The sequence below is a fragment of the Mesoplodon bidens genome (genome assembly GCF_964165515.1).
Source record: "Mesoplodon bidens genome assembly, chromosome: 2".
In the NCBI taxonomy this organism is placed as follows: domain Eukaryota; kingdom Metazoa; phylum Chordata; class Mammalia; order Artiodactyla; family Ziphiidae; genus Mesoplodon; species Mesoplodon bidens.
This window is the reverse complement of record NC_138177.1, coordinates 78539220-78683398: the sequence shown is the minus strand read 5'-3', so window position 1 is coordinate 78683398 and position 144179 is coordinate 78539220. Positions and strand designations below refer to the sequence as shown.

At 41.2% G+C, this 144179-nt stretch overlaps 3 protein-coding genes across 8 annotated transcripts; 2 read left to right on the top strand and 1 right to left on the bottom strand.

Annotated features, from left to right (window-relative positions):
- Positions 1-48890: 48890 nt before the first annotated feature.
- On the top strand, positions 48891-50258 carry GJA8 (gap junction protein alpha 8; the record flags this gene model as incomplete). Its single annotated transcript, XM_081226131.1, has 1 exon — positions 48891-50258. The coding sequence occupies one exon, from the start codon at positions 48891-48893 to the stop codon at positions 50256-50258; it is 1368 nt and encodes a 455-aa protein (XP_081082257.1).
- A 15548-nt stretch (positions 50259-65806) lies between these two features.
- Positions 65807-112839, top strand: GPR89A (G protein-coupled receptor 89A). 4 transcript variants are annotated; one of them, XM_081216842.1, is made up of 16 exons: positions 65807-66012; positions 73663-73722; positions 75141-75244; positions 81285-81391; positions 82555-82656; positions 89413-89533; positions 90180-90260; positions 97594-97703; positions 99618-99706; positions 100858-100950; positions 107502-107597; positions 109230-109319; positions 110246-110311; positions 110451-110582; positions 112163-112228; positions 112689-112831. In XM_081216842.1, the coding sequence occupies exons 1-15, from the start codon at positions 65971-65973 to the stop codon at positions 112223-112225; spliced, it is 1356 nt and encodes a 451-aa protein (XP_081072968.1). In that variant the 5' UTR covers positions 65807-65970; the 3' UTR covers positions 112226-112228; positions 112689-112831. The 4 variants fall into 4 exon arrangements, with proteins under 4 accessions (XP_081072968.1, XP_081072967.1, XP_081072966.1 ...); XM_081216841.1 differs by having other exon boundaries at positions 112163-112839; XM_081216840.1 differs by lacking the exons at positions 112163-112228; positions 112689-112831 and having other exon boundaries at positions 65809-66012; positions 110451-111110.
- Positions 111204-143931, bottom strand: PDZK1 (PDZ domain containing 1). 3 transcript variants are annotated; one of them, XM_081216812.1, is made up of 9 exons: positions 143853-143931; positions 126879-127090; positions 125851-126097; positions 123956-124092; positions 122319-122514; positions 119562-119758; positions 114554-114778; positions 113597-113887; positions 111204-112196 (listed from the first exon to the last, which is right to left on the bottom strand). In XM_081216812.1, exons 2-9 carry the CDS (start codon positions 127086-127088, stop codon positions 112143-112145), a joined length of 1557 nt encoding a protein of 518 aa, XP_081072938.1. In that variant the 5' UTR covers positions 127089-127090; positions 143853-143931; the 3' UTR covers positions 111204-112142. The 3 variants fall into 3 exon arrangements, with proteins under 3 accessions (XP_081072938.1, XP_081072940.1, XP_081072939.1); XM_081216814.1 differs by lacking the exon at positions 143853-143931 and adding an exon at positions 133000-133064; XM_081216813.1 differs by lacking the exon at positions 143853-143931 and adding an exon at positions 129535-129567.
- Between the last annotated feature and the right edge of the window lie 248 nt (positions 143932-144179).

Sequence of the window (144179 nt, the reverse complement as noted above, 5' to 3'; positions counted from 1 at the left end):
AGCAACCAAAGTTAACATCATCAGTAACCAGAAAAACTTAAATTTTGTATCACTTGGTATGATGCACTAAGAAGAACATAGAATCACTTCTGTGTTATTCCTTCCAAAGATGCATAACCTGAATCTAATCTGAGGAAACAGCCTAAATGAAGAGACACTCTATAAAATAACTGACCTATAATCCTTCAAAAGTATCAAGGATATGACAGTCAAGGAAGATCACAGAATCTTTCCAAATTGAAGTTAACTAAAGAGATTTGACACATGTAACACATGATTTTGAACTGGATACTTTTTTGTTGCGGCCTACCTCCCATTGCGGAGCACAGGCTCCGGACGCACAGGCTCAGCGGCCATGGCTCACGGGCCTAGCCACTCCACGGCATGTGGGATCTTCCTGGACCAGGGCACGAACCCATGTCCCCTGCATCGGCAGTCGGACTCTCAACCACTGCGCCACCAGGGAAGCCCTGAACTGGATACTTTTGCTGTAAAGAATATTGCTGCAACACTTGACAAATTTTAAATGGGGTATGATGACAGTTATGCATTGAGGTTAATTTTCTGGTTTTGTTCATTGTATCGTTGGTATATAGAAGAATGTCTTTATTTGTAGGAAATACACACCAAAGTTTTCAGAGTAATAGGGAATTAGGTTGGTAACCTATTCTCAAACGGTTAAGGAAAAATAGTTTCTTCTACCGTACTTTTAGCTTTTCTGGAACTTCATAATTCTTTCCAAAAAATTTAATTAAAAAATATATAATGCTACTGAGGGATGGGGGGAGGAAGGATTGGGAGTTTGGGATTAGCAGATGCAAACTAATATATGTAGGATGGATAAACAGCAAGGTCCTGCTGTATAGCACAGGGAACTATATTCAATATCCTGTGATAAACCATAATGGAAAAGAATGTGTGTATAACTGAGTCACTTTGCTGTACATCAGAAATTAACACAACACTGCAAATCACTATACTTCAATAAAAAAATTTTTTTAAACCCTTTTAGGGGGGCTTCCCTGGTGGCGCGGTGGTTGAGAATCTGCCTGCTAATGCAGGAGACACGGATTTGAGCCCTGGTCTGGGAAGATCCCACATGCCGCGGAGCAACTAAGCCCGTGAGCCACAACTACTGAGCCTGCGCGTCTGGAGCCTGTGCTCCGCAACAAGAGAGGCCACGATAGTGAGAGGCCCGCGCGCCGCGATGAAGAGTGGCCCCCGCTTGCCACAACTAGAGAAAGCCCTCGCACAGAAACGAAGACCCAACACAGCCCAAAATAAATAAATTAATTAAAAAACAAAACAAAACCCTTTTAGGAATTATAAACCAAGATCAAAACAAAACATATAGGGGGCTTCCCTGGTGGCGCAGTGGTTGAGAGTCCGCCTGGCGATGCAGGGGACACGGGTTCGTGCCCCGGTCCGGGAAGATCCCACATGCCGCGGAGCGGCTGGGCCCGTGGGCCATGGCCGCGGCCGCTGAGCCTGCGCGTCCGGAGCCTGTGCTCCGCAACGGGAGAGGCCACAACAGTGAGAGGCCCGCGTACCGCAAAAAAAAAAAACATATTAGGGAGACAGCGGAGCCTGCGGAAGGCGGCGGCGGCGGCACCTGCGAGCGGAGGCCTAGGCGGGGCATGGCGCCGCGGCCGGCCCTGTGAGAGCGAAGCTGCCGCGGGGCCCGCCATGCGCCGGCGGCCCTGACATGGGCGCCAGCGGCTCCAAAGCTCGGGGCCTATGGCCCTTTGCCTCGGCGGCGGGGGGCGGTGGCCCGGAGGCGGCTGTCGCTGAGGAAGCTTTGGTGCCACCGCGAGGCCGAGTCGTGCCCCACTTCGTATTCACTCGCCGCGGTTCCATGTTCTATGACGAGGATGGGGATCTGGCTCACGAGTTCTATGAGGAGACAATCGTCACCAAGAACGGGCAAAGAAACCCCCAGGCTCAAGGTGTGGCTTCCACTGAGGAACCTAGGCTGGGGCCACAACCGTGAATAAACTCCACTGGCCCGGAACCTTCAACTGTGAGCAGGTCAGTCCTACAATGCTGGTTGGGTGTTGGTTTGTATGTGGACAAGAGGTGGCTGGTGGCTGCCAAGGGCTGATGGTGGAGTTACCAGTCCACCTTTCCCAGCAATCCCTACAAGGAGCAAGGCAGGGCATATGCTGGTCAGGAATCCTGGTTCCTGTGCCCTTGCCTGGCCTGCATTCTTCCAAGCTCGCCTAGGGCCCAGCCCTGCTGGAGGCTACAGCACTTCACAAGTAAGGTCTGCCTTTTTCCAGCCCCAGGGCTGTGGGAGCTGTACACAAATGGGAACTTCCTTTCCCTCACTTCCTTTACCCTCTCGTTGGAGCATTTCAGCCGTTTGCTACCTCGATTCCTCCTGTGTTGGACAGAAGCTGGGGGCAGAACAAGCCTGATTCTTCCTGCCTCCCTGCCCATCTGTTCCCACCCCCAGATGGATGGACAGTTTGCTGGCTGTTAATAGGTGTGGGAGGTTTCTCCCTCTACCCCGGGCTGGGCTGATCCCACCCCAATGCAACTAGTAGTTGACCCCCACCCCAATTGAGAGGGCATAGGATGGGGATCAGGAAGGGCTCTGGATGCCTGTGCCTATGGGGTGTTGCCACATCCCACCTACTGTGTCTAATCTCCCTTGTCCTTACACATCCACCACCCTGTGATAAGGGACAGCACCCTAGGACTGGTGCCAGTAGCTCTGAGGAGCCCACCACCCCTTCCCCTACAGTATACCCATCCCTTCAGGATCAGTAAGAGGAAAGTACTGGAGCCCTGGGTAGGGACAGAAAGGAGAGAACAATCATAAAGGAATACTTAAAATGTGAAAGCTTGTAAATAGTCTAGTCCAGGATGTTGGGGCAGAGTCTGATTTCTACATAAAAATGACTTTTTAAAAAAAATTCCTTACTGTGCAAGCTCTGTTCTTTAAGCGTGTGAGAAATGGCTTGGGGAGGGTAGCCCTCAATCTAGGAAGGTTGTTGTGTTATTTGTTCAATAAAATTATTTGTAGACCCTGAAAAAAAACATATACATATATATATAATTGAAAAATAGGCTGTGGTCTGACTCCCGCTGGGCAACTGTCCTCCATCTCTGCCTTGCAGGCCATCACCGACCTGTGGGAATGGAGAAAAATAGTTTGCTGCCCATCTCAGTTTGGGGAAAGGAGCTGCTATTGTCAGCACAGCAGCCGCTGCCTGAGTGGGGCTCAAGGTTTTCCATCTGTCCACATTTCTGCTGTAATTTCACTGACAAATCATTCTCACCATTCTCAAAATATTTGGCCCATCTATACCAGAGTCACCAAATCAAAGACCCAGTTCTGGCTCTAAAATCTCTCCCATTCTTTAGATTACAGATCTCTGTCTGCCCTTGAATCTTCCTAAACCAGCCAGGCACCTGGGTCTCCTCAGAAATAGATTTACTTGCTATTATATGATGAGGAATGTTGCTGACTTTTGCATGAGATTTCCTGCTTTCTCTCAGCAAGTGACTAAACTGGTTACAGCTAATTCTGCTGGGAGGTAACCAGCTGTTTTTGCACAATCCTGCAGCCATTTCTGTGAATTAACTTGGGAGAATTGTAGAATTGAAAAGCTGCATAAGGCTCTGGTGCCTGATAGCTTTAGTAGGCTTTAGCAGCCTCAGCAATGGACTGAAGATAAAGAAACATAAAATCTATTAACAGCTCCTCTGAAAATGTCTGTGCAGTCTTCGGTGAGATAAAGAATCTCTCTATTCTTGTAGGTGATATGATGATAACACCTCTAACCCATACCTATTGTCAAGGTGCATGTGAGGATAAACAGAGTGTATTTAGAAAGTGTCTTGAGTTCTTTATTAAGAGAACAGGGTATAGCCATATTGCTGTATTTATTCAGTGCTTAGTGGAAGGGAGCAATTTTAAACCCTAGCCTTTCTAAATAAAATAAAGATTGGTATTATTAACAATTACATTATAGATAATAGTTTGTGTTTAATCATTTATTTGTTAACACATATTCATTGAGCACATACACTGTGCTGACCACCATCTAGGCACAAAGGAAGCAGCTGTAAACAGGACAGCATGGTCCCTGCCCTCATGCGGTGTAGAGTCTAGTGGGGAGACACAACTAGCCAGTCCTTACATGTGGGGTCAGCGACAATAAGAGAGAAAAAAAGTTTTAACTTTCACTGAAAATGGCTATTATTATTAGGCAAGTAAAAGAAAAATCACAGGTTTGGGAGTCAGAAGAGGATTTGAGACCCAGCTCTCCTGCTTAATGTTACTTGAGCCTCAGGAAGTCACTTCTGACAGCCTTAATTTCATCAAAATTCTCTGAAACTCAGTTTAGCAACATTTTTACACCCTCTTTCATGAGGTTTTTGTGAAGCCCAAACAAGATAATCAATGTGAAACCAATTAGAAAATGCAGACATGTGAGTTTTTATTATTGCAGAGTCTTATACAGCACTTGAAAGTGGTTGTTTTCATTTGCCCTGACCACTCTGGGTGGAGGGGGCCAAGTGTGTCACTGTGCCTACCAGAGGTGTCCCTGCCAGGCCCTACCAGCTGCTGTAGGAGAGGGCTGTACCCAGACATTATAGACCCACTGCTGTCTGCCTCAGCCCACTGGCCTCAGCCCTGTCCCACTCAATATTTTTAACAATAAATTAGATGGAAACACAGGGATATGTTTATCAATGTATAGCACAAATGAAGCTGAGAATAGGAAACACAAAGGTTGACAAGAGTCAGGATCCAAAATGACCTCCCCAATATAACAAGATGAAATATAATCAAGATAAATGTAAAGTCCTGTATTTAGGTTCACAAGATTAACTGCACAGCAGCACAAATGAAAAGACAGGAATATTGGTTGACTGTTCTTCCAGTATTTCACAAATGAACAGCATTCTGCTGCTCACAGAGCCCTTGCATTTCATTTAATGGCTTAGGAAGTTAGCTTTACTGAATTCAATATGTTAGACAAAAATTTGCTCTGATTTATCCTTTTGATTACAAATTCAGTATTTCCTGATTTAGGTTTAACCAAGTCTGAATTCATGTATATTACCAAGTAAAGCTGTATTCCAATTCTTGTCATACCTAAGCACAGGAATAGATATCAATAGTGTGTACTTTGCTCAGGATTAAATAGGGAGGCATGGGCGGGGCTAGGAAGAAACATGAGATTTCCTTCTTAAACTCAGAATCCTACCTTTTCTTTACTGTCCATCTCCTCTAAGAAACTTTCCCCAGTCTTCCCAGTTGCAATCAATCATTGTTAAAGCTATTTTCTTATATACAGACAAATGGGGGGGGCATGTACGCTCGCATCTGTGTCTCTGTATGGGATTGTTCACTGTCTTGAATTAAATTCAATTACCCTGCACCAACAAACTCACCCCAAACTCAACTCTAGCTTACAGCCTTTTGAAAGATATGATCCATGTCTTACACCTTTTGAAATCTTCAGTACTCTACCACAGAGATTTGCACATACTATTTGCTCAATAGATATTGGCAGAATTGGGTGGCCATAATGGAACACAGGCTTTGTGGTCACACTTGAATTTGAATCACTGTCTAGCTGTTTACTAAGTTCCATCAAGTTATTTCTCTCTGAATTTTCATTTTTTAGTCTTTAAAATGGGCATATAGTAACCACTCAGTACTAAATGCTAGCAAAATTCAGAGGTTAAATAAATATTATTCCCTTTTGCCTTTGATTTCTAGTTCATTGGCTCTGCTGAGGTCATGAGGAGAGTTTCTTTAAATGGAGTAAGACAACCTGACTCTATTCTTCACGAGTGCCTATATAGGATCAGATATCAGTGACTTCTAGTCCCCAGCAGATCCATCTGCAGGGACCATGGGCTGTGGGGGACTAGAACAGTCCCTGACTAATCCCTGGAGTCACAGCAGGACATGCTTTTCTCAGAAGCATGGGGTTTCTTTCTCCTGCCACTGCCCTTAACAGCATAGAACCTGGATTCTCAGGCCTCACAATTGTATGCAATTCAACAAATGTTTGACTATTTACTGTGTTTCAGGAGCTGTGCTAAGGCCAAAAGAGATTTAAAAGTTGACTAAGACATAATTCTACCCTCAAAGAACTCAGTTTACTGAGGGTTGGAGAGTACACTTAAACAAACCAGTCTCCCACAGAGCAGAATGTGATAATAGCCAATAAAGAGATGTGTCCCTGGGTGCTCCTAAAGTGGACTCCAAAGTGGAAGATCTACTCTAGATCTGGTCAGAAAAGGCTCTGCAGGAGTAGTGGCATTTGAATTGTGCTCGTAAGGATTAATAGATAGCTATGGAGGTAGAGAGGGCATTTAGGTGGAAGGAATGGCCTAAGTAAAGGCACAGAGGTGTGAAAGAGTGGGAGGTATTCAAGTCTCAGCCAGCACAAGATTTGGGCCAGAACCCAGGGCATAAACAGTGGAGGAGCAGTCAAGAAGGCTGGTAGAGTAGGCAGCTTCTGAAATGGCTCTGAGTGATGGCCTCCTGATATCCACTCCCTCCCTGTGTAATCCCTCCCCGCCCCTGCCACGCAATAGACTATAAAAAACTGGGCTGACTTCCATCTTGTTCATCATCTCTCTCGCTCTCTCCTCTCTCTCTCATTCAATTTGCTGAAACCAGCTTCCATGTTATGAGCTGCCATATGGAACAGCCCAATTTACAAGGAACTGAGGGCAGCCTCTGGCCTACAGCCAGTGAGGAACTGAGGCTCCCAGTTCAAAAGCCCACAAGGAACTGAGTCCTGCCAACCACCACCAGGTGAGCTTGGAAGCAGATCCTCCCCAGTCAAACCTGGAGATAAATGTCACCCCAGCTGATGCCTTGATTACAGTCTCTGAGATACCCTGAGCTGGAGAACCCATTTAGGCCATACCCAGATTCCAGACCCATAAAAACTGTTAGATAGTAAATATGCACTATTCTAAGCCACTGAGTTTGGGATAATTTGTTATGCAGCCACAGCTAGTTAATATACATAGAAAGGATTAGAGACAAAATTCGGAGGACATTCAACAGCAGACTGATATGTCTGACCTATGATTGATATATCTTGCCAATATCTGATAGGCAATTGTGAAATATTAAAGATTGTAAGTAATGCTGTGAACAGAAACAGGTTTTCAAACACTGATCTGGCAGTGATACACAAGAGGAGCTGGAAAATGAAGACTCCCAAGTTAAGAAATTATACAAAACTCTTGATGAACACATTATTCCCTGGTGAGAAGCAAAGAAGACTTGAATAGTGCCATTGAGAGGAGAGGGAAGACAGGGAAGATGTGAAGTAGACTTACCTGGTCTTGGCTGTTGATGGCATGTAGGGATGAAGGAGAGGGAGGGAATTAAAAGAAGATTCCAAAGAATAAGGAATAGGAAGCTGGAAATATGGAAATATCATTTGTAGAGATTAAGAGCACAGACAGAAAAGCACAGAAAATTTTGAGGGAAAGATAATGGGTTCAGCTTTGGACCTGTTAAGTTTAAAGTGCCAGTGAAAATATTTAAAGAGTTTGATATGCAAGACTGACTTCCCTGGTGGTCCAGTGGTTAAGAATCCGCCTCCCAATGCAAGGGATGCGGGTTCCATCCCTGGTCGGGGAACTAAGATCCCACATGCCGTGGGGCAACTAAGCCGCACATCACAACTACTGAGCCCACGCACTCTAGAGCCTTCATGCTGCAACTAGAGAGAAGCCTGCACACAGCAATGAAGATCCCATGAGCTGCAACTAAGACCTGACACAGCCAAATAAATTAATTAATTAAAAAAAAAAAGACTGAAGTTGAAGCCAGAAGTTTGGATTCACCTACATAAAGGTCAGAATCTGCTCCTAATGGGGACAAGGGTTGCAGATCAGAGCTCAAGCGGCCCAACAACGACCTTAACACACAACATGAGAAGGTGAGCTGCAGCTCAGGGATCATGTCCCCACCCTTTTCATCTTGAAATCCTGGAGATCACAATGTGGGGGATCACTGGCTTATTCCTGATGACTCCAGGGAGCCTGGCATTTTGCTGGGAGAACCCAGGGCTCAGCCCATGATTCAGCTGGGCAAGGTGTAGAGTTTTCTTGCATGAATATACCAAAGACCAGGGCTTCCCTGGTGGCACAGTGGTTGAGAATCTGCCTGCCAATGCAGGGGACACGGGTTCGAGCCCTGGTCTGGGCAGATCCCACATGCCGCGGAGCAACTGGACCCATGAGCCACAACTACTGAGCCTGCGCGTCTGGAGCCTGTGCTCTGCAGCAAGAGGCTGCGATAATGAGAGGCCCGCACACCGTGATGAAGAGTGGCCCCTGCTTGCCACAACTAGAGAAAACCCTCGCACAGAAACGAAGACCCAACACAGCCAAAAATTAATTAATTAATTAATTTAAAATATATATATATATATATATATATATATATATATACCAAAGACCAGCCCAGGGAATGATGTAATGTCTTCAGGTCTCATTCCAGAGGCCCATTCGAGATGAATACTCATATTCATGTTTTTTCAAAAAAGAGGCTATCTCATAAATACAGAAAGCATAACAGTGGTTTCAGGGGCTGGGGGCAGGGGAAAATGAAGAATTGTTTAATGGCTATAGCGTTTCAGTTTCGCAGGATGAAAAAGTTCTCAAGATTGGTTGCACAACAATGTGAATATACATAACAATACTGAACAATACACTTAAAAATTGTTAAGATGGTAAATTTTATGTTGTGTGTGTTTTACGTGATAGCATTCTGGTACTATCAGAGAAAATAATTAAAATAGCTACTATTTACTAACTACCTCCTCCATGCCATTTGGTTATAAAGTAATCCTTATGAAAATCCATTGATATGGACTATTATCCTGAGAGAGGCTAAGAAATGTAAACAAGATACATAGCTGATGAGTAGCAGAGCCAGCATTTGGGCTGAGATCCCTCTGCTTCCAATAATGTGCTAGTTCCTATGCTACGCTGGTTGAAATGGAGAGGAAAAACAAGCTTCAGATGTGGAAGACAACTTTAGGTGGGGAGAATGAAATTGGGAGGATATCATGAGTTTTAGATAAGGAACCACATCTTACTGTTTTTTATTACTCCCAGAAAGCCCAGCACAATGCAATGCACTCTGAGGCCTTCAAGAAATGTTTTTGAATAATTGAATGATGAATAATCATTATTAAAAAAAAAAAGCAAAACGATTCCTCCCCTTTGCCTCTAAAAACTTCGGTAACTGTTTTTCTCTGGTTTTCAGACCAGCCAGTCAAAAGTAAGCTTATTTCAAATGGGAAAGACCTCTGGGACTTCCAGTTTCTCGTCCGATGTGTAAAGAGTTTGGAAGTCATCACTCCCCTCCTCACAACAAGAAAAAAACGTGAACAAACTGAAAATCAATCACTCTTCTCAGATCCATCAGAGAATGAGGTCATAGAGCAAACTACTGCCCTGAAAACTGGAGAAGCTACTAGGCAGATACAGAGAATCACCACTTACTAGGAGCAGAAGTCCACAGATGGACTGAGGGTTGGAGAGTACACTTAAACAAACCAGTCTCCCACAGAGCAATAATTTAAGCAATACTTAAATTATAATTGACGAACTGCTGGAGGTGTAGTGAGGAAAAGCTCAAGGCTTAAAACCTGAAGGGATGGCAGTCTTAAGGGGTCCCCCACACTTTCCTGAGTTTCACTGGATTCTCACTGGGAAAATTAGAGAAAAATCTCGTCATTCTTCCAGCAAGGGGGTGGAGGGTGGAGAAAGTAACCATTTTCAGATATGCCCAGAGCTCTCTGTTCTCCTTAATAAGGCCTTGCCTCAAGGAAAGCTATTTTACCAGAGCCTAACTGACCTGGGGAAGGAGAATGCTCAACTCCTGCCACCTCAAAACTTCTATTACCTTATTTGGGAAGAATCTCTAAGGAAACCCAAAGACAATAGGGAAGACAAAAATAAGGACACTAGAGAACATTTTATCCTCTGACACTGAAGCTACAGCAAATAGTCAACACAGCCTAACTCCTCACCAGATAAACATAAAGCCTCACACCAAAGACCAATCTACCTTAGTTCCTTTTCCTCAGATTTATCACGTCCGGCTTTCAACAAAAACTTACCAGGTATCAGATGATGTGACTGCAACCTGACAAGGCACCTCAAGCCAGAACCACGTAGCCATGCTTTTGAAATCCTGAGCCACAAAAACTATGAGGATAGATATTTACGGTTGTTCTACACCGTTAAGCTTTTGGTGTAATTCGTCTTGCAACAGTAGAAACGATTATAATATATTCATTAGTCACCAGCCCTTCTACCCTGACATAAGCATTTAAATGCTATAAATTTCCCTCTACATATTGTTTTAACTAAATCCCACAAATTTGGATAGGCAGTATTTTTCACTAAGATTTAAATATTTTCTAATTTCCATTATTTCTTCTTCTTTGACTTATCAGTTACTTAGAATTATGTTTCATAATTTCCAAATATATATTGTAATTTGTTACTGATTTCTAGTTTAACTGCATTTTGAACAGAAAATATAGTCTATATGATATAATCCTTTTTAAAAAATTACAAGGCATACTTAGAGGTAGAAAAACATCGTCTGAAGAGATTAAATTAAAAAAAAAGTATCAGAACAAGACTCAATATGGCAGAGATTTTGGAAAAGACCTCGGAAGGGTCCTGGTGAACTCCATTTCTTTGGTAGGAGGAGCTATTTTTACCTCCTGACTCTGTGACCCTAGACAAGCTTCTCTAAAGCTGGTCCTGCTGATTGTTCTACCACAAGTTCTGTTACATCCACACTTTCCTTTTTATTCTGTTGTCCCCTGAATCTAGGCCCTCATTCCACTTGGATTATTGTGTCATCTCCTAACTTCTCCCCACCTTCCCCTCTAGGTACCCTAGATGCTGCTCCAGGTTGATTATTCCAAATACCACTTAGCACATGCCAGCTCCACCTTTAAGACTCCACTGGTTTGGAACCAAGTCCTGAAGGAGCCCTCCAAGCTAGTCCATCCCCTCTTCTGCCATGTCCCAGAGGCTTGCCGTGATCATGTCCAGCACCTCACTGCTGCTTATGCCCTTTGCACTACCTCGTTCTCCCTCTCCATTTATCCACTTGGGGGTGAACTTCCAGGCACAGCTCAGTGCCCCTCTATCTCTATGTGAGCCTCAGCCCTCTGTAACCACACCTTTCTCCATATTTCTATAACGTTTAATGTTTTTTCTCTACTGTTCATTTCACCTTTATTATTCACTGTTGATGACACCAAAGAATTATGTAAGCTATTTACTGATCATTGCATGCCAGGTACTTTCCATACTTACATACTCATTGATTCTTACCAAATTCCCATAGTACTATTATTATTACTATGCAATAGTATATTATATTAGCAATAGTATTATCATCCTCATTTTTTGAATGAGGAAATTGAGACCCAGAGAGGTTATGCAACTTCTTCAAGGTCACAGCAGGGGTAGAGTTGAACATCAAAATCAGGTCTGTGGAACTCCAGAGCCTATGTTCTTTTTATATTATGTGATTTCTCACCCACTTTGTCATTACTAATTCAGCAGACAATCATAGCGTACCTAATATGTGCAATGCATGTATGTATTGTAAGAGGGTTAAAGATCAATTAGACAAAAACCTGGCCTTCAAAGAACTTTGAGATATACTCCTTTATGTTGTCATTTCTCTTTTTCTGTATTTTCTGTCTTTCCATGCCTGGGATAACTATACCTTCACACAGTGGAGGATCTTTTCCATTGGACTATAAGTGCATGAGGTCAAGAATGGGGGTCTCTCTTAAGCAATGCTTTTTTTTCAATATTTAGCACACTATCTCACACATAATAGATACTCAAGAAATATTAGTTGAACAAGTGAATAAATGAGTGAATGAAAGAATATTTAAAGAGGATGAGGATGTGGAAAGAGAGGAGGGGGAGGGGTCAGAGGATAAAGTCCTCCGTTTCCATGTCCCAAGATTCCCAAGGGGAAAAGCATAAATATATCAGTTTGAGAGCAAGAAGGAATGTAGTACTATTGTCACCGTTTAGCTGATGGATGGGAGTCAAATCGTTCCCATGTTGGATATCTGGCCCACAGGGCTGATTGAGAGACTCCGTACAATGTCCCCGCTCCCACACCAGGAAGAGAGGACTTCAGGTCCAGGGTTCCCAAGTTCAATAGCCTTTTCTTTTTTGCCTTAAAAAAATTGCTGAGGCATGAGATACTTCCGTTCTCCACTGGCATCTTTTCACTGTGCCCAGAGAAACAATCGTATCACATTCAGGAAGGCAAGGGCTGCAAAGGCAGGGAAACAGGAACTGTCCCCACGGATGTCCTCCCTTGGGGAGGCAGCCAGGGGCTGGGAACAAATGCTTTGTGAAAGGAAAGCTGGACTACACCAGAGGCTCCAGGTTGAGGGGCTGGCCCTTCCCAGCATCCAGCAGGACCCTCAGCCACAAAGTACAGGAACAGCATGTTATTCTTAAAAACGCACACTTTTCCTTCCCTACCCCCAGCCTCACACGTTAAATCCTGTGTGAAATCTGAACAGGGAGCTCTGTACTGCAAAGCACATTCCAACTCCTTAGACCTGATGACAGACCCTCACCAGAAAAGCATCCATCTCTCTCACTTAAATACATCTCCATAAGCCCAGCTCCAACCCAGTGGCTCTGCTCAGTCCCCAAACATGTGTCAAGCCCAGTCTTGCTCCAGTCCAACCTTCTCTTCTCCTTCTACCTACTCCCTTCCCTTCCTCTCTGATTAGCAAGTTTTTCCCCATGGGTCCTTGACTCAGAGCATCTCAGCCAGAGTTATCCTCTCTCACTTTTAAATCCCAGCAGTACTTCCTAAGTCGGTGTTTCTTTATCTTTTTCATGGAATAGAAAAAAATATTTGTATAGCACCCAGGATTAAACACATGGAGCTGATCTCAGCCAGGGCAACTAGCCCAGGGACCCCAGATGCCCATAGGAAAAGGAGATCAATACCTGAGACACACCTGTGATCTATTCAAAGTCACTGCACACAGGAGCGATGGGCAAGCTCATGTCTACAGACTTTCTAACTCTGTTACAGAGCATTATGCAAACTAGACCCAGAAAAGAGGAATATATGAAAGCCTCTGCCTTTGAAGAGCTCCCATGCTAGTTAAAGAAGTAGAAGATGCCTGCATGTATAAACCGCCCCCCCACACACAAATAATTTTTAATTTCTTTATGTAACAGAAAGATCTTGGCCTTTGACATAAAAGACATATGGAAGTTTTAAACTCTGCTTTGCCACTTACTTGCTGTATGAACTTAAGCAAGTTAATATCACCTCTCTGATCTCAGTTTTCCCATCTGTAAAATAGGGATAATAATGCCTATCCTCACAAGATTGTGTTTTTAAATCATCTTTAGTGAGATATAATTTACACACAATAAAGTTCACCCACCAAAGCATACAATTCGTTAAGTTTCTACAAGGGTATACTGTCATATATTCACCACTACAATCAAGATACAGAGCAATTCTATCACTCCAGAAAATTCCCCCAGCCTCTTTACAGTCAACCCCCTCCCCCTGGCCCATTTCCTGTCCCCTGGCAATCATGGATCTGATTCCCATCACTATAATTTTGCCTGTTCTAGTTTTTCATATAAGCAGAATCATACAATCATAGTCCTTTGTGCCTGGCTTCTTTAACTTTCGATAATGCTTTTGAAATTCATTTATGTTTTGTATATCTGTAGTTTGTTCCTTTTATTGCTGAATAGAATTCCACTGTATGGAAATACCACCATTTGTTTAATCATTCTCCTGTTGATGGACACTTGGGTTGTTTATGGGTTTTGGCTTTTATGAATAAAGCTGCTATGAACATTCTTGCAAAAGTCTTTTTGCTGACATGATTTTACCTCTCTTGGGTTAATACCTAAGCGTTAAATTGCTGGCTTATAGAGTAGGTGTATGTTTAATTTCTTAAGAAACTTCCAAACACTGTTGCAAATTGGTCATACCATTTAACACTCCCCCCACCAATGTATGTGAGTTCCAGTTGCTCCACATCCTTGTCAACATGTGGTGTTGTCAGTCTTTATAATTTTAGCCATCCGGGTGGGTATGTAGTGATATTTCATTGCAGTTTTAACTTGCATTTTCCTAATGACTAATGATGTTGAACACATTTTCATGTGCATATTAGCCATTTATACATCTTCGTTTCTGAAGTGTCAAGTCTTTTGCCCATTCTATTTGTTAGATTATCTTTAATGATTGATTTGTAGGAGTTCTTTACATATATTGGAAAGAAATTCTTTGTCAGATATGTTTTTCAATTTTTTTCCCTAGATTGTAGCTGGCCTTTTCATTTTATTATTATTATTTATTTTATTTTATTTATTCATTTTTTGGCGGGGGACACAGCCGTTATGTATGGCAGCTCGAATTCTCCCCACCCAGCGATCAGAAAGTTGACTACGTTACACACAGGCGGGGCACGGGGGCGCCGCCATCTTTAGCGCAGTAACGCTGGAAGCGTTTTCCAGCTACAAAAACCAACACCCCCAGAACCGCAAAACGCGTTTTCAGCAATCCGGCTGCCCGCAGTCTGAACAACGTACTGACAACACAGATACGTGCAGGCGCTCTCGCCGCCCAGATCAAAGTATCGCTTTCAGCAGGGAAACACCACACCTGAGCAGAGAAACGGGCACACCGCAACACCGCTCCTAGGGAGTAGCTATAGGAACAAACCCTACGCCAGCACACACAGTTCCGCTCTTAAACCTCAAAAAAATCAGGGGAAAGAGAGAACGCAGTCCCCCACTACCACAAATTATGCAGTCGAGTTTCCCACATTTGGGAAAATCGCAGGGGTCAGCACATCCGGAGTGCAATGGATAAGCCTCGCCCTGGGAAAACCACCTTCGTGATCATGGTATATCCCCTGCCAGGTAAGTATGGCCTTTTCATTTTAATGGTGTCTTTTGATGAGAAGTTTTGAATTTTGATAAATCTGATTTATCAACATTTTGTTTCTATTGGGTTAGCACTTTTTGTGACCTCTCTAAGAAATATTTTCCACTCCAAGTTCACAAAAATATTCTCCCATGTTTTCTTCTGGGATTTTTATGGTTTTAACTTTTATGTTTAGGTCTATGATCCATCTCAGATTAATTTTGCATGTAATATGAGGGAAGAGTAAATGTTCTTTTTTTTTTATCATACATTTACCCCAGCTTTTCCAGCACGATTTGGGAAAAGATTTTCCTTTTTACTTATTTATTTATTTATTTATGGCTGTGTTGGGTCTTCGTTGCTGCGTGTGGGCTTTCTCTAGTTGCGGCAAGTGGGGGCTACTCTTTGTTGCAGTGTGCGGGCTTCTCATTGCGGTGGCTTCTCTTGTTAGGAGCGTGGGCTCTAGGCGCATGGGCTTCAGTAGTTGTGGCACTTGGGCTTAGTTGTTCCGCGGCATATGGGATCTTCCTGGACCAGGGCTCAAACCCGTGTCCCCTGTACTGGCAGGTGGATTCTTAACCACTGCACTACCAGGGAAGTCCTAAAATTTTCCTTTCCTCTACTGAATTGACTTGATAATTTGTCAAAAATCTATTGACCATATGTATGGGTCTCTTTCTGGACTCTATATTCTCTTTCATTGATCTATTTTTCTATGTTTATATCAATGCCACACTGTGTTAAATACTATAGTTTTAAAATATTTATTTAATCAGATAATGGGAATTCCCCAAATTTGGGTGTTTTTTGTTCATATTATCTTGACTATTCAAGTCTTTTGGATTTTAATGTAAATTTTAGAATCAACATGTCAATTTACTTTTTTTAAAACCCACTAGAATTTGGATTAGGATTATATTAAATCTATAGATCAATTTGCAGAGAATGGCCACCTTAGCAATACTGATTCTTCCAGTCCACAGACATGATATAATTCTCTATTTGTTTAGGTCTTCTTTAATTTCTTTCAGTGATGTTTTGTACTTCTCAGTGTAGATATTTTGCACTTTTATTAAATTTATTCCTAAGTATCTGATGTTTTTGACACTATTGTAACAATATTTTAAAATTTTATTGTCCAATATTTTGCTGCTAGTATATACACACATAACGGATCTTTTCATATTGACTTTGTATTCTATGACTTTCTAAGTGCACTTCTTAGTTCCAGTAGGGTTTTGTGGGTTTTGGCTTTTTTTTTAGATTCCTTAGACTACACAACAATAATGCCATTGGAGAATAAAGATAGCTTCTTTTCTTCTTTTTCAAACTATATGCTTTTTATTTCTTTTGCTTGCCATATTGTACTGGCTAGGGCCTTCAATATAATAGTGAGTAGAAGTAGAGGGAGCATTTTTCTGATCTGAGGAGAAAAGCATTTGATATTTTACTATTAAATATGATGTTAGCTGTAGAATTTTTCATTGATGCCTATTATCAGATTGAAGAGGTTCTGTTCCTTCTCTGGTGAGCACTTTAATCGTGAATGAGTGTTGGATTTTTTCCAATTTTTTTCTGTATTTATTGAGTTGATTGTATCACTTTTCTTCTTTATTCTCTAAATGTGGTGAATTATACTGATTGATTTTCAAACATTAAACTATCCTTGTATTTTTGGTGATAAACTCCACTTGGTCTTAATAAATTATCCTTAAAATTTTTTTTAATTATCCTTTCATACATCGTTGGATTTAGTATGCCAGTACTTTGTTGAGGATTTTCTTTTAAATCTATGTTCTTGAAAGATAACAGTCTTCAGTTTTCCTTTCTTGTGAAGTCTTTTTTTCTGATTTTGGAATTAGTGAAATGCCAACTTCATAAAATAATTTGGGAAGTGTTCTCTCCTCCTCTGTTTTCAGAAAGAGTTTATGTGGGAATAGTATTTTTCCTGCTTAGATGATTGATAAAATTCACCATAAAACCATAAGGATGTGATGTTTTCTTCATGAAAAGGCTTATAATTAGAACTTTTTTCTTTTTTTTCAATTTTTTTGTTTTTCCTGAGTCCATTTGTTGTGTTTTTCAATGAGTTTATCTATTTTAATCTAAATTGTCATATTTGTTGGCATAAATTATTTATAAAATTGTTATTATTATCCTTTTAATATCTGTAGCATCTGTAATTATGTTCTTTCTTTCCTAATTTTGGAGTTTTCTTCATTGATCAGCCTTATTAGGGATTTGTGAATTTATTAATCTTATCAGAGAACCAACTTTTAGCTTTATTACTTTCTCACTATTTGCCTTTTTTTAATATTTAATTGACTTTAGCTCTTTATTATTTCCTGCCTTCTGTTTTCTTTGTGTTTAATTTGTTCTTCTTTTTCTAGCTTCTTAAGGTGGAAATGTAGACCATTGATTTTAAACATTTCTTCTTGTCTATAAAAAAAGTATTTAAAGCTTTTACTTTCTCTTCAAACATTTCTTTAGATATATGCCAACATTTTGTTTCGTTCAGTGAAAACTATTTTCCAGTATCTCCTGTGATTTCTTCTTTGAGACACGGATTATTTATAAATGTGTTGTTTAATTTTCAAATATTTGAGAATTTTTCTTGTTACTTTTTTGTTATTGATTTCTAATTTTATTTTATTATAGTCAGAGAACATATTCTGTAAGATAGTAATCTTTTCAAAGTACTGAGAGCTATTTTATGGCTTAGCTTATGGTCCAACTTGGTCAATGTTCCCTGGGCTCTTGAAAAGAATGTTTATTCTGCTGTAGTAGGGTGGAATGTTCTATAAATGTCAGTTAAGTCAACTTGTTGATTGTGTTGTTCTAAGCTTTTTATCCTTATTGATTTTTTAATTTACTTGTTCTATAAATTACTTAGAGAATATTATTAAAATCTCCCACTATAACTGGATATTTGTCCATTTGTCCTTTTAGTTCTGCCATGTTTTGCTTCTGTTATTAGATGCATTTATATTTAGGATTGTTATGTTTTCCTGATGAATTGACCCTTTCATCATTTGTGAAACATCCCTCTTAATCTCTGGAAATACTCCTTGACTTGAGTCTACTGATATTAATACAACCACATCAAGTTGCTTATACTACTGTTTAATTGTATATCTTTTTTTCCATCCTTTGACTGTGAATCTATATGTGTGTTCTTTGTATTTAAACTGTGTCTCCTCTAGATATATATAATTGAGACTTGGGTTTATTTCTCATCTGAAAAAAAATCTCTCTATCTTTTAAATAAACTATTTAGTCCATATTCATTTAATGTAATTATCAAGATCATTGGGTTTATGTCTACCACTTGCTATTTCTTTTCTATTTGTCCCATCTGGATTTTTTTCCCTCTCTATTTCTCCTTCCCAGCCTTTTAGTTTTTTTTGATTAATTGAACATTTTTTGGTATTCTAATTTATTTCATCTATTGGCTTTTAAGCTTTATCTCTTTGGGTTTTTTTTCCTCTTAGTAGTTGCTCTAGATATAACCATAAGTGCCCTTAACTTATCATAGTCTACTTAGAATTAATATTGTACTATTCCACATGAAATATAAGAATCTTACAACATTCTGTTTCCATTCCCTCCCTCATTCTCTGCTATTATTGTCATATACTATACTTCTACTTATATTATATATCCCACAATATATATTTTCATCTTAAGTGGTCACTTTTTTCTTAAAGAAATTAAGAGAAAAAAATAAGATAGTATTCTACATTTACCTACATATTTATGTTCCTCATTCATTCCTGTAGATCTGAATCTTTACCTGGTATAATTTTCCTTTAGCCTAATAAGTATCCTTCAGCATTTCTGGTAATATAGGTTTGCTGGCAACAAATTCTCTCAGCTTTTATTTATCTAAAAAGGCTTTATTCCACCTCAGATTTTAGGGATATTATCACAGAATTTTGAATTCTGGTTGACAGGGGTTTTTTTTCCACCTATTACATATGTCATTCCATTTTCTTCTAGCCTCCATTGTTTCTTATGAGAAGTCAACTCTGATTTTTTCTTTGTTCTCCTATATCTAATTTGTCCGCTCCCTGCATCTGGCTGCTTTAAGATTTTCTGTTTATTTTGGATTTTCATCAGTTGGATGTAATTTCCTGAACAGGAATTGAATTGATGAACACTGAAATTGGGCCAGCATGTTCAGATTGTAGATTAAATCTCTGGAAACATTTCTTCTTATACTTTAGCCTATTTCCCAGCTTCCCAGCTAAGAAGGCATTGAAGACCTTGGAGAGTATTGGGATTAGATACCCAGAACAAGGAGACAGGAAAAAAAAAAAAGCCACGAGAAAAGGTTAAAGTATTATTATACTGAAAGATAAGAAGTCAGGAAGGACTCATGAAGAGAAAATGCACAGATACCTAACAATAATTAAATCAATTTTTTAGCTCTACCTAAGTAAAATTTTAATAATCAGAGTTGTTTAATAATGAAATAGGCTATCTCAAAAAAGTGAGTTAACCATCACTGAAGTATCGAAATACGAGCAGCAATAGTCCTTACCAACAATCTGGAGAAGATGGCTCTGTCTTTGGCCTGGGGATGGGCTAGTCAACATCTATGTTTTCAACAAACTCTAGTATTTTATAATTCAATTTCAAAATTTTGGGGTTCTCTTTCATCCATTCATTTATTTAACAAATACCAAATGCTTATTATGTGCTAAGTGCTAGGAATAACATGGTGAGCAAAATGGACATGGTTTCTGTCCAGAATTTACTCATCTAGCAAAGTGATGAGGAGAAATAAATCTAAGCTTTAGCACTAAGGATTTAGATTAGCTCTAAGAAAGGGTTTCCTCAGTTGTTCAACACAGCAGTTTTGTAATTTGTATCCCTTTCCTGTAAATCTTTTAAAATAAGATAGATTCTCATCTATCTGGGACATTTTAAATGTAATCAGGCAATGCTTGTAGACAGAGGAATGAACTATATAGTCACTTGAAATCTTCTCTATTCTTGTGAGCCAATTATCTCAATCAAGCTAGGTTTACGAGATGGACAGATCTCTTTCTCCCTCTTTTTAAAATGGAAACTGAGCATGATGAAATGATTTCCCAGAACCAAAAGCCAAACTTAGAAAAGTATACTTTATTATCATTGATATTTACTGAATATCTACTATGTGCTATGTATATACTGACCTAGGTATCTTAAGTACATTATATTATTCATTCCTTTCAACAACCTTATGACTAGGTATTGTTATTAACACTTTAAAATGAGAAAACTGAAGCTCAGAGAGTAAATGTAATTTTCTAGTGAGCAGCAAGATCAGGATTCAAGCCCAGATCTGTTTCTAAGGCCTCTTCTCTTAACCACTGTACTATAGTATGATCATACACAAAGTATATGTAGTGACTGGGTTTGTAATTCTCTAGGTTCTGCTGGCCAGGAGACATCCATGGCATGCTCTCTCACTCAGTGAAGACACATCTTGGCCCAGAACATGGAGGGTCCTAACTACCAGGTTAGAGAAGAGAATAGCAGGACCCTGAGCCTTCAGGGCCAAGTAACATGTCTCAAATGACTGACTGCAGTGCTCCTGATGAGGGGATGGATACTACTGCTAATTAAAGTCTTCATTCGGGGTCCAGCCTCCTTCCAGGGTTATGAGGCAGTATAGATTAATCCCCTGACCAAGGTGACACTGACTTGCTTTCTGATGCCAGGATCACCCTGTGGTTTGCTGGAGAAGATGTTTTTCCACTTGCTAATTGGATATTAAAGTGTTGTCCTTCTTACCAATTCTATAGGAAACTATTGACATGATTACATTTATCATACTCTTCAAAATATCCTGGTAGTTACATTCTACAGGAGAAGGCAGAGGTGGAAATCCCTCAGAAGACAGATACCAAAGCACTGCTACATCCCTCAAGAAGCCTTCCCTAACCCAGGTTATGCTCTATTATTACACTTAATTGAATTCCAGTTCATAATATAGTTATTAATGTATGTTTCCCACCTACTTTACTAAAGTACAAATCCTGGTGAAGCAGCTTTTGGAGACAGATAAATCTGGATTCAAATCCAGGCTCTATCACTTATTAATTCTATTTGGAGTTAGGCAAGTTACTGAATTGTTGAATTTCTCTGACTCTCCGCTTCCTCGTGTTAAATTCGAGTTGATGATACTCCCCATTAGAGAGTAATTCTTAGAACTAAAAGAGACAATGTGTATAAAAACACCTAACTAATTAACTAATAGGCATTTGGCCCAGGGTTCTTTCACCTGGAGAGCAGAGACTCTATCCCTATCATCTTTGCATCCCTCCAAGTACCTAATTTAGCATCTTGAACTTGCAAAATATTCGATCAGTGTTTGCTGAGTGAGGAAAGTGCTCTGGACTTGCAATCAAAAGATCAGACTTACTAGCTGTGTAGCCATGAGCCAGACTCTTTTCTTTAATGGAGCTCAGTTTCCTTACTTATAAGATAGAGTTGGTAACACTTACCTCATCGGGTTGTTGTAAGGATGCAGTAAGCATCATTGTGCCAAGCACAGTGGTTCTAAGTCCTGATTATACATTAGAATTAGAATGTTGGAGCTTTCAAAAAGTACTAATCCGGGCTTGCCTGGTGGCGCAGTGGTTGAGAGTCCGCCTGCCGATGCAGGGGACACGGGTTCCTGCCCCAGTCCGGGAAGATCCCACATGCCGCGGAGCGACTAGGCCCGTGAGCCATGGCTGCTGAGCCTGCGCGTCCGGAGCCTGTGCTCCGCAACAGGAGAGGCCACAACAGTGAGAGGCCCGTGTACCGCAAAAAAAAAAAAAAAAAAAAAAAAGTACTAATCCCTGGCCCCACCTAGGTCATTTTAAAAAGTCTCTGGAGATGCGGTCTGGACAGTGTATAAATTTCTACAGTAGTTTCTAGTGGAGAGTGAAGGCTGAGAATCACTAGCACAGTGTCTGACACGCAGCAAGCTCCCAGTAAGTCTTCTTCCTTCCAGGTAGAAGTAGTAGAGGTAATGATAATGGGAACAACTTCCTAGGGAAAGGATTTTTTTTTTTTTTTTATGGCTGTGTTGGGTCTTCTTTTCTGTGCGAGGGCTTTCTCTAGTTGTGGCAAGTGGGGGCCACTCCTCATCGCGGTGCGCGGGCCTCTCACTATCGCGGCCTCTCTTGTTGCAGAGCATAGGCTCCAGACGCGCAAGCTCAGTAACTGTGGCTCACGGGGCCAGCTGCTCCGTGGCATGTGGGATCTTCCCAGACCAGGGCTCGAACCCGTGTGTCCTGCATTGGCAGGCAGACTCTCAACCACTGCGCCACCAGGGAAGCCCCAGGAATTCTTATTTCAAAATCATCCCGCACATATCCTGTCACTTAGAAATTCATTTTTAAAAATTATTTTAAAGATTGAAATATGGCTAGGATGGTTATATTTATAAATATTTACAATTTAAGCTGTCTCTTTAAAAGCATCTAGTCCAAACCTCTCATTTTGTGGATAAGGAAACTGGATCCCAGAGAGAGGAAATTATTTTCCCTGTTTCACACAGTGGCAAGAATACAAGTCTGCAAACCGCCAGACTGCTATTGTTGCACTGGATAATGAGATCTTGCTCAAGCTACTACGTAACAGAAAGTAATGGAGGGGTAAGTCATCGAACACGTGCACAAGCCTTGTGCAAGATACTATAAGTGCTGTGGTGACAAGGATAAATCAAGCAGGGATTCTACCCTGATGGAGAGATTATAGACTTTCTGAGAAGAAGGTACAGAAAGGGAGGTGGATTTCTCTTTCCTTGCAGTATTACCTTGGATCAGGGGTGGGGGGTCATACTGATTACTGGATCATGAAAAACCATCCTCATGCTACCCTGGGCACTTAACCTAAAGTAAGTTGTTATTGTTGTTGGGTTGTTGTTGTTTATTCTTAATGCAATATGAACATTATAAGCCAGGTTTACTGCTGAGCTCAATACAGACTGACCACATCAGAGGTATCTGGAAAATTCTTATTTGAAATTGACATAATTGAGATTTCCAGCTGTGACTGGAACCTGTACAGACCAATTCTCCTTCCAGCTAGAAAATCTGGGCAAAACATTTGAAAGAAAAACATCAATTTGAAGGTTCAGAGATCTACCAAGGCATCAAACACTTGAGGACAAAGAATTTGACAAGGGAGAGATGAATACAACGTTCAGCTTCACTCTTCTCCTAGACACATTTGTTGATTCAAAAATGCTGTCTGTGAGGCTGGGAGACTGAGCAGAGCCATTGGCAGCCTTAAACATTGGGGTAACAAAAATTGGGGTCAGAGTCCACCAAGGAGGAGAAGCTTGGATAACACCCTAGGCTTTCACTTAGGACCTCTGAAAGGCTACATTTTAGGAGTCAATATGAACTAGAAATAGACAAAAATGATACATCTCAAAAAGGATAAATCTCAGTTCTCAATGAACTCAATCATCAATTGGATTGGGATAATTTCCCTCTAGACTTTTGGTAGAAGTAAATGTATATATTCTCTGAAGTAAAATAATGTCAGTAAGAGCCTCAAATTATCCTAATTTTATACACAATGCCTAGCATTTAAACAAAAGGTACGGGTGCATCAGGAGACAAGACCAAATGTGTGAAAAACTAGAGGGAAAAAAACCCAGAAAATGAGAGACCCATGAGAGATCCAGACCCAGACCCATGAGAGATTCAGATCTTGACATTATCAAATTAAAATAACTATGAATAATATATTCAAAAAATAGATAAGATGGAAAAGTTTCTCCAGAGAACTGGAATCTATTTTTAAAAGAATCAAATGGAAATTCTAAAACTGAAAGAAATACAATAACTCAAATTAAGAATTCAATGGACAGATTTGACAGCACATTAGACACAGTTGAAAAGTAGATTCACAGACTAGAAAACAATCAATAGAAAATTTCCAGACACACACAGAGAGAGAGAGAGAGAGAGAGAAATATGAAAAAGAGCATGAGACATATGGACATGGTGCAAGGTCCCATGGACACGATATTTAAGTCCTTAAGGAAGTGAGAGAGTGAATGGGGAAGAAACAATATTCGAAGAGATAATAGCTGAGAATTTTCCAAAACTCATTAAAGGCATCAAACCCCATATTGAGAATCTCTATGAATCCGAGCAACATAAATACAAAAACAAAATGAAACCAAGAAAAAACAAAAGCCTGCAACTAGGCACATTATAGCAAAACCGCTGAAAACAGAGACCAAGAAAAAACTAAAGAAATCTGTGGCAGGGGGCAAGGGAAGGGGGAGTTGGAATCACGTTACCTACAAAGAGGCAAAATAAGACTGACAGATGACTTCCCACCAGAAACTATAGAAACCAGAAGGCAATGACATATTTAAGGTGCTGAAGGAAAATAACTGCTAGTCTAGAATTCTATAACCCATCAAAAAAAAAAAACAATCCATCACCAAAAATGAATTTTAAAGTCTTCAGTTTCAAACAAAAACAGAGAATTCATCAAAAGTAGGCTAGCACTGAGAGAAAAACTAAAGTCAGTATTTTAGGGAGAAATAAAATTATCCCAGATGGTAGATTGGAGATGCAAAAAGGAAAAGAGGCAACAGAAGTGATAAATATGTGGATGATTCTAAAGGAATATTGTATAAATTGATAGTATCATGTAAAGAAACCCCAGTTCCCAAAGCTGCTTACCTAGTGGAGCCAAAACCACTGTAGTCACCCAGGTGATCATTGGAAACACTTCCACATGTCTCAGCCATCACACTTTTTTTTTTTTTTTTTTTTGCAGTACATGGGCCTCTCACCGCTGTGGCCTCTCCCATTGCAGAGCACAGGCTCCGGACGTGCAGGCTCAGCAGCCATGGCTCACGGGCCCAGCCACTCCACGACATGTGGGATCTTCCCGGACCGGGGCACGAACCCGTGTCCCCTGCATCGGCAGGTGGACTCTCAACCACTGCACCACCAGGGAAGCCCCTCAGCCATCATATTTGTTCTTGCTTTTCTTCTTATACCACAGACAATTTACCTGCTAACCATTAATACTAAGTCTCATCATCGTTTGTTAAACTAGTTCATCTTTGGCCAGGATTTGTTGATCTGTTATGATGACACTGTTCCAATATATCTGAACATGCTTTTTCCAACACGCTATGTACAAATGGTTGTACATAGTCTTTGCCAACATAATTTGATGAATGCTGTGGTCCCAGGATCTAATAATATATATTCAAAAATTAAAGGTCTACTTTCTCTTTCTTTGCCATTTATTTTCTGCTCCTGCCATCAACCATGTTGGAAGCTTTAGTACACTTTGCTCTATTTCGGCACCAATTATCCAGTCCAGAGTCACAACCACAGCCACCTTCAGCTCCACCCAAATGCAAGCCTCCCTTTAGGCTAGAATTAGACACAGTTTTGACTATAGAATTTAGGCTAATCTGGTGTATATGCAATGTAGTTCTTTCAGGTTTTTAAATCTAGACTTGCTGGTATGCCATTGTACCTTATTGGCTAGTCTGTATTCTAGATACCCAAGTTTAATGGGGCCAAACGTTGATTTCTTCTATTGGTTATTTATACCTTTTTTTGTCTAAGTTTCAAAGAAGTTCAAGTTAGTGCTTGGCGATGTTAAGTGAGACAAACTATATTTATTCATTTGCTTGACAATTTTTGAGCACCTAGTACAGTAAAATTCCTGCAGTGACTATGAGCTAGATTAAGACAATTGAACGTTGGCTCCTATCCTCCATCCAGCCCCCATTCTCAAATATAGTAGTCTAAGTTTTTTGTTTTTAATTTGGGGAAAAGAGAAGGAATGTGGAATGAAAGTGAAGGCAGGATGGGGAAAAATTGGGGAAATAATAGATAAATTTGCCTTTGGAAGCAGAGAAGTAGAGAATGAATTCCAGCATCTCCAGTATCTTCTGGATGTGTCTACTTGAATTGGGCCAACAAATGGGCACTACTAACCAGGAGATTGCTAGAATTATTGCTCTTGCCCTAGAAATTCCAACAATAGGACCTGGAAGCATCCCCATCAATATTTAAGCTAGAAAAGATAACTGCCACCAGGAGTTGCCAAAACTCAGCCAGGTGGTGATAAATTTGGATGGGAACTCCCTGCTGGCTGACTGCACTGGCTAGCCCCAATTATTTCATTAACCTAATTAATTTGACCCCTCATTTTTTTGTTAGTGAATTTTTGGACACTACTTAAAGGATCAGTGAAATTTTATTGATATGAATTTTAATTAATATGCCCTCAAGGAATTTTTGGACACTATTTAAGGATCAGTGAAATTTTACTGACATGAATTTTAATTAATATGCCCTCAAGGAACTTGCATTTTATTGGAGGTGCTAGCTAAGTTAACCAATAATTATAATGCAATTTAATAAACTCTATAATAGAGGTATGGCTAGGATGGGATTATCCCAATTAAACAAGGGGATAACTAACTGTTTTTCTTTTTTCAAGTTTTTCAAGAGACAAGGGTGATCATCTTCATTGTAAACACTTTCAGACTTTGAACAGATTGTCAAGAATGATGGGTTTTAGATCTTTGTCAGACCAACAGCTGAGTGTGTTGAAACAAATGCTACAAATGAATAAGCCACTATCCCCTATTGCAGTACAACTTTCTTTCATTGATTATATTCGGTGTTATCATTATTATGATTATTATTTTAGTGGTTCTTAAGTTAACGTTAGAGCCACATTAAGTCCATTCTTAAGCTAAGCTAATTAACTCCTAAGCAGGTATAATCACGAACTCTATTTGACTATGCTAGTGGAAAAAAGGCCAGTTTAAAGGGGTTATGAAAATTATTAAACTTAAAACTAACATGAGGGAGAAAAAAGATTCCTTTGGGGCAAAAGCTTTTTCATTTCTAAGAATAGAAGAAATGGCAACAGGCAAAATCATATGGTTGGAAGTTTAACATTTTATAAGGCACATGGAGAGGACTCAGAGGAGAAGACAGTCCAAGGTCGATTTCTTTTTTTTTTTTTTTTTGTAAATTTATTTATTTATTTATTTAGGCTGTGTTGGGTCTTCGTTGCTGCGCGCAGGCTTTCTCTAGTTGCGGCGAGCAGGGGCTACTCTTTGTTGCGGTGCACGGGTTTCTCACTGCAGTGGCTTCCCTTGTTGCAGAGCACGGGCTCTAGGTGCATGGGCTTCAGTAGTTGTGGCATGCAGGCTCAGTAGCTGTGGCTTGCCAGCTCTAGAGCGCAGGCTCAGTAGTTGTGGCACACAGGCTTAGTTGCTCCACGGCATATGGGATCTTCCTGGACCAGAGCTCAAACCTGTGTCCCCTGTGTTGGCAGGAGGATTCTTAACCACTGCACCACCAGGGAAGTCCCCAAAGGTTGATTTCTTATGGACAGAACAAAATGAAGGAAGATTGGAGAACAAAAATCCCCAGACACTAATCTTCTCAAGGTTCTTACTTTGCTCTCCCTGCACAGTTCTTCTACAGCCTCTTCTTCCAATCTACTATAGCAGTCAGCCAAATAGCAGCTGACTGGTCTGTTTACAAAGGAATTCCCCACCCCCAGGAATGGCTACAATAGGGTTTCAAAAATGCAATTTATAAGCAAAAATTTACAGCAGGAAACATGAAAGGTACTGGGTTATGCATAAACCATGAGACATATCTGCCAGGGCCCTGTTCCTTAAAAGGTTGGATCTAATTATACAAGGAGCCATAAAGGAGATGGAGTTGGCATGAATGACCCCCAGAGTTTCACATTCCCAAGACTAAGGGACAAGAGGAAGGGGAGGACTTTGGTGTCTCTCTAAACAGAAATAACTCGAGCTTGGCGATGAGCTATGTGTCCCTTTTTTCTGTGATCCTCTGCCTCTTGGTCCCTTTTATGCTCTTTTATATTTGCCAGTTATGTGTCTCGGTTTCTTTTATCCAAGCCCTCTCCTGACTGATTATATTTTATCTCTCACTTTAATGGGCATGTGAGAGTACAGGATCTTCCACCCCCATCTCAGAGCAGACATCTTATTTCCTAGCCTTTCATTCCAGGGCCCACCCAATAAAACATGCTGAACTTAAAATGATGTAGGATCTGCTTCCACTAATCCCCAGTTTAAAGCTCAGTTGTAGAGTCTTTCCTCCCCTCCCCTGCTTGTCTCTTTATCAAGGGAAAGCAAATAATGTTACCAGGGTCTTGAACTCCAGCTGTTATCTCTATCTCTACATTCTCCAAAGGACAAGTACCACGTGATGGAAAAAACACAGGCTTTAAAGTTCAGGGGGAATTGAGTATAAATCCTGATTCTGTCACTTCTTAGCACTGTGACCTTGGACAAGTGAATCAATGTATTTAACCTCCATTCCCCCATCTGTACAATGGGAATAAAAGAGCTACTTTATAGGGCTTACATGATTAAACGAAATGCTAAATGTAAAAGTGCAAGCCATATAATGTATATTTAGTAAGTGCTAACTATTAGAAAAAAAGACTCTTCAAGTTTAGGCGTGTACTGTTTTCATTCTCACAATAACATTGACATTCACATCCACCTATGTCTAACTCTTAGGATATTATTGGTGAATTAGAACTACATTGCATCAGTCCCTGATAGCATGAGTGATGGACAGTAGAAGAACTTCCAACTTATAATTTTGATCAAGAAGTTGTTGTGCTTTCTTCTTGTGTGTCAGATTTCCAGCCAAGCTGGGTGATGAATTCATACAGCTGAACCGATCTCTCTGCTCCAGTAATGGACAGAACAATTTCTTAACCTAATCCCATCAAACCCTGGGGCCTTTCACATTCACCATGTAGAGTTTGGAGAAGGAAGTTGGCCTCCTTCAAGAGAGAAAGTTCCAGCAGAAACAGTGGCCCAGACTTTAAGTAGGAGCAACCTTGTGTCCATTCAGAGACTAACCATGAGTCTAGACAAAGACAGAGCAGGGGATTGCTCTATCTTTTAGTTAGCACTTCACAGTTTTCAAAGGGCTTTCATACTTCTAACCTTCTGGGAAGGCCAGTTCTTCACTGTATGTATGTTTAACTCTCCCTATGTCTTCTTCATTGAGAAAATATTAATTAACCCATTACTTATACATATTATTTGGTCTATGTCTATCTCTAGGAGGACAGGGACCATGTCTAACTAGTGTAACATTGTATTTCCAGCTCCTAACCCAGTCCCTGGCACAAAGTGGGTACTCAATAAATATTTGTTGAATAAAAGGAAGTTACAACACCCATATGCCCATCAATCTTTAACAAAATATTTTTAATCACGCTAACAAGCTTAGCTGGAAAATTAATCTACTGCCAAAACAAATGTCATAACATTTCCCAAAGCCAAAAGTAAGTATCTTTTTGGATAATCCAGGCTACTGCTCCACAGATCATCAGAAAAGGACTATAGACCCCCTTAACTCTCTCTGCTAATGAATCATCATCTCATTTAAGAAGTGAGCAGAGTATTTTCTTCCCAATTCCATTTCATCAGTTTTACTTAAACAGTTGTCAACTCTAATAGGTTGTTTCTCCAGATTAATTCTGCTCACTTTTTTAGAACGACTGATGGCACATCACCCCCATTCTGATCTTTCTATTCTTCAATATCTTCCTCCTAGAAGATAACAATATAATTTAGAGATTGTCTTATCAAAGTGGTCCAGGACCTAGAAAACATCCTAAAATTCATTGCATGTTTTTTTTTTTAATTTTAAGAAATTTTTAGATTGCTCTAGATTGGGCTTTCCTGATTCCTACCCATAGGTTTTCTTTCTTTCTCTTTTTTTCTTAACATTTTCTTATTGGAGACTCTGAAAACAAATAAATAATCAGGGATGTGTGATAGAAGCCCTGAGACGTGCTTCATTCCTGGCGTTACCCCAGATGCACTGCAGCTGTGCCTGAGGCTGCCAACAGGGCTGAATGACATGTCATACACACTGTAGATGACCTGTCTTGTCAGGCAATGCCAAAAGCTGCTTTGATTAATTTTTATTTTTAAATGCAATTGGTGTGTGGGTGGAGTACAGATCCTGCCTTTGCAAGTTTGGGGCAGGGCACATAATCTGTCTCTTTCACCTATCTGTCCACCTGCAAAACTGGTATGACAATAAAATCTGTCTCTCCAAGTTGATATATAGTAAAACATAAACTATCCAGGACCACTGGTGAAAAGGTGCCATGCAAGCACCTCAAAATATTCTGTTTTCTGAGCTCTCTGTGTCACATCTTGTATCTCTAACAAGCTTCCCTCAACTGTGTATTGAGTCCCCGGCCCCAGCATTTACTAGTTGTATAAGCAACAAGCACAGATTCATCTTAGTGCAAAGTAAGTTGAAATAATTCTCCTAAAACACACATCATAGCATTCCAGAGCCAAATGCAGATCACTTTTGGATAATCTAACCCACTGCTCCACAGGCAATGAGGGCTAGCCTCCTTTGGGTATTTACTATGTGCCAGGAACTGTTTTCAGTGCTTTACGTGCATTAGCTCTTCAATCCTAACAAGTACTCTATGACATAGGTGCTATTATTAAACTGCATTTTATATGTCAGGAAACTGAGGCACAGAGAGATTAAATGGTTTGCTTGATATCACACAGCTAGTAAGTGGTAGAGTCCAGATTTGAGCCAGCTGGCTTAGCCACCACACTCTACTGCATTTCCAGATAATGATAACGACCATTTATGTGCCAGCCATCGGGCCAAGTACTTTACAGAGATTATCTCATTAAATCCCCATAACAACCATCCCCATCTACAGATGATAAAACTGAGACTTCAAAGAGTTAATCTGCCAAATATCGCATAGCTAGTGAGTGGGAGGCTCAGAGCCAGGCTGTCTGATTTTAGCATCTGAGAACAAAGAAAATACTAGACCATGTTGAGAAAGCCAATGATGGACTCTAACTACGGGATCTTCCATGCAAGACCCCCTCATCCTGCAGAAGGTGGTGCAAATGTGCTTGCTGGATCTGGTGAGGAGAGAAATTCCTCTGTAGTCTCCACTCTAAGGGGTGTGCAGACAGGCCAAGGGGAGAATGAACTCCCAAGTAGGTGCCTGGAATCTCTGTTGATGCAGGCTATCGCTTGTGACCAGCCAGCAGGCTTTTGGAGGGAAAGGCTAATGGTAGGTAGCTCACAGCAGAGAAAGCCCCCTCCGACCACCTTCCACAGCCCCAGCAGATCCACCAACTCTGCCCCCAGCAACAGAGGCTTCCTGTAGCGTTCAGGCGGATGAGTTAAATTCACACAGTCTCAGCCTTGACTCTTAGAATGGACTTTCTGTTACTCTAACCAGAATGGCCCCAGAATGTTTCTATCTCCTGTGCCTCTAATCTCTGAGATCGGGGTCTGCCATCTGCTCAAGTTTATCCTTTGCTTTGCCATCACATGAACCAACACTCTATACAATCTACTCTTGCCTTTTTATGATCGAATATTGCCCGTGGTATAATCAGGGATATAGCAGAATTGTGCAGGACCAGAGGAAACAGGGGCAAGCCTGGGAGAGGGAAGGGAGATGTAGCAGAGAAACTCTGAGGTTTGGTGGTTTGGGGTTTGGGGGACTGTGGGAGACAGGACGAATATTTCAGTGATGAAAGGGGCTAGTGAGTAGGAAGAAAAGGAAGGCAGGGGGTGGGTGGAGGATGTCCTCTGGGGCATCCAGCTCCACCAGGGAGGGCACCAGAAGACTAGCCTAGGAAATGTGGTCACACAATACACAGTACCCCAGATAAGGCCCAGGTCTTGCCCCTTTGCATTTCCTATCATCTCAGCCTGTCCCACTGAGACCATGCCCATCTATTCTGGTGTGATAAATAAGGCTCACTCAACTTCCTCACAGACCTGGAATTGGCTTCTCTCTTGATCCACTGTCTGAAGTTGTCCTAAAAACCGTGCCTGGAGCAAAAGAGAGACAGCATCGCCCCCTAGTGATGCAAGGCCAATACCTGTGGTGTTCTAGAAGCTTTCCTGGACTTCCCCAGGCAGAGGCACGCAGATGGAATGGAAATAATTTCCTTAGAACCTCTGACTGTTAAATGACGTGTTTTGCCTGAACGACGAGGTCTCCAAATATCGTCACCCTGCCCCCCCTCGCCTCCCAGCCAACTTCCCGCACAGACAAACTAGAACTGTTTGCAGTGTCTGTTTTTTTTTTAATTTTTATTAAAATATAGTTGATTTACACTGTTGTGTTAGTTTCGGATGTACAGCAAAATAATTCAGTTATACATATATAAATATGTATATTCTTTTTTTACATTCTCTTCCATTATAGATTGTTACAAGATATTGAAAATAGCTCCCTTTGCTATACAGTAGGTCCTTGTTGGTTATCTATTTTTTTTTTTTTTTTTTTTTTTTTTTTTTTTTTTTTTGCGGTAGGCGGGCCTCTCACTGTTGTGGCCTCTCCCCTTGCAGAGCACAGGCTCCGGATGCGCAGGCTCAGCAGCCATGGCTCACGGGCCTAGCTGCTCTGCGGCATGTGGGATCTTCCCAGACCGGGGCACGAACCCATGTCCCCTGCATCGGCAGGCGGACTCTCAACCACTGCGCCACCAGGGAAGCCCGGTTATCTATTTTATATATAGCACTGTGTATATTTTAATCCCAGACTCCTAATTTATCTCCCCCACCCCGTTTCCCCTTTGGTAACCATAAGTTTGTTTTCTATGTCTGTGAATCTATTTCTGTTTTGTAAATATATTCATTTGTATCATATTCTTAGGTACATTGCCTCTGCAAGAAAACTTGTGGGTTAGTAAGTCAGCAGATCAGGACTGGGGAGGAAAAGAGAGTTCTGCTGTCTTTGTTTCCATTTCAGTCCATTCGGCCAAGTTGAAGCAGACTGCTTTTCATTTGTCTCAAATCCAAATAAATAAATAAACCTCTCAAACCAAACACCATCACATGTGGCCCCTAAAGAATAATGAATTACCTTTTTAGGCAAAGGAAAGAAAGGCCCAGAGAATCCTAGCCAAGCCTGGGGGGAGTGGAAGGAGGCAGGGAATACATTTTGTTGACCGGGTAAATGTCTGGGCCTGGAGCTCAGAAGCCAAGATAGGAGCATCGAGCTCTGGGAACCCAGGTCTGCTCCGTCCCCACGGAGCTGCCCTGCTTGCCTTCCCTGGAATCCCTGCACACAAGCACTCTTCCTTCTGCACTGTCTCTCTGGGACTGTCTGAGGCTTTGCCGCCACACTGAGGTCACCTTCCTCGCAGCACCTCGTCTGTATCTGATAGGAGAAGGTAAGAGGTGGGTGGACCCCAGAGGATGGTCAGGGCGCGGCTGGAGCAGCCCTTACATCAGAGCGCAGGGCCGGGAGTCTAGACCCATCCTGGCCAATGCAGAAGCAGGGAGTGAGAGAGGCAAAAGGAGTCAGCCTGTTTCCATAGATACGGATTTCAGTTGCATTTTATGACAGCCGTGCCAGGCTGCCTGCAGAGGCATTGTTTGGATGCCTGGGGACCCTCTCAGAAGGAAAATGAAGAAAAAATTCAACAAAAAATAAATTCCAAGTGGCTTCCCTCCCAGTTTCAGGCCAAGAGCCCCCTCAGCCCTTCAGGGAGGTTCTTGTTTGAAATTGAGAGGAAGGCATTTGCCTCACTGGAGCCCTGGGTTATGTGAGCAAAGCTGGCCATGAGCTGCACTTACCCACCAGTGGAATTCCTCCTTTTGGAGGATTTACAATTCCATCTCTGCTTTCCCAACACTCTTCTCTATCCTTTGCCAGCTCTCACACATAAGGTAAAACAGGGCTTGTTACCAGGATGTCCCCCTACACAGTTTGGGGGAGCAACTAACATGCCTCAGTGGGTCCCAGGGGCACATCTGAAGCCCTCTGACTGTAGGAATGCCAAGGGGGTTAGAGGTCCCTCCTCTGGGGCTCCCACACCCTCCCTGTTATGTGTCCAGAGTCCCTTCATGCCTGTGAGAGTATAACCTGGCTCTGACCTATTTTGGTGGACAGCCTAGAGAAAAGGGGCCAGGTACCTGGGAGACTGGCCTTGGCGAGTCATGTCAGAAGCACAAAAGTTGAGGGAAATCCCTCAGAAGCCACAGTATCTGAGGAAGTACAGAGCCCTGAGGCAGCCAGTTTTTAGGAAATGGGCAGCCTCTTTCCCCATGTTACCTTGGAGGGTGGGGTAGGGTACGAATTGGCCAGAGACCCTCAAACTAAGCTTTTGCAGGGCTTTATAACCTCACAGGTGTGAGCAAGTAAAGACTCCACGTTCAGGGGCCAGATGACAGGACACTGTGGTGCCGTCCTCATGGGAAAGGCTCAGGACGAGGCAATGGGAAGGTGACATAATACCTCAAAAGGCCGACCTGGAACCAAGGGAGTACAGCAATTCCATTGCTGTTTTTAGGGGGAAAGCAAATCTCCCAGTGTTTTGAAAGCTTCATGCCCTATAAGGCTAGAGACGGAAAGGTGACAGCTTTGTGGTCAGCTCTTTTGGGTCCCACCCACAGCGCTAGCTCAGGGCTGATGCCCATACCTGCAACCACAAGGAACCAGCACCTGCCTGCTTCTCTGCCCCTTTTTCCCTGCAGGATTTCCCCCCGGAACTATACTGGCTGCTTCCCCTATATCAGCCCATCACAGAAAGGTCACCTTCACTAACCCAGAGGGACTTTTTTTCCTATCCTTCTCAGGTACCCTCAGCGGACATTCTCAGGTATCTTTCTATCACAGAGGAGGAAGGGAAAAGAGAATTCTGGCAGGGGTCATCCATGGCAGGGTCCTTGCCTTTAGGTGCAACCTGTATGGCTCTAGACCCTCAATCCGAGGCTCCTTAAGATGACTCTTAGAAGAGGCCACTGCTGCAGCTTCTCTTACAGCTGCCATATGGCTGAAGGAGTTACCATCCCCCACCCCCGGTGACTCCTCATGAGGGCTACCACTGGGGCTTTGAGAGGAGAGAGCTCACCCTCGTCTCCTGGGGGAGGCTCAGCCTGGAGCCTGGGAAGCGCTCCCCTTACTCCCAGATTCACGCCATACACTCCCTGAAGCACCCTTTTCCTTTCACACTTCTACGTCTTCATCTCCTGCCATCTCATCCACCTGAACTGCTTTCCCTCTACTTAACACTCATTCATTTATTTGTTTACCAAAAACAAATTGAGTTCTTTCATTTGCCCAGCCTCCCTACAATAGACACAGGGAAGACACATCTCCTGCACTCAGAAACCTCATAGACTAGTGGGGGAGACAGAAACATGAATGAACTATTGAAAAACAAACTAGATAAGGTCAGAGAATTCCTCAAGAAGGTAAAGCCCAAGCTGAGCCTTAACAGATGAGTCAGTTGGGGAAGGGAGGCTGAAGTAGAGGGGACTGCATGGGCAAAGGAATGGAGGCAAAAATCAGGTGACATGTACAGGGAACTCAGTAGATCATGGATGCTGAGGGTCAAGTGCAAAGCTATGAGTGGCAACAGATGGGCTGGAGTAATAGACAGGCTCCACACGGCAGAGGGCCTTGTTAAAAAGCACAAGCTTCATCCTGCAGTGGCTCTTGAGCCTCGTTTCCTGGAGCTCCTGAGAGGCAGGACCTGGGGCCCCTCTCCCTCCACCTGAGTGACTTATTTTACATACCCATTTCCAGAGTAAGGTTTAATTTGAAGTAAAAATGTTGATCAATACCTCTGTGTGTAATAGCAAGCTACAGAAGGGTTTTTAGTATAGGCAGGTCAAGTTTGTGTTTCAGAAAGACCTCTCTGGCTTCTGGGTCCCACTTCCAACCATTCCTCAGGGCAAGTCTATTGCCTAAGAAAAGCTCTGACAGTAATAAATGATTTACAGCAAACATGAAAGCTAAACCGTGATAATTGTTGCCACACTGATTACATTCAGAGGGAAGAAAATGAAGTAGGGATCCCCTTTCGCTCGGACTTCAGGCAGAACCATCTTAGCCAGCTGGCCGTGTTGATGACGCCATCTAGTGGTACAAGTGCAGCATGACTCTAAAAGGAACCAAGATTGCTTAGGAAGAACCTTTGTGTCCCATTTATTTGTTAAATTCTCTATTCTCCTGTTTAACACTCAGAACAACTCACAAGGTGTGTCTCAATGTTCATCCATGTTACAGGTCAGGAAACTGAGGGCTTGATAGGAAATATCACTTGTTTTGAGTCTTCTTTGGACTAGGAGCCATGTTAGATGATTTACATGAGATTAGCATTATCCCTACTCCAAAGATGGAGAAACTAAAGTCCTTAGTGATTGAGAGAGCAACTAGACTAAGCCCTAGACAATGAAGTTTTTCTGCTGCCAGAACCATATTCTTCCTGATGAATCCGGTCAGATACAAACCTCTCACTTAAGTCAAAAAAGAAATCAAGTGGTAAAAGTCAGGCATTTTAGGAATTCGGGGTAACTGGCCCAGACTATAGCTATTTTATTTGCCACCAAAAAAAAAAAAAAAGGGCAAAGAGAAAAAGAAAAAAAGTTCCTCCTCATAAAAGAGTAGAAAATATGCCTGTAAAACAGAAAATAATAACACTCTTGCTCTCTCTTTCTCCACCCACACATGTTATCTGAATATAAGTAAAAATCAGGCATCCAGAATCATAAAGAGGCAAAACAAAAACACCTACAGGAAGCAAAAGGACACAGATGATTCCCAGGTTTGGTTTTCCAATTTGCAAATCAGAACAGGCCCCTGAAAATGGGGATGATGATGAAATCTGTGGCCAATTACACCAAGTTGATGAATAAAAATTGTATAATTCCTTTATTATTAAAAAAAAAAGGCCAGGAGGAAAAAAAATGAGGTAAAAACTAGGAGAGAATCAGCAGTACTCACATTGTTCTGACAATTCAGTTTTTTCAAGGATACGGGCTTAAATGCTGAACTGAAACAGAATCTACTCTGGCAGATTTTTTTTTCTAACTGATTTCCTGAATTTGAATGACATGTAGAGGCCTTTCCAAGCCAGGCACAAAGTCAGGAAACCATAAATTTTTTCATGACAGATTTGATTAAATAAAAATATAAATCCTCTGTTATAGCAAAACACACTAAAAACAAAGTTACAAGGGATAGTTTGAAAAAATGTTACAACATACATGACAGAGAAATAATAACCATAGTCTATAAAAAGAGCTTATGAATCAACAGGGAAAAGGCAAATAACCCATCAAAAATGGACAAAGGATATGAGTAGAGAGTTCAGGGGAAAAGAAATGCAAATGGCTAGTAAACATGTAGAGTCACTCCATCTGTCCAGTAATCAGAAAAATGCAAATTAAAATAAAAAATATTTTCTGCCCAACCGATTGCCAAATAAATGTAAAGATAGACAATAGCAAGTGATGGTAAGAATATATCATGAAGTACCCTATCACAAGCTATATTGAGAGCATAGTCTGGTGCAGTCTGTATTGAGAGTAATTGGGGGTACCCACCAACTTTTCCATTTTACCTATCTTTTGAACAAAAAATGCTACCTCTAGGAAGACATCCTTCAAAAATATTCCTACACGTGCTCAAAAATATGTACATATGGATGTTTATTTTTAAAATTTGTAATAGCCAAAAAAAAAAGAAGCAACCTAAATGTCCTTCAATAGAGAACAGACTGAACAAATTTATAGGATGTCCTTATTATGGAATACTCTTGCAGACATTAAAAGGATGCCTTTGATCTCTATGTGTACTTCAAAGATATCAAGATATATCAAGTGAAAAAAGCAAAAAGGGTCTGGAAGAACACACACCAAACTGTTAAGCATGGTTACAGTGATCTTGGGATAGGAAGAAGGGGGTAAAAAGAGATCTTTACTTTTTATCCTACAGGCTCCTATATTGTTTGATTTCTTTTTTTCCGATGTGCAAGTACACATGCCATACATCTGTAATATTTTTTAATATGGATATGTGCCTAGTGAATTCATCTATTTAGAAAATATTTGCAATTATGCTGGTATCTCAGAACAAACAAACAAAAAGACATTTTTAAATACCCAGATGTTAACTGGTTAGCACAAAGACTGGAGATCCCAAATGCTCTGAAGGGTCAGCACTGTAGAATTGAATCTCCTAATTAAAGGAGACAAGATGAGCACCCAGAGCAAACACGGGCTTTGGAGTCAAGCAGATCTGGTTCCAGTCCTGCCCCTGCCCCTTTCTTTCTGTGACCGTGAGCAAATTACTTAGCCTCACTGGAGCTTGATAAAATGGAGATAAAAGTACAACATTTTTTTTCTCCCCTTCTGATTTATGATATTACAGATGTCGGATGGGCTAACAGGGCAGCTGAGAAACAGCAGGGAACTCAACAAGAGCTGTTTGCTTTCTGCATAGACCCAAAGAAATATTTCTAGGGCCTTGTCTTGGCGGCAGCGTGTCAGGAGCTGCGGTGGGTGTGGGAGAGGGCTGTCATACCAAAGTTCTGGGCACCAGGGCCAGGATGATCGATTCTAGTAGCTGGGGCTACCTCGAGCAGTATCGGAATCACCTGCGGGACTTGTTAAAACAGTTTGTTGGTCTCCAACCCCAGAGTTTCTGATTCAGTAGGTCCAGGGTAGGGCTTGAGAATTCGCTTTCCTAACAAGTTCCCAGGTGATACTGATGCTGCTGGTTTAGAGAACCTACCGACCTGGAGCATCAATAACTGCTCCCACTCCAGTGAATTTTAGGCTGCAGCAGCCTCTTCCCCTACCCCTCTTCTTGGATGCTGTCTCTGCACCCTTCCACAGGCACCTAGAATGCCAGGACACTCCTTTGTCTCGCCCCTAGCCAGCCGATGGCCACCTTCTGTGGCCTGTGCTCCTCTCGCCAAGGTGATGGGGCGGCTGAGGAGAACCCAAGACTCTGAGCAGGGAGAGGGGAGGAGTGGAGGGGCCATGCTGAGAGCCAGAGCCAGTCCCAGCCCTGGCCTGGGTCCTGCCTGTTCTGTGTGCTCAGCACAAGGACGGGAAGTGTGTCCCCCTTCTGCCTAAGCAGATTGAGAAAGATAACTTTGTTAGCAGGAGAAGCCCGGGCCGAGGGGTCGTGCTCTATAGAACTGGCACAATCTGCTCTCATGCATGAGCTGCTCCATTCAATAGAGAGCCCGGCCTTGTCCTGACAACTCGTCTGTGCGGGAAATCCTCTCCCCAGTGAAAGTGCCCCACGATCCGCCCTCCACCCCACCCCTTGACCCTCAGGGCACGGGAGCCCTTGAACCTTGGCCAAATGGCTGTGATGAAGAAGAATCTGTCTCACAACCAAGCTGGCCAGGGAGGATGGTCAGAGAGGGCCATGGCTCACCTTCCCAGGTGGCACAAACAAAAAGAAAGTATCGATCCCTGTGCTGGTGAAGCGAGGAACCCTCAATCCGAACCTTCTTCCTAATAGTGGGAATAGCAGTTACTATTTATCAAGTGCTTCCCAAATGCCAAATACTGAACTCAGTTTTACACACATTGCTTTATTTAATCACTACAACTCTTTGTGGTGGACACTGGTTCCCATTTTTCACAAGAAAAAACTGAGGCGGAGACATGGAAAGTCACCGGCACGAGATCAGGCAGCGGGCTAGTGGCAATGCTGAGATGGTCTCATTCCAAAGCCTGGCATCACAGCATTGCTGTTCAGTTTCCTACAAGATGGAGGCCTCACCCTAAGGCCAGATCTGGGGTTTGGGGGCTGGGAGACCAGATCCCCACAGTCCCCCTCTCCTTGAGCAGACATATGTGTGGTAGGCATCCTGTCAGGGCCCGTGCCTTATCCATCTTTGTGTTCCCAGCACAGTGCCAGGTACCGTGACAGCTGAGCAAAAAGGGTGTAGTGGATATATGTATATGTATAACTGAATCACTTTGCTGTACACCTGAAACTAACACAACATTGTAAATCAACTATACTCCAATATAAAATAAAATTTTTTAAAAAGAGAAAACATAACCTATAAGGGAAAAGAACCCGAAAAAAATATATATATATGTATGTATAACTGAATCCCTTTGCTGTACACCTGAAACTAACACAACATTGTAAATCAACTATACTCCAATATAAAATAAAATTTTTTAAAAAAGAGAAAAAATAACCTATAAGGGAAAAGAATCTGAAAAAAAAAAAATATATATGTATGTATAACTGAATCACTTTGCTGTACACCTGAAACTAACACAACACTGTAAACCAGCTATACTTCAATTAAAAAAAAAACTGAAATTAAAAAAAATGTTTTTAAAGTATGTAGTGGAAAGGAAGGGCAAAGTTGCTGGGTGGCATCTCGTTTCTCGGTGGTGCTGGAGTCTTAAAGACATGTGGGTGAACAAACCATACATGGACAAACAAGAGACAAAAATTACATTTCCCAAGAATTTCTGTCCTCGCCCACTCTGTTTCAGCCCCTCGGGCCTATTGCTGAGCGCCTTCCCCAAACACCCTCATGCCTCCATCCCTCACCTTCTTCAACGTCTGCTCAAACCTTACCTTCTCAGCGAGGTCTGTGTCAGCACCACCTCCCCTCCACTGGCTCTCCCAATCCCCCCACACATCCTGTCATATTTTTTCATATTTGGTAGCACTTATCACCTTCTCACCTACTATATGATTCACTGGGTTATTGTATTTAATGAATATTATCTGCCTCCCCCACAAAATATAAGATCTGCTGTGGCAGGGATCTTTGTTTTATTCACCGATGTGTCCCAAACACCTCAAAAGGTGGGAGCTTAACAAATACTTGTTGAATGAATCTCCGAACATTGCCCACTAAGTCAGAGCCAGGCCTGAGACACTCAGGGAAGGGACCCGATTCACCCACAGCCCCTGGTCCTCGGTTTTTCAGAACCCCATTCCCCTTCCACACCTCAGCAGCTAGGAGAGAGAGATTCTGAGTCCCCTAATTCCAGTCACTGGGATTGACTGAGGACAGTCCCCTCAGGCCCCATGTATCTGCCTGCCCTTCTACTCGTGCCAGGGCTCACCTGCTTCTCCCTAAAGAACCCTGCTGCTTATATAAGTCTGTGCCCCCGACATGGAGGCACCGGAGCCATGGAAAGTGCCTGGGCCTCGGAGACATACCACAACATTAGAGCGTCATTTCCACCCTGAGCCTGGTTTTCCTCATCTGTAAAATAAAGAGGTTGAAACCAGTGATCTCTTCTGGCCTTTCCCAGTTCTGACACTCCCTGTGGTCAAGGTTCACTTAGAAACAGACCAACCCATGACCCTGGGGTGCAGGACACAGCCGTACTCAGAGCAAGAGGAGATCACAGCAAACATAACCAACAAGTGAACAAGGATTCACAGCATTGCGTAGGTTATATCGGTAGCCACCATCATCATAAAAAGTCCTTTTTACAAAACAGAAAGGCAGTTATTAGCATCTCTATTGCACAGATGAGAAAACTGAGACTCAGAGAAGCTGAGCAAATTGCCCACAAATAGGAAGCAAAAGAGCCACACCCAGAGTCGGGTCTCCTGACTACAGATCCCATAATCTTTGCAAACACGTAAATGCTTCACTATTTCCAAAATGCATCCTGGTAAAAGAATGCCACCATTAAATTATCCAAAATGTTAATAATCTATTCTAAGTAATTACTGAATATAAAATTAGAATTTGCATTTGAATGTGGTTATGTCTCATGTTTTAACGATATATTTACATCCAATAAAATAATAGGGCCATCCTGAGAAGACATCCCACTGAAAGACCTGAGAAGCTGACTCTGATTCCTGGTAGGAATAGACAACCCATCTCTCAGCAACAGCTAAGATGAGACTCTCTCCCCATCTCTTTCAAAACATTCCTCAAGAGGTGTGGAATTAAGTGTTTATATTTCCAACGACTTTGCAGCTGACAACAAAAATAAATCAATCAATTGGGCACTATTAGTAGAATGTCTTCAGTGTCAACAGAATAAAAAAGCAAAGGAAGTGCTCAATTAGAAAGCTGGATTCATCCAAACCTGTGAAACTAATTGGTTCAGAGCCATGTGGACGTTCCCTGTTTTTCCAGATGCAAGTACGTGCTCTACTATCATCTCTCACACAATGATGTCAGGAGATGGGACCACCCCACCAAAGTAGCCAAATTGGTCTGGGATGCCCTGGATGAGTAAAGTTCATTTGGAAGGTTGTGGAATGTCTCAGGGAAAGCACCAGCTTCAGGAATCAATATTTACTGAATGTTCTCAAAAGAAAGAATGACTGGGTTTCTTTCCCTCTCATCTCTGACTTCTTGCCTTATTGATAATTGGGAACAATCTTGACTGTCTGTTTTTAACTGAGGGATTCCCTAGAAGGCATTGTCTCAATCAGTGCGTGCCCTCAAACCTAGAAGTTGGAAAGAAATCGGAATTCTAAAGTAAATAAGGCTGTAGGCTAATGAACGTTTTAATAAAAATGGAAGTTAAGACACACAACATTGGTACCATCCTCCTTCAAACTGCCCCCGTCAAAATGTAATATGCCCACGACACCAGAAAGGACAGGAAATAAGAGGTGTGGCTGAAGCAAGCACCCTTTTTCCCCTGGCTTATTCCCAAAGTTGCCTTCGATTTAGTATCATACATTGCAGATTTCCTAAAACAATCCCAGTTACAACCATTTTTGCTCCATTGTTTCTACAAGTAAGCTTGTAGAATAAAATGCCCCAATTTTTGTTTTGGAAAATGTGGTCAAAACAACCATTTTCTATACCAGTGCAATAGACAGTTCCAGATAGTGGAAAGGGAGCAGGCTCAGAGAGACAGAGAACATGCATTCATGCCCTGCACACTAGCTTCCCCAAGCATCATTCCTCATTAAGCCATACTGGTGTTTCATCCAAGAGCCTCTTGGTAAGCAAAATCATCATACACTCATTTTACAGATGGAGGCACTAAAGTCTAAAACTGTCACTGACGTTGCATTATCCCCTTGATTCTTCAGCTTCTCAAAAGTATCTGTAGGGATTCCCTAGTGGCGCAGTGGTTGAGAGTCCGCCTGCCATTTCAGGGGACGCAGGTTCGTGCCCCTGTCCAGGAAGATCCCACATGCCGCGGAGCGGCTGGGCCCGTGAGCCATGGCCGCTGAGCCTGTGCGTCCGGAGCCTGTGCTCCGCAACGGGAGAGGCCACAAGAGTGAGAGGGCTGCATACCTCAAAAAAAAAAAAAGTATTTGTAATTATGGGTGAAACAAAGTGGGAAATGTCATTGCCTTGACAAGTGGTGCCAGAATTCTTTGGAGTATTAAGACTCCTTTTCAAAGAGGGAGACTGCCCTGCTGAAAGTTATGAGACACAAGAACAAACTACCAATGGAAGATGAAATATCATCCTTCAAAGGGACCAACTGACCTCTTGCTGGGGTGACTTTGGCCCAGTCTGACTCGGTGACCTCTGACTGTCCCTACATCCCTAAGATTCTCTAAGCTGATAAAAAGGTGCTAGGAAACCACCCCCAGGGCTCATGCCCTCTGGAGAGAAGCCAAAGATTTCCTGTTGTAGAAGGCCAGTCTGCTGCTAAAAGAAACTTTTGGAGACTGCAGAAGCCCCAGCTAAGCTTTCCCACATCAGCTTTTCCCCACCCCTCGTCCCATCAGTGCCCAGCACAGCTCTCCCATTCTCTCTCTCCTATTGTTTTCCAACATCCCTCCCTTCATAAAAGCTGTCTGGCTGGGAGCTTAAAATATTGCTGGACAGTAAAACCTACCCATCAGGGCCAATCCAGTCATATCTGTTCAGTCGTGCAGCACAGTAGGGGCGGGGTAGAGAAGTGGGAGGTGGGCTTTTAGGCACCAAAGGAAATTTCGAGGCCAAGCTCACCATTTTACTGCTGAGCGCCAAGAGAAGAAGAGAGTACCTATTTCTCCGGGGGACCCTACTCCTATTGGCAAGTTTTCCATGGGTGATATTAGTTTGCAGGCTTCCCACGCCCCCCTCCTTTCCCAGCCTAATCTAAGGGCTATATCTGGAATTCTCCACAAGGAAAAAGGTTGCCACTGAAGTTTGGTCTTGGACTGGGATGTCTGGACTTAGAGTCCAATTCCAAAAACCTTCTTGGAATCGCCCTAAGAGTTGGCAGAGGTTTGGAAGGGAAAGAAATGTAGGAATTGGGGGCACAAGGGTGGGGTGGTGCCAGAGATGTCTAGACTCTAACTACAACTTGACTTTTTGAGGCCTTTCATTTTTCAGAATGAATTAACATGTCCCCAGTTATCCTGAGGACCTAAACCAAGTATTTGAGGTTTATGAAAGGTTTCTGTAATTTTTCACCTAAACTCTGCGATAGGAGTAATAGTAATAATTGTTGAGTGCTGTGGGTATAGGAGAGGCTTCATGCTCAGCATTCTTGATGTTGGAACATTTACTAGAACACAGGGATGGGTTTGCTAAGGACCATTAAACTCTTCCTGGGAGCAGGTTCCGTGGTCCCTACAAGAGCTGGAGGTTAAAGGGGCTGCTCTAGAAACACAGAGGCGCATTTACACTCCCTTACCCACCAGAGTGGTAAGTGGCCTCTAATCCTTTTTGTGGAACTTGTTAACACGAATGTGTATGTGTTGTTCTGCCTCTTAAAAGGCAGGAGAAGGCAATGCTATCCTGGAAATCACCCTGGGCTTGAAGCTGAAGACCAGGGCTCACATCCCGGCTCTGCCCTGACTGGCTGACCCCCCTCTTGGGAGACTTACTTAACCTCCCACTCCATCTCCCATTCTGGTAATGGGGACTGATAATGCCTAGTTCCCTGGTTCTCAAACATCCATCTGTAGACCTGTCAGTTCTGGTCCGAGATGAATTTTTCGGCAGCCTGTGACAAAAATGTGACAACAACGTAGTAAATAATGCAGTAAATTTTTCACCAAGTTAAATGTGTTTGATTTAAAGGCCTGTCTTTTATTCTGAAATTATGTCCTGCCTAGGTTTATGGTATTAAAATTCCCCTTTTATGAAATGATGGTGAAAATAGACTGCAGTCATAGTTAGCAATTAAATAAGTTTTAGGTCCTTGTTTGACAAAATAAGGAGTCAGTAGCCCTATGCTGGTTACCATATTTTGTTGTTGTTGTTGTACTAGTCTCTGAAATCCAAGTCTGAGGGCCACTGGCATAGTTCACAGGTTGTTATGAGGACTGAAACAAGATTTGCTAAAATGTATCATTTGTAAATAGATAAGGGCTACCCAAACATACGGTGTTATTTCAATCATTACTTAAAACCATAATCCTCTAGTGGGGTGTTCTGGTGGATACCCTGGGGGTGGAGGCTTGAACTCTGGCAGCTTATTTTCCACCTGCAATAGATTTTCAGAAGAAAATAAAACAGAGAATTGCCTCTTTGATGAAGAGAAATCCTTTGGTTTCAATTTTGTCCTGCTCTGGTGGAACAGTTTGCCCAGATTTACTTTGATCTGACTTCCTTTAATTATAATTTTCATTCTTAGAAGTGGAGAACCCAGGGCACTTTTCCTTAGCACCTCTAAAGCTTTTCTCCTTAATGCCATAGTTGGCCTGTTTCAACAGCATGACATTGGAAAGATTTTGTCCTAAGTTATAGTTTCTCTTCTTCCATTATATTATAAGAAATTTTGTAACTAGACATTAAAAAAAAAACATAAGAAAGAAAATCACTCAAACAATCCTAGCATTGCAGGGTGGGTATGGAAGGACACAGCTCTGTCTGGCTTTAGTTTGGAAATTATGAATGGGTTGGTCAGGAGGGTCTTCATGTGTCATGAACATGTGTCGTGACACTCATGTGTCAAGAATTATTGGCCCCAGTTTATAGCTTTAATTTTATATAAAACAATACCTCAAAATAGCTAGTTTTGGATCAATTTACTATTCTTTTTTGGAATTTACCATTGCTTTGCAAGTTGTCAGTCTCCCACTGCTAGCCGCAGCGAAGAGGACTGGAGTTCCCTAGGCTGTACATAATACTGGTATTACATGCACCCAGGAATTGAGAATTTCAGGTTTCAAATGATTACCATTAGTCCTATCCACTGGTATCTATGGAGCTCCCAGTCTGTAAGATCTTTGTTCTGTGTCATGATGGTTCACAGACAATAAAGACAAAATGGTCCCTGTCCTCCGAGAGCTTTTGATCCTAAAAAGGGGAAACAAGACTGGTAGACATACAGTCCTGAGAGCTTGTGCTCGCCACTCACATTCATGTGGGTACATGAGTGAAATACACACAAAATCCCAAAGGGGCTAATATGGTACAAGTAAGATTGTAAAAGGAGTTGATATATCAATGCGGATAAGGCATCAACACCACTAGATTTAGAGTTCGTTAAAGCCAGACTTGATCTCATAGGAGTAAATTACACGAATTATTGTTTTGACATGAATTTTAGATTGAACTTTTTGGTTAAAAAACCTTGGATTTTCCTGGTTCTTCCACCAATAGGATTTATGCTTGGGCTGTTTACCTGATTGTGGTGTTTTCTACCTTTTTCCAGAAGGCAATGGGAATGGCTGCCAGTCTTTAATAGGGCAAATACTAGATTTAGCTGCAGTTTGAGGAGTGTTAAAGGTAGAAGTATAACTACATACATGTGACTGGGATTCTGAATGGCTGGTTTTGAGTAGAGGACCCTCTCCCACTCTCAATTCCCCATTCCTAAATGGAACTCTTCCCAATGTCAGAGTCATGACTAGGGATGCCACAGCTGCTCTCACCTTCCCAGGAGGAGAGAAGCTGCTGTTGGATGCCTTGCCTAACTAGAAGTTTCTGGTCCAAGAGGAGCAACTCTCTGCTCTTCACCAAGAAACAGCTGAGAGCATAGCTTGTTCACACCTGCAATCAGTATCTGCCACCAAGTTCTGTCTGGCCAGGCTCCAAACCGCAGGTTGGAAGGAAGCTTATCCTCTCCTAAAGATGAAAATCCCACTTAATTTAAGATACCACTTTTCATCACTCATTCAAGTGTTTAGCAAATATCCCTGTCATTAAATGTGGTGGGTGTATTCCTCTGGCCCCATGGACTTCTGATCCTATAAGGTGGGGCACAGCTGGAGAAGCCTGGACCAGCATCCCTAGCATGGGTTCATGCCCTGGTCTGAGGGCAGTGATGAGTAAATGTCACAGCACTAGAGAAGTTCAACATGGGTAACATCAGCTGAGGTGGAAGTTTTTTGTTTTTGTTTTTGTTTTTTGTGGTACGCGGGCCTCTCACTGTTGTGGCCTCTCCCGTTGCGGAGCACAGGCTCCAGACGCACAGGCTCAGTGGCCATGGCTCACGGGCCCAGCTGCTCCGCAGCATGTGGGATCCTCCCAGACCGGGGCACAAACCCACGTCCCCTGCATTGGCAGGTGGACTCTCAACCACTGCGCCACCAGGGAAGCCCTGAGGTGGAAGTTTTGATCAGAGTCTTCCGGAGATTACCAGCTTGCCCCACAGGTTTGCACTGGACAAATGACCCAGTCTGCACACATCACCCCTGTCAGTTCAATCCCATGTTCATTAGTCATTGCTGTTGCTAGGGGCATTATATACTAGCATGTTTAATGGTATTTTTATTCCTACAGAACAAATTTTAGCTCTATTAAAATAGCCACAGTTATAGACCCTAAACCCTTTTCATTCTGTGGGACACTAAAACTGTCTTAGAGGACTTTCCTCACCCTGTAACATGATTTCTTCCGAAAGCACTCTTCCCATTCTTTGGGTTTAAAAGAGTAATAATAATAATAATATACTTATACTGCTCTCAATTTGTAAAGCTATTAAGAAAGGTTTCCAGATTTCAACCTAGAGAAGAGAAAACATAAATTAAGAGTACAGGAGTCACAAAGAAAGAAAGGTGGGAGAGTTGCAACATTGCTGACTTTGACGATGGAGAAAGAGGGCCACAAGCCAAGGAACGTGGGCAGCCACGAGAAGCTGAAAAAGACAAAGAAACTGAATCTCCTCTGGAGCCCCCAACAAGGAACACGGTCCTGTTGAGACCTTGATTTTAGCTCAGTAAGGTACATGTTGCTCACATAACCCACAGAACAGTAAGAAAATCATTTTGTATTGTTTTAAGCCACTAGGTTTATGGTAATCTTACCATAGCAGAAAAAACCTAATACGTTGTCCTTTAAAAAAAGAATAGAGAGTACAGGAGTCACAAAATTGTATAGCTCCAATCACAGGCAATGTATCTCAATGGGGCAACAGAAAGAACCCAGCCTTTGGGATCAGACAGACAGAACCACTACTATTTAGCTGTCTGATCTTAGAAAAATTATTTAACCTCTCTGAGCCTCAGTTTTCTCATGTGGTGGAATCAAATTAGTTAAACCCTTATCAAGCTCTCATTATGTGCTGGGCTTTGTGACAGGCACTGAGTATATAGCAGTAAATAAAACAGGTGTGGTCCATACCCTCATGAAGAGTACGGTCCAGCAGGATCCAACGGAATGAAAAAATGTCATGTCAAAAGTCTGTCATAAAGTAGATATTCAAAAAAATGTTTCCTTCCACTTCCAACATCCAATCATTATATACCCTAACACAGTCAAAAGTAAGGTGACTACGGGCAATTTCATACATAGCAAAATTTTGTTGGGGGCCCAGACACAAATGGATTAGTATACTTCTTCAGCATTATGACTCATGAACCTCAGTTCAGCTTATGGTTCTAATTTAAATCCATGTAACCATGGGTTTCTATTTATGATCAACAATGAATCCTTATTTTGGGGTGGAGTTCAAGGCTTATACAGATACTGCCTCATTTATCCTTTCAGGCAGCTTGTGAAGTGAACCCATTTTACAGATGAGGAAACCAGTGGAAGCAGATTCTTTTATGCTTCTTTCGTTCCCTAATACTCGTCTGCACAGGGGAAGCACTCAGTACATGCTGTTTACGCGTTGACCGTGCCAGTCACTCAGGAAGGAGAGGTACCCTGAGAGATAGCAAAGAGAGGCTGATTCGAGATTGCATTGTAGCGTCTCAGCTTTGCCTTCTCCTTCCTCCAGGTTGCTGAGACATGGGTGACTGGAGTTTCCTGGGGAACATCCTGGAGGAGGTGAATGAGCACTCCACGGTCATCGGCCGCGTGTGGCTGACGGTGCTTTTCATCTTCCGGATCCTCATCCTTGGCACGGCCGCGGAGCTCGTGTGGGGGGATGAGCAGTCCGACTTCGTGTGCAACACCCAGCAGCCAGGCTGCGAGAATGTCTGCTACGACGAGGCCTTCCCCATCTCCCACATCCGCCTCTGGGTCCTGCAGATCATCTTCGTCTCCACTCCGTCGCTGGTGTACGTGGGGCACGCGGTGCACCACATCCGCATGGAGGAGAAGCGCAAGGAGCGCGCGGCGGAGGAGCTGTGCCAGCAGTCGCCTGGCAACGGCGGCGGCGAGAGGGCGCCCCTCCCAGCAGACCAGGGCAGCATCAAGAAGGGCAGCAGCAGCAGCAAAGGCACCAAGAAGTTCCGGCTGGAGGGGACCGTGCTGAGGACCTACGTCTGCCACATCATCTTCAAGACCCTCTTTGAAGTGGGCTTCATCGTGGGCCACTACTTCCTGTACGGTTTCCGGATCCTGCCTCTCTATCGCTGCAGCAGGTGGCCCTGCCCCAACGTGGTGGACTGCTTCGTGTCACGGCCCACCGAGAAAACCATCTTCATCCTGTTCATGCTGTCCATGGCCTCTGTGTCTCTCTTCCTCAATATGCTGGAGGTGAGTTACCTGGGACTGAAGAGAATCCGATCTGCCTTCAAGAAGCCAGTGGAGCAGCCACTGGGGGAGATTCCTGAGAAGTCCCTCCACTCCATTGCTGTCTCCTCCATCCAGAAGGCCAAGGGCTACCAGCTCCTCGAAGAAGAGAAAATCGTGTCCCATTATTTCCCTTTTACTGAGGTTGGGATGGTGGAGGCCAGCCCACTTTCTGCCAAGCCTTTCAGTCAGTTCGAGGAGAAGATGGGCACCGGGCCCCTAGGGGACTTGTCCAGGGCCTACCAAGAGACACTGCCTTCCTACGCTCAGGTGGGAGCCCAGGAGGGGGAGGGGGAGGGCCAGCCTGTGGAGGCGGGAGCAGAACCGGAGGCGGGAGCAGAACTGGAGGCGGAAGCAGAACCAGAACCAGAGGTGGGAGAGAAGAGGCAGGAGGCAGAGAGAGTGAGCACGGAAGGCCAGGAGACACTGGCCGTGCTGGAGGGGGAGAAAGTGGAGACCCCCGAAGTGGGGAAGGAGGTTGAGAAAGAAGAGGTGACGCCTGAGAAGGTATCAAAGCAGGGGCTGCCACCTGAGAAGGCGCCTTCACTGTGTCCGGAGCTGCCTGGAGATGACACCAGACCCCTGAGCAGGCTGAGCAAAGCCAGCAGCCGGGCCAGGTCAGACGATCTAACAGTATGAAGCAGTGCCAAAGGAAGAAAGAAAAGAAAACACGCGAGCTAACATATGGCAAGATGAAACCTAAAGTTGCCAACATGCTTTGAGTCGTCTGTCCCTCCCCTCACACCCACCCTGGTTGGACAGGCACTGCGGTAGAACCGTGCATGCCGTACAACTAGGAAACTGCCTTTCCCTTATATAAAGGCTATCCAGATGAACCCATTGTCCTGTCAAAGTTCCCAGTCTCATGACTGCCCTGCCCCTCTACGCCACAGGGAATTCTGCTTTCATCCCCATGTCCGCATAGAAATCCTTCCAATCAGAATTGTGATTGTCTCATAGCTTTTCACCAGTCTTGTCTCAAGCTCACAAACTCCGCTGAATTTTATCACCCCAGCACTTCCCTAGCAGACACCGTGTGACATATATCAGGGATCCCAAACTTAAACGCCTACAGGATGCAGGCCGGTGGTTGAAATTGGTGACGTGCGCCTGTTCTAATGCCATGGGAGAGCTAGGGCTGTGAAATTTGGAAAGCAGAGGGCAACTGCTGCTCATTTCCAGGCAGCGATTACCAGACAGTGTTACCTGGCCATCTGATTTTTCAAGAGAAGCCAGAAATCCAAACATTTAAGTGAAGTTTCCCACATTTTTAATGTTGCCAGCTAAATTTTAAATATGCCATGTGGGCCAAAGAAAATGTGTGCAAGCCAAAGTTAACCTGTGGGGTACCAATCTGCAAGTTCAGCTTATACTCATGAGCCCAGCTTTCCTGTGGAATTGGTCATATTATTTAGGGTCTCAACTTGTTCCTGTGGCTTCCAAACCTCATTTCACCATTTTGGAGTGTTTGGTTTAAATCATCAGTCTAGGAGATGTCCAGAGTTCTCACTGGCCTTTCTCTTGGGTCACTGTAGCCCCTGGGTTCTGATGTAATTACATCCCTTGTATTGGTGGGAATTCTGCACTGGGCGCTCTCAGAAAAGGAGAACAAACCCCATAGCCTCTCCCAGAACTGAAAAGGCTTTGAACCCTGGTCGCAGTTTTCTTCCCTGAAGCAAAGGAGATCCTTTCCTTTCCTGTCCTCTTCCAACATCAGTGCTCAGCCTGAAATCTGCACCTCCTTTCATCAGGGGCTGGGAGCAAGCCCAGCTCTGAGCCAGACGATACCTGCCTACTGGCCTGTCTTGAGGAGATTAACCCTCAGGCCTTGCTCAGGCAAAAAACATGTACAAAAAGGACCATCAGAGTGGCACTAGAGAGAGCCTCTTACAAATTGGGAACACAAACAGCCAGGGTCTCAAAGTCTAGCCCCAGGCCAGACTTCATCCCCGGAAGGGACATAAAGGCTTAACAAGGGAACAACAGGGATCTTGAAGGTCTCCTACCCTTTATCCCCCCAACCAACTCTCTTCAAACATAGAGTCCAGTCAGGGAAAATCCTCAGGTATAAGTACATATTTCACACAGGGAGCAATTTTACCTAGAGCCAATCAGTTCCCAGAGCAGAGGGAGAAATTGATATCCAAGCTGGTCCATCTCAAACAAAGCTATGCTTCATGGGCTGCAGTGCCAAGGCTAAGATAGGAGGGATAGAAACCACAATTGGGATCTGGACAGGAGACCACCAGGGTACCCAGAAAAAACTGCCTTCATTCTATCTTACCCCCAACCAGCACCATCCCAAAGAATTCAAATCCCTTGTGCTGCCCTCTGTTTACCACCTTCCTTTTAAGATATTCATTTTAGATATGCTTTTCTAGAGCAAAGCCTCCTCCAAAACTATTCCTCCCCTGTGACAGTATTCCCATTCCTTGGTGCTCCATTCTAAAGCAAAATGGTCTAAAAATGAAATTCATTCTAAGGTATGATTTTTTTAAATTAATCCAGGGAAAATTTACATTTTAAAAGAGAAAGCCTAAAATGTATTTTACCTAGGTTAATCCAAAGTGACAAACTTTCAGTGAAGGAATGAATTAGGCAATGGACAGTTGAATAGAAGAGGTATATTTGTCTTGTAGACAGGTGACTTTCTGGCTACTACTTGAATCTTCCTTCCCCTTGCAATCAACACTATTCCAGACAGACTTTCTTCAGTATGATGACAGAAGTAACAAAATCCCAGGCCTGAGAACCAGACATCATTGCACTCTCCCTAATGGCTGCACTATTGCTCCTACAGTTTTGCTCCTGAAGACCCATTTTAAGAAGATGTAAACTCAGAACCTGAAAATAGATTGATCATTACCAGAATAAAGTGTCTATATCAACTAGGACTTAATCCAAAAGAGAAAAGAAAAAAAACTGTCATTCCAAGTGAAAACTGCTGGTGCTCTTTGGAACCAGCTGTAGAGGTGTAGGTGAAGGCTGCTTGTCTTGTCTTGCTGGGGCCTAAGTGTGTGAGTGTATTTCCTTGAATGAAGCAGCATCCCGCTTCAGTGTCTGTACCTACCCCACCAGCGGGGAAGTTGCCATTTTCCCTCTCAGTCTTCCCAACAAACGAGGAAGCTTATTTTGGAAGAAACAGACACAGGCACCAAGGGACCAGGGCTTTTTTTTTCTATTTCTGCTATTTGGTCGCTGTGTTATTGTCATCTCTTACCCTCTCTGTACCTCAGTTTTCTGTCTACAAACTAGAGGTGGCATTTACCACCAACGTACCTCCAGGGGTATCAGAAGGATTCATAAGTTACCTGCCAAGTCTAGAGCCTGTTGAGTGGTGTCTGAGAGATTCCTCCAGCAGCAGGGAGACTGGGAAGAAGGGCAGATGGGTAGCTTCTATCTGACTCTCCCAACCTGCCTTGCAGTTATCTGGTGAGAGTTTTTCAATGTGGAATAGACACTCAGGAGATCCGTTTTCTCAGAGAAGGCTCAGAACAGAATCTTGACACCATATGTTTGGTAGGAACCTGTTTGACCTTGAAAAATGGCTGGGGACAGTTGGGCAATTACTCTCCACCCATGGAAAATGTCACCTCATGCCTCACCTTAAGCTACCACACAACTGCTGTCAGGTTCCATTCACAGGCAGTGGTGTGTCTGTGGAGGACCTTACCCTGTACAGCTGGATCCCTCAGTATCTCTTCTGAGGCAAATAATTATGACTGACTCAAGATGATAATCGCCCCTGGGCTCCATGAAGGCCAAGCTTTAAATCCTAATCCTGGTCCTTCCCCTGTTAGATTAAACCTTTACAGTATGTGGATCTACGAATTAAAAAAAAAGCACTGGACAGCATGACATCAAAAGCGCAGCTCTCTCGGGCTTCCCTGGTGGCACAGTGGTTGAGAGTCCGCCTGCCGATGCGGGGGACACGGGTTCGTGCCCCGGTCCGGGAAGATCCCACATGCCGTGGAGCGGCTGGGCCCGTGAGCCATGGCCGCTCAGCCTGCGCGTCCGCAGCCTGTGCTCTGCAACGGGAGAGGCCACAACAGTAAGAGGCCCGCATACCGCAAAAAAAAAAAAAAATACAGGGAGATCAGCTCGATGCTTTGTGACCGCCTGGAGGGGTGGGATAGGGAGGGTGGGAGGGAGGGAGACGCAAGAGGGAAGGGATATGGGAACAGATGTATATGTATAACTGATTCACTTTGTTATAAAGCAGAAACTAATAAAAAATTAATTAATTAATTTTTAAAAAACATAGATACAATCTGTAAAACAAAGTAGGTGTGTACCTAGAAGTGATAGTGAAATAGGCATGGAGAGTTTTCCTTCTTGTAATTATCATATTACAACTAAATATGTAATTGGGGGAGGAAGGAGAAAAAGGAAATAAAATTCTAGGTTCAGCAGTTAAATAAGAGGAAAGATTTTTATGAAAGACAAGTCATCTCCACTGCCCTAGACATTGCTGCTCCCAAAGCCAGGAGAGAGTGGTACTCCACTGCAGCCAACGAGGTAGCAGTGGGATATACTGTAGCCTCCAGCCCCACGCATTCTGGAAGTTCTCCCAGGCAGACAAAGTATATTATGGAAGAATTCATAAAGTCTCCTGGAGGGAAAAGTAGATGGCGTCACTGTCTTTTTCTGCAAATTTTCCATCTATGAAATAGGATTAGTAAAGGCTCAGCTAAGAAATATGTTCACAACAAACTTCTTGGGGAAAATCTCTGGCAAAAGCATTATTGGGATTGTGTCCTGAATTCTCCAACTTTCCACATCTTTATGTCAGAGCTAATAGTTACATGTTAGACTGTTACAAAACAATAAAACTAACCTGACTTTTCACCATCTTTGTTTTTTCTTTTGACCTGTCAGCCATGCTACCCTGTGAAGAGTAGTTTCTGGTGTTCTTCCTTTGAAATTAAGGGGTTGAGGGACAAGAGCACTGGGGGACCGGGAGGGGCAGTGATATGCTGGTAAACGTGTAACAACCAGATCTTTCCAGGGTAAAGAGGCCCTGGTTTGTAGTGTTTGCCAATTTCCTTGCTATAAATTTTTCCACCATCACCAATTTCAACCCACCAACATAATGTCACTAGACACAGAAATGAGAAGAGATGTACAGTAGCATAAAATTATAAATATTTCCACCATACAATAGATATAAATAACCTCAAGAGCACAGATAATAGTAAAATAATTAAGAAGTGATTGAGCTCTGTGCATTACCTTTGTTTCATTTTTAAGTTTATGTAGTTTAATTGTTAATAATGACTGTACACTTAAAACTGCCTCACAAAATTCCAAGAAATTTAGCAAATGGCTCTTACGAGCCAGTACAAGCCAGCTCCAGCACACAGCTGGGTGGAATGGAGGAGAATCTGATTTAGAAAGAACATGAAACTCTCCTTATCAATTGAGGTTTGGTCAGTTTGTCCCCTCTCTTTCTCTACACAAATCTCAGGAAAAATAGTAGTATACTTCTTTGGCGCTTTGGAAAGGGACAAAATAATAGGATTTGTTCTCTTCCATGTCACTGAGAACTGTAGAAAGAGTTAAAGTTATTCATTACAGATAAAAATAGATAAAATAAAATTAGCCAAAATATTCTGCCTGAGATTTATCATGTCACTTCTCTACTTAAAATCCTTCAATGACTCAATTGCTTACCCTGAAATTCTAAATTCCTTAACATGACTTACAAAGCCTTTATAACTGATTGTAACCCACCTAGAGAGGATGTCTATTTTTACTTGCCCAGAATCTATTCTCCCTTCTTCTATAATAACATCTTCTATTGGGAAATACTCTTCCTCAGTTAGATATAGTCTTGGTGGGACTCTTAGTAATGTTTACCCTGACTTCCCGTGGTCAAGAGTCAGGTCTTGTTGTTTGTTTTTATTTTTTGTTTTTTGCTTTTAACTCAAATGGGCCAACCATACACTCACTCCCTGGAATGTGAATCTTGAGTGGAGTAACCGAGGGACCGAAACTTGGTTGAGATTCATTTATCTTGACAGAAGCCTTTAAAGAGACTCACAATTAGTTCCTGCTTACCTAGATTTCTGGGAGATGCTTAGTTCCTCTCTTTTCAGATCATGGTTCATCGGCCTTCCTTCAGTTCGCTAAGCCAGCCCAGAGTTCCTTTTTTATTTTTTTTTAAATTTAATGTTGCCAAAATTGTCTCTATTAATTACAAGCCTCTGACTGGTAGGTACACCACCTTTCTAGCCTCGTCTCCCACATCCATCCACATATGCATGTGTTCCAGCCTTACAGAAACATTGGCTGGTCCCCAAATATGGACAAGCCTGGCACTTAGTGATGAAGAAATTCCATGGTATTTCAGGCCTCTGCCCTGTCCTGCCTTTTTTCTGTAATCAGCTCTTTCCCATCCTTCAAGATTCAGCTCAGTTGTCTTCTTTATGAAATTTCACAAACTTCCCTATACAAAGTGAGTTGCTCCCTCCTTTGTGATCTCTCAGTATTTGTGTACACTTCTCTCATAGCATTTATCAAAAGTGATTTCAGGGCTTCCCTGGTGGCGCAGTGCTTGAGAGTCCGCCTGCCGATGCGGGGGACACGGGTTCGTGCCCCGGTCCGCGAAGATCCCACATGCCGCGGAGCGGCTGGGCCCGTGAGCCATGGCCGCTGAGCCTGCGCGTCCGGAGCCTGTGCTCTGCAACGGGAGAGGCCGCAACAGTGAGAGGCCCGCGTACCACAACAACAACAAAAAAAAGTGATTTCAAAAAGAGATTTCATATTATATATCTCTGAATATTCGGTACTTAGCACAGTGCCTAGAATATAGCAATGTTTGCTGAATGAATGAACACTACTCAGACATCTCCCAGGGCAGGAAGGAGATAATTGGCTAAGCACTCCCCAGCACCAGAGCAGGCTGACACTACATAGCAATATATCTGAGGAAGAGGTTCCGTGAAGGTCCCAAGAGTTCCAGGCTGAAGGCAGGCAGACTTGCTTTATCATAAATAAAGGAAGGCAGGGAAATTTTCACATGAGTTGCTGGATGTCATCTCCCAGAGAAGCCTTGGAAGCCATATGTTGACGATGGCAGTCAGAGCCTTTGAATGACTGTAGACTAGAGGACCAGCCCCCCTCCCACCGACACCCCTACCAATTCCCACTAATTGGACTTCCACACTTTACATGAAACAAAAAATAAGCTTTTATTGTATTAATCTTCTGAGCTCTCAAGATTTATCTGTTACAGGATCTAGCATTATCTCATCTGTTTACAGAAATTAAGGTTAGGTGTGACTATAACAAAAACCTAAACTATGTGGCTTTGGCTTAACAGTTGAACAGCGAGTGGTGAAGAAATGAAAATCAAAGGTTACAAGGATAGAGCCTCAGGCTATACCATGCAACTATTTAGTAAAAATGTCGCCTGTGATGATTTGTGTATTAGTTATCTATTGCTTGGTAGCATATCACTCCAAAACTTAATGGCTTGAAACAACAATAAGCATGTATTATCTCTCATAGTTTCTGTGGGTCAGGAATTCTGGAGCAGCTTGGGGTCTCTCATGAGGTTGCAGTCAGATTTTGACAGGGCCTGCAGTCGTCCGAGGCTTGATTGAGGTGGTAGGATCCACACACTCACGGGGTTACTTGACCAGAAGGTTGGTGCTGGCAAGTTGGTATCTCTCTACTTGGGCCTCTCCATGGGTCTGCTTGAGTGTCCTCATGAGCTGGTGTCTGGTTTCCCCCAGAGCAACTGAATCAGGAGATCAAGGCAAATGCTTCAATGTCTTTTATGACCTAAGCTTGGAAGTCACATACCATCAGTTTCACTGCATTTTATTAGTCACTTTCCCTCAGACTGCTCCAATTACTGTACAGAGAATAAACTAGAGAGGAGCAAGATTTGAGATAAAGATGCCAATTTTGGCTCCTTTTTCTCTGTTTTAATGATTTCCTTGTACATATGATATGTATTGTAATCGTCTCCAAATGCCTCTTGGAAATAGGCAGGATTGGAATCATAAATGATAACTATAATGCAAATCCCAGACCACAGTACAATTGCCACCATCAGGGAAGCCCTCAGCCAAGGATAATGTTTTTGGCCAGGACAGACTTTTGAGTTCTTTTTTTTTCCCCCTCCAGCTTCTGTTCTTCTCTAACATTCGGCTTTCCTGAAAACTGTTCAGCTTTTCTAATTCATCTAAGTTTTCCAAATGCATTTTTCTATCTTTCTCATTTGCTACAGTTGTCATCTCCACACTGGCTAGATCTGTAGATGGAAGAAAGGACAAGGCACCTCCGGAATTGAGTTAGGCCAATAAAACCAGCAGAAAATGGATGAGATCAAATAAACACAAGTGAGCTAAGCCAGCAGAATATAATGTAACAACAACAACAAAAACAAACCCCAATTACACCTTTAAGGCAGACATTATGACAAGGGACATCCTTATGACATTACAACAAATAGGGACATCTCTAATGTGTCTCAGACCAGAACCTCAACTTTCTCCAATTTCTTTTTTCATGATTGTATCAGAATGAAGCAATAATTTCCAGGACAACTCTATCTTTCATGAATTACAGACTATTTGTCCTCCCTTTAAATATTTTTTATATACTTATCCAGTAGTCAAAGACCCTTCTTGACTTGTAAAAAATCCTGTTGACCTAATTACTGTGCCTAGTTAGGTCCTATACATACACCAGGACAGAAGAGACTCTCATCTTTACAGATGAGTAACAGACAAGGAAAACAACAACAAAGAGACAGCTAACAGCCTAGAATTTATGAAAGGTATAGGAGACGTGAGAAGAAAACAGCGGTCACCAAAAGTAAAAGAATAGAATAATTTCAAAAGATATTTACTTAAGAAAACAAAAATAATCTTGAAATCTATTTTATGCTCTCAAAATGATGTAAAGAAAACCTGGGCTCTATAAAACAAGAGATGAAACAAAAGATAATAAAATAAACTGAATTGGAAAAGGAGCTGGCAGAGTTAGCAAACAATGTCATGGCAGAATTTAAGAAGAATAAAGAGCAGAATTAACAGCACATAAAGCCAAATCAGTTTTGTAAAGTGTCAACATCAGAAATTCTCCCATAATGCCAAGGGGAAGAACAAAGAGATGAAAGTTATCGGAGAGGAGATAAATGATGTGGAGAGAAGGCAATAGAAATCCAGTACATAGGTATTGGTTCTCCTGAAGGAGAGTCAGGACAAGAGAACCACAATCATCAAAGACATAATGGGAGGAAACTTCCTTGAGCTGATAAAAGACCTGAAACCACAAATTGGAAGGAATTCACCATGTACCCAGAAAAAAAAACTAGATAAATTGTGATTTGAAAGTATAAAGAGATAATTCTACAGTTTTAGAAATATAAGAAACAACTCCTGCTGTGGTTTGTGTACTGCTAATGAACAGTTAAGTTTTCACATTCTTGCCCAGTTGTGAACACAGAGTAGGATCACACCTTGTCAATAGGAGCTGAGGCTTCCTGTGAAGAAAATATATATTTCAATGTATAATCCTGGAAAGGGAAAGATCTTGGTTGAGAAAAGAGGACTTGGAAGGTGAGCCTTAAATAGGAAGAAGAGGGAATTCCTTTCTCTGCCTGACCCTCATTCTCTTAAGCCTGGAATCCAAAGAGTTCCAATGTGCTCAATATGTTTCCAACAGATAAAGGAACAATGGCATGTGCCATATAGAAGCAAGTCAGGGACTAAATTAGGGAGTTAGTGATTTAGTACTTGTCAAGATCATAGAACATTACCTGGCTCATAGTAAGCACTTGGTAAGTATTAGCTATTATCATTATCATAAATATTATTTCTATGTGATTAATTACTGTCATTAATATAGTGTTATTATTAAATGATACACCTTAGACTCAACTGGGATACAGAGATTTGAGAGAAGGGTTTGTGCACTTGATCTAGAGGGATTAAGAAGGAGAAATCTCCCCTCTCTCTCAGAGACCACTGTTGGCCATGGGGATCAGTGATAGCTGTAAAGGAAAAGAGAAGCTAGGGTGAGGACAAGAAAGCAAAACTCTTGGCTCTCAACTGTAGCCATCTCATCCCTCCCAATGTGGAGTTAGTCCCCCCGGAGCCAACTTTGATTAACAGGATATTTATTAAGTTAGCTACAAAGGAAGAAAATATCAGGCTGGCTTCATTCTTCTCCATAACATATTAAATTTCAGAAAAGAACATCTGCAAAATATTGAGGATGAAAAGTTTAAGCCAGGAACCCCACAACAAGCCAAATGGCGTTCATAAGTAAAGGCAATTGAAAGGCATTCTCAATTATGCCAAAACTCAAAATTCCTGCAAACCCTTCTTTAAAGAAAAATTTATCTCATGATTCACTCAAGCCAAAAGAGAAAGAATTTTTAAAAAGAATTTAAGAAGGCCAAGTATGAAAGAGGTTGGTGATGAATACTGAAGACATTAAACATAAAATGAATTAAATGTAACTGTAGTAAGAATCGTTACAAAACAGAATACAAATGTCATAAATAATTCTTAACACATAGTAATTTTTTAAAAGTAAGGCTTAAAATCCCAGGTTATACCAACATAAACTTGGGAACTGTGTGAGGTGGAAGGAGTAAGGGAAAAGGAGAAATATGAGGAAGTAGAGTGCCCTGATATTTTTTACTTACAAAGATATTATTTTATTCTCTATTTTAGCAGTTAGAAAAATATAGGGTTGCATGTGTTATTTTAAAACAAAATGTATGCTTTCCAAAGTACCAGGGGAAAAAATTAAGGAACACATAGTCCATACAGAAAAAAAGAGAGAACAGAAAAAAGAAAAATTAACAACAGACACACAAAACAAGAAGGCAGAATCATTAAACCAAACCAAATATTTATTTGTATTGATATAAAATATAACATGGAACAAAGACATAGTATAGATCATTTTGCACTGTAAAATATGGCATCTATAAGAAGCCCTCAGAAATACAAGGAGATGTAGACAGAAAAATAGTAGTAGTTAGAAACTTTAACATGCCTCCTTCAGTTCTTGACAAATAAATAGAACACAAAAATATAGAGGACCTGAATATAATTTACAAGTCCGACTTAGTGGATATGTAACAGAATGTTAAATGGAATATTTCCTATGTCTTAGGGTTTCAGCCAAGGCTGAAAAACCAAGGACGATGAATGCTCAGTGCCTATACATTCTGAAGAGTGAAACAAAGCAAAAACATTCCATAACTGCTATTAAAAAAAAAAAGTGGCCCCCCAAATGGTCTTGCAACCCTTAATCCACCATCTGCTCCAGATTATTTAAGAGAATGATAAGGTTTAATTGCGAGGGCATTCTTTGAAGAGAGGGTCGGATGAAAATAAAGTGCTGCAATGTTTCCCCTCCTGTCCCCTCCAAATAAGGGTTCAAGGAAAACCTCTGAGATTTTTCTGGGAAACACCTGCTTGGAGGGAAGCCTGACATCTTACTAGTCATTAGCCACCTACTAATCTTCAGAAGTTTGCCTGCCCACCTCAGGCTACCACAGGAGCCAACCTTGGAGGAGCTAATGTGTGTGGCCCCAGATCTGCTGAGTCACAGACATGGTGACTGCCCCTTGCCCAGGGAAACTTGAGGGCTTGGGTAAGTGTTTCTTGTGGGCCAAATTCTTCACCACATTATTATCTTATTACAGAAAACAAACAAAAACAAACAAAAAAAAAGCATAGTGGTTAAATAAATCATGGCATAATCAGATGATTGGAATGTTATTGAATCAATGAAAAATGTAAAATCTTTGGCATGAGAAAATATGTTCATGATATATTTCTAAGTGGAAAAAGTATATAACAAAATATCATGCTCATTGTATCCATTGTGGGAAAAATGAAAAAGTATACCTGCATAAGTGTGGGCATTTAACAGAGTAACCAAGAATAAGACCGAATATCTCAGACTTTGGAAATATGCCAGGATTGAGCTCCTTGGTACTTGTCTTTCCAAAGTCCTGATGGTAAATCACAATCCAGTGAGAAAGGCAGGGGCTTCTCTAAAATGAGGGAATGTTCTTGATGTTAGTCATTCAGAGAAGAAGTTAGTCCTGGAACAGGAAGTGGTGGGGAGATAAGGAAAGCTTTCTGCTCTGCGCAGTCTCAGACGACAGGAAACCCAAATTTAAGTGTGGAGAAGTTCACAACAGTTCTTATGGGAAAAGCATGCACATATTTTACTTTTTTTCGTGAATTCCAATTTATATATTCAATTTAAAATTTCCTCTCTATATATTCTTCCCTTTTATTCACAAATTACATGGATCAAGTTAACTCTGCATTATAATTATATTAATAAGGAATCCCCAAATTAGCTTTAATAAATGGGAAAAGATTTAATGTTATATATTTTAAATAATGCCTCTGAGTCTTTCCAAATTTGGCAGATATACAATCATCAGTCTTTTCAATCCAACAGGAATAATTGGCAACCAGAAATTTTAAATATATGTTTAAACAGAGTAATAATGAAGGAAAACTGTGAATGTAAATTCATTATAATAATAATGAGTAGGGGCTTCCCTGGTGGCTCAGTGGTTAAGAATCTGCCTGCCAATGCAGGGGACACGGGTTCAAGCCCTGGTCCTGGAAGATCCCACATGCCACGGAGCAACTAAGCCCGTGCGCCACAGCTACTGAGCCTGCGTGCTAGAGTCCGCGAACCACAACTACTGAGCCCGTGAGCCACAACTACTGAGCCCGTGTGCCACAACTACTAAAGTCCACGTGCCTAGAGTCTGTGCTCCACAACAAGAGAAGCCACCGCAATGAGAAGCCTGCACACCGCAACGAAGAGTAGCCCCCACTCACCACAACTAGAGAAAGCCCGCGTGCAGCAACGAAGACCCAACACAGCCAAAAATAAAATAAATCAATTAAAAAAAACACACACACAAAAAACACTCTGGCCCTCAGTCCCCTTTCTCCAGGCAAATCAGAGCTGACCTTTCTCTATTGAAGAAGGGCTTTGAGGTGGGAAGCAGAGTCTCACAACCAGTCCTCCAGTTCTGTCATTGTGTATGGAAGTTGTTAAAAATGCAGATTCCTGGGAGCCACCCTCAGAAATCCTGAGTCCACAGGTCTGCCTTAGGGCCTATGAATCTACATTTTATTATTTTTATTATTTTTTTTGTGTGGTATGCGAGCCTCCCACTGTTGTGGCCTCTCCTGTTGCGGAGCACAGGCTCCAGATGTGTAGGCTCAGCAGCCATGGCTCACGGGCCCAGCCGCTCCGCGGCATGTGGGATCTTCCCGGACCAGGGCACGAACCCGTGTCCCCTGCATCGGCAGGCGGACTCTCAACCACTGCGCCACCAGGGAAGCCCTGAATCTACATTTTAAACAAGCTTCCCAAGCAGTTACAGCACCACACTTTGAGAAAACTGCACCTATAAACTTTTTAGGTACCAAGTATAGATGCTGTCCATGGGACCACTGGGAAGGAAGTGTCTCCTCTCTGAATATTTGGGGTTTCCTGGCCAGCCTACCTTGGTGGATTACTGGGGTATAGAGTGGGGTTCAAGGCCTCAGTGAACCTGACATAGCAAGGAAAGCTACATGGTAGGATGGCTATACATGGAGGGAGACAACTGGAGTAGGATGCCATGGAATTGGTGATATCCTATATCTCAAAAATCCATTTGTACGTTTAGTACAACTGCATGTGAATCTACTACTATATCACGACAAAAAGTTTAAAAAGAAAATTCCTAACAGAAGTCATCCAGCCACTGGCATGGGCAGGAGAAGAGGTGTTAGGATGTTTCCCAAGGATCTAGTGTTCGTGTCAGCTCCTAGGATCAGTCTTTTGTATGAATTTGGAGGAAGAGGGGAATATAGTTAGCTGTCAGGATGTGGATGGTGCTGGACTGTGTGAGAAGATGGGTGCTGTAGCTGCTATGAAAAAGAGTGCAAAAAATTGACGTGAACAACACTGGTCCAAGGGACACAGATTGGCCATGTTGTCAGCAGACTCTTTAAGAGTAGATCTATGTGGCTGTCTGGCTGTCAATCTCTAGATGAGTGGTAAACAATGGTCAGCAACTATGAATATGAACTATTTTGGAAAGCATCCTTGGAAAATGGATACAAACAGGGGGCTCAGGTAGAGCCCAGGTGGCTTGACAGTCCCTGGAGGCAGAAGCAGATCTCACTGTTGAACAGGACTGCAGCAGCTAGAGTGAATTGGGAGAACAGTACTGAGGTAAGGGTAAGAGGACAAGCCATCTTGGTGACGGAGTCCACCACCACCAGGAAAGAGACCTGTTTTGAAAGGACAGTCAACTGGACGTTAATCTAGTGTGAAGGTTTTCTGGAGACATTCCGTCAAAAGCAGGTGGGGGCTTCCCTGGTGGCGCAGTGGTTGAGAGTCCGCCTGCCGATGCAGGGGACACGGGTTCGTGCCCTGGTCCGGGAAGATCCCACATGCCGCGGAGCGGCTGGGCCCGTGAGCCATGGCCACTGAGCCTACACGTCCGGAGCCTGTGCTCCGCAACGGGAGAGACCACAACAGTGAGAGGCCCGTGTACTGCAAAAAAAAAAAAAAAAAAAGCAGGGGGCAGTGGTTCTTTGGCTCACCCATTCCTGTCCTTGACCTGGACACAGTTGTTAACAATAGGGAGAATCCTGAATGGTGTCTTTCAGAGTTTTACACAGCCCTGGGGCCAATGAGATTGCATACCTTTTTCTGCTGCCAGATTCATTGAGACCCTGATCCCCGCCATGCACTCCACTAAGCCACCAAGGTAAACTGTTTGCCTTGATAGGCTAACCCAGCATTCTGCACTATCACAGAGTCTTGATAGATGACAATCTAACTCATCATATGCCTACACAGATGCTACTGCTTCCCTGATAGATGTAGCCAGGGACACAAAGTTCTCTGGTTTAAGACTCTCCCTTAGTAGGGCTGCCTCCACTGCTCCCTCGCCTTCAGGATTGGGGATTGGACATCTGATAGGTAGTTCGGGCTGCTTAGTATGAGTAGAGTTCAAGTCTAAGAAGAAAGACACATTCCCTTGTGTGTAATAAATCTGAGTCTCAGTTACTCAGATTGCAGTAATCTAAGCACTCTGGTCGAAGATGCAGGTCCACTCAAGGCTGTGCTTCCAGTATTGACTGCAGCCTTGAATCCCACACTGGGTGATTGCCCTCAGCTGGAGCCGGCTTCAGGACAAGACTACAGGACTACAAGGAATAGGTAGAGTCCTGGTGGGAAAGGATAAGCCCTACAGCAGTGCATTAAGCCTTCACGCAATGAGTATTGAATGGATGAAGTAGTGATTCAGTCTACATGTGAGCAATTCCAACATGGGTTGAGGCGGTGGGGGAGATTATTTCCTAAAATAACTCATCTTCAGACTCTTAAAGAATTATTCCTTGTTTTGAATTAAATCTATCTTCATTTAACTTCCAGTCCTTTGTCCTACAAATATCTCTTGGGGCCATATCAAGTCTATCCATTCTTTCAAATGAAAACAGCTGTCAATGTTCCTGAGTCTTCTTTCTTCGATTCCTTTCATCTGTCCTCATCTGGTGACTCACCTCTGAGCATTCTCCAATACATCTAATTGCCTCTTAAAAGCGTGGTAAAAGAATGCAATACTCCAGGTGTGGTCTGATGGGCATCAAGTACGAGATGGATCACTCCCTTGTTAAAGATGGTGTGCTTTTATTGTTGTTATCCCATCAAATTTACTGGGTTAGCTATATTTGCTAAAACCTGCCTTTCCACTCGTCCCTCTTTATGCAGTTGTTTGTGGAGCCAAGTATAAGCTGTAACATCTAGAACGCAATGCCTGATTTATGGTCTAACTCATTTTTTTTAAATGGTCTAACTCAATATAATAATGATCATTATTATTAACTTCATCTTATTAGCTATGACCATTATAAAATAAAATTACCACTTAAAATGTTAGCTCAGGCCCCACCTCCTTTAGCCTCAGAAATGGAAACGCTCGCTACCTTGCAATACATCTGCTTTTGAATTTTCAGGCCACATTGTTGTATCCCGCCCCTTTTAGCCAGGCCACCTCTAATTAAGCCCCGCCCCGCCCCCTGAGCGGCCACTCCCTGGCCCCTCCCCTGGCCCTCAGCTCCTCAGCACCCGCCCACTCCTAGCCCGAGGCGGGAAACGCTGGACGTAGCTGCTGATTGGCTGGCTGGGGCGCAGCTTGATGGCGTCGGGCTGGCGAGCGGAGGTCCTGGCAGTGGCCCGCGGGCGACAGCTGCCAGTGTGAGGGGGCCCGTGGTCAGAGCGTGCTGTGGCCTTGGGGAGTGGGAAGTGGAGGCACGAGCCCTCCTTATACTTCGCCATGAGTTTCCTGATCGACTCCAGCATCATGATTACCTCCCAGGTGAGCCACCGCGTTCTGTCCCAGGACTCCTCAGCCTCCCTTTCCCGAGTCGTCTGCTCCGGGCCTCAGCGATGCGGGCTGGCCCGGGGACTCGGTCTTCTCGCCCGCGGCCAGTGCCCGCCTCACCTGTGCCCAGAGCTCGGGGAGGGTGTGGGATTTGCTGCATCCGGTTCCCTGCCCCCTGGCTGTCAGGAGGCGTCCTGCGGCGGTCCGCGCCCCCCGCCCAGACTCCATTCCTCCTCACCCCACCCCACCCCCAGGTTTTCCGTTCATTTTGGGGAGAGGTCAGGTGGCCTTAGCTCTCAGAGCGGGTGCCATGAGAAGGGAGCTGCCCCCAAAGCGCCCCGAAGCTCTGGACTGCGCCGCTGATTCATGGATTAGGGAAGAGTGTGGTTCCGGGCGCGGAGAGCGCGACTCGCCAATCCCTGCTGGCTCCTGGGGGCACGTGAGGGCTTTGCTGGTTTAGCTGTCAAATCCTGAATCCGGATGCGGAGAAATTTGCCGCCGTCACTTCAGAGATCTAATAAGTATCAGGTTTCGTTTGTACAGTAACACCTCCATCCTTCATCCTCTGTTTGCTGCCCACGCTTTCGGATCTTTTTCTAACCCTCTTTCCTTCCCGATTGGCCACCTTCATTCATTCGTACAGTCAGCAAACTTTTATCGAGCATTATATAAAGTTCTGAGGATACAAAACTAAAATAAGACACTGACTTGTCCCTGCTCTATAGAAACTTCATCTAGTGAGCCTTTTGCTTTTACCATGTCAGTTCGTTGAGTTACTCTGTTTTATTTTCTTCACAGCATTTATCATAGCACTGATATCATTTATGTATTTGTTTATGAATTTATTTTTTGAGATAAATTCTTCATAGCTCTATCCTCCCTCCAAGTGCGAGTACTCAATAAATATTTGTTGGCCAACTGATAAAATTTGTAGAAGCTCAGACTACCTAATTACTGATCTTCCCTCCACCCACCCCCATTTTTCCAGTAATTTAAAGTATTCTTTCTTAATTGTTCTTTTTTTTTTCAAGTGGCACATGACAGAAACAGTTCCTTCTGGGGGTTTAAAGTAAACTAAATCTTAGGGTTTTGGGGTTTTTTTTCTGTTTTTGTATTGCTTTATCCTAATGCTTCTGTCTTCGGAGTGGAGCATTGTCCTTGTTTCTTGAAACCTTTTATTAAAACATTTTAGAGAGCATGAAACAAGGAACATCCTGATAGGATAAATTTTTTGTTTTTAAAATTACCATTCTTTATAAGTTTTCATAACTATAGTTTTTATTGGCTACATAATATTCAAATGCATCAATGTATAAAAATCTGGACATGTAATTCTCTTGCTTTTCTAACTTTTCCAAGGCTTCCTGTTGCCCTTTATGACAACTCAGGGTTATTTTTAGCCCTAGTACCAACTCAAGAAAAATGACAATATTTAAGTAGCATTTTTTTCACTCAGAATAAAAATAAGAATGTCAGTGAGGAAATTGGCATTACATTATAACCACTAAGATGGTTATAACCATTTTTAACATGGATATAATTGATTGACAAGTTGAACCAAGGAAGTGGCTTTCTGATCTTGTATGCCATATAATACTTTAACTTTCACACATGTATTCACATGCAATATTAAATTTAATTCTCAAACCTGCTCTTTACAAGTGAGGAACTAAGACCCGAAGAATCCTTTGCGTGGAATTGTTCTCTGTCCATATATTTATGTGGCTACTTCATCATCATTTAGGTATCAGTAAAAATATCACTTCGGGGAGGCTTTACCTGACGCCCTACCCCCAGTCAAGGTAGCCTCTATTCCAGCCACCTTTTGTCTCATGTCCCAGTTTTAGTTTCTTCTAAATATCTATCACTTGTTTGTTTGTGTTCGTTAGATGTAAACTCCATGAGGTCCAGGATACTCTCTGTCTTGTTTCTACTGTATTCCCCAGCATCTAGATCAGTTTCTGGCACATAGTAGTCCTAGTAAATATTTAGTAAAAAGCACCTTTCTGGAGAGGTGTGATTACCTTAGAAACACCTTCCCCTCATTTTTCCTGTTTTGTATGAACTGAAAGATTTATTTGAAACGAAATCTGAAATCAGAGGTCACATATTGAATCTGGTCTGCCTCGGGCAACATCCTGGTGTAGAGATTGTCACAGGATAAAGTTCACATTCTTAATGTGGCTTATGGGGTCTCTTATGATGAGACCCAGCTCTTACCTCTTCACTTCAGCCTTGGCCCTCACCATTTCTCACTTCAATTTATAACACACTAGCCTTACTAAACTTCTTTTCATTCCTTAACCTGGCCATGCTACCATGCCTCCAGGTTTCCACCAGTCTGTTCTCTTTCTGGACCTTTTCCCCATATCCCTCCACTTCTTTCTCCTGGCTAACTCCTATTTGGCCTTCAGATCTCAACATGGATACCCAAAAAACCTCTTCCAGACTGGACTAGATGTCCCTATACATGTTTTCCTAGTACCCTTTGCCCACTTCACTTATAACAACACTATCACACTGTTTCATAATTACTTGTCTATCTCCTCCATAGATTATAAACTTCTTAAGGCAGTGTCCATGCTCTCTTGTTTGCCATTCTACCCCTAGGGCCTGGCACATATTAGACACTAATAAATATTTGTTAAATAAATTAAAGTGTAAGTAAATGATCCAAGAAAGGGATCTTTTATTGTCAGTTCTTTAATAACTGTCCTGCCAATGGCCATCTATTTTTTTCAAATCTGTAGCTAATTTTCAATGTAGGAGTTATTTTTTGTAAAAGCAACTGTTATCTAACCTCTGTTTTCAGCCTTCTCTACAGTCATAAGACTTATCAGTTCCAAAGTACACTCTTAAGTCCCAAGGTCAAGACTCTGCACAATTTCAAAAATATTCTTTTTGAATAAGAGCTGTGCACTTTCTATTTTATTTGCAAAAATGTTTGAAATCGCTTTTACCTTTTGCATGCTTTTTAGATCCTCTGTAATCTTGCCAGAATTCATATTAATCTTGGACTTCTTGAATTCTCCTGGTATTTTTTTTCATATTAGTTGTGTAAAACTCTTTTTAAGCATTTCTTCAATGTGAAAGGAGCCCACAATGAAATATAAAGGTATGTACCTTTCTCTTTTTCTTCTGTTCCCCACCCCCTCATATAGACTTATCAATTTCACTTGTTTTCTTTTCCTTGTCGAAATCCCATTTCAGAGTGCTCTTAGTGAAATATTTTATTCTTTTTTCATCCATCTCCACCATATACAATACTCCCTAAATTTCTAACTTCTCCATCTGCAGTCATGACTTCAGAAGTCATATGGCCTCTAAACTATAAATTTAAATGTCTCCACTGGTAATGATTTATAATAGCCAAAGGATCTCCCAGGTAGTCTAGGGGTATTTTCTCCTAATCTATTCACCCTCTTCCTTTTCTACTCGGTCTGGATTCATGGAGCCAAGCTACTTTCTCATACCCTCTTGTTTCTTTACCTACATATAAAAGTCCACGCTCGGATCACTGCTATAGTTTGTCTACTACTAACTCAGGGGCCTAAAGCCTTCTGTAGAAAATCATACAACTGTGCAGATTGCCGATGCCATAAGTTTATGGACACCCTTAGCTCACTGAATCGTTTTTTTTTCTTGACTTTAATCAGCTGCTTGTTCCCTTCCTCTCATAATTTCTCTGAGTCTTTATCACTCTTCAAAGCTCCCTTTTCCATTTTCACCCTCCTACTCGTAGCAGACCACCTTGCCTCCTACTTTATCAACAAAACTGAGGCCAAGAGGTATGAGCTCCTTCTATTTCCTACATCTTAATCTAAGCAGTTATTTATATCCGCAACCATTCCCAATTCCTTTCCTCCCATGGGAGAAAATAAGGTGCCCCTTACTCCTGTTTAAGGCGATGTTTTCCACCTGTGCCTTTGATCATGGAGCAGCTTATTGGGAAGTGGTTAAAAGCACAAGCTTTGGAGTCAGCCACCCAGACTTCAGCTTGAATCCTGATTCCGAAACTTACTATAAATGGGTTAACTTCTGTTAAGCCTCAGCCTTCTCTGTAATAAAGACAATCAAGCCTACCTTATCTGGTTTTCATGATTAATGAGACTGCAAGGCTAAGCACTTAGAGTTCCTGGAATATACCACATGGTCAGTAAAAGGTAGCTGTTGCTAATAATAATAAATTAATAACATCATCAACTCACCTCCAGTGTTCTATCAGTTCCTTCTCATATTTGTTTATCTCTTTACTGCTTTCTTCCCCTTGGCCTGTAAATTTTTCTCTTTACCCCACATGCTTCTTTAGGCTACTCTCTAATGTTTTCTCTCTGCCTCATTCTTGGCTGTCCCTTGGGTTATTTGTGCTTATTGTCTCTACTGCCTTACCCGCCGCCGCCCCCACTACCCCCCCACCCCACCCGCTGCGGGCATCCCCAGCCCACTAGAGTCTGGTTGCTGCCTCCACCTCACTACTCAAACTGTTTTCCGAAGGTCAGCATTGACCAACAAGTTACCAAGTCCTTTGAGCCTTTTCAGTCCTGGTTCTGTTGCCCGTCTCTGCTTCATTTAACAATCCTTTAAACTCTATTCCCTTGGTTTCAGGATACCACAATGTCCTGGTGCCTATTATTTCTCTGACCATTCCTCCTCTGTCTCCTTCCTGGTCTCTTCTTCCCATTCCTTCCCTCTACTGTTTTCTTCCTGGCATGTTGCCTTCTTCACTCTACGTACTATTCCTGGGTGATCTCATATTCTTTGGTGGTTTCAGCTCTTAGATGCATCTCAGCCCTACCTTCCTAATCTGTCCTTTATGTCAATTTGGATTGCCCTCAAGCACTTAGCACATCTAAAAGTGAATCCATCATCGTCCTACCTCCCACCCCCATTCCCAAACCTTTGTTTTCTTGCAGTAGTCTTTATGTAAAGTGGGTGGCCTCACTCTTCATCCTGTATCCCAAACTAGTCATCTTTGATTCCTCCCTGCTGATTTTACCTTCTAAGTACTCAGATCTGTTGCCTCCTCTCTAACCACCGATGTCTTACTTCAGACCTTTATCATCTCTCTCATCGGGACTGCTGCAACAACCTCCTATCATGTTTCTTTCTCTACAGTGTTGTTTCCCTCAAATAGCTACCATAGTGCTCTATACAAAATAAACCCAGCCATGTCTTTTCTGTACTTAAATAGCTCCTCATCACCTACAGACTATGATCCAAGCTCTTTACAGTGGCCTCCAGGGCTTTCAGTCATTAGTTCTCTGTTCCTCCTCTTAGCCTTATTTTTAACCACTTCTTTCTTTGAATTTTATCTTCCAGCAGCACCAAACCGTGTGTAGTTACCAGTATATACCATACTATCGGGTTGGCCCAAAAGTTCGTTTGGGTCTTTCCGTAACATCTTATAACATCTTATGGAAAAACCCGAACGAACTTTTGGGCCAACCCAATATTTCTTACCTTTGTGCCTTTACTCATGCTCTTTGCTGTCTGAAAAGAAAGCCCTGTCCTTCTACCCCCACTACCTGTCTTTTACCTGCCTAATTCTTTTTCATCTTTTAAGAGTGTTTGTTTGTTTGTTTGTTTAATATTTTAGGGATGGTGGAAACCTTTGAGTGTGTGGTGAATACCTTGGGGCCTCTCTCTAGAGAAATTCATAACCCCCAAATTTGCACATGATATCAGGTTTTAACCCTAAATTAAATCCTCCTTCATCTAAGGTATTATCGTCCCCAGAAAAATGTGTCCTAACCCCCTGCCAGATTGGTTTAGTCTGCCTCTTTCATATTCTTTTACAATATCATGTGCATGTCTCACATTATAATTATTTAGTGTCTTCGCCACTATACTATACCTCCTTGAGGGTAGTAACTATCTTACTCAACTTTTTGTCCCCAGCACCTAACACAGCACATAGAAGTTATTACCAAAAAATTGAGGTTGAATGTTCCTGAAGAACAAAACATCTTTCACTGTGGACCATTTATCCATTCAGCAAACATTTATAGAGAGCCTGCTATGTGCCAGGCATTGTGCTGGGTGCTGAAGATACAAAGATTAACAAGACAAACATGATCCTTATCCTCACAGAACTTACAGTCTAATGCCTTTTTAAAAAGGGTGTTTTTAAATTAGACATTAAAAAACTGTGTGGTGAGTGCTTTGATAAGGGAAATACAGGGTAGAATAGGATTATATAAAAAGAGCAAGTTACCTGTATTTGGGAGACCAGAGAAGGCCTTCAAGAGGTAGTAATAATTAAGTTACGATCTGTAGGATAAGTAGGGAGGGGACTGGAGAGAAGTTCCCATCAGAGGATAACATCTGCCAAGGTCTTGGTATGAAAGAATGTTGTATCTAAAGCAGCAAAAGCAGTTCCATGTGGCTGAAAATATGAATTTGGTGGGTAGGAGGGACACAACAAGAGGAGGAAGAGTCTGCTAAACCATGCTCAAAAGTTCACACTTGCTCCTAAAGTCAGTGGGAAGGCATAAAATAATTTTTTTTTCTGAAATAATGCCATTTGCAGCAAAGTGGATGGGCCTAGAGATTATCACACTAGGTGAAGTAAGTCAGAAAGAGAAAGACAAATACCATATGATATCACTTATATGTGGAATCTAAAATATGATGCAAATGAACTTTTTTATGAAACAGAAACAGACTCACAGACATAGAAAACAAACTTATGGTTACCAAAGGGGAAAAGGGGTGGGGGAGGGATAAGTTAGGAGTTTAGGATTAACAGATACAAACTGTTATATATATAAAATAAACAACAAGGTCCTACTGGATAGCACAGGGAACCATATTCAATATTCTGTAATAAGCCATAATGGAAAAGAATATGTATATATATGTATAACTGAACCATTTTGCTGTACACCAGAAACTAACACACCATTGTAAAGCAATTATAATTTTAAAAAAAAGAATGTTATTCTTCAATAAAGTTCCTAGCCAATATAAGAAGAAAAGAGGAGTTGTGTCAGAGTATGTGTATGTAGAGAAAGTTCTATTTACCAATGGAAAACAAATGAGCTTTAGAAAGCTGAACAGAGCTGTCATGTGGCTACTGTCTCTGATGCCAGCCTGAACCAAAACTGACAATGTGAGATCCTGCAATCTTTTGGCTTTATACTGAGATGGAAACCACTTTAGTGGATTAGGCAAGATGGTGGAGAATCTGAGAAAGGTCCATGAAGGAAAACATATAGAAAATATCACTCTTTCTACTACTTTCCTTTTAAAAAAATATCTTAAAAATAACTCCTTTTCCTTGAAGTTGTTTTGTTTTTCTAAATACTTGCAAGCAGGAATCATCTGTAGGAAGCAAGTTTCAGTGACTCCTTTTTTATTTGCTGATTTCTCTGGCTCATAAAATGATTATCATAAGATTACAGGAAAAATACATACTTTAATTTTTTGTCTAACTTAAACAAGGATAATTTCAAAAATTGAAGAGTCTTTCAACATCTAGTCCCAGTGTTGAGGACTTTAATAAGTAGATCTTATATGGGTGGATGTCACCTTTAATCTCTGAAATAAGCTATTTAGTTAGGTGACCTTTTATGTAAAATAGTCTGTAGAAGGCATTTCTCAAAAGATTATGTATATTGACCTTCTATCTTCTTTCTCCTCCAGATACTTTTCTTTGGATTTGGGTGGCTTTTTTTCATGCGACAACTGTTTAAGGACTACGAGGTGAGAAGAGATCATTTTGATTATGCTAATATTATATGAATTTAGATTGTTTTAAATGAGACAAGAAAAATACCTCCATTAAAGAAAAATCATGTTCGAGAAAGACAAATATCATATGATATCACTTATATGTGAAATCTAAAGAAAATGATACAAGTGAACTTATTTACAAAACAGAAGTAGACTCACAGACGTAGAAAACAAACTCACAGTTACCAAAGGGGAAAGTGGGGGGTTGGGGGGGGTAAACTGGGAGTTTGGTTTTAACAGATATACACACTACTATATATAAAGTAGATAAACAACAAGGACCTACTGTAGAGCACAGGGAACTATAGTCAGTATCTTGTAATAACCTATAATGGAAAGGAATCTGAAAATGTATATATATATAAATATATGTATATATATCTGAATCAGCTGTACACCTGAAACATTGTAAATCAGCTATACTTCAGTTAAAAACAAAATGAGTTATGCTTGAACTTCCATGACCTGTGATGGTCAAGAAAAAAAAAGAAAAATCATGTTTACTCCCAAGATGGGAAGTTTTTGCCACTATATAATTCTTAAATTTGAGAATATAATTAAGCTTAGTTGATTTTTTTTTTTTTAGGCAAGTCGTGTATAGCCCAGAAGCCAGGATCATGAAATATCATGCCTTAGTCATATCAGTATATATACCAATAGCAGATAGTTATTCTTTGGGAGAGAATTTAGCTTATAATGTCTCATAAATGTGCTCATTCATTTGGTATCTGGCCTTCAGTGTTAATTACCAATCTTACATCCTAAGTTAATACCAAATTCTAAGGCTGGTTCGATTCGTATCTTAAGCCTTGAATTCAGAAAGACAACAGCCTACACTGGACATTTCCTAATTAATCTTTCTCATTTAGTAATAAGCTCAATGGTTATGGACTATCTGGGGTCATTTCTAGTATGTTCTCCATTAAACTTCCCTAGGGAGTTTGAGTTGTTGTCTGAAATAACCCAGAATTCCAGAGATTCTGTTCTGCTCAATACTTTAAGGCCTCCTGGGGGAGGTTCTAAAACTGGTCCAAGGTCTGCAGAATGTTGAAGTAACCCTTTTAGCACTAACCTGTATATATAAATCTGTAAATTTTTTTGTCAGTGTGCATCAGTAATTCTAAATGCTACTTCTGACCCTGTCACTTCATCTTCTTGTGCTTTAAATTTTTCATCCACAGGAGGAGGATGATAATAGTGACCCATGAATTAGAAGTACTACCTACTTTCATCTATTTCTTTAGCTCCAGACAAGTTACTGTCATGGCCCTGTTTCTAATAACTTGAGAACTTCCTTAATATAAGTTTTCTGACTTGTAACCAGAAGGTTATCAACTCAATATTTCACACAAGGAAATGACTTTTAGTCTCTATTTGACTTTTAACAGGTGCGTCAGTATGTGGTACAGGTGATCTTCTCTGTGACTTTTGCATTTTCTTGCACCATGTTTGAGCTCATCATCTTTGAAATCTTAGGAGTATTGAATAGCAGGTGAGTAAGAGTACTAATTAGCTCTCCTCTTAAAGAGACCTATGTTACTTTCTTTATGGTGGAAGATTTACTGGGATCCCATATCTGAAAAAATCCACCATGTAGTTAGTTTAGTCTCAGTAACTGTAATAATCATAGCAAATACAGGTCCCTAGCACCTAGTAACTGGCTTGACAAAGATTATGAAATAGCAGGAAAACAAGTCTGAGCATTAGTTCTAAAGTACTAATTGAGACTGAAGCTGTGAGAGCCTAGGTCCCAGGCTTCACTCTGAGAAGTTTTATTTTTCTCAGACTGCTCTCTGATTGAATCCCAGTAAGAGCCCTTCACGTTGTCCTGCTGATTGAAAAATCTCTACCTGCAAAGATCGGAATTTCTCAGAGCTAGTTAAGGGCTTCTATGAAGACTGAACTCCAGTTCTTACTAATCAAGTTAATTTTGTTGATTTCATAGGCATGTTCAAGTCTGATTGAACTTAGAGTGTTCTTTAAAGCATTTTTTAAAAGCAACTCCTGTCCTTCTCCAAATAACAGACCTGTTTAGTTTATTGAACAGTCTATCCAAAATATTTCTTGCTTGTTAAACTGCAAGCTTGAGTTTTTGGGGGGCCAATGTTTGTGTGTAGAGAACATCAGCTATTCTATATAGAGTCTTGTACTTTTTTATCATGACATGGAAAAGTCTTTTAAGAATAAAGTGGCATTGGCTCTGTAGTCAGGAATCAATGCTGAGCTAAGCTGTATAACTCATTATAGACCTCTGATACTTGAGACTTACAGAGAGATTATATTCTCAAATTCCTTTTTTGAGAATCAGAATTGATAATTATGGTCTCTTGATAGATAAATTAAGAACTTGTAGTATGGGAAAACAGGAATATGTTCTGACTCGGCTGCTTTTAAACTTGTTCTTTAATAATCCAAACCTTTCTTGGATGAGCTAGTTACAGATCCTATGACTGTCAAGACATGCTAGTTATTAAATTTTATTTAAGAGCCCAGAAATAAACCAAAGCATATACAGTCAATTATTTGAAAAGGGAGGCAAGAATACTCAATGGAGAAAAGATAGTCTCTTCAATAAATGATGGTGGGGAAATTGGATATTCACATGCAATAGAATGAAACTTGACCCCTATCTTACATTACTCACAAAAATTAACTGGAAATGGACTAAAGACTTAAATGTGAGGCCTGAAACCGTGGAACTCCTAGAAGAAAATATAGTAAAAAAACTCCTTGACATGGGTCTTGGTAACGATTTTTTTGGAAATCACACCTAAAGCACAAATAACATCAAAAACAAACAGGTGGGACTATATCAAACTAAAAAGCTTCTGCACAGCAAAAGGAACCATCAACAAGGTGAAAAGATAACCTTTGGAACGGGGAAAAACATTTGCAAACCATGTGTCTGATATGGGGTTAATATCCAAAACATATAAAGGACTCATATAATTCAATAGCAAAAAAACCAAATAATCCAATTTAAAAATGGGCAAAGGACCTGAATAGACATTTTTCCAAAGAAGATTTACAGACCAACAGGTACATGAAAAAATGCTCAACGTTACCAGTCATTAGGGAGATGCAAATTAAAACCACAATGAAAACAGTAAAACCACACCTCAGATCCGTTAGAGTGGCTACATCAAAAAGACAAAACAGGGCTTCCCTGGTGGTACAGTGGTTAAGAATCTGCCTGCCAATGCAGGGAACACAGGTTCAAGCCCTGGTCCGGGAAGATCCCACATGCCATGGAGCAACTAAGTCAGTGTGCCACAACTACTGAGCCTGCGCTCTAGAGCCTGTGGGCCACAACTACTGAGCCTGCATGCCACAACTACTGAAGCCTGTGTGCCTAGAGCCCATGCTCTCCAACAAGAGAAGCCACTGCAATGAGAAGTCCACGCACTGCAATGAAGAGTAGCCCCCTCTCACCGCAACTAGAGAAAGCCCATGCATAGCAGCAAAGACCCAACACAGCCAAAATAAGTAAATAAATATTTCAAAAAATTAAAAAAAAAGACAAAATATAATATAGTGATGTGGATGTGGAGAAAAGGGAACCCTTGTGCACTGCTGCTGGGATTGTAAATTGATATAGCTGCCATGGAAAACAGTGTGGAGGCTCCTCAAAAAATTGAAAATAGAACTACCATATGATCCAGCAATTCCACTTCTGGAAATATATCCAAAGGAAATGAAAACACTGACTTGAAAGAGTATCTGCACCCCATGTTCATAACAACATTATTTACAATAGCCAAGATATAGAAAAAACCTAAGTGTCCATCAAAGGATGAACGGATAAAGTGTGGAATGTATATACAATGGAATATTATTCAATCATAAAAAATGAAGAAATCCTACCATTTGTGATAACATGGATGGACCTTGAAGGCATTATGCTAAGTGAAATAAGTCAGACAGAGAAAGACAAATACTGTATGATTTCACTTATATGTGGAACCTAAAAACAAAAATAAGAACACCAAACTCATAGAAAAAGAGATCAGATTGGTAGTTGCGAGAGGCAGGGGGTTTGAGGATGGGGAATTGGAGGAAGGTGGTCAAAAGGTACAAATTTCCAGTTATAAGATAAATAAGTTCTAGAACACTGCTGTGTAATATATAGGAAAGTTAAGAGAGTAAATCCTAAGAGTTCTCATCACAAGGAGATTTTTTTTGTATCTGTATGAGAGAATGATGTTAACTAAACCTTTTGTAATTATTTCACAGCATGTGTAAGTCAAACCATCATTCTAGACACCTTAAGCTTATACAGTGGGCTATGTCAGTTATTTCTCAATAAAACTAGAAAAAAAATTTATTATCACAACCTGGAAGTTTTACTGATATCTAAGCAGAGGTCAGCAACCTTTCCTGTAAAGAGCCAGATAGTAAATGTATTAGGCTTTGTGGGCCACACCGTTTCTATTGCAACTACTCAGCTCTGCTGTTGTAGAGCCAAAGCAGCCATAGGCAATATGTAATCAAATGGGTGTGACTGTGTTCCAGTAAAACTTCATTTATAAAAACAGGTGCCTGGCTGGCCATAAGTAGTGATCTAAGTGGTGTAGAAAGGACTATGACTCAAATAGTCTAAAACCAAAATTATTGTTTTTGGTAGCTGATGTCACCCAACTTTTGACTCATTTATAATTAACAATCCAATATAGTAAGACACCTCACTCAGTTACTTGGATTTATATTCCTCAAATAGCTTATCTTAAAGAGTATGGAAGTAGCATTGCTAAAATCTGGTTCTTCTTTAGGTGCTTTTTTGGGGGATTGGGTAGGCTGAGACATGTCTTCAGTTATACCTATTTTTTCATACTAACATTTTGTCCTACTGTGTAACAGAATTATGGACCATGATCATATATTATTACCTGTGCATTGACTATTCAGAATACTTTTCAAAAGAAAACCTTGGACCTGACCAAGAGTATTCTTTTGGCTCCTCTCTAAACAGAAATGGTATAGCCTCCTATTTAAATATGTAATCTTGTTGGTATCCTTAATTTTCTCAAGAGAATGTCACTTTACCATCAGCTCAAATGACAGTTAAAATATATGGTTTGCTTTTAATTGGCAATATGGATTACACTTGTCATTTCAAACCCACTGCCTCCCAATATCTTTCAGAAACTTAGCTGAAATACTAAGTATGATTGCCTGGAGGATGTGCATATTGTTTGTTTCTCTAGATGCTCAAAAGTGGGTAATCCAGATGAGCAAAAGCTGTCAGTTTATCTAAACCAAATGGTATTGGCTCTCTGTAGGGCAGCCTTTACTGAATAGCTCTTTGTTTTATGATTCCTGCCATCTACATTAAGGAGTAAGCAGTAAGAAATAGCCCTCTGAAACTCATCAGTGTTTCTCTTGAAAGGATGTTGTGAAGAACATTGTTAATTGCCCTCATATTTTCTTCTTTATGAAATCTCTGGGGAAATTTCAATATGATCATGGTAATAATTCAGTAATAATAAATCAGTAATAATTATGCTTACTTATATAATTTGTTTTTCTTACATACACTATGATTTATCTAACTGATCAATTTTTCTATTTTACATTGACTATTAGAAAACGTAAAGCTAAATTTATGACCCACCTGTAGCAAGTTTCTAGAACTTTATGGTGAGCATTTTCATAATAACCATCAAGCCTGGCCTGATATTCTACCTATATTTTGCCACTGTTTTTCCTTCCTTTCTTATTTCCTTATAGTTTATTTCATCATCCTGTATTTTATATGTACACATAAACCACTTAACCACTTAAGCTTTTTTGAAACAAGGCCTAGTTTTAAGTAAGTTTAAAATCAATAAACTTGACACCATCGAGAAAGTGAACAGATATCTTACAAATTGGAGAAAATTTTTGTAAATCATGAATCTGCTATGGGACTTCTATCTAGAATATATAAAGAACTCTTACAACTCAATAACAAAAAGACAAATATCACAATTAAAAAATGGACAAAGGATCTGAATAGGCATTTCTCCAAATAAGATATGCAAATGGACAATAAGCACATGAAAAGATGCTCAACATCTTTAGCCATCAGGGAGATGCAAATCAAAACCACAGTGTGATACCACTTGACACCCACTAGGATGGCTATAATCAAAAAGACAATAACAAGTGTTGACAAGGCTGTGGAGAAATTGGAACCCTCATTTGCTATGGGTAAAAGGTAAATGATACAGCCACTTTGCAAAATAATGTCAGTCTTCAAAATATTAAATATATGGGCTTCCCTGGTGGCGCAGTGGTTGAGAGTCCGCCTGCTGATGCAGGGGACATGGGTTCGTGCCCCGGTCTGGGAGGATCCCACATGCCGCGGAGCAGCTGGGCCCGTGGGCCATGGCCGCTGAGCCTACGCGTCCAGAGCCTGTGCTCTGCAATGGGAGAGGCCACGGCAGTGAGAGGCCCGTGTACTGCAAAAAAAAAAAAAAAAGATTAAATATAGAGTTATTATATGACCCAGCAATTGCACTCCCTCGTAGATACCTAAAGAGAAATTAAAGCATTTCTACACAAAAAACTCCTATATGAATATTAATAGCGTTGCTATTTATAACAGCTAAAAAGTAGAACAACCCAAATGTTCACCAACTAATGAATGGATAAACAAAATGTGGTATATTCATACAACGGTATGAATATTATTCAGCCATAAAAAGGAACGAAGTATTGATAGATGCTACACATTGTTGAACCTTGAAAACATTATGCTAAGTTAAAGAAGTCAGTCACAAAAGATCACATATTACATGATTCCGCGTACATGAGATGTCCAGAATATGTAAGTCCATAGAGACAGAGAGTATATTGGTGGTTTCCTAGGGCTGGGGAGGTTGAAAGGAAAGGGGAGTGATTGCTAATGGGTACTGGGTTTCATCATGGAGTGAGAAAAATGTTCTAAAATTGATTGTAGTGATGGTTGCACAATGATGTGACTATACTAAAAACCATTATATTGTACACTTTAAACATGTGAATTATGTCTCAATAAATTGTTATAAAAAGAAAAAGCCCTAAAAATATTTTAATCAATAAGTAAAATATATTTTATAAGCAGTAGTAAAAGTGGTCACACAAATCAGATGTTTATACTGAGGGTACAGAAGAAGTATTTATGTGTCTTTATAACACATATTATTATTAACATTTATTTTCTTTTAACTCATATTGAAATAGGACTCCCAGTGGTAAGTGAAACAAGTCATTCTACCAATAATATATATTGATAAATGTTATTATACATTGTCTATGAATATGACTAGAGCATTAACATTCTCAATTTAATAAGTAAAATTCTTAGGAGGTTAAGATGGCCATATATACCTTTCAGAACTTTGTATTTTTTAATCTCTATAAATGAGCAGATAGTAACAACCTAGTTGACTAATTAGATGGGATATATTCAGTATTGAGTTCAAAGAGCAAGAGATCCTTTGGAAGGCTAAAGAGAGTGAAAGTAGCTGCCCTCTTCCCCTCCTAGTGATATTCTTTGACATTTGTTTCAGCTCCCGTTATTTTCACTGGAAAATGAACCTGTGTGTAATTCTGTTGATCCTGGTTTTCATGGTGCCTTTTTACATTGGCTATTTTATTGTGAGCAACATCCGACTATGTGAGTATTTTACCTTCGTGTCAGCACATAAGATGAGTATTCTTAGAGATTGAGGCTGTAGAGAGCTTCATTTCTATATTACTTTCAGTAGCTACTGTTGTTTGAGGGCACCTCATACACAGCATCTTTAAAAGATTGGTACAAGGGGCTTCCCTGGTGGCACAGTGGTTGAGAGTCTGCCCACCGATGCAGAGGACATGGGTTTGTGCCCCGGTCTGGAAGATCCCACATGCCGCGGAGCGGCTGGGCCCGTGAGCCATAGCTGCTGAGCCTGCGCGTCCAGAGCCTGTGCTCCGCAACGGGAGAGGCCACAACAGTGAGAGGCCCGCGTACCGCAAAAAAAAAAAAAAAAAAAGATTGGTACAAAATAAGTATTGAATGAATGATTAGGTTATTTGTCCTGCCATGGCTTTATTTGTTTCTACTATAATATCTTTCCTTTCATTTTTCCAATGCAGGGTACTATTTGTACTTTCTGATTTGTACCGGGAATTGTTATTAGTACTTTATCAGAAAATGACCTTTCCCCCTCCTTTAACTATCATTTTAAGAGACTTCTTGCATTCTTTTTCTTTAATTTATTTATTTATTTATTTTGGGCTGCATTGGGTCTTCGTTGCTGCACGCAGGCTTTCTCTAGTTGCGGGGAGAGAGGGCTACTCTTTGTTGCGGTGCAGGGGCTTCTCATTGCGGTGGCTTCTATTGTTGCAGAGCACGGACTCTAGGGCGCACAGGCTTCAGTAGTTGCGGTGCAAGGGCTCAGTAGTTGTGGCTCACGGGCTCTAGAGCACAGGCTCAGTAGTTGTGGTGCACAGGCTTAGTTGCTTCGCAGCATGTGGGATCTTCCTGGACCAGGGCTTGAGCCCATGTCTCCTGCATTGGCAGGCAGATTCTTAACCACTGCGCCACCAGGGAAACCCAAGAATTCTTGCATTCTTAAAAAAAAAGAAATGTCTCCCCTAACTCAACCCACATCTTAATTTCAGCCAAATTTCTCTTATGATGGTAAGAGGTTTAGAAAACAATTTCTAAAACTTATATTGTTCCATCATTCATTTGCCAAGTGAGCAAGCCAGCCAAATATTAATTAGCATGATCCCATAAACTTATGTAGAGAAAGCTCTTTAACATATATCTATTTCACCTTCTCTCCTCTTTCTTAGTGCATAAACAGCGACTGCTTTTTTCCTGTCTCTTATGGTTGACCTTTATGTATTTCTTCTGGAAACTAGGAGATCCATTTCCCATTCTCAGCCCAAAACATGGTGAGTGTATATGTGGTGGGGAGAGGGAAAGTGTTGTTTATAATTTTCTAATTTGAAAAAAATCAAAATTTTTAAAACTATTGACTATGGGAAACATAGCAAGTTATTTCTCTAAAAAAGTCTGGTTTTGAACTGAATTTTTCTTTCGTCCTAGGAGGTATCAAATGCTGGTTTGGGAACAGATTTCTATCATTTTAGAGCAAGAGTTTTGACTTTAGGTTAGTGAATGAACTTTAAGGGAGTAATGAGTAGAGAAAGGTATCCTTAACTTTAACCTCCTAATATTTTATGCAGAATTATGGGAATGTATTTGTATGTGTATTTGGAAGTGAGGGATCCATAAGCTTTTATGAGATTCCCAAAGGGGTCTGTGACCCAGAAGAAATGGCCCCTGCTTAAGTGATAATAAAGATCATTTTAGGGAATGTATGTATTTTGGCAAAGAGCAATGACATAAAACACAATTAGTAGATGAAAAACTTTTTAGGAGTCAGTGTCTCTCCTCACACAAAAAAGTTCATCTTACATACAAGAACAGGTCATGGACATAGCCCTAATTTCTGTGCTAAAAACAATGAACAAATATCCCTCACCTAACAAGTTCTTCTAGAACTACTCCAGAAATAAATACTACTCCAAAAATATACATATAAAATAGGACTTCCCTGGTGACGCAGTGGTTAAGAATCCACCTGCCAATGCAGGGGACACAGGTTCAATCTCTGGCCCCGGAGGATCCCACATGCTGCGGAGCAACTAATCCCATGGGCCACAACTACTGAGCCTGTGCTCTAGAGCCCATGAGCTGCAACTATGTAGCCCCCGCGCCTAGAGCCTGTGCTCCACAACAAGAGAAGCCACTGCAGTGAGAAGCCCATGCACGGCAACGAAGAGTAGCCCCCGCTCGCCGCAACTAGAGAAAGCCCGCGTGCAACAACGAAGACCCAACACAGCCAAAAAAAATAAAATAAAAACAAAAGAAAACAAAAAAAAACAATTAAATTTCCTATAAAGATAAAAAAATAGATTAGAGCCTACCTGTAATAAATATACTGGAACTTTCATATACTGGAGCTTTTTTAAAAAAAAATACACATCTTTTCATTTCACTATCCTGCTATATTTATCAAGGTTCTTAGAGCAGAAAACAGATTCTACTCTAACTAGTTTAAAGCAGAAAGTGATTTATTACAGTGTATTAGGGAGTTAAAAACCGTGAAAGTTGTCACCTGCCACTCAGGACATATGATCAGGGACCAGACATTAGAAACGGCTTCAGCTGCCCCAGCTCCCAAGTGTTGTCACCACTCCCACGTTATTCACTTCTGTATTTGAGGTCTTACATGTGCAAGTAAATATGATGCAACCTAGGTAACATTCAGAACCTTAGCTTCAAGGAAATCTGGGAAAGAGCTTTTGGCTTTCCAGATTCTATAGTTCAAGAAGACGTGCTAGAAAGGCATTGGAATGAGTGTTTAATGAACCAGTGTCTTGAATCTGCCGTATCTCCCATGCATCCTTCCGTATCTACTCATTACCTAGAGCAGGGGTTTGGGGGAGAGAGGTTATAAGACTCTCCTGCAGGAGTGTCAGAGGAAACGCAGTTTTGAAAAGCATGTGCAACATCATAAATAACTGTATATTTTAAAAACAAAAATAGCTATTTTGAAATTTCACATAACATTAAATAAGTCCCCAAAAGTTAAGAAGCACCAGCATACCAAAAACATTCAAACTCTTATCATGTCATACAAGACTTTCCAAGTTCTGACAACTGCTCTCATTCTCTATCTGTCCTCCAGTCCTACCAAATTACTTGAAGTTCCTAGAGCTGTTCTATCAGCCTGGACAATGCTTCACATCTTGTCTACCTGGAAAATACCTATTTATTCTTTCAGTATTCAACTCTTGTCAGTTCCTCTAAGAAGACTTTCCTGGCCATCATTAGGAGATATTAATTGCTCCTGCCTCAGTGTACTTGTATCACCTTTAAAACTTATGATTACTTGTTTCCTTATCCAACTTCCTCATTAACCTGTGAGCTCCCTGAGGTCAGAAACTACATCTTATTTATCTTTGTATCCTTAGTGCCTAACATGGAACCTAGCACATAATAAGTGTTTAATACATATTTATTAGTGAATGAAAAAAGTTTTTGGTTCTCCAAGGTGGTAGACGCGCTCAAGAATGTAACACTCTGGGGCTTCCCTGGTGGCGCAGTGGTTGAGAGTCCGCCTGCCGATGCAGGGGACACGGGTTCGTGCCCCGGTCAGGGAAGATCCCACATGCCGCGGAGTGGCTGGGCCCGTGAGCCATGGCCGCTGAGCCTGCGCGTCCAGAGCCTGTGCTCCGCAAAGGGAGAGGCCACAACAGTGAGAGGCCCGCGTACCACAAAAAAAAAAAAAAAAAAAGAATGTAACACTCTGGGTAGGAATTTAGGATTTGCTAATATGGTCAGCATGCCCATGTCACTGTATGGAAAGATTTGGGGTAGAGAGGCCCTGATAATATAACTCTTAAACTATTTCAAATAAACCCCCAGAGAGACAGATTTGTTTGTGATACTAGAAATGAGGGACAGTAGTTGTAAAAGGACCCCAGGGCTGCTTACAACGATAGTGCAAGCTCACATGCAGTCCAAAGATGTGACTCTGTCACCTTTTTCCAGCTTTCTTCTTGTGAGCAGTCGGCTCATGTGACCAGTGCAGCCAGGCCATGCCCAAGGGGAGATGAAGACCATCACATCTATTGTACCTTCATCCATCCCTTGTTTAAATTCTGTGGGAATGTCCTGAAGAATACACCGAGAAGAAGAGCTAAGAAGATAGTTTCAGTATTAGTCTTTCTTTTGTGCTCTGGTAAATAAGCATTTTGGTTTTATTTCTGAATGTTCAAGCATCTAATTAATTTGACCCAGTAAGAGAAGTAAGTAGGAAGAAAAGTTTAGGCAGTGGCTGAGAAGCAGCCAGGCACCTTTTTAGAGCTTTCCAGGACTCTCCCAACAGCCAATATGGTTTGTTGCTATGGAGACCACACAAAAAACTGTAAGACCCAATCCTTACCTATATGAAAAAATGTCCGTGAAAGTATTCCTTGTGCAGTGGCTGAACCTAGGAAGGTTGGAAGACATTCCATAGTGGGAAAGAGTAAGAGAGAATAAGAAATCATATGAAGCTAGAAGGAATCTCTGTGAGTAAATAGCAACAGTGAGATGGTCTTCTGCAAGTCACTTATCCATCTGACTTTCCATTTATGAGCTGGAAAACAAGAATTATAATGATTAACCTTTACTTCATAGAAATGCTGAGATTAAGTAGATAGTATCTAAAGGTACTTTAAACCAGAAAAAGATACTTAATAAAGGGACATCACCTTTATTAAGAGAATAAAAGGAGAGGGGACTTTGTTTTCAGTTTTTTATATTTAACAACCTGTATTAATCCCTTGGATTTTTTTTTATTTTTTTTTATGTTACTGGGCGATAATAATGTACCCACAGTCTACAAACATTTGTTGAACACCTTCCATGTGCCAGGCAGTAAGAAAAGCAAAGTTCAATAAGACATGATTCCTTCCTGTAAAGAGGATGCAAATTCAAGAGATATGTGGAAAGTAGCATCAACAGAATTTGGATGAGGATTTATTCATTCGTTTAACATTCTGCAAATATTTATTGAGTACCTAGTTTATATTAAGTGATAGAGATACAACCATGAACAAAATAAACTTGGTTTCTGCCCTCATGAAACTTACAGTCTAGAAGGAGGGACTAAATAGTAAATTGGTAAATATATAAACACATAGTTGCCAATTGTGATTATTGTCATCACGGAGCAAACAGGTTGCTGTGATAGAGAATAATGCAGATAAGGATATCAAATTTAATGCAAGGCCTTAGCGTCAACCTTTCTGAGGAGGTGGTATTCAAGCTGAGATTTAAAGGGCAAGATCAAAGGTAGACCCAGCAGGAAGGCACAGGAAACATCATGTAAAGCCCTGAGGTAAAAAAAAAAAAAAGACTGGTGTATTCAAGAGTGAGTAAGAGACAGAATGGAGGCTAGTGGTATAGATTTTTTATTTGGGTGACTAGATAGCTGATGATGTCATTTGCTGAGATAAGTAATACAGAAGAAGGAAGATAATTTTAGTTTGGGATATGTTGAATTTGAGTTGCCTGTGTGCATCTAAGTGATATTCAGTAGGTAATTGGATACACAAGTCAGGAACTTAGGAAAAAGGTATGGATTTATCTGTCCTCTTGGAGATAATTTCAGGAATCTGAAAAGTTAGACATCAACTAAATGCCATTAGGTGAGACTGGGGAAACAGGCAAGATCACCCAAGGAAAATGTATAGACAGAAATGAAAGAAGGAATTCTGGCCCATGCAGAGCAAAAAAAAAAAAAGACCAAGGAAAAGCAAGTAGAGAAGGAAACGGGAAAACCAAGAGAAATTGTGGTATGAAAGCCAAGAAAGGAAAATAATTTTTTTTTTTTTTTTTTGCGGTACGCGGGCCTCTCACTGTTGTGGCCTCTCCCTTTGCGGAGCACAGGCTCTGGACGCGCAGGCTCAGCGGCCATGGCTCACGGGCCCAGCCGCTCCACGGCATGTGGGATCTTCCCAGACCGGGGCACGAACCCATGTCCCCTGCACTGGCAGGCGGACTCTCAACCACTGCGCCACCAGGGAAGCCCAGAAAATAATTTTAAATAGGAATGATTCAGTGTCATAAATGATTAAATAAAACAAGGATTGGAAAATGTTGTTGAATCTTGCAACCAGAAGAAAATTTGTGACCATATTATAATAATGGCTAAGAGTCCAAGCTCTAGAGCTAGACTGTTTGGGTTTTAATCCTGACTCTGCCCCTTGTTAGCTGTGTGGCCTTGACTAAGTTACTTGACCTCTCTGTGCCTCCATTTCCTCATCTGTAAAATGTGATATTCAATAATATCCACCTCATAGGGTTGTTATGAGGATTAAATTAATTGTAAGTAGAATACTTAAAACAGTACCTATTATATAACAGGTGCTTGGTGAGTGTTACCTATTCTATTGCCATTACAATTATTAATCAAAGTACTTTTCATTGGGTGAAGAAGAATGGGTTAAAAGCTGAATTGCAGCCAGTTGAAGAATAAATGGAGGTGAAAGAAGCTTGGCTATTAACGGGTAGATAGAGAGGATTGGTAACTAGATGTAAACTCAAGGCCAAGGACAGACTTTTTCTTAGGAAAGAGACTTGAAACTGAAAGGAAAGAACCAGCAAAGGCGGAAAGATTGAAGATACGAGAGATAAGAGGACAGGAAATGGAACAAGATTTTGGAGGAGGTGGAAGGGAAATTAGATCAAAACCGCAGGTAGAGAAGTCTTAGCTTCGGACACCATCTTGTTCTGAGGGGGGCAAGTTGTAAGGATGATTACAGATGTAAATATTTATAGTAGAATGAAGGTAGTTTATGTCTAATAACTTCTTTCTTATATAATAAGCACATTAGCTAAAAAGAACAGATTGGAAAAATGAGTTAAAGAGTATCTGCTGAGCGGTAGGGGGAGACATGGCTGACCAAGGGCGAGAAAAGGATTCCTTAGTAGTGTGTGATTTCTGTTAAGACTGGAGACCATATACCTGTAATGGCATCAATGTCAGTATGCATTCTAGCAGTTTGGGGCAGCTCAGTCATGGGCACAGGGAAGGCAGAGTGTTAGACTGATCCAGAGTTGGAAGTTTGCAGGATCAGTGCTTCAGGAGAAGAGCAGAGGACTGAAAGTCCTGGAGAGAGAAGTTAAAGCAAACAAGCTTGCAGTCCAAGCTCAGCAAAGAAGGAAATGGAAGGTCGGAGGAGGCAAAAGACTAGAGACCAGCAGTCATAATGACCTCTAAAATGATGTAGTGGATGGAAATAGAGGCACAAGAGGACTCAAATATTGGAAGTTCAGCTTCAAAGCTAGTAGAATTCCTGAACTACAGCTCTGGCATTAGGCCTTAGGAGTGGTTGGCTGAAGTGATGCTACCCTAGAAATAGGAAGTGAAAACAAACTTAAACTAGTGTTTTCCTGTGACACCAAACTTCCTGAGTTATTCTTAGCATTGCTTTCTGTCATATATCCCCAATACATCAACAATAGCATTTATTTTAACTACCAAGTTGATTTTCAGCCTTCTCAAATAATAGGAGACAATTGATAATTAGAATACAACTGAGTATCTAAAACTCACGTACTTACATTTGAATTACTCATTCTATAAATTCAGCCCATTTATTAGATGCATTATGTGCATATTGATGGCAAAAATGAATAAGACAAAGGTAGGTAAAGAGCTTATGACATTAGGGGAAAATGTATAGATTGAAGTTAACTATAGTAAGAAGTGGTATCTGCTATTTATATTTTTCCAGCAGTTTTGCTTTCCTAATTTTTTTGCCAAACCTTTTACTAAAAGTACTACCTTACTTTGTTAGAGTTCACACTACCTTGAATAAATAGGCAATAAGTGTTATTTATAATTGTTGTTATTATTTTACTATTACCATTACCCAAGAATAGAGATGATTCTGGAAGCATTTGGGATAAGAAGAAAATCAATAGACATATTTATTAGAGAAAAATCTACATATTAATAATTAAAATTTAGCTTATGTTAAGTTAGCTAAACGTAATGGTTGCTGTTTTCAGTGATGTTTCCTTTTGCTGTGCAGATAAAAGCCTTTTTACCTGTATCACCTGGCATTAATGTGCTTTGATATTTTTAGGGATCTTGTCCATAGAACAACTCATCAGCCGGGTAGGTGTGATTGGAGTGACTCTCATGGCCCTTCTTTCTGGATTTGGTGCTGTCAACTGCCCATACACTTACCTGTCCTACTTCCTCAGGTAACAAGAGTTTTGTCTCTTTTCTTTTTTCCCATTACTTATTGAATACGTATGTCACATTGTGCCACCATCATTAATACTTAAATATTAGATCTATGACATTGCCTTTTTACTCTTCTCTGTCCTTATGGGCATTGACCTAGAAATCTTTCAAATAAGTCTTATCACTTATATTGCTTGCCCTTGTTATTTGTCCTACATTTATTTATTTTTAAAATGGCAATTTCAATCTGACCTTCTCCACCCCCTTTTCACCCCCACTTTTTAAAGACACATTTTTAGTGGACAGCAATGTGAGCTAGTCTCAACTTGAGCAAATCAGTTCCTCCCAAAAGTAGAACAGTAGATGACAATGCCAAGTTAAAACTGTGCATACACGTATATCCTAAATGTCACTGGATCAAAGTTAAGCAAGTCTATAAGAGAGCTAATTACCTTCCACTTCCCTGAGGCCCCAGAAGAATTAGCTACTAAAAAATGACAACAAAAGCATTTTTCTTATTATAGTTATTTTAATATTCCTCAGAAAAAATACAGTTCCATGAATTATAGGGTAACAATTGAGGTTTATGTGTTTCTCCAGCTGCCTTGTATTATGCCCAGGGATGGAACCCAAAACTTTGCTAACAGCTTGTGCTTATTATAGGAATGTGACTGACACAGATATTGTAGCCCTGGAACGGCGACTACTCCAAACCATGGATATGATCATAAGCAAAAAGAAAAGGTAAGATATCAGCACATTAATGCTATTAGAATTTCTCAACAAGGAAATTTGACATGAATTGGTGCTAACAGGGAATTTCATCTCATTTCATTTTTAAGTTAGGGAACCATCAAAGACTTAGTGTCTAATCTTATGTGAAAGAAAATTTTCAAATTCAACCTTAGTTCCTAACTTTAGATAAATTCTCTTGAGATAAATTTTAGAATAACTTTTATATTTGAAGGTATTCTACACTGGATGTTTTAAAAGTCTTTTGTGCTGCATTTTTACCAACTTTTTCATGCCTTATTTCAACTTCCCTTTCTCCAACTACTTTAAAAAATCCTTCAAGTCTTCCAGCTATTGTTGTTGTTTTTATTATTTAAAAACTACTTTTAAAATGTATGTTTTCGAGGCGACATTTCTAGAAATCTGTATCACAGTGGGTAAAAGCATAGGCTCTAGATTGACTATCTGAATCTGAATCTTTGGCCTACAACTCACAGTGTGACTCTGAGCTAGTTGCTTTATTTCTTTATGTCTTGGTTTCCTTATCTGTAAAATGGAAATAATAATAATGAGTTGACTAACATGTAAAGTTCTTAGAACAGTGAACTATACATAGCCAAGGAAAACTATCTAACTTATTAATAATCTCGGCAGGACAATCATTTGGTTTTAATACTTGGCCTTTATTTATTCATTCATATAGTCATTCACTTAATAATTATATAGAAAGCCTACTTTATGCTAGGCACTGTACTAAATGCTGAATACTACATAGAGATAGAATGATGAACGAGGTAATCTGTTCCTACCTTCATGAAGCTTATTGGTCTACTGTTTTTATTAGAGTTATTAGTGCTCATATAAAAATGATGTCATAGAAGTTTTAAATTGCATGAGTGTTTTTCCATTTCATGTTTCTTCTTTCAACACTTTACTGTGTAGTAAGATACATAATCAAGTCAAAGAAGACTTAATATAAGAGAGAACAATAGACATTAGAATGATAAAGAGGTCCAGATTCACCAACTAATTATTTATCTCCATTTGTATACATCTTTACTAAGGGAGTGGAAGTAGATACACATGTGTATACATTTGTTTACTTATATATGTTTTGTTCACATTCATGCTCTACAGTTTATTTTACATGAATGAATATGAATGTAGATTTTTAGAATATAACAACAAGAGCAGCATTGTTCAATATTAAAAGATACTTGTATAGGAACATACTATTTTGATTCCCATGATCATTCTCCCTTGTACTATGTTTATTTTATTTATATAGAAAGATGAATATAAAGTCATGACCCATGTCACTGTGGATGTGCACTTTTAAGCCATTTCATCACCAGTCATGCTGAGGAATTGGCTCTGATCTATACATGTACCCCTATAGACCTTGTTAAGTCAGGATCTGGGATGGTTTGTGGTCCTGCAGTAGGTCTTACTAAGTTGAGTGGCTCTCAGAAGAATCAGCCTCCCAACTTGACCTATTTATCACAGTTCTTTACCCAGTGGAGCTGACAGGGCAGATAGACAGCTAACATGACAACACTGCAACCTTTGAGGTTCATGCAATGTCCTTGCTATTTACCAAAATATTGAAAAAATGTTTCCAGAAACACTCATAGTTGCAGAAGAGTAGTGACCAGAAAACATCTTTCAATTTAACAGCAGAGGTCCCTAGTGAGATGACATACACAAAAAATAACATCTGTTGTGTACAGAAAAGTTAATGGTTGAAAATGGGGGCAGGAAAGAGGCATACTGTCTTCTCACTTGGAACACTGAATAGAGGATAAGGTTTATAGTATTTGGAAAATATTCATCAAAACCCTAGTTCAGATAGTATAAATATGCTGAGTTAGTGATCAAAGCCTTTCAGCTTTTTTCAGTTTGAGAGAATTAAGTGACCTGTTATTTTGTTTTATTTTTTTCTGTTGACTTAGATTTTAAAGCTTTTGTTTTGGAGATCTATGATATAACTGAAGTATAGTCTTTTTTCACAAACAATATTAGTTTTGAAATTGTAGTATTGTAGAAGATAAAAAATACAGTTATGCAACTAACTACACACCATGGTAAAGGAAAAGAACTTGAACTAGACAGTCACTTTACAAGAAACTTGTTAAGTCATCTTGAGCAAATACTAAACTGTCTCAGTTTTCTCATTTGTAAAATGGTGGGGTTAACTAAAGGGTCTCTAGGATCCCTTTCAACCCACAAATTCTGAATTTATACTTTTTCACACAGCTTATGACATACAAAAACAAAAAACCTAGAGTACATAGAGTATGTAAAAGTTAATGCAAGCTATTACTATGAGGAAAAACCTTATCTCTACCCTTGAATTAGAAACAGGAAAAATTGTTAAAAACAAATATTCTAAGGCAATGGAAAATGAACAGAGACAGGTAGAAATTTGAAGAGTGTCAGGTAACTGCATGTTTGTGGTTTTCTTGCCTCGGAGTGCTCTTCAACCACTGCTCACTTAAGTATACAGATTGATAGAGTTCAAATCAGCAGAGTAACTGGAAAATTTAAAGGGAAAATTTTGGAAGCAAGAGAAATGCAGAAGGACTGAGATCTACAATCTACATAAAAACTTTGCCCAAATCCCTGCCTCATCACTAAACTATGCATGTGTAGAGGAAATACCAGAGAGTTGAGAAGTAGGCAGAAACTAGAAAGGGGTCTACCCTTGAAAGACAGCATTGCCTCTTAATGAGATTTGCAAGTTTGTTGTGTCTTTGACTGAGTGCATTGTCTGAACAGTATGTAAGTTAGACATTGTTGGATGACAGAAAGTGACAGGTATGTAAGTTAGACAAGTTGGATGACAGAAAGTGAAATTCTTACTGGCTTGAGGTGTCAGAAGGTAGAACTCAGGACTGGCAAAGCAATTAGAAATTTAGGAGGGATCCCTAGAAACAAAGGGACCACAGAGAGGGTAAGCAAGGCCTAAAATCTGATTATAAAATCTGCCCAAATTCTTTGTTGGCCACTAACCTGCTCAGGCTCAGAGGAAACCACCAGAGAGTCAGACTAAAGAAAGAGCCGCTCAGAGTTGAAAAACTGAGCAGAAACATTAGTTACTGCACACAGTAAGTATGACAGTTTCACATTTCAAGTCCAGGTAAATTAACTGCTTACTAGAACAAAGAAAGAGCAGTCCTCAGAAAAATAAAACAGGTTCCAAAGCCACTAAAACATAATATCTACAATGTCAAGTTTTCAATCAGAACTTACTAGACATACAGAGAAACAGAACTGTGCAACCCATATTCAAGATTAAAAGCAGCTAATAGACACTTAACTCCAGGGGGGCCCAGATAACAGATTTAGCAAACAGACTTGAAAACAGCTATTATAAATACATTCAAAGAAATGAAGAAAGCATAATATTAATTAGTGAACAGAAAAGGAGTCTCAAAAGAGAAATAGAAACTGTATTTTAAAAAAGAAACAAAAGAAAATTCAAACCTGAAAACTACAGTAACTGAAATGAAAATTTTACTATGTAGACTTAGCAGAATTGAGATGGCAGAAGAAAGAATCAGTGAACTTGAAGGCAGGTCGATAGAAATTATTCAGTCTGAAGAATAGAGAAATCAAAGATGGAAGAAAAATGAACAAAATCTCAGGATGAAGCAATATCAAGCAGTCTAAATACTTGTAGTTGGAGTCCTAGAAGAAGGAGAAAGGGGCCAAAAAAGTACTTGAAAAAATAATGGCCAAAAGCCTTCCAAATTTGGTGGAAAACATTAATTCACAGATCTAAGAGGCTTAAGTAGGGGAACCACAAAACTCCACCTAGGTTCATATAGTCAGATTGCTAAAAGACAAAGATAAAGAAAAAATCTTGAAAGCATCAAGAGAAAAATGATAAATATAGGGGAACAACAAAAAAAGTAATGGTTGCTGAACAAGGTTATAGGATACAAAGTAAACATACAAAAATTAATTGTATTTTTATATTACTAGAAATTAAAAATATAGTACAAATTACAGTCACTCAAAAAAAATGAAATACTTAGGTATGAATCTAACACAACACATACAGGACTTATATGCTGAAAACTATGAAGTGCTGATGAAAGAAATCAAAGGTCTAAATAGAGAAACATACCATGTTTAATAGATTGGAAGACTCAACATAGTAAAGATGTTAATTCTCCCCACATTGATGTACACGTTTAATGTAAGTCATTTCAAAATCCCAGAAAGATTTTTTGTAGATACACACAGAATTATTCTAAAGTTTATATGGAGACACAAAAGTACTAGACACTTTTTCAAAATAACTAAAACAATTTTGAAAAAGTAAAATGAACAGTATCAGTCTATCTGATTTCAAAACTTATTATACAGCTATAATCAAGGATTATATTGGCAGAGGTATAGACGCATAGACCAATGGAGCAGAATAGAGGACTCAGACCAACAGAAAAATGCCCAACTAATTTTTTTACAAATTTGCAAAATCAATTCAGTGGAGGAAAGATAGCCTTTTCAACAAATGGTGCTTGAACAATTGGACATCCATAGATTTTTTTTAGATGAATCTCGGTCTAAGTCTCACACCTTATATAAAAGTTAATTCAAAATGTAAAACTATAAAACTTGGTAGAAAAATAGGAGAAATATTTGAAATCTAGGACTACACAAGAGTTCTTAGACTTGACACCAAAAGCACAATTTTATAAAAGGAAAAATTGATAAATTGGACTTCATCAAAATGAAAAAATTTCACTCTGTGAAAAACCTTGCTAAGAGGATGAAAAGAGAAATTACAGACTGGGAGAAAGTATTTGCAAACCACATATCTGAGAAAGAACTAACTTTCAGAGCTTAGAGAAAAAAAAAATCAAACAGTCCAGTTAGAAATTGGGCAAAAGACCTGCACAGACATTCACTGTACACGTTTTATAAATGGCAATTAAGCACATGAAAAGGTTTTTTAACATCATTAGCCATTAGAGAAATGCAATTAAAACTATGAGCTATTACAACATACCTATTAGAATGACTAAAATAAAAATTAGTGACAACAACAAATGCTAGTAAGGATGCAGAGAAACTGGATCACTCATACATTGCTGGTTAGAATGTGGAATAGTATAGTAACTCTGGAACACAGTTAGGCAGTTTCTTAAAAAAACTAAACATGCAACTATTACACAACATAGCAATTGCATTCCTGGGTACTTTTTCCAGAGGAATGAAGACTTATCTTCACACAAAAATTTGTGCCTTAATGTTTATAGCAGTTTTATTCATAGTAGCCAAAAATGGAAATAATCCAGATATCCTTTAATGGATAAATGGTTAAAGTGTGGTTTATCCATACCACAGAATACTGCTGAGTAATAAGAAGTTATGAACTACTGATAGATGCAACAACCTGTATGAATCTCCAGAAAATTATGCTGAGTAAAGAAGCCAATCCACAAAGGGTACAGACTGTATGATTCTATTTATATAACATTTTTTAAATGACAAAATGGAAGTGGAAACAGGTTCGTGGTTGCCAGGGGTTAAAGAAGGGCTGGGGGGTGGGAGGAGGGAAGTGGGCTATACAAGGGCAACATGAGGGATCCTTGTAGTAATGGAAATGCTCTGTATTTTGACTCTATAAGTGTCAGTATCCTGGTTGTGATATTGTACCCACAAGATTTCCGTTGGGGAAAGGTGGGGAAAGGGTACATGGTATCTCTGTATTTTTTTTATAACCCCATGTGGATTTATAGTTACGTCAAAAGAAAATGTTTAATTAAAAAAGTAATTGCTGACTTCCAACCAGAAGCGATGGATACCAGAAAACGGTAGAATGGAGTATTTAAACCATAGTAGACATTTTTCAGCTTCTTTACATGCAAACTACCACCAAGTACATACTTCTTCTAGTGATTACCTGTTAGCCTGTTGTGGAACCACAGTGCAGTGTCTGTCATCTTTACATGTTCAAGAGGTTCCACTCCACAGCCAGTCATTATGTTTATTGTATTATAGACATTGAAACTAAGGACAACAGAAATGCACTTCTGTGCACCCTATCTCCCTCTGCCTTCCTTTAATCCAGCATGGTAGGTTGATGTAAATGAGTGGGATAGAACCTCTTCCCTTTTGCTCCAGCTTTCCCAACTATGAAAATAGGAAAACTAAGACTTATGAGTCTCACCAAGTCAAAATCTCCCTAGGTCTGAGCCTCTTCTTGGCTGTTCTACATCTTCCAATAATGCTGAGTTACAGTGAACATGTGTAATTAAAGGAAAAGGCAGAAGGAGCTAATACAACTTGGGAGCTATATTCCATTTACTCAGTATCCCAGTAAAGGTCATTTTAAGGAGGAAACAGTTAAGTCAGTGTGGCTAACACACTTAATATTCTTTATTGTTAATATCATTTTAGCCAATGGCTTAAAGAATTTAGCCCACAAAAATACCATTTGGTATTTGTTACCATTGGTTCCATTTGTATTGGTCCTAACCATGAATACCAATGCTGCTTCTTTATCCTTACCACTTCGATCTCTTGTCATCCTTTTGAGGTTAACCTTGAGTTAAATTTTTCTTTAGTTCTACAACTCTTTTTATTAGAGTCATTCTGCTTTATTTTAAGCCTGTAGGCCTTGGCCTATTGTACTCTTCAAGTAGCCATTAATGCACAAATGATCTGTTTTTCCTCACAAGGACCCTATTCTATGTGGTGGGCTGGAACATGGCAGCAGCCACCACTGAGGCGGTAGGTCCTTCCACAGGCTGACAGGACAAGCGGAAGGACAAGTTTTCCACTGATTTACTCGGTAGTAGGGGGAGACTGTCGTTAAAGGGAGAATGGTGTTTTAGAAGAGGCCAGGTTTATGTGATTTCCCGAGGTTTTTGTTTGTTTGTTTTTCTTTTGTCTGCTTTTAAAGAGGAAAGAAAAAAACATTTATTGAGTTCCTACCCTGTACCTGATCCTTTAGCTAGGCACATTAGCTATTGTTTTATTTTGTTTTTAAATGATAATGTTAATACTTAAATATATTATTTCATTGATCTTCACAATCATCCAGAGATGAGGAAATGAAAACTCTAAGGTCTCACAGTTTCCCAGTTGTAGAGCCAGTCCTCAAATTTATTGCCTACTCCAATTCTGTGCTCCTTCACCTATTCCACATTCCTTCTGGGAGTGTATGCTTTTCCCTCAGTTGTAAGTGGTGGAAAAGTGGGGCTCCAGAATTTGAATCCTTCCCTGAACAGCTCAGCAAATGAAAGGAGCAGTTATGAGACTGGAAAGCAGATGAGAATGGACTATGAGGGTCCATGCTTCCTTGCTGAGGTTTTATATTTTATTTCAGGATGGCAATGACACGGAGGACTATGTTCCAGAAGGGGGAGGTGCATAACAAACCATCAGGATTCTGGGGAATGATAAAGAGTGTTACCACTTCAGCACCAGGAAGTGAAAGTATCCTTTATCCCTCTGCTTGATTCTTTTTCTCAACTCTGGACCAAGGGCAGAAGAAAAAATAGTATTGGGATATTCTCTTCTAAGATACCTGACTGCAACAGAGTTCAGCTGGCCAGGGCTGGGCTTAGGAAATACAATGTGTACAGTCATCTTTCCAACAGCCATAGAAGATCATAAAATAATAAAACCATTGTCTTTGAACTGAAGGGGTCCTAACATGTCAGTCTTTCCATTTTACAGATGAGAAAATAGACCGAGAGAAGTTGTCACACAATGGCTTGTGGCAAAGATAAGACCAGAACTGTGGTCTCCTCAGTTCTTTCCACTACACTATTGTATTTCCCACCTCTGCAAAACCACCACAAAACAATGCCTCCCCCAAATGGATGGTTTGTATATGAGATTGTAAGGGCCCATTTCTAAAGCAGTCAGTTTTAGAAACAAACAATTTTTAAGCAGCTCTGTATCTCCAGTGACTTTTTGGTTTAAAGAATCAAGGAGATTGGGATAATGGACTTGTCTTGGCCCAGCTGGTTGCAGTGTTAAACTGATTCCCAAATTGAGTAACCAAATCTCTTTGTGGCTACCAGGTTATTAAGCCGGAATTTGGGGTGGGGGACTAGAGGTGAAATAGCATATTCCTGCTTCATTCTCTGGCCTGAGGAAGAACAGATTCCCCTGTGCCTCAATTGGAGGAAAAGAATGTAACCTATTCTTGCTATAAATTATGATATATCTTTCTGGTGTGAAATGAAGGTAAGAATTAGAAAAAGAAAAAAAAAAGTAGGATGACCACAGGAGAGAGAAAAAAAAGATGACTTTAAATTCCTTTCTCGTCTCCTATTTCCAGACAGAGTGCTAAGGGGTAAAATGATGAGCAGAGGTTAGCCTCTCTCCTCAAGGAGCTTACTGCCTAATCATGGAAGAGCCAAACGTGTAACTCATTAAACCGCATTATTCAGTGGCCTGGACCATGCCAACAGCAGCCACTACTGAGGAAGGAACTGAAGGGCATTTGCTGATTTGGGTAAACTCACAGAGAGGAGGGAGGATTTGGATTAAAGCCAATGCTTCTGTTTTAGAAGGGGCTGTCTTTACTATTTTTATTACTTAAAAATTCATAAAGGCCAAAGTTTAGGTTTAAGCTGTCTTAGCAACACTAAGTCAAGTCAAAAAAGTGTCGGGATTATTTAAGATCTCTGAGTCCTTTCCTAAATGGAGAGGATAATCACATGACCTCACTGAGTTCTTCAAAAGTGGCATAGCGTAATGGAAAGAGCAGCCCTTGGAGTAAGGCAGATCTGACTTTGCTTCCATGCCTATTAGCTGTGTGACTTTGAGCAAGTTATCTGACTCTCTGAGCTTTACTTTCCTTATCTGCAAAATGGATAATAACACCTATCTCATGGGATTGTTGTAAATAATAGAAGATAATATCTGTAAAGAACTAAAGAAGGTAATGTCTATAAATCCCAGCCTGTATTAGAACTCAGTAAACATTAGTTCCCTTCCCTAACATTGTATTTATTCAGATATTTCAGGAGAAAACTTTGCTATATTATAGGTGTTTTTCTTACTATGTAACCTTTTGAGATGCCAAAGATTACATTTGACTTAATCTAACTAGATAAAGCAAAAATAAACAGAACCATCTCTCTGAGCCACTTGAGCTAGTGAGAAACTGAGTGGTAGGTGTTTGGTGGTGATGCTCTTGATGGAAAAACTTTTATACACCTGTGTCTGAGGTTGGAAAAACTGTGCTAAAGTAGTACTGCTGGCTATAAGCAGGAAATTGAAAATATGGGCAGTTCCTAGGACCCACTGTAGAAGAAAGCAAAAGCAAATGCTTTCTTTATTGCTATTCCTTGAAACTTCTATGTGATTTAAACCTTGATGCCCGTTTTGTGCCAGATCTTACTCTTATTCAACAGGAAGTGGATGCTTTGGAAGAACTAAGCAGGCAGCTTTTCCTGGAAACGGCTGATCTATATGCTACCAAGGTACGGAGCAAGGAAACTGAAGTGTGGTTTTTACTAATATGATTCAAGAGAAAACAAGACTAAATAGCTTTTTAGCATCCTCTATGGCCAAGCCATGTTAAGAGGCACCTCATAGCTTCAATATCAGCCATGAAGCACTGATGGCTGCACCCTTTGTAACATTGCTCCTACCAGTAGCAAAACCCTTAATGGAACACTCTCAAAAATAGAAATTAGTGGGATAGTCAGAAGAGGCTTTTAATCATCTAGGAAGGTGGCACACACCACTTCCTACTGATGATCCAGGATCAAGAGGGTAGCTCCTATGGTAGCTCCTCTGTTTTTTATTCTCTTGCAAGTTAGTAATAGTGTAAGAGCAGTAAGACACCAGTCTGCTGTGGTCTAGCCCTATTTTAAAGGATCTGGATCAAGAAGGGACCTAACGGGCTTCCCTGGTGGCGCAGTGGTTGAGAGTCCGCCTGCCGATGCAGGGGACACGGGTTCGTGCCCCGGTCCAAGAAGATCCCATATGCCGCAGAGCGGCTGGGCGCATGAGCCATGGCCGCTGAGCCTGCACGTCCGGAGCCTGTGTTCCGCAACGGGAGAGGCCATAGCAGTGAGAGGCCCGTGTACCACAAAAAAAAAAAGGGGACCTAACTACAAGAAGTAACTTTCCTTTGTACACCTAAAATGCAATGTAATTTAAATATGCAAAATCTATTAGTTAAGGTTGTTCAAACTATTTTAATCCTTTTTGAGGATTACTTCACAGGAATAGCCATGTAGGATAGAGGTAAACATAGGCTTTGAAGACAGATAGACCTGAGCCTCACTTCCCTTACTCACTAGCTCTGCAACCTTAAGCAAGCTATTTAACCTCTCTAAGCCTCTGTTTTCTCATCTGTAAAATTAAAGAGAACATATCTCATAAGAGTTTTTATGAAGATTAAAGTAGATAATGCATGTAAGGTGTTTATCCTAATTTCTGGCTTAAAGTAATCATTCAATAAGTTTTTCCCACTACTACTATTACTGTTATTTTAATATTATTATTATTATCATGTGTGGTTTTAATTCTTAGCCTGAACAGTGATTCATAGAGGCAGGAATTTTGTGGAATATAAATGTAATTTTGCTGAGACTAACCATGTTTTGTGTTTGTTTTCCCTCAGGAGAGAATAGAATACTCCAAAACTTTCAAGGGGAAATATTTTAATTTTCTGGGTTACTTTTTCTCTATTTACTGTGTTTGGAAAATTTTCATGGTAAGTATATTATTTTTAATTGTCAGGATTTAGGTGATTTTCCCTGGTAATGGCAGAGAGAGAAAATTGAGTTTGGTTGAGGCATTGAACTAAATTCCAAATCCAGTTGAGTCAATAGAAAATGTGATCTTTCACATCTCTGAGCCTCATTTTTTCACCCTCTCCTTTTTGGGTCACCTAGAAGAGGGAGGTTGCATTTTTATTCTGTCAGAAATCATGAATACACTGCTGGGCGTGGGGTGGATGGATGGTGGGGGGCCGCCGCGTGGCGCAGGGGGATCGGCTTGGTGCTTTGTGGCCGCCTGGAGGGGTGGGATGGGGAGGGTGGGAGGGAGGGAGACGCAGGAGGGAGGGGATGTGGGAACAGATGTATATGTATGACTGATTCACTTTGTTGTAAAGCAGAGACTAATAAAAAAAAGAAATCATGAATAAGTCCTTAGATTATGAAATATATGAAGAGTGAATATTGAAGTTTCTTATTTTACACCCTGCTTTCCATATTACGCATGAGTACGTGACTGTATATAACGCAATTCCTACCTTCAGCTCAGAATAGAAACCACCTGTCCTTTTTAATAATCTGTATATACCCAAAAAAGTTAATTCTAAAACATATTTCTACAGATAAATTCATCTTCTGTGCTTACAGCTCTTATTCTTTTGTGGCTCTCCCTTAACGCTCTATTCTTTATGTGCGTTTTATGTACTGCATTATTTGTCTTTACTTGTGACTCATCTGCAGGTATTAATGGATTTCAGTGTGATTATAGAAAAGGCTGATTTGACGTTCTAGTTTGGTGACTTTCCCACTGGGGCTGTGCTTGCACAAAGAGGAGCTTTGTCAGCTTGTTAGTTAATTTTGATCAGTGTAGGTGAATGGAGGATTCTGGATTTAACAGATCTAATGTTATAATAAATTGATGTTAATACCCATTCAGATGACATTTTAAAATCTTTTTTTTAAATCAGTGTTACTTTATTCTTTTTTTAAATTAATTTATTTATTTATTTTTGGCTGTGTTGGGTCTTCATTTCTGTGCGAGGGCTTTCTCTATTTGTGGCAAGTGGGGGCCGCTCTTCATCGCAGTGCGCGGGCCTCTCACTGTCGCGGTCTCTCCCGTTGCGGAGCACAGGCTCCAGACGCGCAGGCTCAATAGCCATGGCTCACGGGCCCAGCCGCTCCGCGGCATGTGGGATCCTCCCAGACCAGGGCTCGAACCCGTGTCCCCTGCACCGGCAGGCAGACTCTCAACCACTGCGCCACCAGGGAAGCCCAGACATTTTAAAATCTTGATTCATTCAGTGGGAGAGGATAAATGAAGATATTGTATTCAGTTAACTAAGCTACTAAAGGCTTTTCCTGAGATGCAACCTTTAGGAGAGCATAACATTTTTAACAGCTTTATTGAGATGTAATTGACATTCAACAAACTGTACATATTTAAAGTATACAATTTGGTAAGTTTATATAAGTTTTTATATATATATATATATATATATATATATATATATATATATATATATATATACCTGTGCAACAGTCATCACCACAATCAGGATAGAGAACATATCCATCCATCACTTTCAAAAGTTTCCTCGGGCCCCTTTGTAATGCCTCTCTATTCCTTTTTATTGCTGAGTAGTGTTCCACTGTATGGATGTGCCACAATTTGTTTATCTGTTTGCCTGCTGATCGATATTTGTTTGTTTTCAATTTGGGGATATTACAATAAAGCTGCTGTGAACATTTCTGTACAAGTCTGTATTTGGACATATGCTCTCTTTTCTCTTGGGAGAAAGCATTTAAGTGTAGAATGGCTGGATCATATGGCAGATGTATGTTTGACTTTTGAAGAAACAGCCAAACTTTTCCAAAGAGGTTGCACCATTTTATATTCCCACCTGCAGTGTTTGAGAGTTTCAGTTATTCCACATCCTCACCAACATTGTGTAGTCAGTCTTTTTAATCTTAGATGTTTTAATAGGTATGAGGTGGTATTGAATCATTTTAATTTGCATTTTCCTAATGTCTAATGAAGTTGAACAACTTTTTATGTGCCTTTTTGCCACCTGTATATCCTCTCTGGCAATGTATCTATTCAAATTTTTTGCCAATTTTTTTTTTTTTTGGTACGTGGGCCTCTCACTGTTGTGGCCTCTCCTGTTGTGGAGCACAGGCTCTGGACGCGCAGGCTCAGCGGCCATGGCTCACGGGCCCAGCCGCTCCGCGGCATGTGGGATCTTCCCGGACTGGGGCACGAACCCGTGTCCCCTGCATCGGCAGGCAGACTCTCAACCACTGCACCACCAGGGAAGCCCTTTTTTGCCAATTTTTTAATTAGGTTGTTTTCTTTTTATTGGGTATGAGAGTTTTTCAACATAGTCTGGAAGGCTTTTATCAAATATGTGATTTTCAGATATTTTCTCCCAGTCAGTGGCTTGGCTTTTCATTCTCTTAGCAGTATCTTTCAAAAACCAGAAATTCTTCATTTTGATGAAGTCCAGTTTATCTTTTTTTTTTTCCTACTATGGATTATGCTTTTGGTGTTGTATCTAAGAAATCTTTGTCTAAAGATTTGTCACAAAGATGTTTTTCATATGTTTTCTTCTAGAAATTTTATAGTTTTAGGTTTTACATTTAGGTCTATGATCCATCTTGAGTTAATTTTCTAATATGATATTGGAGTATGAATCCAAGTTCATATTTTTCATATAGATAGCCAATTGTTCTCACACAATTTATTGAAAAGAGTAACCTTTCTCCATTGAGGTAATTTTGCAATTTTGTCAAAACTAATTGACCATATGTGTGTGGGTCTGTTTCTGTACTCTCTTTTTTTCTATTGAGATTTATATGTAACTTATATATTTACTTCTGCCCATACCACACTGTCTTGATCAATGAGTTTTCCAATTCATGAGCCTGGTACAACTCTTCATTTATTTAGATCTTCTTTAGTTTCTCTCAACAGTGTTTAATAGTTTTTCGTGTACAAAACTTTCATCAGACTTATCTCTTAAGTATTTAATTTTTTGATGCTATTATAAATGAAAATGTTTTTATAATTTTAATTTCCAAGTGTTACTAGCATATAGATATACAATTGATTCTTGTATATTGATCTTATATTCTGCAACCTTGCTAAACTCCCTTATTATTTCTAGGAGCTTTTTATAAACTTCGTAGGATTTTTCTACATAAACAATTCCATCCTACCTTTCTTCTTCTCCTCCTCCCCCAGCCTTACTGCACTGACCAAAGCCTCCAGTTACAGAGTTAAATAGAGCACTCATCCTGATCTTGTTCCTGATCTTAGGGGGAAAGCATCCAGTCTTACACCATTAAGTATGATGTTAGCTGTCGGTTTTTCCTAGGTGCCCTTTATCAGGCTGAGAAATTTTCTTTTATTCATAGTTTCTTGAGTGTTTTTAATCATGAAAGCATGTTTGATTTTGTCAGATGCTTTTCTGCATCTATTGAGATGATCATATGATTTTTCTTTTTTAGTCTGCTAATATAGTGAATTACATTAATTTTTGAGTATTAAACTGACCTTGCATTCCTGCAGTAAACTTTACTTAGCCATGATGTATTATTCTTTTTATATTTTGCTAGATTTAATTTACTAAAATTTTGTTAAGAATTTGTGCATCTATGTTTATGAGGAATACCAGAATGTAGTTTTCTTGTTAATGTCTTTGTTTGGTTTATGTGTCTAACCTTAGAGAATAAGTTGAGAAGTATTTCTTTCTCTTCTAATTAGCAGAAGAGTTTGTGTGGAATTGTTATTATTTCTTTCTTAAATGTTTGGTGGATTTCATCAGCCATCTAGACCTGGAGTTTTCTTTGCAGAGAGTTTTTTAACTACAAATATAATTTCTTTAATAGTTATAAAGTTTATTCAGGGTTATCTATTTCTTCTTGAGTGAACTTTTGTACTTGTGTCTTACAAAGAATTTATCCATTTTTATTGAAGTTGTCAAATTTATTGGCATAAGATTGTTCACAGTATTCTCTTATTATCCTTTTAATATTTATAAAATCTGTAATGATGTCACCTCTCTCATTCTCTTTTTATGTAACAGCTCTACTGAGATATAATTCACATGCAATACAATTCACCCATTTAGTGTACAATTCAGTGGTTTTTAATATTCACAAAGTGTGTAACCATCAACACAATCAATTTTTATCACCCCAAAAAGAAATCCCATACTCACTAGCAGTCATTCCCTATTTCTCCCCCAGCCTCAGGCAGCCACTAATCTATTGATACTTTCTGTCTCTATAAATTTCCCTATTCTGGACATTTCATGTAAATGGAATCATACAGTGTGGTCTTTTGTGATTGGCTTCTTCACATAATGTTTTCAATGTTCCTCTGTGTTGTAGCCTCTATCAGTACTTCATTCCTTTTTATGACTGAGTAATATTTATTTCCTTATATGGATATACCACATTAATTTAAATTATCCACTTATCAGTTGATGGACATTTGAGTTGTTTCCACTTTTTGGCCACTGTAAGTAATGCTATTGTGAGCATTCATGTATAAGTTTTTATGTGGACAGATGTTTCATTTCTCTTAGGTATATACCTGTAGGGGTAGAATTGCTGGGTTATATGCTAACTATATGTTTAACCTTCTAATAAACTGCCAAACTACCAGGCTGTTTTCCAAAGCATCTGTACCAATTTACATTCCTACCAGCAATGTGTGATGGTTGCAATTTCTCCACATCCTCTTCAACACTTATTATCTATCTTTTTAATTATAATAATTTTAGTGTATGTGAATTGGTCTCTCTCTAATTCTTGATATTGATAATGTGTGTCTTTTCTCTTTTTTTCTGATCAGTCTCGATAGAAGTTATCAATCTTATTGAACTTTTCAAAGAACCAGCATCTGGGTTAATTGATTTTTCTATGTTGTTTTTCTGGTTTCTACTATTATTTCTCTTCTGCTTTTTTAGGGTCTTCTTTTTCTAATTTCTTAAAGTGGAAGCTAAGATCATTGGTTTGAAACCTTTTTTTTTAATATAGGTCTCTTAACGCTATAAATTTCTTGCTAAGCACTATTTTAGTTGCATCTCACAAAATGCAACTTTTTTGATATGTTTATTTTTATTTTCATTCAGTTCAAAATACTTCCTGATTTCCTTTTTGATTTCTTCTTTGACTTGTGGGTTAGAAGTATGTTATAAAATATTTGGGGATCATCTGAATATCTTTCTGTAATTGCTCTCTAATTTAATTTCATGTGATCTGCAAATATACTTTGAATCTTTTTAAGTTTATTGAGACTTGTTTTCTGACCCAGAATATGGTTAACCATGGTTAATGTTCTATGTACACTTGAATAGAATGTGTATTCTACTCCTGTTGGGTGGAATGGCTTGCAAGTGTCAATTAGGTCAAGTTGGTTGATAGTATTGTTAAAGTTTTCTGTGCTCTTACTGATTTTCTGACTACTTAATTACTGAGAGAGGGGTGTTGAAATTTCCACCTATTGTTGTGGATTTGCCTTTTTTAAAATTCTATCTTTTTTTTGCTTCATGTATGTCATGTAGGGTCATTATGTGCCCCTTGTTGAAATGATTCTTTTATTCTTATGAAGTGACCCTTTGATTTTTTGCTATGAAATCTACTTTGTCTGATATTAATATAGACATTCCAGCTTTCTTTTGATTAGCGTTAGCATAATATATCTTTTTCCATACTTTTACTTTTAACCTATTTGTATCTTTAAAGTGGGTTTCTTGTAAGCAACTTGCTTTTTTATCTAATCTGATGGTCTCTGCCATTTAATTGTCATATTTGGACCAGGAGTCAGCCATCTGTAGCCCACAGGCCAAATCCAGCCACAACATGCTTTTATTTTTAAAGTTTTATTGGAACACAGCCAAGCCCATTTATCTACATATTGTCTGTAGCTACAGTTACGTGACAGTGGCAGAGTCTGCCAACCCCTGGTTTAGACCATTTATATTTGATGTGATTATCGATATGGTTGAGTTTAAAACAACCATGTTGCTGTATGTTTTTATTCATCTCATGTGTTCTTTTTTCCCCTTTTTCCTTTTTTTCTTCCTTCTTTTGGATTAATTGGGTATTTTTCTTAATTCCATTTGATCTTCTTTGTTGGCTTGTCAGCTATAACTCTCTTTTTTTTGTTTTAGTGATTGCTATTAGAGCTGTCAGAAAATAACCACAGGGAATGACCCTGGAATTCCTTGATTCTCTTACCCTGAGTTCGTCTACCAAAATGTTTCCTTTCTGGATCCTATTAAATTAAGTTGTATATGTCATAGCCTTATTCCCCTTTATACTCTACAGAAAAGAAAGATAGTGTAGATAGGGACTTTTGTTTGCCTATGTGTGAATAGCCAAAATAGATTTCTTATATATGATTTAGATTGAGAGTAGAATTGCATTTTTAGGAATATCCACCTGTAAGGTACATTTGGTGATTAATTCATTATTTTGAATCATTTTTTAAAATGGTGATTATTGAGATACTCTAATGTAAAGGTCTGTGTCTCTGCAGGCAACCATTAATATCGTTTTTGACCGAGTTGGGAAAACTGATCCAGTCACAAGAGGCATTGAGATCACTGTGAATTATCTGGGGATCCAATTTGATGTAAGAGTTGTATCAAAATCCTTGTTTGTTATGTTTCTTTCTATTTTATCTGCTCTAAATTACAATTCTTTAGATTCTAACTCCTTATTCTAGGTGCTTGCTCTGCTTTCATTCTTCTCACTGTCCTCTATATTTTGGCATATTCATATGGCAAATTCGTAAAGGGCATAAAACCATAAGTAACGACTGGCAATTATTATTGTCATGGAGAGTGACTATTTCTGTAGTTCCTCCTCTTCTTCTCTGTAGCAGCTACCACTCACCAGCTTCTCCATAACAAATATTCAAATACTTCTCTCTGTGATACTTGATGACATCTTCAAACATAACTCACCTTTGATTCCTCTGGTAGAAAATTAAATACTAATTAGTGTTTTTGTGTTAGAACTGAAATGATTTCTGCTATAAAAAATTAACTGTATCAATTAATTCATGTGGGTTTTGAGCTAAAAATGTTAACTGTCACCTGTGCACAAAGGTTTTTTTAATCGTCTTTCTACATGTTTTATAATACCACTGTTATTAAACACACTCTTGTCCCAATTTAAGTTTAATGTCTTTATTTGTAGAATAGTATATTTTCCAGGTATATATATAGCCAATGATTCTAGCTGATTAGCACTTTGATAATAAGACCAATGTCATGTTTTTAGTCCCTATGAGTGCCATTTAGCTGTGCTATGATCCTGGCCACAGACTGCATGCTACCCCCAGCCAGCCGTCTCTGCTGGACATGCCCCTGGTTGCTGGATAAAATGAAAATACACCAGAGCAAATTGAGCTCCAGTCCTTGAGAAACAGCTCAAAGCACACATTTTTTTGATGATAGATCAATAGTGTATCCTTTTTTGAAGGAGCATGGTATCTTTCCTTCAGGTAGTGTATAAATTATACGGTAAAGTATGCTTCGCTCTTTTTTCACATGTGTTTTCCTCTTTTAAATATTTTTACTGGGGTGAGGTTTTAGAAATGCCCTTATCAGTGCTTTAAGGCTAGCTGCTGTGTGTGTATATGTATTCCATCTATAACTCATCTATATACATACTTCACGTTTCATAATTCTGAATAACATCTCTTAGATGTTAGCAATGCAGCTCCCCCTCAGATGCTTTTCAGCCCTGAATCAAGCACAGGGTATCACAGCTGCCTCTCACTCTGAAGCAATCCAAGAGGAGAAGAAGGTATCATCATGTGATTCAGATGAAGGTCAGCTATTTCCTAGACTATAGCTGAGAATGTCTACATATTCTTTTATTATAAGAAGAAAAGTTTCTTATAGTTTTGGGTGATCAGAGAACTGTCATTCACAGATATTAAAAATTATCAGGCTGCTATTTAGTTTCCTTTTAATTCATGCTTTTCACTTGAAGCTGTGTTATTAGCTTTGTGTTTCTTCTGGTTATTAGGGTTATTTTCATCACTTCATTGCACTTTCTTTCTTCTGTCCTTCAGTTTTAAGTCTGCTAGTTAAGATATCCACTGCAGTCTTCCTGTACATGTTTTCGCTGCCACTTACTTGCTAATGAAGTTCCCTCTCACAGCTACATAAGTGATAAGAATGCATCTTCTTAGCTTTCCCATCTCTCTGAACAGAGATTTAACAAATATTTTTCCTTCCTATTGTGTTGACAGGTGAAGTTCTGGTCCCAACACATTTCCTTCATTCTGGTTGGAATAATCATTGTCACGTCTATCAGAGGACTGCTGATCACTCTTACCAAGGTAGGTTGTATCACAGAGTTTAAAAGTACTAATTTAATTACATGTGGCACTGTGAGATGATTTTACCTAATTAACATTTCTGCCTTCTGAGATCTTAAACAGCAGTCGCAAATATTTAAAAGACATACAACAGAATAAAAGAAAAAGTTAAACTAATACATAAGTTGATGATGATGTATTTACATCATACACCAATCAGACAAGTACAGTTAGTTACCAAAGGTCACAGAATGAGATCACAGTCTGTTTCATTCACTGATATGTCACCAGCATCTAGAACAGAACGTGGCACATGGTAGGTACTGAGCAGGTATTTGGAATGAATAAATGAGATAGTATTTGAGGTTAGAAGAATAACTGTGAGAGTTGCTTGTAAGGAGGATATGGACGTAGGAGAAGCAGAATGTTCAGCTGTTTTCTGATCAACATAGGAAGGCTTCATGGAGCTGGAAGGTAAATCCTCTCTGGCAGAAGAGGTAGGGATTTCAAAATCCAAGAGTTGTTTGAAAGGAGAGAAGAGGTTGGGAGGGGAGAAGGGATCACCAAGCATCTAGCACAATTTTAGGAAGAGCTCAGGGAGCCTAGTAACAATTTCAAGGGCTTGGAGTGGCCTGGAGTAATTTGTTTTAATGATTTATAATGATGTTAAAATCATATGTATCACATAGTTTCTGATAAGGTGGAATCCTTTCATGTTATAATACCTAAAACCACCAACTTACCCATATGGGAAAAGTATAACTGGATCCTTTTGGGGCAGTCTATTTAAATATCTTATTTATAGCCTTAATCATATGAATGGTTCTATAAAGGATTGTGGCATGGAAGAGACATTTTTAATTAAATGTTAACTGTACTACTTAATGTTTTTGACACAGGAATCTAGCAGTACCATATAAATTCATCTCTCCTCCCTTTCTTGACAGTTCTTTTATGCCATATCCAGCAGTAAGTCCTCCAATGTCATTGTCCTACTATTAGCACAGATAATGGTAAGTTTAACGAACTAGCTTTATGTGTACAGCTGTAAAATGCCAGAAATGTGTTCTATACTTTTAAATATTTTAACAATGTCCTGGGACTTGTCTGTCACTACGTTCAAAGGGACTTCTTGATTAATCTGACTTACAGGGCATGTACTTCGTCTCCTCTGTGCTGCTGATCCGAATGAGCATGCCTCTGGAGTACCGCACCATAGTCACCGAAGTCCTTGGAGAGCTACAGTTCAACTTCTATCACCGTTGGTTTGATGTCATCTTCCTGGTCAGTGCTCTCTCCAGCATACTCTTCCTCTATTTGGCCCACAAACAGGCACCAGAGAAGCATATGGCACCTTGAACTCATGGCTATTATAGACTGCTACAGGCCAGTGGTGTCAGAATTTGGATATAAGAGGGAAAAAATGGAGGGGACCGGGGCCTAACATTTTTTAAACAAACAAAATGCTATGGTAGCATATTCTACCTCCAGCTTTTACCTTCCTCCTCCGATGATACTGTGATCATGAGTAGCACCAGCTACTCATGATCACAGAAATGAGAGAGAGAAGTAACTCAAGCTAGTACTCAGCCAAGAGCACCCTGTTTGGGTTTGAGGCTGGTGCAGTATGCTGGGTGGTGGGACTGGACAGAGCCAAGAAACTAAGGGGAGAAAATACACTGGAATTCTGGGCTAAGAGAGATCTAAGGTAGCTGGGCCAAACACATGAGATTCTGTTCAAGTCAAGGATCACATGGAGAAGGTTATGACGTTCCCTTGAGATTGACTATCATTAAAATCAGAGATTGTTAACACTTTGGACTTAGCATCATTTTATCGAGGATAGCTTGGTTAAAAAGTTATGCTTGTGTGATCTAATATGAATTGGCATCCCACCCTTCCTCCCCAACCCCTGTCCCCTTAAAATAACCAAGAGGTTATCTGTCCTGGGGAAGGAATGGTATGCAACTGAACTAGAGTCTACCAAGAGAGACTTCAAAGTATGTCATTTTTCTTGATTTCCTTTCAACTTATTATTTAAAAGTGAATTACTCTAAATTCAAGTCAGAGATGATATCTCATTTTTTCTTTTCATTTGCCCCTCGTGCTGTGGGGTAAAACAATGAATAACTGCTAACTGGAATAAGTCACTTTCCTATCCTACGACTCAATTTCTTCATCTGTAAAAGGAAGCTGTTGGAAAATTTTAGAACACTCAGATATGCAATTTAAGAAAATCCTGAATTTTATTACCAGGAAGTCTCTTTTTATTACTCAGATCTTATTCTGAGTTTTATTGTGTTTTGGGTTTCTAGAGGCAACATGTAGGTTAAAGCATAAAAAGTTTACCAAAAACAAAAGCACTATTAAGGTTACATCAGCTAACAGGCAAAATTTAAGCATACTCAAAAGGCATTTTTAATGGCATTTATTTTAGCAACAACAACATTCTTACAAAGGATAATTTTAATAGGCTTATCTGCTCAGGTACTTTAATTAGCAGTTCTCACATATACAAATTTATAAATCATCTTTGGTGCTCTAGGAACCTACAGAAGAGATAACAGCATACGGAGAAATGTAGTTAAGTTGAAGCTTGAAAGAAATCAAATGAAAAGCATCTGGCTCCTGCCTTAACTTTTCCTAGGTTGACCATAAATAAGCTATCTGCAGTAGCCGCCCCTAAAACAGATGACAACAGAAGACAATCGCACATGACAAACTGGTTTCCAGAGGAGTTCTTCTCTAACAGAGACAGTAAACCGGTGGTAGCTCATTCCTTAGGAAAAGATTCCTATTAAATACCCAGAAACAGCTATCAGCCAAAGCTATTACTTGTTCTCATCACATCTCTGTATCTTCAGAATTGGAAGAAGAATGAGAGGCTGTACTGTGGGCCTGTGCAAAAGAAAACAAAGAATCTATAAGTGGTAAGAGTGTGAACATCAGGAGATGGATGATCTATTCCAGAGTTGCATGACTTAAATCAGGGAGTAGAGTCACTCACTAGAAGCCAGGTGACCTGAATTCTGTACTTGGCTTTGTTTCCAGTTTGCTGTTTGACACTAACAGATTTCTTAAGGTCCATATATGTATAATTTCTTTTCTGTAAAGTTAGCATAGTACTATAATGACTTCCTATAGAGTTGTTACAGAATTTTTTAAAGACACCTAGAATACAAGGTCAATGGCTATCATGTATGCAATGGTCTGCAAGTCTGTATCTCCCTAAAATGGGTAAGTTGAAATCCTGTTCCCTAGGGTGATGTTATTAGGAGGCAGGGCCTTTGGGAGGTGATTAGCTCATGAGGGCAGAGCTCTCATGATTGAGATTAGTGCCCTTATAAAAGAGGCCTCCCAGAGCTCTGCAGCCCCTTCTTCCATGTGAAGGCACGGCCAGAAGTCAGCAGTCTGCAAGCTGGAAGAGGTCCTTCACCGGACACTGAATCTGTCAGTGCCGTGATCTTGGACTTCCCAGCCTCGAGAACTGTGAGAAATAAATGTTGGTTGTTTATAAGCCAACCAGTCTATGCTATTTTGTTTAGCAGCCCAAACAGACTAAGACAGCATGTATTCATTAAAAATGAGTATTTGTTTTTTGTATTACCAATCAATAGAAATAATGTAACAGAAAGAATATAAAACTTTTAGAGTCTTGGCTTTGCCATACATTTTCTTTATGAACTTAGGTCAGTTTACTTTTGGACCTCAAGTTCACCTGTGAAAAGAAATTAAGACTTACCAAGGAATTTATCTAATCCAAATACATACGGAATAATGCTTACTCTTCCCCAGTAATAAAACTTGAATATCTGCCAATTATTTTAAAAACAATACTGTCACTAACCACCACCATTCATTTTCATGCTTACCATGAAGCAGGCACTGCTCAAAGCACTTTAGCAGTCTTAATTAATATAATCCTGATAACAATCTGACAAATTATCCTTGTTTTATAGGTGGGGAAACTGAGGCACAGAGACTAAATCCATTTACCTAAGGCTGATAAATGGTAGATCCAGAATTTGTACATAAATAGTCTGATTCAGTTTCTTCTGGTGGTTCCCATTATAATTTTGATAAGTTACCATCAACTCCATGCTATGAAAAATAAGATGTTTGCTGTTCTTATACCATCTCCTCTCTGCCATGATAAATAAATTTGCTAGTTCTCTTTACACTGTAATTTTCTAGTATTTTAGGAAATCTGTGGTAAACATAGACACAGGGTGCACTTATTAAGGACTTTACTAGACTCTGGTTAGTTAGATTACTAAAAGAAATGTATCACCACTCACTCGTTCTTTTGCCATGTGTGAGTCTTGCTCTGCTTCCTCCGGCGTTCCTTCTTTGGGATCAGGGGCATCATCCAGTGGATTAGCCATGGAGGAAACGATAGGGATTTTCTTAGCCTGGAAATAATCATAGGCCTTCTTTCCACAGACTAAGAGTATGACATTCTTGCCACTGGTCTGGATTCTGTCCACCACCTTCTCATAGGGCTCATCCAGTACGTTCACTCCATTCACTTCAATGATGACATCCTCATCCTCTAGCCCAGCCAGGTCAGCAGGGCCACCCTTCTGTACCTGTGGGCAGAGGTTCTGAGTTATCACTTCCAAACACAGATAACAGAATGTTAGACTAGCTATTCTTCAGAGGAGAGATGAGGACATTGAGAATTTATGTTTAATCATGTTATTATTTCTCCTTGAGGTAGAGAAGTTGAGAATGGTTCTCTATTGCTTTTCTCCTTATGAAAGCTACAACTTCCGTACTCAAATGAGTAGTGTCACAGTGGTTGAATATCATATGTCTTCTGGGTTGAAGGCATTAGATTTCATAGGTCCGCCTTCTTTGTTCCCAACTTGAGAGCTGTAGAGATAGTCTTCTCACTGTCAGTCCCTGCAGGGTAAGGGCATTATGCACAGAAGCAAACAAGTATCACTCCCATAATATTTAGTGACTGTCACCACAGTCATGTCAACTCACTCTGTTTACAGTATTTGATTTGAAAGTATCTATAGAGACAATTAGGTGGAACAGATGTTTAAGAAATGAAAGATGTGAGCTTAGGATGTACTAGTACCTATCTTAAAGGGTACAAGACCATAATGGTGTTTATTTGAACCCACGTGAGACCCTCGGTGTAAGCCTTCAATGTAACCTTTTTACTGAGCCATCAGTGAGTGGGAGAAACTGGGACTCTCCTAATTGTGACTGTTCGTTGGGCTGCTGGAACCAGATCACCATACCTCTTTGACGAATGAGCCTGGCTGACCCCGAATCGCATTTAAGTGAAAGCCATAGCCATCTTCACCTTTGACCAGCCTGCAGAGTTTAGGCTTATGATCTGCTACTTCCTCTGTAGTATCTGGGCTTGAGACCTCCAGAGGGGCAGGAGTAGGAACTGGAGCCTCCTTGACAGACCCATTAGGCAGTTCTTGACTTTGATAGCAGAGTAATGGAGAAAAGCCAGCCTTTAGAAAATAAAGGGGAAAAAAACCCATTAATTGTAAGTATGAGAAGTTACACTTTATTAAATGTGCTGGTTTAATTTATAAGGTATCCTCCATGTTCCACTCCTCTTCCAGATACATCTGGCTGTGGGCTATAAAATTTCTCTACTACCCCAAACAGAAAAGGTATAAAGGAAGACTGAGCTTGGTTATAGAGTAATGAGTGTAAACATGTAAACAAATGTAAATATATATAAAATAAAAGCAGTATAGAATGTTGTACAAGGATCCAAAAATAAGTCTAACAGAACTGCCAGTTTATTCTGATTCCATGATAGTGAGCGAGTCACTGAACAAACCATAGGCAATCTCCCTGTTAGGAGATTATAGACATTGAGTGACTTGCCCAGTACCTCATGCAGAGCAGGTTCACCTGGCCCTTCCCCTTCAATAAGATGGTCTTCAGAACTCTTCAGAGCTCCTTAAACACATTAGAGAAAGTGAAACATGAGACATTATTTTTACCACTATTTGAATTACACGCAGTAATTAATTGGGGGAGGGGGTAGAGGAGGTTGGCAATCATGTGATCACATATGGTAACAAAAGTCAATTCCAGGGCTTCCCTGGTGGTGCAGTGGTTGAGAGTCCGCCTGCCAGTGCAGGGCACACGGGTTCGTGCCCCGGTCCGGGAAGATCCCACATGCCGCGGAGCGGCTGGGCCCGTGAGCCATGGCCGCTGAGCCTGCACATCCGGAGCCTGTGCTCCACAACGGGAGAGGCCACAGCAGTGAGAGGCCCGCGTACCGCAAAAAAAAAAAAAAAAAAAAAAAAACAACTCAATTCCATCATCTGCTACTTGCTTCTCCCCCTCCCCCTCCAGTCCTGTATCTGCTGTACTCAATTTATTTTACTATTTATTATTGTAACCATTAGCTGACACTTCGGTTAAGCCAGACTCCTCACTATCTTTAAATACTTCTAATCCATCTCAACTCCCAGACCATCCATGTGAAGAAGGCAGTGATGGTCTCAAATATAAAGAGGCAGAGAACAGGAAACATATGACTGGTTTGTGTTACAGAATGAAGAGTTTAGCTGAGTGTGGGTTTTAGTTGAGAGAATTAAAAGGGTATATTTGGGTATAGTAAGATCTTGGATCAGTAGTTAAATTATCACTCACAAGCATCCAGGACATTTGTTACGCAATGAGTAGAAAATCAAGCAATTGAAGGTGAGTACGTTTGCTCTTCCCCAAATCATACTGTTCAGCAACCTGGATAAAACTGGATTTGGGGTCCTGGTGTCATCTGTCTTACTAACCCCAAGACCACATCTTCCTTTCTTATCAAGAGTAGCACCAGCACAGAACCTGCTAGTTACCTAATTCAGCTAACTTCAGACCTTTCAATGATATACTTGCAAATCTCCCCACATTTCTTTCTCTTTAAAATGTGGAAAATTGGGGGCTTCCCTGGTGGCACAGTGGTTAAGAATCTGCCTGCCAATGCAGGAGACACGGGTTCAAGCTCTGGTCCAGGAAGATCCCACATGCTGCGGAGCAACTAAGCCCGTGCGCCACAACTACTGAGCCCTTGTGCCACAACTACTGAAGCCCACGTGCCTAGAGCCCATGCTCTGCAACAAGAGAAGCCACCGCAATGAGAAGCCCACACACCGCAACAAAGAGTAGCCCTTGCTGGCCGCAACTAGAGAAAGCCCACGTGCAACAATGAAGACCCAATGCAACCAAAAATAAAAATAAATAAATTTATAATAAAAAAAAAAGTAGAAAATTGGGACTACCCTGGTGGCACAGTGGTTAAGAATCCGCCTGCCAATGCAGGGGACGTGGGTTCAATCCCTGGTCCAGGAAGATCCCACATGCTGTGGAACAACTAAGCCCATGCACCACAACTACAGAGCCTGCCTTCTAGAGCCTGCAAGCCACAACTACTGAAGCCCGTGTGCCTAGAGCCTGTGCTCTGCAACAAGAGAAGCCACCGCAATGAGAAGCCTGCACACCACAATGAAGAGTAGCCCCCGCTCGCCGCAGCTAGAGAAAGCCAGTGCACAGCAACAAAGACCCAATGCAGCCAAAGATAAATAAATTTAAAAAATAAAATAGAATGTGGAAAATTGTCAAAGTGACTCATCACATGCAAAAATATCACTGATGTCACTACCCAAACAAGCAAATCAACTGTATCTGCCAGTAGCAGCTAATCTTCAGGCAGAGGACAGTAACATTAAACACTTAATGAGTTTTTACTCATTCTTCACTCAAATATTTGGCTGTCTAGTATGTGCCAGGAACTGTTTTAGGTGTTTGTTTTATTCACCGATATATATCAAAGATCCAACCACCTCCCACCTACCCATCTATGGAACTTACTTTGGGGTGGAGGGGGTAGTGAAGAGGGAGGAAGAAGATGGCAACAAGCATCTTTTTAGGTCCAATTTCTCTCATCTTAACCAAAACATTAAAATTATAGTTCAGTCATGCTGTCATAAGTTTGGGAGGCATTGAAAAGGACTTGATGCCAGAATTCCCTTTACAACAGCTACAGCAGTGACCTTCTGACTTCTGCTTGATTTTTTCCACCAACTGGGAACTCCCTGCTCTGCAGAGCTTGTTCCTGGCAGCTTCAGTTATCCTTAAGCCAAAAGCTAGCTCCCTGTGCCTTCTCTATTTGGTCAAGCTGTGCCCCATAGAACACCTCAAAAATAAGTCTACTTCCTGCACGTAATAGCCTTCCAAATTCATTAGATAGATATAGTTGATAGATGATAGATAGATAGTATATAGATATATAATATATATATAACATCTTTTAAATCCATTCATCTGTCAGTGGACACTTGGGTTGATTACATCTTTTGGCTATTGTGACTTAATTTGTGGCCTAACATATTGTCTATTCTGGAGAATATCCCTTGTGCATTTGAGAAGAATGTGTATTCTGTTGTTGGATAGAGTGTATGTCTGTTAGATCTAGCTGGTTTGTGTTGTTCAAGTCCTCTAGTTCCTTACTTCTGTCTGGTTGTTCTATCCAGTATTGAGAGTGGGATATTGAAGTCTCCAACTATTATTGTAGAACTGTATTTCTCTTTTCAATTTTGTCAATTTTTGCTTCATACATTTTCCCAGCTTTAATGAAGTATAATTGACAAATTGTATATATTCAAGGTGTACACATGATGATTTGCTAGACATATACATTGTGAAATGATTACCACAATCAAGTTAAATTAACACATCCATCACCTTACGTAGTTACCATTTAGCTTTTCAAATTCTTGAAGATGTTCTTTCTTCCCCAAAGTCTGTGCTTATTGAAGCGAAATATTCATGTAGTGTCTTACGAAACCTCTGCCCTAGTTACCTTTCTTGACACTGGCCTTAAAGTGAGGTTCTCAGAACTGGACACAATGTTGATTTAACAAACATTTATATGTGCCAGGCATTATTCTGAATGCTCCAAATATTAACTCATTTAACACTCATAGCCACCCTTCACTGTAGCTACACCCATTTTACAACGAAAGAAACAGACACAGAGAGGGTAACTTACCCAAGATTACATTACTGGTAATTTCAGGTATAGTCTGACCAACTCAGTACAGTAATACTACCATCTCCAGAAGCTAAGTGTCAATTAATGTAACCTTAAATTGCATTTTTTGGATAGGGGCAGAGTGTCATCAAGACAAGTGTCTTGAAATATCTAATCAAAATGATGTGCTGGGAGGGATTATGGCATAATAAAACCTGCATTCACACACTGGCTTCAGTCTGCTAAGCTGTGTGACTTCCGCCAATCATCACTTAGTCTAAGTTCCATTTTTTTCATCTAAAAAGGACGCTAGTACTACCACCACCTCTCATAATATTCCTCCCTCTATATCACTTATACACCTTTGGATGCTTCTATTATTGCATATCACACAGAACAAGTTCATCTTTGTTCATTTTTGTGACCAACACCCAGCAAGGCAGATGGTGCCTTAGGAGGCCCCCAAATGTCTGCTAAGCTAGAGTGAACCACAGTTCTTATGACAAAAGTGTTATAAAAACCTTAAAATGGGGCTTCCCTGGTGGCGCAGTGGTTGAGAGTCCGCCTGCCAATGCAGGGGACACGGGTTCGTGCCCCGGTCCGGGAAGATCCCACATGCCGCGCAGCGGCTGGGCCTGTGAGCCATGGCCGCTGAGCCTGTGTGTCTGGAGCCTGTGCTCCGCAACAGGAGAGGCCACAACAGTGAGAGGCCCGCGTACCGCAAAAAAACAAACAAACAAACAAAAAACCTTAAAATGTGCATATAATAGCTGTTGTGATTAGAGGAAATAAGGTTAGTTTGACACTAATTGGTCTTGGTGAATCTGTGTTTCTACTCCCTTGCTAAGGGCTTATAAACTGTTTAATAATCCTTTCTAGGCTTTTACACGGATTGATAGAATGTATTGGTCTATAGTTTAAAATCCAATTATTCCCTATTTGGGAAAGTTAGGGCTACATCTGCTTATTTCCAGGCTATTGTTCATAGGTTTTTCCCAGGTCACCAAGAGAGATTCTGCAGTTATATTTGCAAATTCTTTCAAAATCTTGAATCTAAGGACTTAAAACTCATGTGCCAATCACTTGGCATTCTCTTATCTCTACCAATTTCAGCTTCAATGCAGCCTTTATGATGATTTTATGCCCCTTCCAGTATGAAGATCAAAGTGGTAACTTAGCCAAAGTTTGAGGGCATGACTGAATGGACCCAACCTTAATTCATGAATATGTGGCCTTGTATTACTTACCAGTTTATATATGTTTTCCGTCTCTTTGTCCACCACCAACAGTGAAGTCTGGTCTCCACCCTTTTTAATCATTTCCACCACACTGTCATGATCGAGGGACTCCACAGACTCGCCGTTGACAGCAACCACCAGGTCATTGTTCTTCAAGCCAGCCTTCTCTGCTGGACTTCCGGAATCTATGTCCTTAACGATTTGACCTACTCACCCCCACCAAAAAAAAATTAATAAAATTATCAGAAAGACCACTAAAAAACAAACTGGGGGATTTCTGCTGGAACCTAAGGCCCTTATAAAATAGATATAAAAAGCATGCTGAGTACAACTCCTGTCCTTCCCACTGGCACCCTAGGATGTCTATACACATCCTATCCAGCCTCATTCTTTGGTCAGAACTCATTCCAAGAACAAACCCAGCCATTAATAATGAAAGGGTTTTAAAGAATGTTGTTACTAAAAGTGTTTGGGATTCAATCTTAACAAAATAGCATGCTCAGCAGTAAGAAGGGTCAGCAAGGTCCCAGGAAGTCAGTGTGCATACTTGTATCTGTACATCTTATGTAGAAGTTGCCATAAAGAAAAAAGGGGGAAGGGAAGAATGATGAACAAAACCAAAGAATTCAGACCCTAGGAAACCCATGCTGGCATTTTAGTAGCAGTTGGGCAAATTCAGTTGTGAATGCGTTTCTGTGTGCATGCCACAAGGATGTGTCTTTAGCCTTATTCTCGTGACTTAAACTATCTTCACCAGATGCCTCCAGATCTCTCACACTTTTTTTTGTCCTTCATTCAGTTGTTTTTTTTTTCTTTTTTCTCTTTCGCGGTACACGGGCCTCTCACTGTTGTGGCCTCTTCTGTTGTGGAGCACAGGCTCCGGACGCGCAGGCTCAGCGGCCATGGCTCATGGGCCCAGCCGCTCCGCAGCATGTGGGATCCTCCTGGACCGGGGCACTAACCCGCGTCCCCTGCATCAGCAGGCGGACTCTCAACCACTGCGCCACCAGGGAAGCCCCTTCATTCAGTTTTAACAAGCTCCAGTTTCACTTTTCCAGCTAGCTGCTTGGCATCTCCAACTGGATATCCCATAGATTCCTCCAATGTAATGTATTCAAACCAGAAGTCATCTTGGCCCGTCTCCCTCATCATGGTCACCTGTTAGTGGGAGCACCATCTCCCCAGGCACTGACACTTAGCAACTGATTCTTCCTCAGCATCCACTCCCCATGTCTAATCAGCCAAGTCCTTCAGTGCTACCTTAATATTTTTATACATCTCCTCTTCTTGAGTTCTAGATCCTCTACCTGAAATTCTACCTAAACTGCCACAGCACCTTACCAGTTGCTCTCCCTGTCCTTAATGCTCACCTTCTCCAATGCAGACCTGCCTCCAGATTCATCCTGATGCAATGTCTGACCGAGTCACTCCCCAGGGCAACAGCATGAACATGGGCTTTGGAACTAAACAGACCTGAATTTGATCCTAGCTGTACCACAACTAACTGTTTGACCTTAAAGAAATTATTCTATCTTCTTCAAGTCCTCAATTTCAGCAATTCTTGCAGAATTATTAGGAGTAATTGAGATGTGTAAAGCTCCCGATACACCGTAGGCTTAATTTTTCTTCTCTCTCACACTGTTCAAAAAACATTTAACTCCCCACTGACTATAGAAACAAGTCCAAACTCCTCAACACGCACTAAAGGTCCATCATTTCTTGCCAACCAACCTTTCTAACTTGGTTTTCTGTGCTACACATTAGATGCCAATAAAACTGTGCCTGTGTTTCCTTGCTTTACTCATACAATCCTGTCTTCATGGACTGGCCTTCCTGTCCCCACTCCATCAACTTGCCCAAATTCTATTCATACTATGAAGCCTGAGCTCAAGTGCTGCCTTAGTAAAAGAGGCCTCCCAGTACATTTTTAGTGAGAAAAACTTGCTCCAACATTGGGTCTCCACAGTATTTTATCTGCCCTGTATTAAGGTGCTTCTCACCATCTACCTTCAGTTATGGATACACATGTCTTATGTCCTCTACTAAACAAGAGGCTTCTTGACTGAAGAATTCTTGTCTGACTCACTTGATATTCTCAAGGGCCCTGAGGATGTTTTTACATTATATGAACCAAATTAATGTTTCATAAATTAATATAAATATATGATTAAAAGAAAATAGCAACTTCTGGGTGAATAACAGTTCACATGGCCTGAACCTACATTTTTTTAAATGTATTCAGCTTCTGTAGGAGGACCTTAGTTCTTTCCTTATTGAATTACAAGGAACCAGAAAGACTCCTGGTTCTCTTCAAGTCCCAGATCCCAACCCACACCTCTGCCTCAGACCTAGGGGTGTGCTGGAGCTGCCTCACACCAGCTCATGAAAACACTTCTCAACTTTGCATTCTGTGACAGCATGTTGGTGGCTTGAAATCAGACATGGTGGGAGTATTTACACCACAAAAAACAACACAAGCTACAAATTAGGGCTTTTTTTTTTCCAGAGAGCCAATTTACCAGCATACTACTGCCCAGATCCAAAATTCTGCCTTATAATTCTGCTGTGGAAACCTAGGGATGCCCATCATCAGGCCCCCACCCCATATGCACGGAGTTAAACTGACCCAGCTATGCTTTCTAGTTTCTTACTACTTCCTTCATGAATCTGATGAGGGGTTGGGGGCCTAATGGAACTCTGGAGTCAGACTGGGATGAGGAATTGGATGGTTACACTGCCAGGTTTTCTGCTCTTCAAGTGCCTTACCTTTCTGTTCTGGGCCTGACCTCAGATAGAAACCATAGCCATTGCTTCCCTTCTTCATCTCCACAACCCGGGGATGGTGGGGTAGCAGTTTCAAACTGGCTGTTTCTCTCTTGAATTTTATCTTCTGCTCACTATGGTGCTTGTCAGTTTCCTTGTCCACCAGCAGGAACATGACGCGGCTTCCGGACTTCTTCACCTGCAACAATATACACAGGTGAGGACCAACATCAATCTCCAAGAATGATGCTGGGAAATAGGAAAGTTTCTGTATCAAGGCACACAGTCTATAGATTCAATAGGAAATATGAGATATGAGGCCTCAGTTTAATCTGTAATACTGTTTTCTACCACCTCACTGGTATTTATCTATCTTCCCTCATACAGTTGTTGTTTTTCGCCTTCTTAAGTATGACCTCACCCACACAGATGCTAACTGAACCCAAGTGAAATCTGTGTACCCAGAAAGGTACATAGGTGAAGACTAGGAAAGGAGTTTGAAAAAGAAAGTAAAGGTCTACTTTGAAAGATCCTTCTACCAGGAGAAGATAAATTTGGTCAATTTTCAAGGTTCCATATGACCCCAAAGGAAAACTTCTGATGGACTTCCCTGGTGGTGCAGTGGTTAGGAATCTGCCTGCCATTGCAGGGGACACGGGTTTGAGCCCTGGTCCGGGAAGACCCCATATGCCGCGGAACAACTAAGCCCGTGCACCGCAACTACTGAGCCAGCATGCCACAACTACTGAAGCCTGCATGCCTAGAGCCCGCGCTCCACAACAAGAGAAGCCACCGCACACCGCAACGAAGAGTAGCCCCCAGTCGCTGCAACTAGGGAAAGCCCACGCGCAGCAACGAAGTCTCAATGCAGCCAAACATAAATAAATAAATTTATTTTTTAAATTTATAAGGAAATAAATTTATATATATAAAAAAAAACCTCTGGGCTTCCCTAGTGGCGCAGTGGTTGAGAATCCGCCTGCCGATGCAGGGGACATGGGTTCGTGCCCCGGTCCAGGAGGATCCCATATGCTGAGGAGCGGCTGGGCCCGTGAGCCATGGCCGCTGAGCCTGCGCGTCCGGAGCCTGTGCTCCGCAATGGGAGAGGCCACAACAGTGAGAGGCCTGCATACCGCAAAAAAAAAACAAAAAACAAAAAAAACCTCTGAGTGTTTTCCATGTGTCATGGAACCATGCTAGACAGAAGATTTGGGATATAACAGGTCTTCAAATACTCCCCATGTGTAGCTCAATATTCATCACCACACTGGTTATCTTCCAGCATGTTACAACATTTTAGTAACATGGGCTCAACATTCACTTTATTATAAATTTAGAGGGGGATTCCAACCCCCCTCTAAATTGGAATTAATTCCAATCAATTACAAATAAGATCCAAAAGATAAAGTTAATGGTTCTTTAGAACACTTTTCTTCAAAACAACATGAAACTAGCAAAGTCCTTATTCCAAAACCCTATAACACTTTATACCACTAGTGAGTCTGTTTGCTCTTAATACAAAGGGTTAGCTTCCCATTATTATAGTCCTCCCATCATAAACTACCATTCCTGTCTTCCTGTCACTTCCAATGAGAGCAGAGTGAAAGATACAGTAAGAAAAGTACTCCTTTGGGATATACCTTTTCAACCACCTCGTCATGGGTGGCATCCTCTACGTTCTCTCCATTCACTTCAATCAAGTGATCATCAGCCAGGACTCCTGCTCTCATAGCCACACCTTGAGGTTTTATATCAGTCATGCACACTCCCTTTTTACCTGAAAGAGGGTAGCAGGTGAACAAGCGTCACAACTCCATTACACAGAAAGTCCAACAGCAAAGGGTTTTCTCCCAATAATACAAAATTAGAACTTCAAATTTTAGGGCTAACTCAAATAGACTTTGGCTTCTGATCTAGAGTGACAATTAGAGCTCATAGCGCAAAGCTTGACAGAGCCATTACTCAGTTGGTTTTTGTTGATTTGAATACGATTTCTGAGCCGAACTAAATGCAAAGAAGCAATCTCAGGTGGCACTGGCTTCTTGAACCAGAAAGTACCAAATCATGCCCACACTGCATCACTGTGTCATACTCCCTTTCTTTGCATTTGTAGAATTAGAAGTCGTCTGCTCCATTCTGTCCTCTTTAATTAATACAATCAACAACCACCACATCCAGTGGAGAGAATAAATCTCACTGATGCAGGCTAAAGAGGGCAGAGGCACAGGAGGAGAGGGAAGCATCCACACAGTCATTGTGTATTAGTAGGTGGTATGATTTAGGTGCTTCTTCAAGAAGGGCTGTCAATTCTTTCAAGGTATTAATATATCAGCCTAGGCAAAGGGTAGCGTCATAATGACTACACAAACAATTTGCAAAGAATAACAGTAATTTAAACTCTGCTTCCTTAAATACTTAACATTTCTCCTGTTACCTTGTTATGTATTTGTCATGAAGAAAAAATTTTCTTCATAAAGCTAACCTAAACCATTCACCATGGACATTATACAAAGGCCAAATGAGTAGAGTATGAATTAAAATTTCTTTTTCTTTTTCTTTTTTTTTTTTTTTTTTTACCATTTTACTGATAACCAACCTCTGGGAAATGCCAAGCTTCCCTTGACCACCTACATCACTGTGTTTTAATAACTGACAAACTTGAGAAATACCTCTTATAGCTAGTTTATTTCTCTTGCTACTGGTTAAATAAGCCTTGGAAACTATTTTATGTTTACTATTGGTCTGCCGTTTAGCACTTAGCAAATTATGACCCACTATCAGTACCTCTCCAATACCAGAAAGAACAGGGAAGGAGCAACATTAGAGGTGGAACCAAAAGGCTAACACAGCTATGATTCCAACCTCAATCCCAGTGGAATCATTAGAAAACCATGGTCAACTGAGCGTGGGTCAGCCTGCAGCTCTGAAATTCTAGAAACAGAACTTCTAATGCTTTCTGATGGTTGGGATTTCTCAAATCACTGTACCTCTCAGCTAGAGGTCAGGAAGTCAGGTCAGAGCTTGGCCACAGCTGAGGGTACTATTTAAAGGCCACAGGAGGGTGGGGATTTTTGCAGTGTCCTCAGCAACTGTAACAGTGGCTGATACATAAATAGGTACTCAAGAATTTTTTGAATAAGTGACTACCTGGGCATTCTGAGAGATAAAAAGAGATATCACTCTAATTCAAGAGTGGCCATCATGGAGAACCTCCCTTCTCTTGCCTCTTTTTCTCCATTCTCCCCTCTGTCTTTACCCACGAAGAAGCATCAACCCTCTAACCCTCTGGCCTCAAAGGCTCAGCCTGACAAACACTGGGGGACCGGAGTGCCCAGTGTCCCCCACACAGTGCTGCTGTCCAGTGTCCTGATCCCTCTTTGCACAACTGTGCAAAGCAAGGGAAAGGCCAGGGAGGGAAAGGGAGAGAGAGGCTGCTGTTGGATCTCCAACTGAAAATTAGTCAAAGGAGTCATTAACAGATAACAGTATCTTTCTTCTGAAAAGCTGTTTGTCCCTGCCCCACCCTCAAGCTCACCTTGGACAGTTTTCAGAGAGAAGCCATAGCTACTCCCCTCCTTCACCAGGTAGCAGAGCCGTGGCTGCGTCCAAGCCTGTGCTCCTCCGTTCATCACAGAGGGCAGCTTCTTATCATTCAAACTCGACTCCTGACTTTGACCCAACTCTTTCAAATCTACTTGTTTTTTCATAGCTTTCTCATAAGAATCCCCATCCAGGACCAGTATAGTCACTGAATTCCCACTTTTTCTGACCAGATCCACAACCTAGGAGGAAGAAAGAAAAAGGTTAACTTTAACCGATAACCCTCTATCAACCTCCGGGGTGGGGGCCGGGGGAGGGCTCACCATCTGGCTCATTATGTGGCCCTGGAGATTCTACTAGCTGACCCCTGACACCCAAATAGTTAGCAGATCGTGCCCCAGCCATCTCTGCCCAGGCCCCTCCCGAGATCCAGGTACAGATTAGGCTGGGCCTCTAGCACTACTGTAATCTAGAGTATAGCCCAACCCTAGCCCAGGGGACTTTTACTAGGACTGGTCCTTTCCAGGGATGAATGCTGCCCTAGAGCAAAACAGGTCCTCCTGGGTCTATGGAGACAGCATAGTACAGTGAAAAGAGCACCCAGTTAGAGGCAGACAGAATTGGGGTAAGGTCAGACCCTCCCCCATGTTCACTACACGAACACATTAGCAAGCTAAGGTGACTGAGCCTCCACTTCCTCATCTATGAAATAGTGATATGAACCTCATGAGTTGTGGTGAGGATTTAACAAAATAATGAATATGAAATTGCCTAGTATAGTTCCTTTCATGTAGCAAATATGCAATGCATATTAGACCTGACACTATTCAAACCTAGGAATAATTTTTACAGTTCTTGGTTAATCATGGGAGACTTGATTAGCTGGCAGAATATAGCTGTAAAGTTTTCCTGCCTTGCCAGTGGCAGCCAGGAAGGCTCCACTGACCCCCAAAACTAGAATCAGCAGAGATGTGGGAGCTGAAGAGATCCTAGAAGCAGAAGAACCTCAAATGTCCCATTTACCTGCATATGCTCTTTCTTGTCCACAAAGACACCATTGATCCTAAGAACTCTGTCTCCATCCTGGAGACCTGCCTTCTCTGCTGGGCTACCCTTCTCAACCACCCGGACCAGGTGGCCATCAGTGTCCTTCTCAATTCGCAGGGAGAAGCCATAGCTTTGCCCTTCCTGTTTAGACAGCTTGCATTCTCGGGGGTTGAAGGTGGAGGCCATTTCTGTGATGAAAAACAAATGGGTAAATCCACAAGACAGAAAATCTAACTGGGGTGAGAAATCTGTCCTCCATCTCCTATACCTCTATTCTTCTGTCACACCAAATCCAGACTGTTCAGGTAGCAACATTCGGGGTATAGGAAGCCACCTTCCAGGACTTGCTAGTGACTTCCAAATCTATTTCTCCCCAAAGATGACCTTACACTTGAATTTCAGACCCATGTGTTCGGCTAGGTACTGGACAGAGATGCTTCCATTTCAATAGCTCCAAGACCAAATTCCCCTTTGTCCCCTGACCAAAAGAAATTAGTTCCAAATACATTACCTAAAAATTTTAAGAAAATCCAAGTCCACTTTCATTTAAATATTTGAAGAGCTTGCCAAGTTCTGGGCATTGAAGATAAATCTGTGGACAAGACACACCTATACTTTGCCTCTCATATCAGGGAGAACATGTTTCTACAGAAACATGTTGAAAACATGATGAATGATCTACTAGGGAAGAATAGAGTGATAAGGGAGAATATAACAGAGTGTCTTGGGAGTAGGGAATGGGGTGGGAAGAATTAAGAATGGCTTCCTGGAGAAATGACTTTTCCAAAACCTGAAGAATTAGTAGGAGTGGTGAGGTGAGACAAGATAAGGAAGACCTCAAACAATTAAAAATCAGAGAAGCCAGGCCTGAGAGCTGACCTGGTACATTGGAAACAGATAGAAAAGTGGTTTCTAGGACGCTGAAGTTCTAGTCAGAACAGAGGAGGGATGCCCGACAGAGAGAGGATTCCCGCTGCCACGTCAGATTTCTCCCTCCTGAAGCGCTTCCGTTTCCACCCATCCTGCCCCTCCTTTCACCCCATTGCAAGAGCAAGGCTCTGGGCCACAGGAGGAGGAGAGGAAAAGTGTGAAAACCAACAGCTTGGGGCCCTGGTACCCAGACATTAAGGGTCAGATTCCTGCTAGGCACAGGGAACTATATTCAATATCCTGTGATAAAACATAATGGAAAATAATATGAAAAATATGTATAACTGAATCACTTTGCTGTACAGCAGAAATTAACACAACATTGTAAATCAACTATACTTCAATAAAATTAAAAAAAAAAAAAGATTCCTGCCAGGGGTCCCCAACCCCTCCTGGCTTAAGCACTTGAGAATAGAGGCCAAGAACTGCTGGTGTAGAGCAGAGGCCCGAGAGCAGTAGGCTAGACTCTGCTGGTTAAACTGCCTGCACAGCAAGCCCTCACGTTCCCCTCGTCACAGCTCCCTCCAGTAACTCAGAATAAACCATCCGTTTCTCCTGGAGGGACAGGAGCAGATGACCGCACAGGGTATGGGAGTGGAGGGCGGAGGAGAGACAACAAAGTGCTCCAGGCTCCCTAGAAGCCACACCATGGTAATTGGACTTGGTCTTCTCTGACTTCTGTGCCCACAGAAACATACAGTACAAATGGGGCAGAAAGCCTCCCACGGCCCGATCCCTTGGCTATTGCACTTGCTCTCAGCAGAGTCTGGCAACCAAGCCACCAGAGGCATCAATGACTAAGAAGCCAAGGAAACAAGAAATAAATAGACAATGTTTCCACACTAACCTATATAAAATAGATAACTAACAAGAACCTACTGTATAGCACAGGGAGCTCTACTCAATACTCTGTAGTGGCCTATATGGGAAAAGAATCAAAAAAAAAAAAAGAGTGGATATATGTATATGTAAAACTGATTCACTTTTGTTGTACACCTGAAACTAACACAAGAGTGTAAATCAACTATACTCCAATAAAAATTTTTAAAAATAAAAAAATAGACAATGTTTCAAGTGATCTCTTATGAGGGCCTGAGGCCTAAGGCCACCCCAAAGAGAATCAAGGGCAGAGAAAAGTGAAACCACAGTCACCACGATCACCGTCCACACCTGGGAGAGCATTGCAGCTCTGTCTTATCATGACCAACCGCCAGGAAGATGCTGCTTTGGGAGGAAAGGGGGAAAGTAGAGAGTTAGGGGAGAAGAGGGCAGCGCCAGAGTGGGGCTTCCTCACATGCAGGAACCTGTGTGTGGCCTCTCTGACTCTGACCCATGACTTTTCTTTCTACTGATCATCCAGCCTGCAAGCATTCCGTTTTCCACCTGGAATCTACATCTATGTCCAAACTTACCCCTAGATCCCTATCAGCTCTCAATTTCATAGGCCTGAAAAGCCTTGAAGGGAAACAAAATAAAAGCCCTCTGAAATTTGGAAGTATCAATAATTATAGAGAAACCTCATCCAAATCCTACAAAATTCGAAACATGTCCTGAAAATTATTCAAAATAAGGGCCATTAGATGCTACGTTTTCATCAAGAGATGAGTCTCTTTCTGATCAGCGTATGAATGCTCGTTTCTAAGGTACCCACCCCTACAGTTCAGCCATCTCACACTCTGCAATGGCAGCCACAGGATCTTACTCTTTTTCCCAAGGATGGAAGATGAATCCTCCTTGCTCGTAGGGCGGTCCAGTGTTTGGGGAGAGAAGAGACAAAGTTTTCCTGTATCTCAATAGAGACCTGAAAGTCTGATATACAAGGAAACACAAATCCCTGTTTCTGGGCAAAATCTCAGGTTGTTTGTGTGTTTCTTTCTTTCTTTAAAGTTTCAAACAGCCAGACAGTAATCACTCAGATCTGCACTTATGTCTTTGAAGCCTCAGGTGTTCGAGGTCAGAGTTTCTTTTCACATCTATGGTTGAAGCACAGAGAATTAGAGCCAGTTCACACCGATAAAAATACTGATAGAAATGCTACCACTCTGGGTGGGAAACAGCTGCTGTCCCCAGGCCCAGATTATGTCCTTCCACCCTCTCTGCTCTTCCCACAATTCAGCCACTAAAGGATTAATGCTGCCCCCCATACCAAACTGATGAAATATTTAACACCTTCATCTGTACTAGTAGAGAAAGCTGATCAAAACCCCCAAAGCTTGGCCTTACATAGGGCCCTGAAACTGTTTGTTTCCTGTGCCATCTTGTAGAGAGACAGTTCAACTAGGAATCAAGAGGGCTGGGCTCTGGTCCAGCTCCAGTCCTGGGTTTGTCTAGTCCACAGCCTGGTTTACACTGGCCCCTAAATCAGGGCTGGCATCAGTCACTTTAGCAAGACTCTGTCACTGCTCCATGATAAGGATGCCTGGAACTCTGGAACACAGGGCCTAACTAGGAAGGATCTCTGTATTTAAGGATACTGTTTCCTATTTCTTCCTCCTTTTCTTGCAAATCAAAACCACAGTGAGATATCACCTCACACCTGTCAGAATGGCTATCATCAAAAAGACCACAATTAACAAATGTTGATGAGGATGTGGAGAAAAGGGGACCCTTGTACACTTGTTAGTGGGAATGTAAATGGGTGCAGCCACTAAGTAAAACAGTATGGAGGTTCCTCAAAAAATTAAAAATAGAACTACCATATGATCCAGCAATTCCACTCCTAGGTATATATCCAAAGAAAATGAAAACACTAATTTGAAAAGATACACACCCCAATGTTCATAGCAGCATTATTTACAATAGCCAAGATATGGAAGCAATACAAGTGTCCATCAACAGATGAATGGATAAAGAAGATGTGATACACACACACACACACACACACACACACAATGGAACACTACTCAGCCATAAAAAAGAATGAAATTTAGCCATTTGCAACAACATGGATGGACTTGGAGGGTACTGTGCTTAGTGAAGTAAGTCAGACAGAGAAAGACAAATACTGTATATTATCACTTATATGTGGAATCTAAAAAATAAAACAAACAAATGAATTGTTTGTTTGTTTAAAACAGACTCACAGATATAGAGAACAAACTAGTAGTTACCAGTGGCGAGAGGGAAGGAGGGAGGGGCAAGATAGGGGTAGGGGATTAAGAGGTACAAACTACTATGTATAAAATAAATAAGCTACAAGGATATATTGTGCAGCACAGGGAACATAGCCATTATTTTATAATAACTTTAAATGGAGTAGTCTATAAAAATCTTGAATCACTATGTTGTATACCTGAAACTAATATAATAGTATAAATCAAATATACCTCAATTTTTTAAAATTAAAAATAAGTAAGGTAATAGTTTAAAAAGAAAAAAAGGATACTGTTTCCTATTTCTTCAGCCCCCACCCCCATCTTCTGCTTCTTGAGAATCCAGAGATCAGAACCCTATGGTGGAAAGATATGCAATTAGTGAAGGCCTATGGATTTCCATAATATCATATCGGCAATCATCTGATTCAGGCTGGAGTCCATCAAACCCTCAGCAGGCCTTACTCCCCAGTTCAAAGAGCCAAAATAAAATACTGGAAATGGAAGAAAGCTCTAACCATTTCTGAGCTCTGGGGAAAAAAGTCAATTTTTGGCAACAAAGTTGCTTGTCTGTGGGAAGGAGAACAAAGTGCTGGTGGGCAGGAAAGACTCAGTGGTGAGAGCCAAAGAGATTTTTTTTTTTTTTTTTTTTTTTTTTTTGTGGTTCGCGGGCCTCTCACTGTTGTGGCCTCTCCCGTGCGGAGCACAGGCTCTGGACATGCAGGCTCAGCGGCCATGACTCACGGGCCCAGCCGCTCTGCGGCATGTGGGATCCTTCCGGACCGGGGCACGAACCTGTGTCCCCTGCATCGGCAGGCGGACTCTCAACCACTGCGCCACCAGGGAAGCCCCAAAGAGATTTTTTTAATCAAACTTTATTATTAATCATACCTTTAGACTCCACCTTCTTCTAAAAGGATTAGATTATTGCTACCAGGAAAGGCAATAATATATCCAAGGTCAAGAAGAAAAAGTAGGTACATTTTAGAAGTTAGGAAGGCTAGCTAATGACAATAAGAGGAGGGTTGGTAGGACCTGTGAATGTGACCAGAGAAGAAAGAACTGAAGCCACTGGGCTATTTTCCACAGGAGAAAAGTAGCTGGTGGGACCCAGGGGACTCTCCCAAGGCCAAGGTAGCCAAGGTCTCCCGGCTCCAGGCAGCCATCAATATGGACCCATACACGATCCGAGTCAACACCCACCCTCCCCAGCGGTGCTGCACAGAGCCAAGAGTGTGGGCAGGAGCTGCTCCTGAGAGGATCACAACCACAAAAGTGAGACTCAAACAGCCAGAAGGGTTCAGCTTAGTTGGCCCAGGCTAAGAGGAAGCCTCATTTTCCCCTCAGTTTGTGTGTTTGGGGCTGGAACCTACAGGAACTTCCTCAGCAGGGCTAGTTGGAGAAAGAGTGAGACTCCATTTCAGTTGATTCCCACACCAGTGGGACTTGTAGTGAAGCATGCCTGCCTTGTCACCCGGCACGTCAGAGAGTCCCCTGTTCCACGATAGGTGCTGTAAGTGGAAAGGTCCCATTAAAAAATACCATGGGCGTGAATGCCTTTAAGCACCGCCCCCGTACCCCTCCAGTGCAGGGGAGGGCTAAGAGTGAAGGGATCTTAAAGCCACTTAGCTCATCAAAAATCTATGATCTCCTGAGAAATATTTGAGAGTCTCAAGGTCAGTGGGAACCTGACAAGAACACAAAGCATCTCCCAATACAAAATGGAACACAGGGTTCTCCGAATTATTTCCTGCTCTAAAGCAGAGTTATTTGTCTAACTCCTGTAAGCTTCCAGGTATTATTTTGTAAAAGAATCCTGAAACTGCTGTAGATGAACTAACACACAAGCCAGGGAAGAGCAAATTCTTCTGAGGAAGGAAAAGACAACTCCTGGAAAAGCGAAGTCAGCAAGAATTAGAGGATATTTATTCGTCTCCTCAGCCCTGGGAGCTGTCTACCCAAAGTCAGCAGCCGGTTTCATCTGAGGGAACAGATCTACTTAGTTGACAGTGTAAATCTATAGACCATCAGGTGATGCCAGTAATAATAAATCATGTTACCGTTTAAAAACTCACCACATGTCAGGCATGCTACATTATCTCATTTAATCTTCACAATCACCTTACAAACTTAATCTCAATCCCAGCTGGCCCACAGAATCACCTGCAGAGATTTATAAAAACAGATGCTTAAACCCCACCTCAGATCTACTGACTCAATCCAGGCTTGAAACCTGAACATAAGCATTTTTAGAATCCCCACGAGTTTAGGAAACTAGTGCTCAAAACCACCCTTTGCTGCTCCCAGCTTCCCTTCCCTCCCCTCAGTCTTGGGATAACACCCTCATGGGTCAGAGAAGAATGTCAAGGTTGGGTGAAAGATTAATGGCTATCTTGAGCTCACCTTTACTCAACTTGAGAAGCCAAGGTGGCAGCCTGGTTAGGAGAGGCCCTCAGGATCCAGCTCTGCCCACAGTCCTGCCCGGCCAACAGCATGGAAGTGTGTGGCAACCTAAAGGCTGTGACCCTGCCTCCCTCCCCACGTTCTAGTTCTGAGCCAGGAAACAGAATCCAGCAGCTGGAAACAACCTTTAACAGCTCCCATGGGCTCTTTGTCCAAGGAATTAAGTCTGAGGGGGCCCTTCCCTGGCCAGCAAACCTAATCACCCTAAGAGCTGAGGCCATTTCTCCTCCTCCTTCACGCTATGGTTGGAAACCCAAGCTCCATTCCTGTCTGAGGCCAATCAGATTCTCCAATTAGCATACGGGAGTGGGTGCAGCTTGTTTAGGATCATGCACACAGGTCCCTCAAAATTCTACTGAACATCAAGAAGACGTATTACCCCAAATGTGATTTCATTTGTCCATGCCACAAATATTTGCCTCACACTTATACGCAGAACACCATTAAGTGGTTGATGGAATAAAGTAAAACAACAGCTCTATCCTCAAGGACTTTATAGTTAAATGGGGGTGAAGGAAAAGTTTTAGTACAAAAATAGCTACCACTATGAGCAGAGTATAAATGCCATGAGACCTACAACATGGGACAAATAAAGGAAAGCTTCACTAATTAGGTAGGATTTGATTTAGACATTGACAACACATAGGTAGGATTTCAACAGGTACAGAAGTAGGAACATTCTAGCCACAAAGAATAGTGTGGACCTCAGGCATGGAAGTGGGAAAGTTCTTGGGTATGGTCAAAGAAGAGCTAAAACTCAACATGACTGAAGAAGAGCCAACAGGAGGACAACCAAGATGTCCTTTTGTCATGGATGACAAGTTAGACTGTAAAGGCCTCGAATACCAGCCCAAGGGATCTGGCCTTAGTTTGGTGGTCAGGGACCACGCAAAGGTTATAAGCAGAGGAATGACAGGATCAGAGTTGGGCTCCAAGAGGGATGGCCTGAAGCAAAGACGTACTGGAGGTAAGTCAAGAAAGAGGCTCTTGTAATAGTCCTCCTCACATGCAACGAAGACCTGCCCCAGCTGGTAGCTGTGAGAATAGAAAGGAGGTGACAGAGATGGAGGAACTACAGAGAGGACTGAGTGACATATGGTATTAACTCTTCAATCCTGTCCTCTCAGATTTCTCCATGCAGAGATGGCCTCAGACAGGACAGGTACAACACAGATGTCCAAAATATTTATTTACACTGACCGTGGCTAGTGTCCAGGAAATACAAGAGGTCCCTATTCCTCTCCCTAATTACTGCTTACCTCACTCACACACAGTTTTGCTGTGGGTTCAAGAGGCCTCGTTGCACAGAGTGGTACATGCACAATTCAGTCTTCTAAGGTCACCACTCAATGTGAACGTAGCTGTGCTTTTGGCTCCTCTCAGCTCAGAGTTGCCAGGACGCCCTAATTCTGCGGCCATCTTTTCATTCTGTCTGTTTCCCCATAAGTGGTATACTTTCCCTGGATTTATTACCCTTGCTCAGTTTTTTCTACTAACCACCCTTGATACCTTTCTTAGACTCCCCTTCTGTATGGAATCAGTTTCGTCACTCCCAAAATTCCTATGTTGAAGCCTTATGACTGTTTGGAGATAGAGCCTTATAAAGAGATAATTAAGGCTAAATAAGGTCACAAAGGTGGGGTCTGGCATCTTTATAAGAAGACACAGAAGTGCATGTACACGGAGAAGAGGCCATGTGAAGACACAGTAAGAAGGCCACCATCTGCAAACCAAGGAGAGAGGCCTCAGGAGAAACCAACAATGCTGGCACCTTGATCTTGGACTCCTAGCCTTTAGAACTGTGAAGAAATAAATTTCTGTTTAAGCCACATGGGCTTCTGTTATTCTGTCATGTGGTATTCTGCTACAGCAGCTCAAGACTTAATACATCTTCCAAGTAATGCCGCCCACTTGGGCTGGGTGTTAGAAAGGAAGAGGTAAAAAAAAAAAAAACCAAAAAACAAAACCCCACAAGTTCATGCCTTGGTGACTGGCATAAAAGTTGTACCATTAAAAGATGATACAGGAGACTTCCCTGGTGGTGCAGTGGTTAAGAATCCACCTGCCAACGCAGGGCACACGGATTCCATCCCTGGTCCGGGAAGATCCCACATGCCGCGAAGCAGCTAAGCCCATGAGCCACAACTATTGAGCCTGTGCTCTACAGCCCACGAGCCACAACTGCTGAGCCTGTGCTCTACAGCCCACGAGCCACAACTGCTGAGCCCATGTGCCACAACTACTGAAGGCCGCGCGCCTAGAGCCCGTGCTCCACAACAAGAGAAGCCGCCGCAATGAGAAGCCCGCACACCGCAACAAAGAGTAGCCCCTGCTAGCTGCAACTAGAGAAAGTCCTCATGCAACAATGAAGACCCAACGCAGCCATAAATAAATAAATAAATAAACAAAAATAAAAAGATAAAAGATGGTGCTGGGACTTCCCTGGTGGACCAGTGGGTAAGACTCCATGCTCCCAATGCAGGGGGCCTGGGTTCGATCCCTAGTCAGGGAACTAGATCTCACATATATGCCACAACTAAGAAATCCACATACTGCAACTAAAAGATCCCGCATGCCACAACAACAACCCAGTGCAGCTAAAATGAATGAATGAATGAATAAATAAATAAACATTAAAATAAATTTAAAATATTAAAAATTAAATTTAAAAAAATGGTGTAGTTATGAGGAATGAGATGGCAAAGTCAGTTTGAGGTAGTTTTACATGAGAGGACTTGGCAGAACATCCTGCAGGTAGACAGAAGTGTGGGCCTGGAGCTCAGGAGATGAGGGACTAGAGTCCTCATGGCAGTGATCGGTGATGCAAGGGAGTGAGAACATGAAAGGAAGAGAGCCGAGGATAAAGCCTTGCATGATACCGACATCTAGGCGACAAGAAGATGAAGCTGAGAAGGAATGATCAGAAGGCCAAGATTTTACAGTCCAAGGTAAAAGAAGAATTTCAAGACAGGATAGTTAACAATGCAAAATGATGCTAAGAGGTAAAGAGAATGAAAACAGAAAATGCCGCTAAGTTTAGGAAATACAAGTTCAGGACAGATAAGGGACTAAGAAGGAAGTGAATACTAGTAAATAACAGAGGCCGTGAATAAAGTTACATCTTGAAACAGATAAATGAGAGAGTTGGGATAGCAGCTTAAGGGGAAAGCAGGGTTGGTGGATGGTTTTATTTTTAATGTTTGTATATCAAGGGATGATATGGAGAGCACAGCAAATGGGTTTGGCCTTGATGAGGTGGAATACCTCTACCGAGGCAGGAGAGAAGTGGAAAAAATGAGATAAAGAGGAAGACAAGGGGCTTCCCTGGTGGCACAGTGGTTGGGAGTCCGCCTGCTGATGCAGGGGACACGGGTTCGTGCCCCGGTCTGGGAAGATCCCACGTGCCATGGAGCGGCTGGGCCCATGAGCCATGGCCGCTGAGCCTGCGCATCCGGAGCCTGTGCTCTGCAACGGGAGAGGCCACAACAGTGAGAGGCCCGCGGACAGAAAAAAAAAAAAAAAAAAAACCACACAAAAAAAAACCAGAAGGCTAGGAGGTGAGGGTTTCTATGTTCACGATGAGACCAGAACTCATTAGAATGTGAGACAGTGGGGCCCGTGTGAATTTCGAGGACGAGAAGCCACAAGTGTCCCCTGGGAAAGATGAAGTGCTCCAGGGACTGGCTGGGCAGGATGAATGGGGAGAGGGAAGAAGAAGGAGCTGAGGGAGCAGTTTTGAAAATTAAGGGGTTGACACAGGAAAAGTCTTCTTAAACGATGTCTAGAACAGAGTAGTTTCCAGTTAACAAAAAGTCTAAAGTGGCCATATAGGTATGCAGCTGATGTGAAGGGAGTTTGTATCTTTATTTCCATCTTCCCTCAGCATTCTAGTCTGGGTAAATACATTAGAAAGAACAAGAGTTTTAAAGCCAAACCCACTTTTGAATTCCGGTGTCACCACTTGCCAGCCGTGAGAACATGCGTGACTTCCTTAATTCTGAGCTGGAGATAGAAATACACCTAAAATAGGAAATGCATATGAACCCAGCAAAGATTACTGAAGATGGATCATGTAAAGCAATCCAAGCATAGCATCTGGAGCAGAGAAGCCCACTCCAGGTGCCCCATCTTCCCTGCTCTCTGGTGAGGGTCCTGAGTCAATGGGAATCCCATTTCCTGTGAGGACATTTGAGCAATGTTCCTGATTTTCCTTTTGAAGCAGTCAAGAGATTGAGTGATGCACTAGGGATGGGCAGGAATCTTGATTGTCAGGTCAGGGATTCTCTATCTCCTCACTCTGGACCACCTCTGCAACGTTAGTTTTAGCTGCTGAAAAGTCAGGGCTGAGATTTTGTTCTCCATGAAATCAAGCTCAAATAATAAACTCAGATTTCCCTAAACCCAGAAGTATCATGTAAGTCTGAAAGCTAGGGAATTACAAAAATAGAACCAAATGCCATATATCAAGGAGGTATAAGATTCCAGGGAGCTTTTACAGAACTAAGCAGACCAGAGAGTCCCAACACCTGGAGCAGATGAGCTCTAACAGATGTGAGTACAAGATACACCAGCCAAGGGGCCCAAGGAACAGAAAAGGGTGGAGAGGATGGAGTGAGGGAAGCATCACCCGATATGCGGATGTATGGGTGGATCATGGTCACCGGGGAGTGACGAGTGAACAGGTTCACTCACCAGACAACATCACTGGATTTCCAAAAGATTAGAGAAAGGATGTGGGGTAAACAGCATTCTTCTTAAAGAGGGAAAATCAGAAGGGCACTGTCTTCACTGACAGCCAGGTGCAATGACTACCGTCAGGAAAGAAAATGCCCCAATATTGTCTTCTTTGTCTCCCAAAATCCAGGATGTAGTGGATCATTCTATAAATACAGTAACCCTACAACTGTTAGTCACGAGTACTCTGGACCCACCACCATCTTATCTAATAGTTAGGAATCAATGGTGCAGTCATTATCAGACCACAAAGAAAACATAGCCTCTCCTCACAAGGCTCTTATGTAACCAACACCTGAGCCATGAAAAACTAAACAGTGAAAACTTAGCAAGACAGTGGGGAATAATGTTTAATCCTAGTTACTGCAACTGGGGAAGGATATTTGTATAACCTAGGATGTAACCATAGAGTAAATTATTTCTGTTTCATTGAGGCATGAGGGGAAGAGAGGGCAGGAACTCTCGGGGAACATTCAACTTGAATGTGACTCACTTTGCACTAAACTCCATGCTGGTTTATAAAACACTTTGAACTTCATCAAGGAGGAAGCTTGACCAGGCATGTCTGCACATCGTGCCCTTGTGAGAAATGCTGCCTCTTCGCATTTACATGCATCCATGTCATAAGTAAGACAAAGAAATCACTAGACTTTTGTTGGAAAAATACAACCGGTGGAGACTGGTGATGTTAAGTCAGCAACTGTAGATGGTGAATTCCCTACAACCATCAGCCCTGATCAAGAGGTTCCAGCCCTGGGCCAGGAATGTCTGCCTTCTATCAAAGCCTGCCTCAGAGCCTTGGGACATACTGTTTCTTCCAACAGCATAAAAGAAATCCTAGTATATCTCAGCTGGCATTGACAGATGTCTTGAGCTAGGAGGAGATAAATGCAATTCAATTTCATCCTTCTTCAAAAATATTTTACCTAGAGCAGATCCAATATCTTTGCTGCAGATTATGTTTAAGCCACCTGGATTCCTCCTTTGAAAAGCAAGAGGTGTGGGGCATTTCCCTGGTGGTCCAGTGGTTAAGAATCCATCTTGCAATGCAGGGGATGCCGGTTCGATCCCTGGTCTGGGAACTAAGATCCCACGTGCTACAGGGCAACTAAGCCCACGTGCCACAACTAGAGAGAAGCTCACGCATGTACCACAACGAAGTGAAGAGCCCATGCGCTACAAAGAAAGATCCCACATGCTGCAACTAAGACCTGATGCAGCCAATAAATAAATAAATAAATATTTTTAAAAAGCAAGAGGTGTGGAAATTCAAACACTCAAGTTTATTAATTTTAAATGATTAGTGTCAAAAATAGAAAAATAAGTGGGGCTCCAAAATGGCTACTGTTTGGCCTTAGGTAGCCATAGATTTCAAGTGTGGGAAATTAATGAAATGTGTTCCAATGGAGAAGGGTGATCATAGGACCAGTGAGTAATTCTTATTTCTCATCTATGATAAGGAATAGAATCTGCTTATCCTGAAGTTCATTTGGCCCGCTGGTACTAAATGTCGCTTCCCCGTACCCATGCATCATGAATGATACTTTGTCCTATATGGTAGGACTCTTGGTTGGAGTTCAAGACCTTCCCCACTCTACTTGCTTATCTAAGAGTTCTACAAGTTGGGAAAGAGATAAAGTCGATATCGTGTGGACACAGAGGTGCCCTCGGAGAAAGGATATCCTTGTGCTGCTGATAGAACTGGTACCTGAAAATAGTCGAGGGTTGGCTGGAACAAGAGTATCTCCCAAAACTGGCGTCTTGTTTTACAAAACCCTTTGAACTTGCATTTCTGCACCCTCGCTCTTTTCCTATATATCCAGCCTCTAGGCTCTCCCGGCCACTGCCCCAAGACAAACTTCCTGATCTTATTCTCACCATGTTAGTCTCTAAAAACAATATTTAAGAACCTAAAGTCCAGACTCCTTTCTCAGGCTTTGAGGCTCAACATAATCCAGCCCGACTCCATCCCCCTCTGCTCCCCAGCGACACCAAACTGGCCCACGTGTGGTCATCCACACCCAGCCTGCCCTTCGCTCACACCACATGCTCTGCCTGAAATACCTGCCCCCTCACCCTCCGATTACTTATTTATAGTAGGTCACATTTTTTCCAAGTGAATGAATTCAAGACCTATTCAAGGCTCAGTTCAAATTTTAGGTCATATAAATACAAATCCTTTCCCAACCACCACAGTCTGAAGGAATCACCCCAGCCTCTAAATTTCAAGTACCATTTATATAATCAACAACTTACATTGAGTATGTACTACCGAGGCTCAACCCAGATTAGACACTGCTCTGCCCTCACAGAGCCCGGAGTGAAGTGGAGAAAGTTATAGACACAACTACCAAACACGGGTGCTGGAATATGGAAAAGAAAATGTTTGTTATTGTTATACACATTTGTTGAGCTCCTGCTAGGCTCCAAGCGCCAGCCTAGGTTACCTTTTATGAGTTCTCATTTAATCTTAATGGTCCATTTTACAAGAAAAAAAAGCCCCCGAAAATATAAGTTGGTTTCCCATAGCTATTTGGATAAGCAACAGAACCTGGATTCAAACCCAGTTGAGGGCCTCCCTGGTGGCGCAGTGGTTGAGAGTCCGCCTGCCAATGCAGGGGATACGGGTTCGTGCCCCGGTCTGGGAGGATCCCATGTGCCGCGGAGCGGCTGGGCCCATGAGCCATGGCCGCTGAGCCTGCGCTTCCGGAGCCTGTGCTCCGCAACGGGAGGGGCCACAACAGTGAGAGGCCCGCATACCGCAAAAAAAAAAAAAAAAAAAAAAAAAAAACCCAGTTGAGTCTGGGTTCCTCCCCCCAGCCTCCCAACCTTGAGGGCTGTGTTAGGGAACCCAAGTAGTTAGACTTGGAGGGGGAAGGCATCCCAGGCAAAAGGAGTAGCACAGGTATGTTCAGGGATGGTGACCAAAGCCCAGAGAATAGGCATATGTTGAAAGTAAGAAGCAGGTCAGGTTAGACTGGGAAGCACTGTAGACTCAGTTCTATAGACTACAGAGGAGCTTCAGTGTTTATGTCCTGTGAGGCTTGGCCGTCTCAGACCACAGCTGCCATTGAGTTGACGAGGGGCTCTCTTTCATATTTATCAAAACTCCTTCCCACTGACTGGGTTCCTTCCTTCCCTGGGGTCATGCCTGTCATAAAGCTGTCTGAAGAGCATCAGGATAGTAGCACTTAAGGTGCACAAGACACTATGAGCTTCTCCAATCTCATCCTCATTAAGACCTAGGTTCTATTATGCCCATTTGACGGATGAGGAAATAAGAGAGGAAGAATACATCTGCTCTGGAATTCAGGTTTCTGATTTTTAATCATTTAGCCATGATACCCACCAGGCAAAGAGATTATCATGAAGGGCCAAGGAAAGGAGTTGCTGAGATCTCCAGGAAAATACATCTAGCTCTACCTTGCTACTCTCATCAAACTCCTATGCAACAAATGTGAAAATCATTTAACCAAGGTGTGACCGGAGACACCCATTCCCACTTGATCAGACTCGGGACCTTAGGTGCCTGAGAGACTATCAGAGTTCTTCAGCCTCGTCTTTGATAAGAGCATTTCATCCAAACATATTGACTCTATGCCTGTAGCTCCCTCCCTGCCACACTAACTTCCATTTATCATAATAGCTAAGCATCTACTCTATGCCAGGTATTGTTCTAAGAACTGGTATTACAGCAGGTAACACAAAGGACAAGACCCCTGCTCTCTTGAAGTTTAATGTCTGCCAAAGGTGACGAAAAGTGCAGAAGATGACTTCTGATGATAAAGGCTACAAATGATGAGATGCAGTGGTGAGGTGGAGGGAGGAAGCTAAATTTAAAAGCCATTCCTGGGGAGGTAACATTTTAATACCTACCCAAATGACAAGCGGGAGCCAGCCTTCAAAGCTCCAGGTTCCATTGTACTTGGTGGGCTGAAAAGGATATTCGTGATCATCTAGTCTTAACTCTTTATTGATAAATGAGTAAATAGAGGCTCGATGAGATTAAAAGACAAGATCCCCCAGCTGACGGCAAGGCTGCCCCACTGTTCCACAGAGCCCTTGGAAAGACACATTTGAAATGTAAGCACAGGGGTCTCCCTGGTGGTGCAGTGGTTAAGAATCCACCTGCCAATTCAGGGAATACGGGTTCGATCCCTGGTCCAGGAAGATCCCACATGCCGTGGAGCAACTAAGCCCATGCACCACAACTACTGAGCCTGCGCTCTAGAGCCCATGAGCCACAACTACTGAGCCCACAAGCCACAGCTACTGAGCCCACGTGCCACAACTACTGAAGTCTGTGCACCTAGAGCCTGCGCTCCGCAACAAAAGCCACCACGCACCGCAACGAAGAGTAGCCCCCAGTCACCGCAACTAGAGAAAGCCCGCGCAGGGCAACAAAGACCCAACACAGTCAAAAATAAATAAATTAAATAAATAAATTTAAAAAAAAAGAAATGTAAGCACACTTGTGGTTATGCATGAACACCTATTTATAATTTTATTTTCAATACAGCCTTGGGGAAAAGATGAGAGTTTTTGATAGACAATAAAATTGAGGCTCCGGTTGGTGAAGCGACTTGTCTAATGGCCCGTCACAAACAACTGAATCAAAACCCAAGTTATTTGTATTTCAGTCCCAAGTTCTTTCCCCAGGATGAGAAACGGATGTCTAGCCAGTGGTCTATGAACATAGGACATCATTACTAGCCACTTCATGGTTTATGATACAAAGAACATACAAAAGAGTCAAAGATAAAAACAATTTACTTTGTCATAACACACAAACTCAAAGTCCCTGAGTTATTTGCTGCAGGAAAGAACATGTGATTCCAGGTGACTAGACAACCGTGGCCTGAGACAAAGAGCCCCTGTGACTTTTGGAAAGGGGACTGAGAGCTCGTGGGTGCAACATTGCAGGGACTATAAGTAAAGAGGAACGTGTTCCTGCAGAGCCAGCCCAGATCAGGAGTGTCCTTAGCTGGGAAGCCCTGAGATGACAGTCACATTTAAATCCCTTGACCACTTCTGCTTAGGAAATAAGCTTCTAGTGGTTCCCAAACCTACCTGCCCACAAGAATCATCTGGGAGGGAGTGGGGGAGATGTTGGGGGGGAAAAAAAAAGATTTTTCAGGACCTCACAAGACCCAAAGAACTAGACACTCCAAAGGGCAGAGCCTGGGGATCTCTGTTTTAAAATTCAGCCAACCTAGAAATCCACTGGTTTCTCCACAATTCTCAGAGCTATAATGTGATAAAAAAAAGAGGAGAGATGCATGTTTTTATTATCCAGTGAGAAAGTTGTTAGGTTGTATCCTTTAAGGGCTGCTTCCAGAAGAAAATCTTTACTACCCAAAGCCCTTGTACAGTGGGAAGGTCCTGTGAAAGAGAATCTCCCCACGACCTGTGAAGTCTGTCGTCTCACTCCCTTTGGCTGCACATCGAACCCCCATGCAACCCTGGGAAAGCTTTTTCTCAGGATCAGTTTACCAATTCCTTTGTGAAGCAGACCCCAGCCTGACAGGGTCGGGGCGTCTCAAGCAGAGAGAACCTCAGAGTGTGGAGAATCCCTCCACCTCGACCCCAACACCACCTGGCTCCTTCCCCACCAGCCTCTCTTCTGCCCTGGACAGCCAGCTACTGTGTAGAAAAGGAAAAGGAAAAAGAAGGGGGTTCGGGCCCAGGTGGTCAGTGCCCTCAGTCATGGGGAAGCCGACTCATTTCTTACCTGGGTCCTGGAAGAAGAGGAGCCACCGGGTTCACCAGGGAATTCTCTCTCTGCTGGTGAGCTCTAGTCTTGGAACTCGCTGGACTTTGAACAAAGGTTGATTTAAAAGCTGATGTATTTAACAGGGACGTGTGGTCTGAGTTCAAGTGACCTCTGTCCTGCTTCCTGCCAACTGGCTGGGCCCTGAGCTGGGCAAACCTGGAAAACCCTCAGCAAACCCGACCCGACGCTCCGGCCCACCTACCTAGTGATGCGGGGCGCCCTGCTGGCCGCCCCCACCCCCGCCCCGCCGCTCCCTCCCTCCTGGAGAAAAGGAGGGGAGAGGGA

Excerpts from the sequence above, each read along its gene's own strand:
- GPR89A (XM_081216840.1), top strand. The coding sequence starts at position 65,971 with ATGAGTTTCCTGATCGACTCCAGCATCATGATTACCTCCCAG. Across the intron at positions 73,723-75,140 it reads AACTGTTTAAGGACTACGAG|GTGCGTCAGTATGTGGTACA; the intron begins GTGAGAAGAGAT and ends GACTTTTAACAG. Across the intron at positions 100,951-107,501 it reads GTGTTTGGAAAATTTTCATG|GCAACCATTAATATCGTTTT; the intron begins GTAAGTATATTA and ends GTGTCTCTGCAG.
- PDZK1 (XM_081216812.1), bottom strand. The coding sequence starts at position 127,088 with ATGGCCTCCACCTTCAACCCCCGAGAATGCAAGCTGTCTAAACAGGAA. Across the intron at positions 124,093-125,850 it reads CTCTCTGAAAACTGTCCAAG|GTAAAAAGGGAGTGTGCATG; the intron begins GTGAGCTTGAGG and ends ACCCTCTTTCAG. Across the intron at positions 114,779-119,561 it reads CGGAAAACATATATAAACTG|GCTGGCTTTTCTCCATTACT; the intron begins GTAAGTAATACA and ends TATTTTCTAAAG.